The sequence below is a fragment of the Rhipicephalus microplus genome, unplaced genomic scaffold (genome assembly GCF_043290135.1).
Source record: "Rhipicephalus microplus isolate Deutch F79 unplaced genomic scaffold, USDA_Rmic scaffold_17, whole genome shotgun sequence".
In the NCBI taxonomy this organism is placed as follows: Eukaryota; Metazoa; Arthropoda; class Arachnida; order Ixodida; family Ixodidae; genus Rhipicephalus; species Rhipicephalus microplus.
This window is the reverse complement of record NW_027464590.1, coordinates 3262233-3406411: the sequence shown is the minus strand read 5'-3', so window position 1 is coordinate 3406411 and position 144179 is coordinate 3262233. Positions and strand designations below refer to the sequence as shown.

Below are 144179 nucleotides of genomic sequence, written 5' to 3'. Positions count from 1 at the left end.
GGCTGTACCGGAGAGTTCCGAGAAAGGGGGCTGTGTAAAGCTGCCACATGGAGTGCACGGATGGGCCCCATGATTTTCCGGCGACGAACTTGAATACATTCTCAACGCCAATGAGCTTTTTCTTCAGGTATGTGACATGCGGGCTCCAGGTTAGGTCACGATCTACGATGAGAGCTAAGAATCTATGAGTGCTCTTATATGGGATTGATCTGCCATCGATGCACAATGAGTAGAAAGACATCGGTTTGCGTGTAAACGCCACCGCTGTGCATTTTTCCGTGGCGATAGTCCAACCTTGCTGGCGAAGGTATGTCGAGGTCATTGTTGCTGCTTTCTGTATTCTTGCGTGCACTTGAGGCCGTGTCACGCTGGACGCTCAAATGCAGATATTGTCAGCATAGAGAGATATATAGGCCGTCTGTGGTAGCATTTCGGTGAGCCCCACGAGAACCAGGTTGAAAAGAGTCGGACTCAAAACACCGCCTTGTGGCACCCCACGACTTTCGAAATACTCATTTGTAGACCCATCTTCAGTTAGAACGAACATGGATGTCTTTGTGAGGTAGCTTCTTACCCATCGAAAGACGCGACCTCGAAGTTCAGCTGCTTCAAGAGCATTGAGAATAGCCTCGTGGGTCACGTTGTCATAGGCACCCTTCACGTCTAAGAACAGAGCTACCGACAGCCGCTTCTGAGCCGCTCGATCAGCTCATGACCAAGACCAGCGCACGCCCATACCACTCTTGAGAACGGACGCTGCAAGGTTACTACAATCACTTGCTCGCCGTATATCTCTCCTACAATAGAATACGCAGGGTTTCTCCAACACGCACTTGTATTCAATCGACGCAAACTTGCAACTTCGTTTGCCATCCGGGCTCCCACGATGCGCTGAAACTTTACTGTGTCGCATGAGGTTGGGCGTAGCATTTACGAATTCGTACTCTCGTCTCTTTGGAATGGCGAGCATTTCGGCATGCAACATCTGCGCCTGCGAAGAAACGCTTTAGCACAGTCTATGTCATTGCCCAGCATACCAGACCGAATGACGTATTATGGAAGCCAAGCTCTGTCAGCTGGATTCACGGCCGCTTACAGAAGAGAATATCCTGGGACCTTGGCCGACGGCTTCCCATACGCGCAAAGCCACGAAAGCCCTCTTGTACTTTTTAAGGACCACGAGACTTCACGACCGCTTATGAAAGAAATTTCCGGAGCCCTCCACTACGGCGTCTCTCATAATCATATGGTGGTTTTGGGACGTTAAACACCACATATCAATCAATCGCTTATGAAAGAACTGGGCGAGACTGTGCTGTGTAGTCTCGAGCTGACTATTCATGCTTCTCTTTCGTACTCTTCTTCTTTTCTATCTCTTTCCGTTCTATTATTCTCATTTTCCCCACCCTAAGTGTAGGGTAGCGAACCGAGCCAAGCTTGGTTAAACTCCCTGCCTTTACTCTCTATTTATCTATTCTTTATCTTTTTATTATTTATCTATTTATCTATTATGTATTTCTCTCTCTCTCTGACTCTAGATGTCTGCTTTACTTTCCAAACGGCCTTTTATGCTTTAACCATCTTTTCCCCCAAATCTACCCCTCCCCCCATTTCGGATGTGTCAGTATAGTTTCAGCAAAAACAAAACACTTATATCTTTTTCTCTCGGGCACTCTCTCTGTGGGAGTCCCTCGCCTCGCTACAAGTAATTGCCTGCCACCCAAGCTCACCATCAATGTACCTCCGCGACCTTGAAAGATGAGTTGCGGAAGCGGTCCTATCCCCCTCTTTCTTTCTCCTTCCTCCCCCATTTTAAAGACGATAGTCTATCTTAGGGACTTTCATTGGGAAAAATGTTGGTCTGTCTGTCTGTCTTTATGTCTGTACATTTGTCTGTCCGCCCTTAACGATACCTCATACGGCCGACCCCATCCGCAGCGCCCACCAATATTGCTCAAGGTATAGCGTTCATACTTATGTGATTGTCCATTAAGAAGCAATCATTGCGCATATCTGAGGCACCATAACAACGCGTCGGTGTTTTGTATATGTGCCTTTACACTAGAGAAGGCACACACTATTGATTCTAAGGACCATAGTGTTAAACATGCTGCGCTGACACTGCAACGCCGTGATCAAAAAGGCAAGTTTACCAATGCTTTGCTGAAACGACACTGTGGTGGCCCCTGCCCGTCGCTTTGCGTTCTACACCTTATCGCCTCCAAGAATCGCACGCATCTTTCTCTGCAGGCGCGCAGGCCTTTCTTTCTTTCCGACGATAACTGCCAGATTGCGCGTGTGGCTAACGTGCATTGATGCGCTCGTTCACCTCCGCTGCACGCTCGGGGCCCTCTAACGCAGCGCCTCCAGAATACCTTTAACCAATTTTTCGTGCACACAACTTCAAAGAAATGTTTTATTCACCCGCCTCCGACGCCAGACTATCGTTTTTCAACGGCATTTGCAATGTACCATGCAGATCCAGGGCCATTTGTTTTCTTTTTTTTCTTTTTTTAAAGACGATAGTCTTTCTTGAGGACCTGCCCGGGTGCTCAGATTTGGGTGCACGTTAAGGAACACCAGGTGGTCGAAATTTCCGGAGCCCTCCACTACGGCGTCTCTCATATTCATATGGTGGTTTTTGGACGTTAAACACCACATATCAATGAATCATTTCTTGTAGACCTTCAACGCAGAACTTTTGGTCTGTGTGTCTGTCTGTCTGTCTGTCTGTCTGTCTGTACATTTGTCTGTTTGCTCACTGTTACATCGGGTACTTGAAACGGCCTACCCCATCCGCAGCGCCCACCGATGTTGCTCAAGGTAGAACGTTCATGTTTGTGCAATTGTCAACTGAAATGCAATTATTGCGCATGCATGGGCCACTATATCAACACATGTATTCTGCATGTGCGTATTTTTTAGATAAGGCAACGACCGTGCAACGCTTGCACGGGAAGGAGAGTATTACCAAGGCTTTGCTAAGAAGAGACGGTGGTGGCACCTACCTGTCACTTTGCGTTCTACACCTTATCACCTCTGAGATGAGCGCACACACCCGTCTCAGAGCCACACGCTTTGTTTTCTAAGAAAACTGGCAGACGGCGCTCTTGTCTCACGTGTGACGTGACTTAATGCGTTCGTTCTCCTTCGCTGCACACTCGAGGCACTCTAACGCACCGCCTCTAGAATACCATTCACCGAGTTTCTTGCGCAGAGCTTGGCAGATCCCACGTACCTAGGAATAGACGTTATGCAAAGCATGCGGAGAGAAGGTGACCGTGTTGCAATTTCTTTAGCGATACGTCATGCAATAACGCTAAATATTTGTACAAATGTTGCACGCACGGAGATATGTCGAAGGGTTGCAGATGTTTATATAAATAGTTGTGAAAACAGAGAGAACAAAGGTATGAGGAGGGAAAGAGGAAAGAAATGAAGGACGAGAGCACACATGGGCAATTTGAACGCGCAAGCGTTACAAGTTTTTTTCGTCATTTTGTCTGCGTTATACGCAATGTCACAAATCTGCAAAGACTTGTTGCATTAAAAAGACGTGTGCACAATAAACAAGGCATTACAATGGTGAAGTTTCTTTCAGCATTGCCGGACAATATCTCGTTTCGAGCGTGATTCAAGATGAATTTCCAGCGATCAGTTTGGTGGCGGCTTTTGTTTGATTGATTGTTATGTGCGGTTTAACGTCCCAGTTGCAGTTGTCGGCATAAATTCGTATGCCTTGAATAAATATTTTCAGTTGTAATATAACCATGCTGAACCGTTTATGCGCATATGCACCCCTCTGTGAACTATTCGTGGATAGGGAGAAATAAACATGATTAGAAGCGAACAAGAGCCTTCGCAGGCGGACAGTCTTCTTAGTACAAAAAAACTGTCGACTATCTCCCTGCTAAAGATGATCAACTCGCGGGGAAAGCCTGAAGGCTGGACGTTCCTCTGTGCTCGAGTCGACTGCCTTACCTACTGCATTGTCGCCAGCCGCCCCGACTGTTTATAGCTACCACACTTGAGAAAAAGATAAACACGTTCAGAAGTGCATTTTTATTGCCTGGCTCACTCGGCTGTTCGCTCCCTGGCTACGCCTGGCCTGCTGTTGCTGCTTTTCTCTCTGTCGCTGTGTACCCTAATAAACTCCTGTAACAGATAGCATAAGTTAGGCGACGCTGATAAATTAGAGACAAAGGTACAATTATATTACGGCACAAGCTGTTATGAGGTCAAAACTCGGGTCACGCGCAGTTGTCGGCCGCCATCGCTGCTGCCGCCAGTAGCCGTAACTACATTGCGCGAAGTTCGAAAAACAACCCAACACCAGTGACTAAGTGGAACTCGACCCCGGGTCCACTGGGTGCCAGCCCAATATTCTGCCACTGAGCTACGCCGGTGCACGGCAATTGTTGGCAAACTTGCCTTAGGCATGCTCGATGTCGGGAAATCAATCACGTAAATATGACATATAAAGCGTTTTAAAACAGCACTAGAACTGGTCGCCGCGCAATGCGAATAGCGTAACGAGTGGGCCGTTCAAAGCTACAATTATTTACAGAATCTTGTTGTTTTTCACCTAATAACTTTGCTTGCTTGCTTGCTTGATTATTTTCTGTGGCTCATATCCGCTAATAGGAATTGGCCAAGAAACGGGTGGTTATTGTACGCCAATACCTTAGAATTATCCAGGCTTGAGAAATATGATTACTTCGTCTTGAGAGGATTATTCTGGCATAATGTGAAAAAAATAAATACTAAGATTTTTTAAATAACTTGGGTGTAATCACAATAGGGAATTCTTCCGAAGGTTAAGTCCTTACAGTGTAATATATAAATAATTATTTATATTAATAAATAATATTATTATTGATATATTAATATTATTAATAAATTTATAATAATATTAAATAATAATATATAATATTATATATAAATAATTTGGTTAGTAAAAATCCAGAGCTGAACAATGTCTCAGCAAGGTAATCTTCTTGTGTAACACAGGAATTCGCAGACGTTCCTGTTGCTGAGTTCAAATAAAACAGCCCCAAAAGACAAAATATTTGGAGCAGTGAGGTAAGTTCTGGACTTTTAAATAGAACATTGAAATACTTTTTTTATATTTGAAACGGTGGCGTATAAGAAGAAAGTGGTCGACATTTTGAGGTTCGTTGCAGCTTGAACGCAGAGGGGATGGCAGCAGACCAGACCTGTTTAAGTGAAATTAAAAGGCGGTACACGACATCGTACTTTTGTTACGGACACTTCCAATTTACGCGTAGGATACCACTTATTGTTCTATGTGAAGTGCACGTGCGAGAAATCTGAATTTGGTATCAAAATCTTTGATGAGTCCTCAAGGAGGAAACGCTTTCTCAACCTTACTGCTGTTACATAAGCTCTAAAAGGCATGACTGGCACAATCAGAGGATCAAGGCATGCTCGCGCGAGGAGTCAGCCATCTCATTTATAAGTATACTACGATGGCCTGGAACCCGTATCATTCACACTAAATGATTGTTTGCTGGGATTGGTAATTTAAATATATCTAGTACTGCTGATGCCGAAGACTGTGACAAAGTTTAGCACACGTATAACGAATCAGTCACTATTAGCGCTGTCGAATAGGTCGCAAAAAGTTGTCGAAGGGCTAGTATAACAGCCGTTAATTCCGCTTGAAATATGGGTCTATAATCTGGTAGGTCTAATGAAAAGGATCAGAATAATGAAAGAGAAACAATACCCGCATCTGTTTCTCGCCACTCAGAGATGCATCCACTGCAATTACTATATTAGTACCTAAGTGAGACATCTAGACCTTCTTCTGATAATCAACTCAAATACTTAGAGGGCAAGTGTGTGACATTATATGGGAATATAACGTCAAATTCAATTGGCGGTTGGCTGAAGGTTTCTCAGATATTATGGTCTTAATTATATTATCATTTAAAGCATCTAGAAATGTTTGAACAAACAGCCCTTATGGTAGATATAGACGGGACGAATGCTCATTGAAAAAGATACCGGGCTTGGCAAAGAATACGAACTGCTGCCGTCTTAAAGTGGATTCAGAAAATTTTCAAGATGTTTTAACTGTTATAAAACAGAATTGGCAGGCAAGTATGGGGGATACCCACTTCAGCCATAATTCCTCATCGTTTTCAGCCACTGCGTGAACAAGTGGCACAAGATTCCTTGCAAGCGTTTAGTGGATACCAGGCTTGTCAAAATAATGACAAAAATTGCATAGCGAACGCCGGCCTACTGCCTAAAAAGTTTATTATTTATGCCATAGCGGGTATCAAACCAGTGTGCTTGCAGCATTATCCATTGAGTGTTTAGAAAAGACTGAAAGGCCGCTCCTCTAGCTTTCACTGTGACCGTGCTGCGCCTACCGCGTAGGCCTGGCATTGTTTATATGCGAAGCATTTCTAGCGAACTTCGGTGACTTTGAGCGTATCTATCTATCTATCTATCTATCTATCTATCTATCTATCTATCTATCTATCTATCTATCTATCTATCTATCTATCTATCTATCTATCCGCCTACGACTTTTAGCTCTCCTGGCCATTTGGATAATTGCATCAATACCAAACTTGGTATGATATAACTGGACTGGATGAGAAACGAGACTAAGTAGTCATAACATGAAAATCATGTCATGTACGCCCTAAATGTCATGACTAACATGTCATGGGCTTGCTGATCTTGCGGTGGTTTCATTCACTTGATATGTTGTAAAACTGGTATGGTATGACATGACTGCATAGAGAACACAAGCGACAGACCCTAACATCAGAATCATGATGTGCGTGTCATGTAACAACATGACTACATGCCACACTGATGATGTGCTCGCGGCCGTTTCACCAGCTTTGCATATAACGAATTAGGTGTTACGGGACGTGAATGGATGACGAAGGTATGTGACTGGTGCAAACATGATAATCATGAGATGCTTGTCGTGAAACAACACGACTACTTGACATATTCATGTTGCGCTCGCGGCAATTTCGCTAGCTTCTCATGAACCGAATTCGGTATTATGGAACGTTAATACATGACGAAGGTATGTGACTGGTGCAAACACGATAATCATAAGCTGCGTGTCATGTGAGAACATGACTACATGCCACAGTCAAGGCGCCAATACATTTCGACGGGACGCGGTGCGCGTGCTCGCCGGCGTTGCCACGCACGGCAACGGTCCTTTTATATACTCGCAGGCACGCGCCGCGCGGCGTTGCTATGACGCACGCGTGTTTCAGCGCGTCCGGCGTCCCTCCACCGCGAAAAGAGGGAGACGCAGTGTTGTCTGCGTAACGCATCGGCGCGATATTCGCGCCGGTTGCCGTCGGGCCGTGCCGACTGACGCTGGTCGCGCCGGTCGCATCTGGTGTCACACTATAGCATGCTCTCGGTTTGCTAGCGTGGCATCGCTGCGCCCAGCTTGCGCATGCGTAAACGTTGCGTCGGAGTATATTCGGCTCTTCATGACACGCTCTCGCCGTTGCGCTAGCTCTACATGTACCAAATTTGGTATCAAAGGAAGTGAATGGACGACGAAGGTAAATGACACGTCCAAACCTGATAATCATAGAATGCGTTTTATGTAAAACATGGCTACATGCTACGCTCATAGCGGTCTCGCGGCCGTTTCACTTGTTCCGCATATACCAGATTTGGTATTACTTGACGTGACTGAACGATGAATGTAAATGACACGTCCAAAAATGATAATCATGATATAAATTTCATGTAAAACATGACTACATGCTACACTCATAGTACACTCGCGGCCGTTTCACTAGCTTCATTTACACCAAAGCTGGTATCAGGTGACGTTAATAGATGACGAAGGTAAATGAAACGTCCAAACATGATAATCATGGCATGAAGTCATTTACGGCATAATTTATTTCCGCTTCCTAATGTTCTGCAGATTTTAAAGTGACCTATCACCCTTTCTCATTTTTACTTCGCATATCATCGATTTCTACTGTACGTGCAATCTGCCAATTTTCAGATCTCCCTACTTGGGCTCCTTCATAAACACTTCTAAGCCTTCGTTGACTCCTGGCAGCCTAGACAGAAAACAGCCGTGAATTATTTCGTTTTCTATGATAGGTATATAATTTTATTTCAATGCAGTAACAGCACGTCATTGGCGCATAAATCGTCCCTTGTTTGGTTCGCGCTTTTGTAGATGCTGTCATCCAGGACAAGCCTGCAAAGCTGGGGTCCACGTGTGCTCTAGATGCGCGTGGCGCGTGGCAGAGCTCCGAGGTTAGAACGCGGTTTAGCCACGATCAATAGGAGAACAACAGAAACAACAAGCAACAACGTGGTTTTGGAAGAAACCGGTGTTCACGTAACCCACCATCCTACCTTCTCACTCGTCCCTGACGACTTCAACATGGTGTCAGAAGAACAGGTGCTATATACCAGTGGACATCGGCTTCTAGTCATCATTTTCGCGAAGTATGCTGCAAGTAAAAAAAGCACCGATCATGGCGTCATTCGTTGTTCAACCGGCAGACACCTTCGATACTTCGTTGCAGAACGAGTGGCCGAAGTGCAAACAGCGTTTTAAACGTTTCCGAAAGCCTTCAGACTTGTGCGTGAAGCCCGAGCAACATCAAGCAGACGAAGTCTACGCCACCTTTGATATATCCGAACAAAACTCCAAAAATTTGAGGCCGTCTTGGAGCTGTTTGACAAATATTTAATTGAGCAGTTCGACTTGGAGCGTATCTATCTATCTATCTATCTATCTATCTATCTATCTATCTATCTATCTATCTATCTATCTATCTATCTATCTATCTATCTATCTATCTATCTATCTATCTATCTATCTATCTATCTATCTGTCCGCCTACGACTTTTAGCTCTTCTGGCTATTTCGAATTTTTTTCTACGTGAAGCTAGTTGAGACAGGACGCAGCTCACAGCTGTGAGCTAAACGTATTTCTTTAAATTTATTTGTTGTGACTTCGCCATTTTGAACGCATGAAAAAAATGAGTAGATCCCACGTATAGTGGGAACCGATGATATGCGAAGCACGAATGAGAAATATTGATATGTCACTTTAAAATCAGCACAACGTTACGACGTGGAAGTAAAAGATGCCGTACATGACTCCCGTGTCATAATTATCATGTGTGGATGTGTCGTTTATCATCGTCATCTATTCACGTCACGTCATACCAAAATTAGTATATGTGAAGCTAGCAAAACGGCCGCGAGAATGCTATGAGCGTGGTACGTTGTCATGTTCTGACAACAGACGATTGTCAGAATTATTGTGTTTGCACCAGTCATTTACCTTCTTCATCCATTGACGTCACGTAACACCAAACTTCGTATATGTGGAGCTAGGCAAATCACCGTGAGCGCATCATGAAGGGCCAAACACACTCGAATATAGCGTTGACTCGCGCGCACAATGGGCGCAGCGACGCTACGCTGGCAAACCGTGAGCACTCTATAGTCTTACGCCAGGCGCGACCGGTGCGACCAGCGTCCGTCGGCGCGACCCGACGGCAACTGGCGCGAAATGCCGGTGGGTTACCCTACGGAGGAAAGAAAGGATGGAGAGGCCCTGACGTCACTCGTTGTGAAGCCGCAATGAAGCCGGAAGTTGGCCATATTGACTGGGCGAATTCTCCTCTTTTGTTTACATATGAATGCGAAGCAGAAGGTGTGACTCCCTTTCTGTCTCAAAAATCACGTGGCCTGCGCGCCGCGTGCGCAGGTGCTATCCGAAACCAACGGAACGGATTTCAACACGCTGTCCTGGCACGATACGGTTGACGAAATCTCTGCGTATAGGTTTACGATAAGCACGAAATCACTGCCAGTGTTTCTGATAAGCATGGAAAGTTGCAGGTTGAGATTTTTTATTTGATGTGTTCTTTGTGAAAATGAAGATGATATTTCGGGCATTGCCATGCGTCGACCCAGGCACCGAAATTGGTACACCTTCTTTCAGATCACTTTTTCCCCCTTTTGCGCTTTTTAAAGGCTTTATGCAATTTTCGGTCAGGCTGTTGGCTAGACACAGTTTTGACGGACGCTGCGAATTCGGAGTACGTATACGCGCGCTTGTTCCGTGGTTTCTAGTTCAGACACCTGGTTACAACCACCACCGGAGGAAAATCGCGTAGCTAACAATGTGGCACAAAGAATGTATGCTGTCGAACACCTGCAGTACGCGAAGCTTACGTGCGAGGTCCAAGAAAACACGCACACCACCGCTGGACTGCCTGAACGATGCCGCACCGCACTACATCAATAATAACAAAATGCAGCCGTTTTGCGCAGTGAATATGGCCGCTGTGACGTATTTCCGTCACATTTTTTACGCCCTGCGCTGGCTGGGCATGCCCTCTCCTACCTTTTTTCCTCCGTGGGTTACCCAGACAGCAGTGCGTCTCCTTTTTTTCGTGACGGAGAGAAGCCGGACGCGCCGAAACGCGCATGCGTCAAAGCAACGCAGCGTGGGGCGCGCCTGTGAGTATATAGCAGGGCCGGCACCTGGCGTGGACGCCGGCGTGACGCGAGGAAACAAACGCCGGTGTGCATGCACACTGGGTTACGTCGAAATGTATTGCCGCCTTTACTGTGGCATGCATTAATTTTCTCACATTACACGCATTTCATGATTATTGTATTTGCGCCAGTCACATACCTTCGTCATTCATTGGCGTCACGTAATACTGAATTTGCCATATGTGAAGCTAGCAAAATAGCCGCGAGTACATCGTGAGTGTAGCATGCAGTCATGTTGTTACATGACACGCATCTCATATTTTTCATGGTTGCATTGGTATCATATCTTCGTCATCCATTCCCGTCTCGTAATACCAAATTTGGTACAAGTGAAGCTAGAGATATGGCCGCCAGCACATAATTAGTGGGGCATGCAGTCCTGCTGTTACATGACACGCATCTGATGATTATTAAGTTTGCACCAGTCACATACTTTCGTCATCCATTCACGTACTGCAATACCAAATTGAATATATGGGACACCAGCGAAACGGCCACCAGTGCATCATAAGCGTGGCATGTAGTCATGTTGTCACATGACGCGCTTGTGAAGATTTTCTTGTTAGTGTCTGTCGCTTGCATTCGCCATGCAATCATGCCATACTGTACCATTTTTAAAACGTGCCATGTGAACGAAACCACCGCATGAGCTGCAGGACCAATAAAGGCAATTTATGACATTCATGACACATATCATAATTGTCATGTTACGACAAGTCAAATCTTTTCTTCATACAGTCATGTTGTGCGATACAAAGTTTGGTATTGATACCATTATCTAAACGGCCAGGAGAGCTAAATGTCGTAGGTGGCTAGATAGATAGGTAAATAGATAGATAGATACGCTGAAAGTCGCCTAAGTTCGCTAAAAAGCGCTTCGCATTTAGAAGTTCCGCTTATTTACGAGAACCTCAAACGCTAAGCGGCGTCTGCGTCTGCATGAAACGCTGATCGTTACAAAGCGCGGGGCAAAACGGACTACTTCGCGTAGTCCTACATGTACAGAAGCTCCGCCTCCGTAGCTTTCGCATCAGTGCCATGATAAGTTGTTGGCGCGTAGAGCACACGCAGTCTGCGTCACCTTTGCAAGGTGATAGAGGGTTGGGGGCGGGAGCAAACAGTTCGCACGAGAAACAAGCATGCAGCACGCCATGCGAGGCGGGAGCAGGTGCAGTAGGAGTGGGAACAATGCTGACGCACGGCGCGTGACATCGTGCGACTAATAGTTGTTCTGCATTTAAAAATGACTGCATTTCCATGGAATAAATGACGATGAGTGGACGGAACGTCCATCCGTCCGTCTGCTTTTTCGTCTGTTCTTTCGTTCTGGCTTCCGTCCGTTTGTGCGTCTGTCCGTACACCATTCATGTGACCATCCATACGACGGTCCTTGCGACCGTCAATGCGTCCGCCCATCCGTCCGTCCGTGCATCCATGCCTCCAACCAATAGTCCACGCGTCCGTCAGTGCGTCTGTCTATCTGTTCGTTCATCCATCCGCCAATCTAGTGAACAATCACAGTACCTCCATCTCGCGTCTTTCAATCATATAAAAAATGGCAGATCCCACATACAATAGTAATCGATGATATGCGAAGCAAAGAATGAGAAAAGTTTATTTGTCACTTTACAGCCAGTAATAGGTTCCGAGGTGCAGGTAAATGATACCGTACATGACTTCCGTGTGATGATTATCATCTTTCGGTGTGTCGTTTACCTTCGTCATCTATTCACGTCACGTGATGAGTGAGTGAGTGAGAATAACTTTATTATGGTCCAGTGCAGACACTGAGGTTGCCACGCGTCACCCGGCTACTCCCACGTGGGGACAGGCAGGTCTAGCCTGACGGCCCTGTCGCGGGCACACTGGACGGCCAGGATTTGGTCCTTAAGTTTTGGGCTGTGCAGAAGCGCATCGCACTCGGGAATGCTATAAGTCGGCCCAAGCGACCCGCACTCCCAGAGCATGTGTGCTAACGTAGCGGTCTGCCCGCAAGCAGCGCAGGCTGCATCGGGGAATTTGTGAGGATAAATTGCATTTTGGTATGCTAACGACGGGTGCGAATGGGTTTGAAGTAAGCGCAACGAGACGGCCTGAGCTCTATTCAGTTTTGAATGTGGCATTGGGAATGCCCGCCTCGCCATGTAGTAATACTTGGTAATCTCGTTGTGTGTAGTAGGTGTGTCTTCATGTCCGGCGTCATCGGCACTGGAGTCGTCGCCCAGGTCGAGAGCAGCGCGGTCAGTGAGTGCGCGCGCTGCTGTGTGGGCCGACTCATTTGGGTTCAGTGCAACGCCGTTTATGCCATGAGCCGACATGCGCGGGGAACCAATGTATGGTGTGAGGAACAATCGTATCGCTGGTGGAGCTGTCCAAGATCCTGGCTGCCTGTGCTGATATGCGGCCCTTCTGAAGGCCATGACTGTAGATTTGGAGTCGCTGTACACCTCTTTGCACCGACTATTCAGCAGACCGAGTATGCTCGGTCTGCTAAATTACACCTCTTTGCACCTCTTTGCACCGACCATTTTTGTGCCGACCTTTTAGCAGACCACTTGTTCGGCCACCTGGGGATTCAATGTGCGCACCGTGGCGCAGTTCGTAGTCGAGCCCGTTTGGTCCACGACCACCGCTGCGAACTTTTTGCCGTCTCGATAGCTGCAGCGTCAACGAAATTTGCATTTACGCCACCTTTTCCCAGTTGTTTCAGTAGAGCCATCGCCCTTGCCCGACGACGTCCCTCATTGTGTACTGGGTGACTGTTGCGGGGTATTGGCGCAACAATGACGTTTTCTTGTATATGTTTTGATATACGCACGTTATTTGTTTCCAGGTCCATTGGGTTAAAACCTAGCTCACCAAGTATGCGCCGACCAGCCGTCGTAGTGGACAAGCAAGCCAGCTGCGAGCATTCCTGCGCTTCCGCTATCTCGGCAGCAGAGTTGTGCACGCCGAGCGCGAGCACGTTCTCGGTGTGTGTGCGTACGGGAAGCCCCAATGCTTTCTTGACGGTCTTTCTGATAATCACGTCGAGCTTGTCCCACTCCGACCTAAGTCAGTTGTGCATGGCAACGGTGTAGGTAAAGTGGCAGCGCACAAACGCATTGATGAGCCTTAACAAATTGTCTTCTTTAGGGCCTCTATATGTCTCCCGGAGACTCTTTTGACGAGTCGAAAAGCTATGTCAGTCTTGGCGACAATCTTCCGCAGAGCAGTACCGTTGCCACCCTTCGCTTCAATAAACATGCCGAGGATCCGGAGGGTGTCTACCCTCGGTATTTCCTCGCCGTCACTCGTGTAAATCTGTATATCGCTTTCTTCGACGAGTTTCCATTCCTTAGGTCGGCCACCTCGTTCTTTTCTATAGAGCAGGAGCTCCGACTTGGCGGGTGAGCATCTGAATTTCGTTTGGCGCAAGTATGATTCCACCTCGGCGACTGCTTCTTGAAGGGCATCTTGCACCCGGCCTTTGCTGCCGCGAACGCACCAGATTGTGATGTCGTCGGCGTAGATGGTATGCTTGATGCTGTCCACGCTAGCAAGTCTTTTCGACAGCCCGATATTGCAGAGATTGAACAGCACTGGAGAAATCACAGACCCCTGGGGCATGCCTCGATGTCTGAGTGGTACGTCGTCAGAGAAGAAGTTCCCGATGCGCAGCCTCGCTTTTCTTCCAGACAAGAAGGACTTGATGTAGTTGTACAGCCTGGGCCAAGCTCGAGCTTCGCTAGTCTCCAAAATGAATTCGGGCTTGATGTTGTCAAAGGCCTTTTCTAGGTCTAGGCCAAGAAGAGCCTTTGTATCTCTAGAGTATCCATCAAGGACTTGGAGCTTAATGAGCAGCATTGCATCCTGCGTTGAAAGGCCGGTACGAAACCCAATCATATTGTCACGGGGTCGTGACGGGGACGAATGGAGCACACTGCGAGTCGAATAATAAATTGTTTATTTTAGGCGAACCTGTGCCCAGTAAACGGAAAGTCGGACTACATTAGAAGTCTTGGACTGATAGCGGCGAACGGAGAGTCGGCCGTTGATAAACAACTGACAAGCGGCGAAATGCGTCGGCATTTATACTCTTGCCATCGAATGTTCTAGCGTTATCGCTGGCGGTGGCGTAGGTTCCAAAACAATCTGTACAGTTCACAGAGTGGGCGTGATCTTATCAAAACGATCTACTAAAGTGCGAAAGCTTCTCGAAAACTGCAGGCGCGGTTTGCGCTGAGAATTGTGTAGTGTGTTGGGGCGATAACAAAACTTGAGAAACGGAACGTGACTTTGCCCTCCTCTGAAAAATGCATCGTCCCGATGCTTTAACTAAAGCTAAAGGTACAACAATGATGCAAGAAAATACAATGAACTTTATGCATTTTATTTACTTATTTATTCATACTGTTAGCATACATGCCAAAACAGGAGTTGCTCATCTGGGCACACAAATTTGAAAAGTCAAGCAAAAGTGGAACATCTCACAATTTGACACAAAGAAAGCAAAAGCAATGCAAAAAATAAACAAAAATCCAACATTCAATGCGCACCCTGTAGCATAACACGGCAGAACACAGGTGAGCAAGTGAGTGCCTTGTCGCAGCTCAGTCCAACATTTGTAACGCACATTCGAAATCTTTAACATTGTTACACAGTACAACGTCATTCCGTAACTTATTCCATGTGTCAATAGCGGATACAATAAAAGAATTCTTGAACGATTTTGTGTTATGCTTCAGAGGTTTAATGTGTTTGGTGTGCTTTGCCCGCGAATGCGACGTGTCTAGATTAAAAAATTTTGTTATCTCTGTTTTGTAGATACCGTGGAATATCTGAAAAAAGAATTCCATAATGTTGATATTCGTTCTTTCGTGCAATGTAAGAATATGAGCCCTAGTTGTTAGACTTGTTACGGACTGCGTTCTATGGTAGGAATTAAAAATAAATCTTAATGCTCTGTTTTGAACCTGTTCATATTTAGCGATTTTATTTTGCGTATATGGCTTCCATATCGGGCATGCATATTCCAGCAACGGAATTACTGTGAATAAATTACGATAGAATAATAATACAAAAAACACTGTTTCAGTTTGTTAACGCGCATGAAACGGCTTGAGGCGCGCGACATGGACGACTTCAGGTCGCGATCGGCGTCGTTGAGAGTTCGTGATGCCGTCGGGCACAACCTCGTAGTTAAGGGGGCCGAGATGTCGAACCACCCTGTATGGTCCAAAGTACCGTCGCAGAAGCTTTTCACTTAGTCCACGTCGGCGTATCGGCATCCACACCCAAACACATTCACCGGGCTGGAATTCCACGAAGCGTCGTCGAAGATTGTAATGGCGGCTGTCGGTCGTCTGTTGATTCTCGATAAGGAGACGTGCGAGTTGTCGGGCTTCTTCGGCACGTTGAAGGTACTCACTCACATCGAGGTTTTCTTCGTCGGTGACGTTGGGTAACATGGCATCGAGCGTCGTTGCCGGCCTCCTTCCGTAGACCAATTTGTATGGAGATATCTGCGTCGTCTCCTGTACCGCCGTATTGTATGCGAAGGTCACGTACGGAAGAATGGCATCCAACGTCTTGTGTTCGACATCGACGTACATTGCCAGCATGTCGGCGATCGTCTTGTTTAGGCACTCGGTGAGGCCGTTGGTCTGTAGGTGGTACGCTGTCGTCCGGCGGTGATTTGTCTGGCTGTATGCCAAGATCGCTTGAGTTAGGTCAGCAGTAATTGTCGTTCCTCTGTCAGTGATAAGGACCTCGAAGGCGCCATGGCGTAGGACAATATTTTCGACGAAAGAATTCGCTACCTCGGATGCCCTGCCTTTTTGCAGGGATTTTGGCAGGGCGTAGTGGGTGAGGTAGTCGGTAGCTACCACGATCCATTTGTTTCCGAAAGCCGACGTCGGGAACGGCCCCACCAGTAGGTCCATACCAATCTGCTGGAAAGGTCTGCGAAGTGGTTCAATTGGCTGCAGAAGTCCAGCCGGCCTTGTCGGTGGTGTCCTGCGTCGTTGACAGTCCCGGCATGTCCTCACATAACGAGTGACGTTGGGGGTAAGACGTGGCCAATAGTACCTTTCTTGTATCCTCGCGAGCGTGCGAGAAACACCGAGGTGCCCTTCTGTCGGATCGTCGTGCAGGGCCTGCGGGAGTTCTGGTCGCAGCGCTGAAGGCACCACAAGGAGGCACTTGGCTCGAAGCGGTGAAAAGTTTTTCTATTGAAGAAGACCGTTTCGCAGGAAGAACGACGCAAGTGCACGCTTGAATACCTTCGGGACTTCAGCGGTCCTGCCTTCCAAGTATTCTATGAGGGCTTTAAGTTCCGGGTCGGCCCGCTATCGTTCAGCGAAGTCGTCGGTAGTCATTGTTCCCAAGAAGTAGTCGTCCTCCGGGTCTTCGGGTGGTGGTTGGTCGACAGGTGCACGAGACAGACAGCCCGCGTCGAAGTGTTTTTTGCCGGCCTTGTAAAAGACAGTAATGTCATATTCTTGAAGTCTCAGGCTCCATCGTGCGAGGGGACCTGAAGGGCCCTTCAAGGTGGCTAGCCAACACAAGGCGTGGTGGTCGCTCGCAACTTTGAAGGGCCTGCCGTAGAGGTAGGGGCAAAATTTCGACGTAGCCCAGATGATGGCGAGGCACTCCTTTTATGTTGTGGAATTATTGGCTTCCGCTTTGGATAGCGATCGGCTGGCGCAGCTAATGACCGTTTCAAGTCCGTAAGCCCTCTGCACAAGAACGGCGCCAAGACCTACGCTGCTTGCGTCAGTTTGTATTTCTGTCTCGGCGAATTCGTCGAAATGGGCAAGTAACGGAGGCGTCTGGAGGCGATGTTTAAGCTCCTGGAAAGCGTGTTCCTGCGGCGTTTCCCACTTAAACTCCACGTCAGCCTTGGTAAGGTTAGTGAGAGGATCGGCGATGAGGGCGAAGTTTTTCACGAACCGCCTATAATAGGCACACAGGCCCAGAATTCGGCGCACCGCCTTCTTGTCAGTGGGTGGAGGGAGTCGGCGATGGCGGCTGTTTTCCGTGGATCGGGACGAACTCCGGAATTGCTAATCACGTGCCCCAGAAACAAGAGCTCCTCGTACGCAAATCTGCACTTTTCTGGCTTCAGTTTGAGTCCGGAAGTCTTGATGGCTTGAAGTACAGCTTCAAGGCGCCGAAGATGCTCATTCAAACTCAAGGAAAACACGACGACGTCGTCCAAGTACACAAGGCAAGTCTGCCACTTCAATCCTGCCAGTACTGTATCCATAACGCGTTGAAAAGTTGCAGGCGCTGAGCGAAGGCCGAAGGGCATCACCTTAAACTCGAAGAGGCCGTCCGGTGTTATAAACGCCGTCTTCTCTGTCTCTTTCGTCGACTTCGATTTGCCAATAGCCAGTCTTGAGGTCCATTGACGAAAAGTACTTGGCGTTATGGAGCCGATCAAGTGCGTCGTCTATTCGTGGGAGAGGATACACCTCCTTTTTGTGATTTTGTTCAGGCGGCAATAATCGACGCAGAAACGTAGGGTCCCATCCTTTTTCTTCACTAACACTACAGAAGACGCCCATGGGCTCTTGGACGACTGGATGATGTCATCCCGCAGCATTTCATCAACTTGTCTCTTCATGGCCTCACGTTCTCGCGTCGAAACCCTGTACGGACTCTGACGGAGTGGTCTGGCATTTTCTTCGGTTATGATGCGATGTTTCGTGATTGGGGTCTGCCGAATTTTTGATGACGATGAAAAGCAGTCTTCGTATTGCAGGAGCAGGGCCTTGAGCTGTTCTTGCTTATGGTTCAGAAGTCTGGGATTGACGTCGAAAGCTGTGGGAGGGGCTTGGTTCCTCTGAGCAGGTTCCGCAGAATTGGCGAGGGCGAAAGCACTGGTGACGTCCACAATTTCTTCGATGTATGCAACCGTTGTTCCTTTGTTCACATGTTTGTACTCATTGCTGAAATTTGTGAGCATAACCATTGCTTTGCCTCCCCGCAGCTCTGCAATTCCTCTTGCGACGCAAATATTTCGGGAACCAACAGATGCTGACTGCCTTCAACGACGCCTTTCAAATTTTGTGATTTAGGAGCGCCGATTGAAATAATCACGCGGGAGTGAGGCGGGATGGTGACTTGTTCTTCCAGCACATTCAAGGCATGGTTTCCTGACGGCGTAGGCGGCGGTGGTGCTTCTTCTGTGGATAACGTTATCGACTTTGTGCTTAGGTTGATGACAGCACCAAGGAGGCATAAGAAGTTCATACAAACGATGACATCTCTCGAGTAACGCTGTAGGACTACGAAGTCTGTAGGATAAATGCGGCCGTTAATAGTGACTCTCGCTGTGCAGATTCCTGCAGGCGTTACGAGATGACCTCCGGCTGTGCGGATTTCAGGGCCTTCCCAAGTTGTCCTAACTTTCTTTATCTTCGCGGCGAACGACCCACTGATGACGGAATAGTCGGCTCCGGTATCGATGAGAGTGGTCACACTGTGGCCGTCGAGAAGAACGTCGAGGTCGCTAGTTCGCCGTCTCGCATTACAGTTAGGGCATGGCGTCGGGTCACGGCTGCGTCGGCCTGTTCCGCTGCTTCTGTGTTGCGTCGTCAGGCCACCGTCGGTAAGTGAGCTTTTGCCGTCAGGGCTTTGCCCGGTTGGCGTTGTGTTCGGAAAGCTCCGTCGCGGCGTCGTCGTTGTCGGATGATCTTCGGTAGTTCGTCGCACAGCAACCGCACCTCCATCGGTTGCTGCCCTTAGTTTTCGAGATACGGGCTAGGAGACCGGCCCCGCATTGGGCCAGAGTACTGCCGGGGGTGAGGTGACATGCGGCGGCTGGGCGACGACAAACGGGAAGCACTTCGTGATGTTCATTGAGTTCCTTTCAGGTAGTCGGCGATGTCACGTGGCCGTTCTCCTGGCTGCGGACGCGGTGCATTGACGGCGAAGCCACGCAGTCCCATCTGTCGGTACTGGCAACGGCGGCATGTGTGCCCAGCCTCGCCGCAGTGGCAGCAGAGCGGGCTGTTGTCAGGTGCACGCCAAACGTCCGTTTTTCTCGGCGCACTGTACTGGCCCGCTGGCGAACGGTATGACGCTGGTAAGGGTGGTGGCTGCGGTGGTGTCTGGCGACGGAATTGCGATGGGGCGGCGTATTAGCATGGATGGGGAAGAGCGTTGTGGCACACTGCAGCGTAGTAGCTCGTAGTTTCTGGATCGGGCAGCCGTGTTTGGGGAATTCGAAGTGATTGCCGAACTTCTCGCACGATGTCGGCGATCGAATTCACTTGAGGCTGCGCCGAAGGCAACAACTTGCGCAGCTCTTCCCGCAGTACACACGACGGAGCACACGTCGAAGCACAAGAAGGAGCACAAGTACACACGACGGAGCTTTTCTTCGTTGTCCCAGTGGTTGAGGGCGGCCACACGGTCGTATGTTTCTAGCCAGGTTTCCGCGTCTTCAAACGATGACCCATGCAACGTTGGTGGTTACCTGAGTTGATGAATGACGATCGCGGGCTGGGACGCTGCGGTTGTCATTGTCGCTGCAGTCCAGGTCATGGCCTTGGACGACCGCGCCTTGTTTTGTAGAAGCCCGTACTTCGGTGGGAGACCTTGCTGTCGGCGGCTTGTTCGCTGCTCTTGTTTGGCGTCGGTGTCTTCTCCGCGACGTGGGCTGGGTTCACGGCTTGACGGGGGCATCCGGTACATGAACGAAGCAGCACCTTCACCAGATGTCACAGGGTCGTGACGGGGACGAATGGAGCACGCTGCGAGTCGAATAATAAATTCTTTATTTGGGCGAACCTGTGCCCAGCAAACGGAAAGTCGGACTACAGTAGCAGTCTTACACTGATAGCGGCGAACGGAAAATCGGCCGTCGATCAACAACTGACAAGTGGCGAAGTGCGTCGGCGTTTATATTCTTGCCATCGAATGTCTAGCGTTATCACTGGCGGTGGCGTAGGTTCCAGAACAATCTGCACAGTTCACAGAATGGGCGTGATCTTATCGAAATGATCTACTAAAGTCCGGAAGCTTCTCAAAAACTGCAGGCGCGGTTTGCGCTGAGAATCGTGTTGTGTTTTGGGGTGATAACAAAACTTGAGATATGGAACATGGCAATAATGTGCGTATAAATCTCGTTTCCCTCCAGGTAGTCATTAGGTCGGTTGAAAATTCCGTGCTCTGCCACCTTGCCCACGCACGACGTGAGGGAAATGGGGCGAAGATTCTCAACGCTAGGAGACTTTCCTGGCTTGGGAATCAGTTCGGTGTCAGCTAGCTTCCATTGCTCAGGAACCCTTCCCGTTTTCCCTGCTTCATTGATAAAACCAGTTAGACGTTCTATGGATGCGTCATCGAGGTTTCTGAGGGCTTTGTTCGTGATGCCGTCTGGCTCTAGTGCCGACTTGCGATTGAGAATTTGTATCACTCTCCTGATTTCAGCCTCTGAAAAGTATTCGTCTAGTTCAGGTAGAGGAGGACCGTCATACTCTGGGAACACGCCGTCTTTGTCCTCTCGTTCGACCGGCAGGTACTTAGCAACTAATCGGGTAACGAGTTCGTCAACCCACTGTTCTTGGGTGGCTTCGTGAAGGGCACGGGCTTAAGTGTGTCTCTGGTTGGCTCTAGCGCTGTGCTCGTCCAGGAAGTGCTTCAGAAGGTGCCAGGACTTGCCATTTCTGATTTGACCGTCGACGGACTCACACATTTTGTCCCACTGCTGTTTACACAGTGCGTCGCAATGTTGTTCGATTTCTTTGTTGAACTTTGATATTCTTTACCGCAGCCTAGGGTTGTGCCTCTGCTTCTTCCATCAAGAAAATAGAGCTTTTGTGGCTTCGAGCAGGTGGGCAAGCCTACTGTCCATGGAATGGAATGAAAAAACTTTATTTCGGTCCTGCAGGACGCGCTTAGCGCGTAGCGGGCGTCTCCCACGTAGGGACCGACAGGGAGTACCTGGCGGCCGCTTCGTGGGCCTGCTGGACGGCCCATCGCTGGTCGGCGAGAAGTGAGCTCCTGAGGGACCTCTCCCACTTGCTTGAGGTAGAGTCGGGACGAGTTGTTCTACACTCCCAGAGCATGTGTTCGAGTGTCGCTGTGTGTCCACATGATGGGCATGTGTCGCTGGGGTATGCATCAGGATAATAAACGTGAAGCGTGGTAAGGTTTGGGTACGTGTGTGTCTGTAATAGGCGTAGGGTTAATGCCTGCGGTCGGTTAAGTTTCGGATGTGGGGGTGGAAAAATGCGGCGTTCCAAGTAAAAGTGCTTTGTAATTTCATTGTACGTAATTGGTGCATCCCGATTGGTATCCAACCCAGCAAGATGAGGTTGCCCTGTGGCAGTGCGGTCGGTAAGTGCGCGCGCTGCTTCATGGGCGATCTCGTTGAGGTTGGATAGGGCACCCGGCACCTGGCCGAGATGGGCGGGGAACCAGATGACAGTGTGGTGCTTCAGGACACTCGGGTCCGCATTGCGCAGGATACGTAACGCCTGGTCGGAGATGACTCCGCGTTCGAAGGCTTTGATGGCCGGCCTGGAGTCGCTGTAGATGAATTCCCGTTTGCTGTCGAGCATAGCTATAGCTATAGATACTTGCTCCGCTACTTCGGGGTTTCGGGTGAGGATTGTGGCTGAGTTAAGAGTCTGCTGCACGGATGATACCGCGACCACGGCGAAGACTTGGTTGTTGCGATAGGCAGTGGTGTCCACGAAGGAGACGTTGTCCGCTTCCATGTCTATGCGCTTGAGAATGGCGGTCGCCCGCGCAAGGCGCCTGCCTCTGTTGAATTCGGGGTGTACATTTCGTGGTATGGGAGCGATCGTAATAAGGTCGTGGGTTTCACGGGGAATTAGAGTCAACTCTGGGGGGTCCCTGGCCCTCGAGGAGAAGAAGCCGAGCTCGCGCAGAATATGGCGGCCCGCCTTGGTTGTAGTGAGCCGGGTCACTTGCACACGTTCCTGAGCTTCGGCGATCTCTTCTAGCGTGTTATGTACGCCTAGCTCGAGAAGTTTGTACGTTGGAGTGGTGATAGAGAGGCCAAGGGCTCGTTTGACCACCTTGTGAATAAGCGCATTGAGTTGATCTCGCGCTCAGCACGTAGCCACTTGTGTATAGCGGCAACGTATGTAAAATGGCACAAAACAAACGCGTGTGCGAGACGCAGCAGGTTGTCTTCTTTGAGGCCATGGTGCCTGTTGGCTACTCTACGTACGAGTCGTATGGCATTCTCAGTCTTAGTCCTGAGCTTGTGTACTGTTTGGGTGTTGGTTCCGCGGGGCTCGATGATCATGCCGAGGACCTTGATGGTGTCTACCCTGGGTATAGTACGGCCATCTCTGGTGTGGAGGGTGATATTGCGTTCCGCCGGAGGTTTCCACCCTTTGGGCTTGGCACCCCGGCGTTTGGGCAAATATATCAACAGCTCCGACTTCGCAGGTGAGCACCTGAGACCGGTGTGGTCGAGGTAAGACTCGGTGGTGTCGATAGCCTCTTGCAGGGCGGACTCAATGAAGCCATCCGACCCTGTGGAGAACCATATGGTTACATCATCCGCATAGATAGTGTGGTTTAGCCCGTCTATTTTTGAAAGTCGTTCGGAAAGCTCGATCATCACGAGGTTGAAGAGCGTGGGTGAGAGGACGGATCCCTGAGGAGTGCCCCGCTGTCCGAGCTCCACTTCTTCCGACACTAGGTCTCGTACGCGGAGGACGGCTCTGCGCCGAGTGAGAAAAGAGCGGATAAAGTAGTAAAATCGATGACCTAGGCCGAGGGCTGCGATCGCTTTCAAGATTGATGAGTGCGTTATGGTATCGAAGGCCTTTTCTAAATCGAGACCGAGTATAGCACGAGTGTCCCGAGTGTTTCCGCCATCTAGAATTTGATGCTTTAGGAGTAACATGGCGTCTTGAGTGGATAACCCTGGTCGGAAGCCAATCATGTGGTGTGGGATGTAGTCGTTATCTTCGAGGTATCGACCAACCCTGTTGAGGACGACGTGCTCAGCCACTTTGCCCACGCACGACGTGAGAGATAGGGGGCGTAGGTTATCTAGGCTCGGCGCCTTTCCCGGTTTGGGTATGAGAACCGTGTGAGCTAGTTTCCAAGCATCGGGTACCTCACCCTTTTTCCATATCTCGTTGATAGTGTCAGTGAGGTAAGTGACGGAAGAATCGTCCAGGTTACGTAGGAGCTTGTTGGTGATGCCATCGGGGCCAGGGGCTGAGCGGCCATTGAGCTCATGGAGAGCTCAGCGCACATCTTCAATAGAGAACTCGGCGTCTAAGTTGATGTTGCCGCTGCCAGAGTAATCAGGGTGAGGGGTCACAGGGCCCGTGGGGAGCGGGAGATATTTTTCCACGAGGTTCTTGACAACATCTTCCGGTGACACTGTTCGTTTAGCCTGATGAAGTATCTTCACGATCGAATGACGCTGATTTGTGCGGGTGTTGGTTTCATTGAGGAGGTGTTTGAGTAAGTTCCACGTTTTGCCATTTCGAACCTGACCATCAATCGAATTGATTGATGGTCAATCAGTGATCCATCATGGTCTTGTTCAGCTGAGATATGCGTTTGCGTAACCTCCGATTAAGGCGCTGGCCCTTCCACCGGGCCAATAGAGACTGTTTGGCCTCTAGTAGGTGGGCGAGACGACTGTCCATCCTTTCGGTTGGAAGGTCTGTGCTGATAGTTTTTGTTGCCTTGTTTACATCAGCTTTGAGCTGGGCCGTCCACGTCTCGAGGCTCGGTGGGGTATCGGGAGGAGGTCGTTCTGCGCGGGTCTTACGAAGGAAGTCCCAGTCGACCCACGTGTACGACTTGGTCTTCCTGCTTACTGTGGGGAGGTGTACAGCCAATATGAAGTGGTCACTACCGAGATCTACCGCGAAGTTGGACCAGTGGGCGTCAGAGATATTCTTGACGAAGCATAGATCCGGCGTAGTATCTCTTTGCGTGGACGTACCAGTGCGAGTGGGGAAGGCCTTGTCCGTAATGAGAATAAGGCCCATGTCATTCGCACTTTTCCAAAGCTCGTTACCTTTGGGTGTGTCGTACGTGTAGCCCCAGGCGCTATGCGCAGCGTTAAAATCGCCTGCAATCACTAGCGTGTTAGGCTCCGCGAGGCAGACAGCTTTCTGGAACAAGCGTGTGAATCTTTGTCTATGGTGGCTGGGACTACTGTATACATTGAGCATGTATACGCTTTGTTGTGATATATTTCCAGGGAGAATTTCGACCATAACGTGCTCAATTTCGGGCACATTGAGACTGTGCGCTGTGCAGGTAATCTTGTTTGCGACCAAGGTGACGATACCGCGTCCTCCCGAGGGGCTTGGCAACCACTGGTATCCGGAAAACGTGGCGGTTGGTACTACAGTCTCTTGTAATAGCATGATGTGAGGTTTGGCTCCGTGGCTACGGAGGTATTGCTGCAGGAAAGCTTTCTTGTGGGTGAAGCTCCTGCAGTTCCATTGCCAGATTCGCAACTCGTCAATTGGCCTGGCCATCGTGAAGCATTTAGGAGTTGGCCCGAGCACCCGGCGGGTGCATAAGGGCCGCGTGATGCGGTGAACTGGGCACGGCTGTACGTTGAGACAACGGCTTATCCGCGGCAACGGCAGGGGCGACGACGTGATCAAGATATTGCTCCACTTGGCCCAAACGATTACCGTGTACCGCGAGAGTAGACTGCACGAGAGCCATGCTTTCGCCAAGAAAGCGAAGGCTTTCCTTAATCGCCGATAGCGTGCTCTTAATGTCGTCTAACTCTTCCTTTAAAGCTGGCTGGTCGTGGGCGACCGCGCGTTTCTTGGGTGCGCTCTCGCCGTCGTCGTTACCAACGCCTACGGGTTGCGGCTGCAACGGAGTGACTGCATTGTCGTCGTTGTCGGTTGGGGGCATAGCAGCGCGTGCGTTTCTGTCAGTTTTTAGTTCGGCAATTGCGACAAGTGAGAGGTACCCGCTTATTCTTGCTGACGTTGCCTGCCGATGGTGGTGCCGATGGGCTAGGCGATCGTTGACGCGAGACCCCGGTGAGACTGGGGTGAAGCCTGGAACCGGCATGAGGCCCGGAACCTGAGTGGGAGCCGGAGCGTGACCCGTGACGGGAACCTGAACGGGAACCGTGACGTGAACCAGAACGAGACCTGGAGTAGCCTCGCGATATAGATCTGGTTGGGGTCCCACTTCGCGCGCCGCAGGAGTGGGTCCGAGGGCGGCTCCGGGACCTCGATACACGCATTGTGCGGTTCCTGGGACGACTCCGGGATCGAGACCGGGATCGGCTGCCATCGGATCGACCATCTGTAAAAAGCTTCGAGGCCTGGTCGTCGTCAGTGGTTGTGTTGAACTCGTTCATTGCATCGTAACTGTTGTGTCGCGTCGAGTGTACTCGCTCCCATCGTCGTCGGTGCACCACGTATGGAATGTGGTAGCGTTCTTTACATTCCCTGTCGGCAATGAGGAGGGTTCCTCCGCAAAGCTTGCATGTTGGTGTGCAGCGGTGTTCCTTTTCGGGGTTCGGCACGCTGCAGCCTCTGCAGATAACGTCTCCAGGGTTCGGGCACACGTCCGCTCGATGGCCGAGCCGACCACAGGTGTAGCAAATATCTATCTGTCTACGGTATAGTGTACATTGAAGTAGCACCGATCCGTATCGCACAAAATTGGGCACACGATGTCCATCGAAGGCCACGATCACTGCAGTGGTACTTCCGATGCGCTTGGCAGCCAAAGCTAGTGGATTGCAGTCGTTGACAATCTTCGCAACAATGTCCGCCGAACCATCTTGCACGGGAATCCCTCGAATGACACCTTTGCATGTAGAATGTGGTGCCGCTTCGTAGGCACTAACTTCATAGGTCTTGTCAGCGATGCGGATTTCTTTAACGCGCACGTAGCGATTAGCATTTTCTCTCTTCGGCGTGCTTGCTACTAAGATATTCTGATTAATGTTGGGGCAGAGCGTGTCTGCTTGCTGTTCCGATGGACTGATACCTGCCGAAGTCGAAATGGCTTCAGCGATTGTCGTTGGGCCAACCCTAGCGATGTTAAGACCCCCTCTGGGCCTAATGATAATGCGGATGTCATTCTTTGGTAGGTGAGGCATTCGGCTTTCTCGAATAATCTTGTTCTTCACATTTTCTCTGTTGCGGGGCTTGTGCTCGTTGCGTTTCAAAGCGCTATATGACGGCACACGTTTGGAGCCTCCATTTCTTGCTCGGCGACACGAGGCGGTCTGCCAGCCTTGGTCTGGCGTGATTTCTTCAGGGTCAATGTCTTCCCCTGTCACTTGGTACTCCATCGCTCAGCGAGACAGTGCGGCTAAGGGGCGCGCGAGCAAGCACGCGCCACGTTAGAGCAAAGAAGACACTCGTCAGGGCTAGCTGTCGGTGGGCGAGCGACGATGGCGGAGGCGAAATAAAATGCAAGAAGCAAGCACTCACTGCGCCCAAATTGTGTCGGCAGAGTCCCTGTGTCTTCTGGAAGTCGTTGCACTAATATGACGTTGAAATCACGAAGTGGCGTCGCAAAAACGTTGAAAAAAGCAGGAGCCGTAGTGGAAGCGTTCGCACACTTCGGCTTCTTCTTCTTCCTTCTACTGTCCATCTTCTCCACATTTAAATCTGTCTTTATCTTCTTGGTGGTAGCGGTGGTATCTCTGCGGATGCCCTCGCACCATTCTTCGAAATTGTCAGGAACACTGGCCCTTGTACCGCGAATGCTGCGAAAAAGATCCCAGTCAACCACCGTGAGATCTTGGGCTCTGCTACGGTCCACTATAATAGAAGTTTGCAGAACGTAGTGATCGCTGCCAAAATCCATGGCGGTGTTGGCCCATGAAGTCTTTTCGACATTCTTGATGAAAGCGAGGTATGGCGTCGTGTCTCTGGTAGCAGAGTTGTCTATCCGTGTAGGAAAAGCCTTATCAGTATTTAAGGTAAGGTCTAGTTCGATGGCGTCCTGCCAGAGGTTGCGACCTTTTCTCGTCTCATACACGTATCCCCATAAGCCATGTGGCGCATTGAAGTCACCGACTATGACAAGGGGCCGAGGACTGGCTAATTCAGCTGCCCTCTCGAGCAACGTCTTGAATCGCTGGCGCCTGTGCCTGGGATTACTGTCGACATTCAAAACAAAAACACTGTTTTTCCGCTGATCGCGCCTAGGTGTGTGAAGTAGGATGTCTACCATTACATATTCGATATTGCATATGGCCATCTGCAAGTTGTGGGCGACGTGCGTCAGCTTTTTACTTAGAAGTGTGTAGACACCTCGTCCTCCTGACTGGCCAGGGACTGCATGGTAACCAGAAAGGGACGCTGCAGAGGCTAAGGTCTCTTGAAGTGCTATTGTTTTAGGTTTCTCCGTTATTGTTGTAAAGTAGTGCTGCAGGAGTGCTCTTTTACCAGCGTACCCCCTGCAGTTCCATTGCCAAATCCAGACAGTGTCTTTATCGTTATTCATTATAGATTCTACTTTGATCACAGCTCTGGGGGGTCAGTGTGGCTCAAAAAATCTGTTCATCTTCATAATTAGGTCTTCGGCTATCGACTTGTACGGGAATGGCCATTTCCACGTTGCCAGACGACGCACCCTGTGGCGCCGATTTAGGCAGTTTAGCGGGAGTTTCAAGCGCAATGATGCGCTCGTTCGGTGCCCTAAGCCCCTCTACTGGGTCACTGAGTCCAGCCTGCATCTGCCTTACACTCTCCGTGAGGCTAGCTACACTCCCTGCCACCATTTATTCATGCATGTTCTCTGTATTTGTAACCAGCGTTTGCTTAATCTCCTCGACTTGAGATTCCGTGTTCTTAAGCTTGCTTACTACCACTTTGCGTTTGGTTGCCATGGGCTCATCACCAATAGGAGCCGGAACCGGTGTATTGGAGGTTTCGCCTTCAGATTTGCTCTGCATTGTGTTCAGCATTTTTTCGCCATTTCATTTGCCATTTTAGTAAGCGTATCCTTGAGCTCCGCGTTTTCCTTTTTCAATCGTAATATCTCCGCGTATCTAGCATGCTCTGGGGACGGGTTGCTTTGCATGGGTTTCTCACCGTCATTAATACGAACCCTGTCGGCCCAGCTTAGATTTGACTTGTCCCTGCTCTGGTCCTCGGTGGCGTGGACTGCCCGGGACAGCTGCAGTCCTCGTGCGTGCCCGCAGTCTGTCCTAGGCGAGGAGTTCGGTCTGGTGCTCGGTGCGTCAGTCTTTCCCTGGCCAGGTCCGAGACCGGATCCGGAACGGGCACCGGAGCTAGGACGTGGTCTGGTGCCACCCCTGGATGGACACCCTGTCCTGAACATGGAGCGGGCCCCGTATCTCGAACGGGATCCGAGACGCAAGCTGGACGTAGGACGACTCCTGCAGCTGCCTCTGGTTGTGGGTCTCCCTCGTGATTTCAATCGGCCTCCAGGAGTCGATGGTCTGGGCTAGCCCTGCTGATGACAGTCGTTGAGCTCGAGGAAGCCATCGACATGGACGGATGGAGACCTTTCCCGAAGGGCGCGGGCCCTAAGGCCTCTCCTGTGCCTGACGGCATAAGGTATCCGATATCGGTGATGGTATTCCCTGGATGCGGTGAGGTGCTTTGCGCACACAAACTGCATATTGGTTCACAAACATGATCCTCTCCTTGCTGGATAGCTTGTCTGCAAGCCTTGCAGACTGAAGTGTCGGGCGTCGGGCAGACGTCAGAGCGGTGTCCTAGTCGGCCGCAGGCATAGCAAACATCAACTTGCTTCCTGTATGAAGTGCACTTGATGAGGGTGCCGCCATAGGAAACATATTTGGGAACCTTGTAGCCATCGAACAGCACTATGATCACGCCAGTATTCTTGATTCTTTTTGCTCCGAGGGCCAGTCGATTTCTCGCGTTGACAATCTTCCGGTCGATGGTACCTGGATCATCACTAAGAGGGATCCCATGGATGACTGCCTTGCAGGTGACATGCGGAGCAGCAACATATGCACTGACTTCGTGGCGCTGTCCGGCCACCGTAATAGCTTCAACGTTAACGTAGCGCTTAACATTCTCTTGGCTCGAAGTACTGACGACCATAATATTTTGCAGGTGATTAGGGCACACTGTGTCTGTGTTTCTCTCTTCCGGACCGAGCCCCGCCGCACTCCATATGGCCTCTGCCACGACAAACGCGCCAGACTTGCTAATACACAGACCACCTCTCGGCCTCACGACGACCTTAGTTTCTTCACATGGCAGCGGTGGCATCTTGCTTCCGCTTATAAGGTTTTTCTTTACACCTCTGAAGCTGTGACGGCCGGGCGTAGGTTCTTGAGCATTCGTCTAAGACGCCGGCGTTCCGGTGCCAGCAGCTCTACTGGCTTTCCTCACTTCCGATCGTCTTTTAGTCACCGTAATCCACCCGGAATCTTTGTTATCCTCTTCAGCGTCCCCCGGGGTCTTCGATGATTCATCTTCCATCTCTTAATGTGGCGAGAACAAGTCCTTTTATGTTTGAGACACGGTGCCTGTGCACCACGTAAACAATGGTGCGGCCGGGCCGAATGGCGGCGTCTGTAGCTGCACACTCAGCGTCGTCGTCACGCAAGTCACTTATTAATGTACAAATAGCCCACCCACCGGAGTGATTCTTGTGTCTACAGCGTTCAGGTGATCTTAGAAGTTCGTTGAGACCCAATTTTGGGTGAATGCGGCCTTACATAACACCAAGAAACGAAAAAATCACTGGAGCAGATCGCAACGCGTCCGACCTGCACGGCACCATCCTGGCCTCCCCGTCACGTGATACCAAGTTTAGTATATACGGAGCTAGCCAAACGGCCGCGAGCACGCTATGAGCGTGGTATGTTGTGATGTTCTTACAAGACACACATGTCAGGATTATCGTGTTCGCACTGGTCATATACATTCGTCATCCATTGACGCCACGTAACACCAAAGTTAGTGTATGTGGAGCTTGCAAAACAGCCGCGAGTGCATCATGAAGGGCCCAATATAATCCAATGTAGCATTTACGTGCGCCCACACTGGGCCCAGCAAGTTGACTTTCTCCAGCGCACATTCCAAATACTAAACGAGAGGTGGCAACTTATTAGTACGACTACTACTACATACATGGCGGATGGACGACCAACGGCTTAAGGAGCTTCGCCTCTAAAGTTGCCGTTTTCGTTAGGTAGTGCCGAGTTCGTGAAGCACAAGATGAAAGCAACTGCAGTAAAAGACACTGAGCCGATTGCATTCGTGCCTGTTTTAGTGGCATCTAGTAAGTACAACAGCAAATGTTTTCCGGTAGTTGCACATGCTAGGCAACGTAAGCAGCGCCGTGTTCTACAAATCACAGCCTCTACATTTAGCAACCCAGCTGGCCAGTAGAACAGGGCTTGCACGACATCTGCACTTTTGTAATTATTTCCACGTTCGTTGCTGCTGCATTTTCTGAAACATCATCTGCACGACCGCGGAACCACCATTAACCAGCTCAAAAAGGACAGGGTGGATCTAACGAACCTGCCGTTTGTTCTTCACGTACAAACTACTCTCTTTGTGTGCGCCCTAGACAGCTCCAAGTGTTGAACAGAACAGCGTTAATGAGCTCGTTTCACAGTAATTGCGGCATCAACATTGTCGATTGGAAGTGAAAAATGGACGCTGTTCATGAACGTGAAATCAAGTTACAAACAAAATTAGCAGATATGTTTATCTTGAGCCACTTAATCTGTGTACCTAACAACCTGTTATCTGTTCTTGCATGCCTTCCGCACTTTAGGTCAGATCAAGTTCATTTTAGATGCGAAGCAGCTAGTGGTATAACTCAGCCTGCTGTGTGCCGTGACCACCCTTACTGAGAGTTGACGTTCGCTTTTTCTTCTGTTTTCTTCTGCGCTACCCCTCTCTCGCCTCACAACGCCCGCGCAGGCAGCGTCTGCTTGTGAGTTTCGTGAAAAATCACACCATATTTAGGGGCTGACTGATGATGAGTGAGGCAAAGCGTCCACGTGTCCATCCGGCCGTGTTTTCATCCGTCCGTTCATTCGGATGAACGGAAGCATGTAAGGACAGACATATGGACGGACGCTCGGACGGACGAACGAAAGCACGGACGGACAGACAGAACAATGACGGACGGACAGGAGCAGTGGCAGACGGCGAGACGGACGAACGCATGGACGGACTCACGAACGGACGCACGGACGCACCGATGCTTCGCTCCACTCATCATCACTCCCAACGTGGATATGCTGCGAAAAACACTAACACCATCTAGTTTTTTTATTTTATTTATTTATTAATTTGTCATACTGTTAACCCTAACTTGAGGTTCGATACAGGAAGGGTGAAGAATTGAGTTGCACAAAATAAATGTTTGAAAAATCGTAAGATGAAGTCTGTAACATATAGCATGATTATGTTAGAAACACCGTTACATGCTTTTTCACTCAATATACTTACAACATTGGTCTCTATGACCAATGAAACATATCTAAGGATACACATACATGAACACTGATAACTATACGTTCTTAACAAAATGCCTATCAACAGCAACCTCAAAATCACTTAAAGCTCTTATTTGCACCATATCGTTCGGTAATTCATTCCACATGTTAATAGCATCGAGAAAGAAGGAAAATCGGAAAATATCTGTTAGAGCATGGATTGGTTCAATAAATGTAGTACATGTTGTTCTTGGAAACCTTTTGTAAGAATGCATCATATATTCATCCCTGTTTATTTTCACCCCGGTATGCAGGATCTCAAAAAGAAGTTTCAACCTTTGTTTCCACCTTCTTAATTCTAGCAATTCTAGTGTACATTCTTTCACATTTCAGTAACAGAATCCTTTCTTCGATATTTGGAGCAGATAAAGTGGGCTGACATTCTATGAATGAGTTCTAATTTATTTTTTAAGACCTTCTGGTGTGGGCTCCACACAGCGCTACCGTATACTAATCTCGGACGCACATACGTTTTGTAGGCAAGCAGCTTGACATCTTTTGTGGCTCGGCCTAACTTGCTTCGTAGGAAGCCCAATTTTTGACATGCTGATTGACATATGTTATCGACATGAGGACGCCAGCTAAACTTATCTGTTATAGTTACACCGAAATATTGAAGATTACAGGCTATCACCAGCCTATTATCACCAATGGTATATGCAAACGAAAGCACTTCCTTCTTTTGTAATGTGTGCGTAAGTGGACTTTTTTAGTTAATTTTCATACCCCATTTAGAACACCATAAGTTTAGGGTTTGTAAGCACTGATTGATATTCACTTGATCTTCTTTGCATGCTACCGGACAATAGATTAGGCAGTCATCTGCAAATAGGTTCATTTTTACTGGTGGTTGGACAACTGATGATATATCATCTTTGTTTTGTATAAACAAAAGAGTAGGGGCCCTAATACAGATCCTTGAGGCACTCCCGAATACACCTCCCGATTTCCCGACATAGCATCTCCCACTCTAACTGCTTGTTGTCGATTGCTTAGATAAGCTCTGATCCAACTGAGAACATTCTCACTAATACCGAGATTGCGAAGCTTCAATAGCAGCTTACGGTTTGAAACTCTGTCAAACGCCTTTGAAAAATTGATACATATAACATCGATTTGCATACAGGCATCTACAGCTATACACGAGTCATGTATAGTTTCAACCAGTTGTGTGACTGTTGAAGGCCACCACGAAATCCATGCTGAAAGGACCATAATATTTCATTTTATTCTAAAAAATGCCGAATACTTTTTGCCACTATATGATCAAATATTTTGCAACATACTGACGTGAGTGAGACAGGCCTATGATTGTGCAATGTCGTTCTATCACCACTTTTAAAAATTTGGACATCTTGAGGTAACGAGTGGCATTTTAAAGATTTCTCGAAAATAATCACTTGGCAATACGACAGCCACTCTGCAAATCTTCGCAAAAATAGACTCGATATACCGTCAGGTCCACATAAAAATTTGGTATTTAAAAGAAGTGGTTGATTGAATATACCTTCTCGGTTAATATTTATATCATCTTCCTGAAGTGTCACTGTAGTACCCGATTCAATTTCCTCGTTGTCAACCTGATTCAACCGACATTTCCAAAACCGACGTTTCCAAAAAGTCCAGGATTGCCGTATCATCAGCGTGATCGTAATCTTTAATATGTGCATACACATGACGCTTTGCTCGAAAGCCATTAATAAAAAATACGTCAACCGCATACATTCTGTGGTCTGATATGCCGTCTTCAACTGATACGGCATAATCAGTCACTCTACTCGATATGAAAACCAAGTCTAACAATGACTGTGACGTAGGGGTAACTCGTGTATAATCTTTTACGATTTGTGTGTAGTTATGAGAAAACATCAGCTCTAATAACCTATCAGCACTACGGGTTTCCGCATGACAAGTTGAAAAGCTTACTCAATTTATGTGCGCTTAATTAAAGTCACCAGCCATTATCAGCCTTGTGTTTTCATTTACATGACCACACAAAAACATATTTATTTCTTCTAAAAACTGCGGTGGACTTCCGGGTGCTCTGGTCACGGCTCCAATGAGATGCATATAATTAGCGTAATTCACCTTGCACCACACTGTTTCTGGCAACTGGCAATGTACTATTGTTGCCGCTACGTAGTTTGTAATTATCACTGCCACACCACCACTTCGGGTGTCCCTGTCCCACCGGAAAATCTTGTATCCTGGTGGTAGGATGCAGTTATCTGTTATAGCATTATTCAACCATGTCTCCGTTAAGACAACAACATGGGGGCTGTGTGTAATCAACAAGATTTCTAAATCTGTTACTTTATTTACAATGCTTCGTGCATTCAGTGAAAGAATTTCTTAGCTATGAACGCGCCGTCTCAGATGATGTTATGCCACTTCCATCGGTCAGCTTTGGCACATTCGAGCTGCTATGAGCGGAAGTTGCAGAGCTGTAGTTACGTTCCTTGTTATCTTTTTGTTGCTTGCATTGAGTAAGAATATTTTGTGTCGGATCCCACTGCTAAGGGTCGCCATTCACTTTAAGCTCGTCATGAATCAACTTCACTTTTGCTCCGTTTGCCCTTTCGGTTTCGCAGCTTTGCCATAACTTTTTCCTAGCGTTGACAGTTTCCTTTGCGTAATCATTGCGGACACTAATAGTAGTCTCATTCAATTTTTTGCAGTTCTTTAGCACACTTTCTTTTTCGCGGTAATCGTAAAAATGAAGAATGACCAGTCTAGAGCTATTTGGTTTTTGCTTGCCGAGCCAGTGGATTCGGTCAACCGATTTTACTTTAATATTCAATTTTGCGTCAAAAAATATATGAACAACAGTTTCCGTCAGGTCTGACTTGGTTTCACCAGAATCTTCCAGTAGGCCGAAAACGAGTAGATTATTACGTCTACTCCTGTTTTTGTATTCAATTAACTTCAGTTCTTCTTGCCTAACCATAGTTTCCAGCCTGCTAATTTGATCGCTCATTTCTTCAGTAACTTTAAAATAGTCCGTCAACTTTTCAGTTTTAATATTTAAATCTTATATTTATTTCCTCATAGCATCTATCTTGGTTTCGGATGCTACTTGTTTTTCTGAGAATTGCTCAAACATCTCAGCCGTCTTTGGCCCTGGGTTTTCCTCAACATCACTAGACAATAAAAGCACCAACACCAAAGACCAGCAATCAATGACACAAGCAATACAAATGTGAGGGCTCGGCAATTCTAATAAAAATCGATTGTCACTATTATAACATGCTGTATTAGAGAGGTAATGAATCTGCACAAATAGCAATGCCGACTTAGACATGTTGCCTGCAGGCCATGTGCCGTGCACTGTGAGGGTTCTTTGGTTGGGCAGCTCCTTTTCTAGCCGAGGTGTTGATGACGTCACTGATAATAGATGAGCCGTCCAGGTGCTGCTTTCAGAGTCCTGATAACTTCCGTCGATAGGCAGCCATTTTTTACCACCAGTTGACACCGATGATGGTTGATCCACCCACTTGTTGCTCACAGTTATCTGATGAGACTCGTGGGAAGGTAGCCAGAATGTGCCGCTCGTAGTTGTCGCTCCCACAATCCACGAAAGTGCTTGCATAAACAGCCATGCTTTATATTATATTATAATAATATCGCAGTTATAATATGTTATTCCAAAAGCTATATACACATAATGATATATATTGAGCACCTCTTAAAATATAGGTGGCTACATACCACTACAACTACTACTACTACTATTACTACAGAGGAGGGAACGACCCATCGTCTAAGGAGCTCCACAATTATTAACTGACTGCTCGCGCTTCACAACCGTTCACTAGCCACCCTATATATATAGGCACTTGATCTCTACCTGCAAGGTAGTGCTGACGGAAGATGTCTCCTGGCTATTGTTGAACAAGAAAAAATGACAGCATGTCCATGAAGTAAATGATGATGAGTTGGAAGAAGCGTTCATACGTCCATCCGTGCGTCCGTCCGTGTCTTATGCCGTGTATCCATTCATGCGTCAGTTCGTGCAACCGCCTGTCTGTCCATGCATCCATCCGTACAGCCGTCAGCAAGTTTAACTTGAACACTTCGACGCGTGGCCTCGATTCGCTTGGACTGAAGTCAGAGCCGGCAAGCATTGAAAACTATATGCTTGCGGCAGTTAAGGATAGATGTAGCGCGCGTTGGTTTCTCTAGTCAATTTCTGTTTCCAGTCTGCCTGACCAGCGGGTCGACTGCACAAACTTTGCACTCTGTTTTAGCCACGTTTCGCTCGTGGCTACGTTATTGCGCGCTCCCTTGGCGTTCGTTGACTTATACTTATCTTGACAATGAGAGAGAGAGAACTCTTTATTCAAATGCAGAGAATCAGGCCAGCATATAAAATTCGCTGACTTGCTATTCTGTGTGGGGAAGGGGATTGAGGATTGAAAGTACTAATAGGAAGAGAGAGAGAGAGAGAGAGAGAGAAAAGACAAAGTGTAAATATAGATGAGAGAAAAAAGAAAAGAAAGGAAAAAGCCACCTCTTTAATCATTGAGTGAGGACGTGCGTTAATCGTATATCCGTGGTTTCAAGCTACAGCTACAGCTTGTCTAGCTGACCGATGCTGTCCATGTACGCAAATAAAAGTTTCATAGCACGCCTCTGTAAAGTGAGGCAGGCTAAAGGTCCCAATACACAGTCATGAGAGAAAGTTCTCTCGGCTATAGAATGCATGCAATGTTCATAAAACGCATGCTCCTCAGCATACGCTCTACAGTCAAACAATAGATATTCCACAGTTTTGATGGAGCCACAGTTGTTGCAATACGTACTCGCTGGCTCACCGAAGCGGTACTGTAGGCTGTTAAAATAGGTACTGTTTAGACGTAGACGATCGTAGAGCGTTTCCGGAAGGTGAGGAATTTTGAATGAGTCTTGTTCTGAGGCAAGGGTCGATGAAGTGAAGGAAGGCATAATGATGTGTTGGAAGGTTCCAGCGTCTCTTATTTTCTTCAATCGCAATTCTTTTGGCCATCTGAGCTGCATATATATAGTGAAATAAGTTCGTCTGTTATTGTGGTGTCGGAGACAGTTGCGTGCTGCTTCATCTGCTTTTTCGTTGGCGAAAATGCCACAATGAGCCGGTATTCACTGAATCGTGATAGAGTTCTGTGTGGCCACAGCCAGGCGATGTAGATATGCTATGTCGAATGAAACAGGGTGAGAATTCGTTTGCTTAGGAGGTTGAACAATATCTGTGGTGCTCTATTTGAGTCGGTGAAAATTACCCATTGGTCCGGCGTTTGGCGCAACATGTAAAGGACAGCTTCTTTGATGCCATAAAGTTCTGCTGCTGTCAAAGATGTCTACCGCCTTAGACGACACGATAGCATTTGACTTGTAGAAAAAGGAAGCTAATGTATATAAGCGGAAGTCACCATAGTGATTGAGGCGTTGGTGTAAATATGCGAGTGCTGAGCATACTTCTCGGCTAAGAAGAGGAGAGTAGCCTGCATCAGCGCAGCCTGCGACATTCATTTCTTTGCCCCATTGATGCCAGGTGCAACTTTTTTATAGATAGAGGCGAAAGTGTCCAGGGAGGAAATGTTGCGGGCATTAATTTTCTGTGGCTGATTAACAGGGGAGAGTTGAAGCATACGCACAGCTTCGCCGAATGAAGTGTAGCGGATACATGATGTCTCAACCGAAAAACCATGCGTACTCATCTTCAACAGGCACCAATCTCGACAATGAACCATTGCTTTCGACAGCTTACGCACCTTTATTGTTTGAATTCGCAGCTGCTGCTCAAAAAGAATCACATGTATAAAAAGCAGAACAAACTCACGTTCAAGGCGTTTGTAAAAGTTGCACAATCGAAAACACCAGGCCTGCGTGAAAGGCACTGTCACCGTAAAAGCTAAAACAGCGGCCTTTCAAAGCCTTTTATAAACACTCATTGGTTGACTGCTTCAAGCCCACTTGCTTGACGCCCACTATGACCTCAGTAATAAATATTTTAGGGTAGTGGGCCGGCATTTGCTATGCTATATGTTTCGTCATTCTTCCGAAAAGCGTGGTATCCGCTCAACTATAGCGGCGAATTTTGTGACAATTGTCCACGTAGTGGCTGACCACCATTGGGAATTATGGATTGTAACCTATTTTTAGCACACACTGACACACGAACAAAGAAAAGAAGGGTATAACACCATCGCTACTATGAACTGAAGATTTTATTCAGAAAAGGACCATTTATATTTCAATGTAGTCACCCCCTACCCATGTGCACCATCGTAATTTCAACACCATGTCTATCGTACCATATCTCATGTGTTCATTATCCGCTGTAGCAGCGACACTTCTTTATCAAAAATTGTCACTGACGGGTGGCTGATACAGGATGATTGCCTATAGTTGATGTGAAACGCCTCCACTATCTCTCGTGCGGTGTGATCTAGGTGCCTAAGCAAATTAGTGTATTTGAACAGTGTGCCTCGCATCCACACTTTGCACAGTGTAGGGTCAAATGCGTTAGCAGCCTGTCCTTTAAAGATGACTGGTGCTCCCTTAGGCGAATATTTATGCAGCGACCAGTTTGCCCCACATACGCTCGTCCGCATGTGAGAAGAATGCAGTAAACAATGTTAAACGCACATGGATCAAAACAGACCCTGTGCTTATTCTTGCAAGTTTGTGCGCCTCCTAGTTCAAAGCAGTGGTGGTTGCGGATGCGAACACTCGTCTAATTGCTGTTCCTGCCTTCTACAGGTGTTCATTCAGACAGGCCGGGGTCCCGATAGTGACTGCTGCAGCACCTGTCATTTCATCATCCACGTGTTAACGTGGAACGTCGTATTCTGGATAATCTGGCCGCATCATATCTACCGTTCCCAGCATTCCTGTCGTCGTCCTGCGCCTGCGTGGATCTTCAGTCTTGGCATCAAAGGCAGTGACAGGAGGCACGCCCGCGTCAAAGCAGTGGTGGTTGCGGATGCGAACACTCGTCTAATTGCTGTTCCTGCCTTCTACAGGTCAGTTGGTTTTACGCAACCCTTGGTATTTAGCTCTGTTTTATACCGCAACCACTGCTGCTGCTGCTGCTGCTGCTGCTCTTTGTATTATTTGCTCGCTCGTGTGTTCACTTGTATTCTTCAATAAGTTTCCTGCTTGTGGTATCACAATGCCTACGAATGCCGAATTAGCTAAGAGAATCGAGGACCTTGAGGCAAATTTTGACAGCCGATTGGCAAAGCTCGTGGACAGAATTGTGGGCGACATTACGACGAAGCTTCGAGAGACGAGATTTGATCTCGGTGCTCTAAATTCAGAGGTTAAAAGTATGGATGCTGGCTTGAAAATGCTTAACGACATTGTAGAGACTGTCCGTACTCAACAACAGGATCTTTGTTCTACTAACAAAGCTTTGAAGAATGAGAACGAGACTTTAAAGAAGAAGGTGGCGGACCTGGAGCAGTACACTCGGATGAACAACGTCGAGATCAAGGGCGTTCCTTCTTCCCAAGGGGAGGACTGTGTTGCCATAGTGCAGTCGATTGGTAACAAAATCGACTGTCCTGTATCGGGCACTGATCTTGACGTTGTTCACAGAGTGCCAGCTAAGTCTGGCCAACAGAATATTGTGGCCCGTTTCTGTTCACGTGAGCAAAAGAATGAGTTTGTTAGGAAGGCACGTAAGGCTCGCCTGAATACACGTGCTCTTGGTTTTTCTGGAGAGGGCACTCATGCCGTCTTTGTTAATGATCACCTCTCGCCGGATAACAAGAAGCTTTTTGCTAAAGCACTTGTTCTCAAAAAAGAGAAGCAGTGGGCGTTTCTTTAGACTGATAACTGTCAGATAAAAGCAAGGAAATCTACTGACACCAAGGTATTTCGCATAAAATCAGAGATCCACCTGTCTAATATCTCCTAGTTATATCATACATTAGCAATTGTAGCGTCTATCCAATTGCAGGATGGCGTATATTTCACCGTCTGAACTCTCATCACGGATGTCTCAACCATGTAGGGCGTTAATTCACTTTAACGCTCGAAGTATAAGAAAAAATTATGATAATATTACCTCATTGCTGTCGGCCATTGGTCGCGAGTTCTCTATCATCTGCATCAGTGAAACGTGGCTATGTGAACATGACAGGGACCTGTTTAAGTTTCCTTCCTATTCTTCTGAATATTGTCACCGAATCGACGATGCACATGGTGGAGCAGCTATTTTTATATCTTGACGACGGAGAGCGATATATGACGACAGATGACGACGGAGAGCGATATATCATATATCGCTCCATGACAGATGACGACGGAGAGCGATATATCATATATCGCTCTCCGTCGTCATCTGTCATGGAGTTCTGCCTAGCTTTAGGAGAGGCGTTGAAAACTCTGTCATTAGAAGGGAAACGGGTGATTATTTTAGGAGATATGAATATCAATCTTCTTGATGACACCAACGCAAATGTTTCTCAATACATTTCCTGCTTCAGTGGGTATGGCTACGAGTGCCTCATAACTGCACCTACTCGTGTTCCACTTCATGGCAATGGCACTATAATAGATCACATTTTGTCTAACCTCATTAGTCCTCCTGAGGCAGCTGTCATCGAGGTGCCTGTCACAGATCATTATCCTATTTATGCAAGCATAGACATCTCAAATAATAATAAAATAAGTCGATGCTTCAAGAATATTTTAAATACTGCATCATTCATTAACATCGTCGAGCAGTGTGATTGGTCGGCAGTTAAGAAATGCAATAATGCTGAAATAGCCTACCAACAATTTTCCTCTATTATTTCAAATGCAGTCACGGCCGCTTCAACATTAGTAGTAAGCAGAAAAAAGTACCTTGTCCCAATTAGTCCGTGGTTGACACCTAACCTGTTAAAATGTCTGCGGAAAAAGGATAACTTATACAAAAAGACGAAAAAGTGCCCTTTCAATGTTCACCTTCTAAAGCGCTATAAAGAATATTCAAATACATTAGGAAAGTTACTTAAAGCCGCTAAATTAAGGTATTTCGAAGATAAAATAAAGCGAGCCGGAAATGACGTTAAGCAGCAATGGAAAACTGTAAACAATTTTCTTGGCAGGACTACGGCACATTCAGATATAACCTTGATTCACTCAGAAAAACGTGTGATCGATAACCCATCTGATATCGCGAACTCTTTCAATGACTCATTCGGCATTGATATTCCTCAGTCGAAAGCATCCCTCGAACACACTTGTTCACGATTACCACATTCATTCTTCCTTTATCCGACGTCACCCGAGGAAGTGTTCACCGTTATCAATAGTATAAGAAATACAAGCGCTGGTCCCGATAAGTTCTTTGCTGCTGACATGAAACTGATAGCTCATTTAATCTGTGATGCATTATGTCATATTATAAATCTTGTATTTGGAACTGGGTTCTTCCCTACATCTCTGAAAAAAGCAAAAATTATTCCCGTTTTTAAAAAAGGCGACAAGCGTTTAATCTCCAATTACCGGCCAATAGCAATTATTTCATTCTTCAGTAAGGTCATAGAAAAGCTTTTTGCGGGACGTTTACGGTGTTATCTAGATAAGTTTCACATTCTTTCTAACAAACAGTTCGGTTTCAGGCCCGGTTACTCAACTGAACTCGCCATGATATCGCTAACAGAGGAAATTGAAAATGCTATTGACTGCGGTAGTGTTGTTGGAGGCGTTTTTCTTGACCTTTCAAAAGCATTTGATTCTATTTCGCACGACATTTTATTTCAGAAACTACAATCAATTGGTGTATCTGGCGTTCCACTAGAACTAATTCGTAACTATTTGCGTGATCGAGAACAGGTGGTATATGTGTCCGGTACCTTTTCCAACCCTAAAACCATAAACATCGGTGTTCCACAGGGTTCAGTTTTGGGCCCGCTTTTATTTTTAATTTATATAAACGATCTTCCTCAATGTCTAGCACATTCGTCCTGTATACTCTATGCGGACGATACCACTATATTAACTACGGATAAAGACGTTGACTCGATGTTGTTTAAACTAAATACCGACCTGATAAATATCGTTAAATTGTTCAATAAGAATAAATTAAGCATAAATGCTAAAAAGTCAAACTTCGTTGTATTTTCGTCACCTAATCGAATTATACCTAGGAACCCCTCTGTCTTCGTAAGCGATACTCAAATTCATTCTACCTCTAGTACAATGTTTCTCGGGGTCAAATTAGATGCACATTTAAAGTTCAATTCACATATTTTAGAGCTTACGCGGAAAGCCGCATATGCCATTAGAATATTTCTAAAAGTTCGCCCGTTCTTTCGTTTTGAAATATTGTTGTCACTTTACTATGCTTTCTTTCACAGCAACATAATCTATTGCATTTCATCATGGGGAAATACGTATGCCACTCATTTATCAGCCATCCAACATCTTCAAAACCAAGCATTGAGAATAATAACGTTCAGTGGCTTCATGTCCGATGCATCAGCCTTACTCTGTTCGCATGGAATTTTATCAGTTCAGAAGCTGACTAAATATTTTCTCGGCATTCTTATTTACAAATATGTGAATGGAAAACTTCCGATTCCTTTACTACACTCAAGTCAGTTTCCTCAGTCGTCATCGACTCGTTTTGCAAAGGCTAATAACTTCCTTATACCCAAACCTAGAACTAATTATGGCAAGTTTACTACAAAATTTTCTTCTATTTCCCTGTGGAATTCTTTACCTTTGGAGATCAAAAATAGATCCCTCGAAATGTTTAAAAAAGGCTTGCGTTTGCACCTATTAAATTCCTAATGCATGATACTATATGAACTGAATGTTATTGCATTTTTCTGTTAGTTTTTTGTGCTCATCGGTACACCTTGTATAACTTATGTTCGCTATTTCGTGTTTATCTGTACAATTTGTATATCTTAAATTTTCTATCCTTACCGTATTAATGCTTGATATTATACAGAGTGAATGTTACTGCATTTTCGTGTTAGTTTTTGCATGCTTAGCTGTACATTTTTATAACTTACGTTCGCTATTTTGTGCTTATCTGTACATTTTGTATACCTTCAGATTTCTTTCCTTACCACTCTTTACTATTACGTTGTATCGCTCATGTATGATTTTATAGGAGGTCTCACTCACAGTCTCACGACTTTGAGACCTCCTTCTGTATTTGTACATAACACATGCACTTGTATCACTTGTATTTCGATTCTGAATAAAAAATTCTGAATTCTGAAAATTCTGAATTCCTAGTTCGAAAGCATCTAGCTTCTTCCTAACCATGCGGCACAGCTTGGCTTGTTTATTTTTGGCCTTGAAAACAACATTTAGCCCATACCTGTGGACGGTCTTTTTATTTCGGTGTGACAGCACATGCACCTACTGTATCATCACTACTCTGCCCCGTTCATGTTCCTGCTGGGAATCTCGGTTGCCTTTTCTATATGCTTAACAGAGTGGCTGCGAATTTTCTGCAAAACAGACCTGGGAAAGCCGGCGTGTTTTAACCTAATAACCTGCTCCCTGAAGCTCTCCTGTGATACATGATGACACGACTTGGTAAAAGTGAACTTTAGGCAAGATGTAGCCACACTGTTTTTATTACTTTGGAGTGGTAGCTCAGCAGGGGTTTTTGTGATCGAGGAGCATACCTAGAGCGTGTATAGTCAGCTGAAACCCAAAGCCTAAGGTCAAAAACTGCAAGGTGTTTGGGACAGGTAACTCGTAAGAGAATTTAAGCCCTTCTCTTTTGCCTCAAAGGCTACCAGAACACATTGTACAAACGTATGCAATGGCACATTGCTGCCCAGTATTAAGTAATCATCTACGAAGGTAAATACCGTATTGGCAACCCCCTGCAGATCTAGCAATAAATCACGGTTCATTCTGTTAAAGAAAAAATGTCCCTCAGTATGGGTGCAACTTTTGATCCAATGCAAATTTCAGATTTTTGAATATACAGCTTATCCTTGAAGTCAGCGAAAATATTGTTCAAGTAAAAACTGAGCAGCTATAGAATGCGTTCCTCTGTGATACCACCAATTGTCCCCAAAAACAATATTATTGTTATCCTTCACGATGCAGTCTCCGACCCGTACCATCAAAAGATCATGTGGGAGAGAGTAAAACAAGTCTCCTATATCGAGCCTTATTCTGTAGCAATTGGTGCAATCAGAATTCGAAAAGTAATCCATTACTGCAGGTTAGTTACGTATAGAAAACGGGTCAGGGATCTTCAAAGATTCAAGGTGTTTCTTAAGATCAAGGTGGCTTTTGGCCATGTACGTTGCTCTGAAAATATCGAACGATAGGGTTGTCTGGCTTGTGCGCCTTGGTGGCAAAACAATTTGTCAGATTTCATGTGCAGTGGAATCTATGACATGCGAAGCACGAATGAGAAGTGTTGATATGTAATTTTTTAAAATGAGCACAATGTTACGAGGTGGACGTAAATGTGCCCTACACGACTTCGATATCATGATTATGATGTTTGAACGTGTCGTTTACCTTCGTCTTCTATTCACCTCACGTGACACCAAATTTAGTATATGTGGAGCAAACAAAACGGCCATGCGCCCACTACGAGCGTGCTGTGTTGTCCTGTACTTACATGAAACGCGTGACAAGATTATGTTTGCACCGATCATATACTTTCCTTATCTATTGGCGTCATGTAACACCAAATTTGGTATATGTGGAGCTAGCAAAACGGCCGCGAGTGTGTCATCGAGGAACCGATATACTCAAAAGTAGCGTTGACGCGCGCGCACACTGGGCACATTGATGCTACGTTAGAAAACGCGAGCACTCTCTAGTCTGACGCCAGGCGCGACCGGCGTGACCAGCGTCCATCGGCGTGGCCCGATCGCAAACGGCTCGAAATGCGGCATGCTGCATTTCGCACGGATGCGTTACCCAGATAACACTGCGTCTCCCTCTTTTCGTGAAGGAGGGGAGCCGGACACGCTGAATTGCGCATGCGCTAATGCAACGCAGCGCGGCGCGCGCCTGCGAGTATATGGAAGTACCGGAGTCTAGCGTGGCAACGATGGCGTGACGCGACGAATTGAACGCCGTTGAGCACGCGCACCACGTCATGTCCAAATTTCTTGACGTCTTGACTGTGGCTTGTAGTCATGTTCTCACTTGATATGCATCTCATGATTATCATGTTTGCACCAGTCACATACCTTCGTCATCCATATAGCAAATTTGGCATATGTGAAGCTAGCGAAACAGCCGCAAGCACATCATGAGCGTGGAATGTAGTCATCTTGTTACTTGACACGCATATCATTATTTTCATGTCGAGGTCTTTTCCTTATGCTTGCCATGCATGCATATCATACCATACCAATTTTGCAACATGCAATGTAAACGAAACCACCGCAAGAGCTGTAGGAACATGAAATGTCAATCATGAGATTTATGATAAACAAATCATGATTTTCATGTTATGACTGGTCAAATTCGTTCTTCATACAGTCATGTTATGCCATTCCATGTTTAGTATCGATACCATTATTGAAATCGCGGGATCGAATCCCGGTTGCGGCGGCTGCATTTTCGATGGAGGTGGGAATATTGTAGGCCCGTGTGCTCAGATTTGGTTGCACGTTAAAGGACCCCACGTGGTCGAAATTTTCAGAGCCCTCCACTACGGCATCTTTCATAACCATATGGTGGTTTTGGGACGTCAAACCTCACATATCAATCAATGCTGTTTATGAAACGGCCAGGCGAGCTAAAAGTCCAAGGTGGCTAGATAGATAGATAGATAGATAGATAGATAGATAGATAGATAGATAGATAGATAGATAGATAGATAGATAGATAGATACGCTCAATGTCGCCGAAGTTCAGTTCAAATGTCATGGCTGCAGCTGGAATTGAAACCAAGTATTATGCGTGGCAATGAGGCAATATACCTCAGAGCTACGCCAGGTCTCGGAATTACTTTCCAAATAGACGCTAATCTTCGTGAAACGTCAATAGTGGTTGAAGTGCTGGCTACACAATTTTTTCAACAATTTATATGTGCTCCTTTGATATAGCCATCACGTCGGGTTAACGTCAATTGTGGTTAGTTGCCCTGCGCTGAAGTTGATTTATGTAGCAGTGTTCAGGGCCAGCATCCTCGCGAGCATCAGCGGTTGATATCGGCATCTGATGTTGCTAATACTCATGTTAATGTTGGCATCATTGCGCAAGCGCGAACAACTGACCCTTCATCACGACCCTCGCCCCCTCCTTCCAACAGCGTGCCTGCCTGGCCACCCTCGTCCGCTGCGCAATTCCCAGTGTCGCCCGCCAGAGATCCACCGGTTCCCGATGGTCACTACATGTTGACAAACTGGAACTTCCCAAACGGACACCTTGCGGATTGTCGTTCATGTATATAGTCTCTTTCTCTTTCTTTTTTCATATGCCTTCGAATCGCGCAAAGCGCTAGGGGGGGAGCCCTGTAGTGCCATCATCACCACCATCATTTCTTGATCACTGCGCCGCGCCTCTCACGCAGCTGATGCTAGCTCGAGCTGCGCGAGGATCAGAACGAGCTCACGCACCTGGCGCGTCGGACGTGGACAGCCACCGCGGCTCCGCTTCAGGCGTGGAATAAAGTGGCGAGATCAGCACGTCCCCGTCTGCCGCCTTCGACGCCGTCTCACGTCTCTCTTCTCTCGCCGCTACAATATAAACATCTGACTCTCTTCAATATATGTCTATGCGTGCAATATTTGTTGATATATTTAGCGTCAATTTACGACGTGTCGCTCAATACATTATTGAACACGGTCACCTTCCCTCCACATCTTTCGCATAACGTCGATTCCCATGTATGTGGAATCTGTCTTTTTTTTCTGTGAAGATTTGAAGCCAAATCTAGGTACAATAGTTGTGGTTTATGTCGAGTGCCTCTTGCGAAGCTTGTTCTTGACAGCTGATTTCTGGGTTCATTGTCCAAAGAGGGATGTCGTCTACATAATGTATTTTGGATGGAGTATTACCATCCGCTTCCATCCAGTGGGAGGAGAGGGACGTTAAAAAGAACTGGTATGAGCACACATCCTTGTGGGACACCTCTATTAGAAACAAACTTTCTAACTGGCTGACCAGCTAAGCGAATGGTGAAGCAGCGATTGTGAAGAAAGGCTTTAACGAACGCGCACACTCTACCGGAAAATTTTAGCCAGTGGAGAATTTCCACAATAGCATTAAGACTCACACTATCGTATGCTTTACATATATCTATAGACAGAATGGTGCAAATCCGTCGAGATCGGCCTCCAACGAGAACCATTAATGCGAGATAAGCAAGGCCATCCTCAAAGCCCAGATGCGGATGGAACCCAACCTAATGGCACTTGCTGTAGGGTCACGTTTCGACGCTACTTCTGCTTGACGACGATATGCCCATAGACGCAGAAGCTGCAAATCGGGAGAACGTCGCGATTCATGCAGCCACGACACACTTGTAGCCCGAGATAATGTCACACTTATGCAATCCGAAGGGTCTGAAACAGAGCGAGAGATAGTGGTGTTTGAAACACTCTGTACTGATCCCAATCGACCACTACACAAGGCCGGCGAAGACGACGGATTCTCTCTGAATGTAAGCCGAGGTGAATTGGTTGGTGGTTGCTACCCCAATAATCAGGTTCAAGGTCCCAAGAGATCGCAATGTCACCTAGCCACGAAGATAAGTCCGATGAATGAGGGAACGCGTGAGGGTGATCCTACCGACGAGTGAGCACTGATACATCATTAGGAAGCGTAAAGTTGGTGTCCGTAATTGTATCGTGCACACCCACGCCATGTGCACTGCAATAAGAATAACCCCACCTAGTGTGAGGCGCGTTAAAGTCACCTGCTACCATGATGGGGCATCCATCATGCTGTCGCCTCAAGTGCGTCCAGCAGCCGAAAGACATCCGAGCTGCACGATTACTGTATGGACGGACGTAAAACGAAACTATGATGACGTCGGTGCATCGTAGACGAAATAAAACAGCCACTGCTTCCTGCCATGAAGAACACCATCGCGAAAGGTCCACATGAGTTTGTTGAAGAGGGGATCGTCCATAAACTGCAACTTTTCCAAGGGGAACATCCGGTGTAGAGCACCGGCGATCCCACATTGCAGGCGAACAGTACGCTACATAGCCTGATATGGGTGGCAGATTTTTGAAGAATCAGAACCCATGCGCACAGCTTCCCATATTTGAGATGCTGACATGGCTCTCCCACTTTTCCGGCAAGATCACGACAGTTTCATTGTAGAATTCCTTCCGTTGAATGTGATGCGGAAGCCATCTTGGATTGAGATTAGCCACTAGCACCGGAGTGAGATGCTGAAGTTGATGTGCAACAATGTGCAACAGTTCTTGGGGTGAAAGATATTTATGCTCGGGTGGTGATACAGGAGTTTGTGCTGAAGGGGCAGGAGTAGACACCGACGGTGTATGCAGCGAGTGCGTACAGTTTCGCGTACGCTGTAGCAACGCACGGCGTTGCTTGAGACGCTAGATTTCCCTTTTAAGGCTTGCAAGGCGGGAATATATATCAAACTCATCATTTACTACAGGAAGATTCTTGTCTTCCAACAATGGAGGAGAATGTCGGGGTCGGGAAGTTGATGACACAACCACTGCACTATAACTAGGTGTGGCCGAAACTTGTGTCGTGGTTCCGGGAGCTACTTCATTATTGTCGCTATCTTGCGAGGCTACAATATCATAGCGGTTGTGTCTGAGAACCGTGTTCATAGTTGAAGACTCCACAGTCCGTACCGGTCTCCGAGGCCAGCGTTGCCGAGCTTTCTGGTGGCTTTTTGCTTGGTAGGACATGAGGAAGAAGTGGTGTCAGGATCATTTGTATGGCATAGGCCACATAAAAATGGTGCTAATGCTTCACATTTTATGGTGTCATCCTCAGAGGAGTAAGGGCAGAAAGATTTCATGTGGCCTGGTTTGAAGCAGGAATAACATTACACAACAGACAGCTCGAACGGACGAAAGCGTAAAACGCAACCGTAATAAAGAATACGTTCTGGAGCCAATCAAAGACCTTGCGGAGTGATGAGATCTGTGAGAACACTGCCCATGTAAGGAACAGCCACAGGAACAGCCATGCTACATTGCCATGCAGAATGCTTGGGTTTGATTCCAGCCAGGCTTCTGACATTTATTCTTTGCATACGTCAGGTCGACGCTACCGATATCGAGTAACGCTTAACGCTTATGCGTTAAAATTGCCCACGTGTGTTGTCAGCGTTCTTGGGTTGATACTGAGTGTGAATCACTTGTGGCACATACCCGCCCACGTGTACGTGCCACTGTCTGGCGGGAAGTGCTTGATGACTTACGCGACGGGATTTTGACATTAAACATGTCTTCACAAGTGAGTCATATTCGTCAAATTATCTTATCCTCCCATGCTAATTTTAGCTGATGCCAAGTTAAGTGGGTGACCACGGGATCACCTAAACGTAAGCGGCTAGATCGATAGATATATAGATAGATAGATATGCTCAAAGTCACCGAAGTTCACTATGAAACACTTCGAATTTAAAAGTTGGAATATTTAGTCTAGCTCAAATGCGAAGCCATGTTACGTGCACTTAGGCAAACACGTGGGAACAATTTTCGCGTCCAATTACACAGCAGCTGTCGCATTGCTAAAAGAAATGTACGCGGAGATGCTAGGTAAACATCTCCGGTCTGCCCCATCGATCTCATGCGCGTGTCCACTGAACAGGGCTAAACAGGCATAGTTCCACAAGACCTGAGAACGTCCAGACAAGTAAGCGTGCAAAATATGTGAACTACTGCAAAAAGGCTCACCAGTGCAACCTAATCAAATTTGGGGTCGAATTAGCACGAGGCGCTCCTGACGCAAGCTTTTTCACTGTGGTGTCCGTGGCCGTTTCACTCTCCAAACTTGATTATTTCTGAACGTACGAGGAGTGTCGTGGATAATAACCTCAACTTTCTGGATCCAGGATCGCCGCAAGAGCTCGCTTGCGATTTGCCTTCCTCAAAGGGCGTTTGCACTCAGAAAGTGAAGTAAATACCTTGACATCAAAGTTTGACGTCAACAGATGACAACGGTTTGCTTGAAGGTAGACCGTTATCGAAAGCACTGCAGAGACCTCACTGCGCCACCGATCCCGAAGGCATTAAAAATTGGGCTCAGCTGCTGAGAGCTTTCACACGGGGGCGTGGGAGGCTGAACACATCAACCTAAAAGTAAAAGAAGGAAAGAGTGGCTTTTGCTTTCGGGTCGACTGAGGCGTCATGAGTTGCTTTACGAGAGATCGTTCTTTGATTGCACGTAGTAGAATTACACGCACCATGCTAATGGAGCATGAAATCAGACTTACACGCTCTGGAGGATATCATAATACACATGGGATTTGAACCACTGCAACTTCAGTGTCCTACAGTCAGCGATGAGAGGGTGCTATAAGTAGATGTTCCACAAATAGGATAACACAAGCATTTCATGGCAAAGTGATTTTAGCTTTCACCTTGTGCGCAGTTTCCATACGGATTGATAACTACAGGAAATTCACCTGACATAACTTTAAGGATTCTAAGAAAGCAGTTCACTTGACTGAGAGGCCAATAAACTGAATGTTCCCTGCTATACGGAACAGAACTGAGCACAGCACAAGTGAGTCAACGTGTAATATGAAACCTATTTTCAAAATATTTAGAACTGTTTTTCATTTAGGCAGGCTCTCCTAAAGCTCGAGAAAAGACAGAGCTCTCGAAAGAGTTCACGTTCCTGTGCACTGCCTCTGGAAGGGCAACGAGCCTGTAGTGTTTCTTGATTATATCACATGAAATCTTTGTAAGTTATTACTAAAACAGGCACAGATTGCACAAGTGCTGGAAAGCTGTAGCCAATAGCACAACTGTGTTCAGATGGTTGATAAAAAAGTTGCCCTTCCCACACCGTGCCCCTGCTCCGTATATAAGATGTTGTTTTCTCGGAAACATGTCACTTGAATAATATCTCCTTTCGCTTTGTAATCATCTCGTCCATTAGATTTATTACATTCGACGCTGAAGAGATCGGTGTGCGTGTTCTGAAAGCGAAGCAGAAGATGAAGCAGACATTAAAGAAGACGATGAAGAGGAAGAAGAGAAGGCGTGGTGATTCATGATGATCATATTGTATGTTTGCATTGTCTTGCGCATAAAAGAGCTTAAACAGCTTTTTATTATAACCTATTTTATTATAACCTATCCCTGCAAACATCGATGATCTTTGTTTCAGCAATTACCACGTCTCAGAAACATTATCTTGAATGCCTAAATATACTAAACCACAGCGTTTACACCAGTTCTCCGTATCGCTACAACGTGATGCAATTATTCTGAGCTGAACAGCGAAACCACTAGAATCCGTACCAGCAGAATCAGCTGACAATGAAGCATGGCTTCTTTTCAAGTCGAACATATTGACTTCGAAGGCATGAATCCAAGCAGACGATTATTTTAGTTCGTTGTCTACAGATGGCTGCCATTGCTTCAACTCTCACCAATCGCTTCAAATGACATCTTGGCCTGATTTGATCTTTGAACGGTTTTCGGCAATTTTGCAAGTACAATATTAGAATAGGTTCTGGGATTAGTTTCCACGTCCCCGGCCAGAATTGGAAGCAAGTCTGTTAAGTAACACCAAAAACTTTTTGACACATTTAAAAGCAAATAACAACTGTCTGGGGCGTTACAGCCAAACAGCAGCAAACGACAGCAAACGCTTCGCAGTGACAGATACTTAGATTAGTCTACAACAAGCTAGGTAGTTCAATGTATCAGGAACATTAAAATGACAACATATTTTTAATGACACAAATCTAAACACCCTGTATCAGGCACTTTCCTTTTTTTTTGATCTACATAACTCTCTCAACGTTTCAATCTTTCGCCTTTTATCTTGACTTTTGGCATACACAAAAGAGTCATTCGTGAAGTTCTGTAAAGCAAGTAGTCTCGTAAACACCAACGGCGTTTTTGTGTTGCACATTAAGTCTCATGTATTTATCAGACAAGTGCTACATGCGGAATTTCACGCACAGCTTCTTAAAATTGTGCAACAAGACAAAACACTTGAGAAGCGGTGGCATAGCAGTTAATTCAGGACTTGTTCCAGGGAGATTATAGCGTTACTTTAGGTAACATAATTTAACAAATAAACCGGTTTTACAAAAATGTTAGTAATCGATTACCGAGAGCCAAGAGCTACACTCACAGCCTCTGGACGTGACGTCAACAGAAACTCAGCAAAGATGGCAAGACACACTGGACAAATATAGGTCCTTCTATCAAAACATGTCTTCCCCCCCCCCACAAATCTGTATTTATCAGGCAAGGGCTACATGCAGAATTTCACGCACAGCTTCTTAAAATGGTGTGACGAGACAAAGCACTTGAGGAACGCCTAAGAAACACCATCCCTTCAGGCACATATAAAAATATAAACAGAACACCAGACCTTCTAAATGCTGTGTATAAGGGAAAGCTTTCAAATTGCACCAAAATAGCGGGACCACTGGATGTTCAACCTCGATGAATGCTGTGCACACAGATAAAGGCGGAAGCCCAGTAGAACATCAGTTCCAAAAGTAAAGCTTATAAGCCTAAAGTTCAAAATACAATAAACGACACGCTCTGAGATGGGCCATAGACGCCACTGGATCTTTTTGTATACGCCTGCTTTTCGTTGTATACTACAGAGGCCGATGCCATCCGCAAACAAACGATGCTGATAAGAGCTGAAATGTTGGCTGCGCTGGCGAGTGTGCGAAGAGACCTTGGGAGATAGGAATATGAACCAGTATACCTGCTTCAATTCGGGTGCTTTTGACACAAAAAAAGACAACTGCTTTTTCAGATAACCGACTTTTCTTGCTCCTTTCTTCCACCCCGCCGCTTCTGCTCGTTCGTGTGGATGTGCTGTCAAACATGCGTTGCCCGCGTTGACGTGAGTTAGGAGCCTCTGACAAATAATCTTCGACAGCCTGAAGCTGGACAGGTTTTCTCAAGAGGATCCCACATGCGTTACCCGATAAGTAAAGACTGATGGATGCGCACCGAACCATTCGGTACACTCTCCCTCATTATTTCTGTTGTGTGATTCTCCCATATATTACCTATACGTTTGAATAAATGAGTGGGTACCGTGAATTGGAAGCTTTAGCAAGTTGCTCAAAGCACTGATGCGTTCTTCTTTGAGAAGAAAGGTAAAGCGAAAGGCAAGGCTTTTGTACTTTTCGATTACCACCAAACTAGCGCAAAACATGTACATACTTTTACTCCCACCCCCCCGAAAACAATTGGCATATCCCACGTACAGTAGGAATCGAGCATTTGCGAAGCACGAATGAGCAAGCTTGATAGGTCACTTTAAATTCAGCACAACTTTACGAGACAGGGGTAAGTTATGCCGTACCTGACTCACATGTCATCATTAACATGTTTGGACGTTCCATTTACCTTCACCACCTAATAAAGCCACCTGATACCATTTTGATATATATAAAGCTAGCGGAATGGCCACGAGCGTGCTATGAGCGTATCATTTAATCATGTTTTACATTACATCTATATATTGATTATCATGTTTGGACTTGTCATTTACATTCGTCGTCCATTAATGTCGCGTAGTACCAAATTTGGTATATGTGGAATTAGCGAAACGGCTGCGAGAACGCTATGAGCGTAGCATGTAGTCATATTTCACATAAAACGCATATGATTATCAGGTTTGGATATCTCATATACCTTCGTCGTCCATTCACTTCCGGTAATACCGAATTCGGTACATGTGAAGCTAGCGAAACGGTGGCGAGTGCGTCATGAAGGGCCCAATATACACCGACGCAACGTTGACGAACACGCAGGCTGGGCGCAGCGATGGCACGCGTGCGAAGCGCGAGAACTCTATAATATTCTGACGCAAGGTGCGACCGGTGCGATCACAGTCCGTCAGCGGGGCCCAGTGGCAACGGGCGTGAAATGCGACATGCTGCGCTTCGCGCCGATGACGTTACTTAGACAGCACCGCGTCTGCCTCTCTTTGGGACGGAGGGACACGGTGTGCGCTCAAACGTGCATGCGTCAAAGCAACGCAGCGTGAGCCTGCGAGTACATCGCAAGGAGGTTCTGTAGAACCTCTGATGTGGCAGTCCCGGCCGCCGCAAACGGGAGCAAGTGAAGCCACCGGTGGCCATATTGCTAGAGGAAAAACGGGGCAGAACCGGCATAGACCGCAATGAGATACGCACGTTGCGCGGGTCAGTTTGCAGTTCCACGATGAAAGAAAGTGAGGTGGAAACCACTTTTAGGTTACAACAACCAATAAATGCCTCTTCTTGTTCATGTAACAAATTATTTCATGCACCCATTGTCAGCTGCACGCTTACAGATCAATCTGTTGTCGAGGGATGCTTCGCATATTGAGCTTGCTGGCACACTATTGCGGTACAAAATGGTTGTAGTATATATTGGGTGTTTCAAAAAATGTGCCCTCAGATACCCAAGATCAAGAGAACGCGACATTTGCTCGCCTCTTTCATATATGAGCTTGTGTGTGTGTCGGCAGAATACCAGATAATATATAAGGAAGTTGAAAGATTTAAAGCTAAAGTTAGAAAAGAGAGGAAATTAAGTAAACTGGGAGTCACCAGTAATATTTCTAGAGTTATAAACTTCTAAGCAATTCACTGGCAGAACCAAAACCGAAGCAACGATGTCGCGTGCAACTGACAAACTCCAGGAGACCTACTCCAGGAGACGTACCCTAAATAAACCGTTCATAATAACTATTGCAGTGAAGTAAGTTCTGCATATTATTTATCAACTTCGGTTGGTGACGTGTGTTGTCATGGCAAGCGCAGCCTTGGGAGCCTAGAAACGAGGTAGCTCGATGTTTGATATAATACAACTCACTAAATTTGGCAACTTTGTCTATCGGCGTTTCGGTTTTGGTTTTGTCGACAAGATACAACAAATTTCAAAGGCGTCTCATCTTGTTTTAGACGGGATTGCTTATTTTCGTGACTAGATTCTATTGAAGATACGTCAAGGAGGTAAAAACTAACAGGTTTTTGCAGATGCGCTTGGAAAGCAGGAGAAATTGAAGGTGCAATGCTAGGCCGCGGTCTGGTTGTCTGCCCTGTTCTGTCGAAGCAGCATTCGTCGAAGTGAATGGAACAGAGATGGTTAGCATCCGCAGCCTTCCAACTATTTCTTCGAAAAGCACATTCCCAGGCAGAACGCAGCGCACTGTCTTTCGGAGACCTGTAACACGGGTAATCACGACATGGAATATTTTCTGCGTTTGCGAATTCCTCGATAAACTGCACCAAATTCGATATTCACGCGCCAAAAAAATATGCATACATGCCGTCAGTCTTGCCTTGTAAGACAACACCAGAAAACGTGGAGTTCGAAGGGCATCCAGACGTCCTACTCGTTTCAATGTTTGATACGTGCAGTCATGAACCGCAAGTGCTTTTGTCTGTGGTCTTGACTGCACGGAACTGCAACTTTAAACTCAAGGACAACGTCATGTCAGTGAGCACTGAAAGCTGCAAGTTACCTTCCATACAGCTATACGCACGTATTACACCCATGCACATTTTTCATATTTTTTCTAATTTAACAGCATACGCGAAAAAACAGGCAATCCTCAGCGAACGAAGCGAAAATACGCGTGAAAAGTGGTCCCAGGCGTCTTCTTGATGCGAGTTGTGCAGCCATAAGCGACGCAAGAAGTCACCTTGGCCTTGTAAATTTTTAACTGCATTATAACAGCATGTGACAGTCTCCACAGGCCACTGCGAGGGTGGAGCTAAGAAGCGCACTTTGTCGTCTGCTTCCCAGTCTTTCCTTTTCCAATATGGCAGCGACCAGCGTCACTTATGGGGGTGCACCTCCACTCCAGAAGACATAGTATAGAACCTCTTTGGTACATCGCAGGCAGATCCACAATGGAGGTCAGTGGGCAGATTCACTTATCTTTACTAGGGGTATATTGGCGTCTGGCGTGGCATTGCTGGCGTGACGCGACGAAATGAACGCCGGCAAGCATGCGCAATGGGTCACGTCAAAGGTATTGGCGCCTTGAGTGCGGCGTGTATTATTGTTCTTACATGACACGCATCTCAGCTTTACCATGTTTGCGCCAGTCACATACCTTTGTCGTCCATGAAAGTCACGTAATACCAAATTTTGGCATATGTGGAGGTTGCGAAACGGCCTCGAGTGCGTCATGAGTGTGGGACGTAGTCTTTTTGTTACATAAAACGCATTTCATGATCATCATGTTTGGACGTGTCATTTACCTATGTCACCCATTCGCGTCACGTAATACCAAATTCGGTACATGTGAAGCTAGCGAAATGGCCGCGAGCGCATCATGAGTATGGCATGTAGTCATGTTGTTACATGACACGCGTGTGATGATATTCATATTAGGGTCTGTCACTTTTGTTCGCCGTGCAGTCATGTCACACCATACCAGTTTCGTAACATGTCATGTGAAAGAAACCACCGCACGAGCAGCAAGATCATGAAATGTAAATCATGACATTCATGACATACATATCATGATTTTCTTGTTATGACTAGTCAAAAATGTTCGTCATAGAGTCATGTTATTCCGTATCAAGTTTGGTATCGTTACCATTATCGAAACGGCCAGGAGAGCTAAATGTCGTATGTGGCTAGATAGATAGATAGATAGATAGATAGATAGATAGATAGATAGATAGATAGATAGATAGATAGATAGATAGATAGATAGATAGATAGATAGATAGATAGATAGATAGATAGATATGCTCAAGGTCGCCGAAGTTCACCTAGAAATGCTTCGCAAATAAAAACTGTAGCATGTGAGAAGAACCGTGGTAACGTAAAGAAAAGCACCACCTTTTTTTGCAATCGCCAAACCATCACCACCTGATGCGCAGCCTTCTCTTTCACTCAGCAACAAGGTTGCGCTGCTGCCATGTAAATGGCCGCTCCAAGCGGGTGTCGTTTTCTGCCTGGTATTTCTGCCAAATAAAAAAGAGAATATCAGGTCATATCGGAGTGCTGTATAATTAGGTTGCTGCAGGTTGATATAGGGCAGAAAAATTCTACTACGGGATATGCATAAACAGCATAGGGTTTGTCTAGCGTTGCCTTAAGTTATGAAAGCAAACAAATGAAATCACAAGTGCAGACGACGCCAGATAATACATAATGATTTTTCCCACTAAGTGGCAAAAACAGTGCACTTACCTAGCAGAAGAAAGAGACAAGAAAATAACTGACAACTATAAATAAATTTTGCCGTACGTATTTCATGCCAAATAAAACGAGAGGAACATGGAAGTGCTACGAGGCTGTTGAACTGTGCCGGAACATTGACGTATTGTTCATTTCGAATGTTCTCATTAATGATGGATGAGTTCTTCATTTTACGCTTCTGTCGGTTATTCATTGCGAGGGTCTCCTTCTGGCAGATTTGGTAGCTTCAGATAGTATGCAAGGTTTTATTCGTCAGCGGGCGGTTTTTAATGAGACCACGTGCTACATTACGCCAAGAATCACAAAGAACTTCGCATACTCGCTGCCATGAAAACCAGTGGCACTGACTGACGCTGTCACGCTTAACAACGCATATACCCGATAAAGATTTGAATCCTGCCAGTGGCAAGTTATTCTTTCATTCACTTTTCTCCACATTTTCTTCATACTCGCTTCTAATAACACCCCATAATCATCTCTTGGCATTATTGCGTGTTAGTTCTCATTATTTTTGTGTCTCACGAAGAAAATGAGCCCGAAATTGACACTTCGTTCCTTCATACGGTACGGAATGGAAGTTATACATACCCCTATGAGTACAGCCGTGGCCAATGTATAGGGGTCTGCCACTTTCTACGAAGAGACATTTAGTTGTTGCTTGCACACGTCCATGCCGTCGTCATAAGTGATCACACTCATCAAATACAGCCGAACAATCAGGTGCAAAACATTTACTTTATACTTGTCAGAAGGAGCTGCAAGTAATGGCAGGGATACATAAAATTGGTTGTTGCATTTCCTAGCAACTATACAAGCTGAGTACATCTCCCCGCTTCCTCCACCCTCCCGAAACACCTACAGATATAGGACTGCAAAATGTGCAGTTAGAAATCAGTATGTATATAAGATTATTCAATTTCTATAAACGAATTCAGATTGCGCACGCACACATTCGATATGCTTCGAGCTTATTGCTGGCCCTAAGTATGTCTACCAGCAGTGCACTAGACCTTAGTCCATTTATTGTGTGGCGTGGGGTCCTGTAGCAGATTGTGTAGCAATAATAAGCACGAAAAAAGTTCTATTCCCACCTATGCAACGAGCATATCTATATGCATCAAATGGAAAAGAGGCCGAGTACTCAGATTTAAACAGGCGCGAAGGAACCTCTGGTATTCAAGTTTTATATGGTGTCTCCTACACATTGCTTATCTAATAAGATCATAATTTTCATTCATGTAACGCTAGCATTGCCTGTGTGAAGCGTTGATCTTTCTTTTAGAATATCAGACCAAACGTGTGCAGATTTCCCTGAATTCGACTAATGAACCGCGCATTTCGATCCTGCTGCCAAGTATGATGAGGGGCTACCGCATTCACTTGGTAGCAGGAAATCAATGCGTTTTGCGGACCCCTGGCATTGTGTTGATGGGCATACGTTGTTGGTGCAGTCAATCACTATTATTGTTATCACTTTTTCCTTGTCGCTTTTTTATGTCTATTTATTCGCTGCTGCCTCTAAGGTCCCTCAAGACCCTTCAAGCTGTTTTAGACAGCTTTTTGCCTAGGAGCACTCCCAACAATCTCTGTAGTAAAATAAAGCTTAAAGTTCAAAGTTCAAACTATCCAGCTGTTCCTCGGCCAGTTTAGGGCCAGTCCCAGGACAGCGCCGATGTTGAAACCGTCATGTTCGGGAAACGGCTCGTGTCTCACAAAGTAGCTGAACTGCGTTACTGACGCAGCAGCATATCCGTGTAAGAACAAAAAAACCATCTTGAAAATTTCTTAAAAGGAGCTAGAAGTGTCGATAGGCCTAGTAGCGTTGTGAGTAGTTTTATAACTGATAGATCACTTGAATGATATTTGTGCTGAGCGTCCGTCAAAACATGACTCGCTTCCTGTCTTGTGTTTTGTCCATTCCTTTACCTCGCTGCTAAGTGCACTGGAAGAACGACGGTTGCTAGGCTGCCTTGTTGTGAAATCGTTTTAAAAGCTTTGATGTAGAGCGAAATCAAACATATGGAATGTAGTACATATGGATAGTGCACAGCGCTACTAGCAACATCTTTTTTATTTTCAATGACCCCACAAGTAACGAAGTGAACGCTAGTGTACTGCCATGTGTCTGGTGATAGTGGTGTATAAGGGGGAAGGTTTAAAAAAAATGAATATGTTGTTGTTAGTAGCCCTGTGTCATGTCCTTTTGTGCCTACACAAATTCATCTGCTGTTTTGCTCTTCACCAAAGCTTTACAACGTCGATATATGTGGCTCCACTCATAGCTAGAGCACCCTGTTCGGACTTCGGTCAAACCCTTTGCAAAATCTTCAGCGCAAGTTGCATCGATGTCCCGCTTGGTTGATCACTCAGAATCTCTGGGCTGAAAACGTCAGTGGGACTAAGGCAGCCATAGAATATAATTAGTTCACAGATTGTGCTTCTTTATATAAACATACCTGCGAGTCATAAGGATGTGAGCCAACCCTACCTGCACACTAATGGTATGGTACCCTATTTGCGAAGCATGGACGCAGCACACAGGCATCTCTCGTGCGGCAACGTGACACCAATTGTCAGAATAAACGTTCTGTTAAGCCCTCAAGCATCTCCACCTAGCACGTCCACCACCTGTCATTGCACCTTTAGCGGTGAGCCGAAGACCCGTTCATTGGGGAAAACGCAAAGGTGAAACCAACCGGCTGTCAAGAGGAGCGAGCGGGAGCAGAAACAACACTCTTCTTTTTCTTCTTTCGCTGCTGCTCCTGCGTGTGCCATTTATCCATGCTGCAGTTCTTTTATTCTCTGATACACTGGCTGGCCCATAGCTGCACCCGTGACGCATGCTTCCCAAATCAAACCTGTGGCGTTCGAAAGTTTTCAACAACTGTAGATGTGTCCCTAAACAAGTGGTCGCTGTATCGCTGCTCTGTACGTATTTAATTGGCCACTTTGAAGCTTCAGAGCAGATGGTTTTCAAGAACAACGTGAAAGACGAGTTCGAACAGGCACCAAAAGAAAGATCACCCCCAAAATTTTTGCAAACGAGTTGATGAGCTGATTTGAGAAGAACAGATGATGAGCATAAATGACTGTGGGAAAGGCTGACTTTAGTTACGGTCGGGTTCACACCATAACCATGATGTGTTTTACATTTTTGTACAATTAAAGAAAAAGAGCTCGAAAAAACGAGATTTGTCTTACACGCAGTTACACGCTTTCTGAAGAAGTGACCCAAAGAGATTTATGAAAAGAAAATGAAGCAGCTCTTTATTGAGTGAGACAAATGGCTATCGCTCATGGAGATTGTAGCAACTCATAACCATAAGAGTAAAGAAGCGCAATTCCTTCAGAGAAACTGTACAAGTACGCCTGAAAAGCAAGCTCAGTCGGGCGTCTCAGAGATCTTTGCTCGTGGCACAGGCTACCCCGCAGAAAATAAACGCCCAGCAAGTGAATAAAGCACACTGCGGTGCAGCAGTGAGAATGTACAAAAGAACTGCGAATGATCAGCGGCTGCGAATCCAATCCGCATGATAGCTGTTTCATATGCCGCGATTGCAGCGAAAAAAAAGTCGTTCTGTTCGCTCCATTCACTCTGACCGCCACCGCTGCTAATGGAGGTTTCTTTTCACACGGACCGCAAACGGCCCGCGATTTTCGCTCTACGACAAGAGTGGCAATGTTCTTGCCACCACTCATTGTGAAAGACAAGAATGCGATGTAATAATATGTGCATTGTGATATCATGAGGTTACCGTGAACGGTAACGAAGGGACCACTTGTTTTGTCATTTAGGAACACTTTCCAGTCTGTATTCATTTTAAAATGCACACGTCGACTCTATTTCGACGGCTTGGCCGGACCAGCCCTATTTCGGTGGGTGCCGACCAAAAATCTCTGTTGCCGCTGCGATTAGAGCGAAAATTTTCATTACGTTGGAAGCTCGCCACGGACCGCTGCGGCGGAAGCGAACTGCCCTTCTTTTTTCGCTGCGAGCGAAATTCACAGCCTGAAAATCGCTACTTTTTGTGTCATGTGAAACGGCCTTAACTGTGTGTGTGAGGCAAGAGCGTGAGAAAATCTAACCATATGACCAGCTGGACAAGCAGTCACCCTCGAAAGTGCAAAGAGGCTGCGGTAGACAAAGGACCACTAAGGAAATACTGTGGAAGCGCCGCGAAGAATGGCGTTGGAATTCAGGCATCAGATCCCGGACTGCCAATGGCTGCGAGTACAAATTTGCATGTGCAGGCGACTTTGCGGCACTTCAAAGAGAACTCTTTGCATTGAAGAGAGAGGAGGAGAGAATTGCGGAGAGGCGTAACCAGAGCAGAAACTAAAAAGCTTTCTCTGGGAGAAGGGACTGTGGATCTCATCTTAGCAAACGTCTGTTTTACTTTAAATGGGACTGATCTAGCGGATAACATGATTGATGAATTGCAAATGCAAATGCACAATTGCAAATGGAAAAATAGAAGCTCGTAAGCTATACCTAAACTTCAAAAGTCCTTTCTCAGCTACACGTGAAAGCAGCTTTTCATGTTAGTCGAGAGGGGAAGGTAGTACTCAAGAAAAAGTTATTAGTTATTACATAATATCTACAAAAGCACCTTTATCCAAACTTCAGTCGAGAGGTCATATGACAACGACAAAGTTATTGATTTCTGCTAGTTTTCTGTTGCGGGTTTTCAGTGTACACTCACATTACTGATCGTGCGTGTCATGAGTAGGCACACTGCCAAGCAGCTGATGAAGCAGATTCACTCCGCCCTTGAAAGATGGCTTCAGCGGCGTGGCGAGAAATGTCGTTCGGTGAGAAGTATTGTGGGCTCAAGCACTTTTATGTATGTTCTTGCGTGGGTTCGTACATGCACGTATATCGATACTTATATTATTAAAGCGTTCAAATACTATTACTCTCTTTATTCAGGCCTTTAGGTTGCACAGTTTTGTTGGCAGCGGGATGCCTTCTCGCAATAGCAACAGTAAATGGCCGAGAGACGTATTTCACTTGAATAAAAAAATTCTGACAAAGAGATCGTCATCTAGTCCGTTGTAAGAGATAAGATAAGTGATCGTTCCGCAGATTGGTAGTCCTTACGATGTTTGAGACAATGAAGAACAAGGTTTTGGATGGTGCTTTTACTTTTGGTTCAAAACAGGGCCTCCATCATACCAATAACTTTTAGGAGCACAGGTTTAGAAACAAAAAAGTAAACCTCACCTATACGTTCGATCATTTAAGGCTTTTTGTTAATGTCATGCCACTGCAGGACAAAGGTGTCTCCCATGTTCCCGCAGTAAACCCCCTCCTGTGCTTGCTGCTGCCAATTTATACCCGCAAACTTCTTAATCTCTTCTGCCCACCTAGCCTTCTGTCTCCCCCTAAACCGCTTGCCTTCTCTGCGAATCCAGTTAGTTATCCTTAATGACGAGCGGTTATCCTGTCTACGCGCTACATGCCCGGCCCATGCCCATTTCTTCTTCTTGATTTCAGCTATGATATCCTTAACCCCGTTTCTTCCCTAATCCACTCAGCTGTCTTCTTGCTTCTTAAGGTTACATCTACCATTTTCCTTTCCTTCGCTCGCTGCGTCGTCCTCAATTTAAGCTGAACCCTCTTTGTAAGTCTCCAGCTTTCTGCTCCGTAGCTAAGTACCGGCAAGGTGCAGCCGTTATATACCTTCCTCTTGAGGGAAAATGGCAATCTACCTGTCATAATTTGAGAGTGCTTGCCCAATGTTCTCCACCCCATTCCTATACTTCTAGTTACTTCAATCTCGTGGTTCGGCTCAGCGGTTATTACCTGCCCTAAGTAGATATAGTCATTTACAACTTGAAGTGCACTACTACCTATCTCGAAGCGCTGATCTTTTCCGAGGTTGTTGTACATTACTTTCGTTTTCTGCAGATTAATTTTCAGACGCACCTTTCTGCTCTCCTTGTCTAACGCCGTAATCATGAGTTGCAATTCGTCCCCTGAGTTACTCAGCAATGCAATGTCATCGGCGAAGCGCAGGTTACTAAGGTACTCTCCTTTAACTCTTTTGGCTAACTGTTCCCATTCTAGGCTTCGGAAAACCTCCTGTAAGCACGCGGTAAATAGCATTGGGCAGATTGTCTCCCCCTGCCTTACACTCTTCTTGATTGGTATTCTTTTGGTTTCTTTATGAAGCACTGTGGTAGCAGTTGATGCCCTGTACATTTCTTCCAGGATGTTTATATATACTTCATCGACGCCCTGATTCCGCAGTGTCTGCATGACGGCTAATATTTCTACTGAATCGAACGCTTTTTCGTAATCAATGAAGGCTATGTATAGCGCTTGGTTATATTCTGAGCATTTCTCTATTGCCTGATTGATAGTATGAATGTGGTCGATTGTTTAGTAGCCCGTTCGAAATCCTGCTTGTTCCTGTGGGTGATTGAATTTTAATGTTTTCTTTACTCTGTTAGCAATTACCTTTGTAAATAGCTTGTATACTACAGAGAGCAAGCTGATCGGCCTGTATTTCTTCAAGTCCTTGTCATCTTCTTTCTTATGTATTAAGATGATGTTAGCGTTCTTCCAAAATTCTGGTACTATTTCCCTGAGGAGACACCTCGTAAACAGCGTGGCTAGTTTTTCTAACAAAATATCTCCTCCATCTTTCAGCAGATCTGATGTTACCTGATCCTCACCAGCAGCTTTGCCTCTTTGCATGCTCTCAAACGCTTTTCTGACCTATTCTCATCATTACTAGTGGGGTGTCATCTGGGTTACTGCTAGTTCTTATAGTATTATAGAGTGGGCACGTCGGCTGGTCGCCTGTAACAGCCATGACCAACCCTTTGGTTTTCTTTATGCAGTTGCTTCTGGCATGGGCGACATTCACGGCCGATGCATCAAACAAGATAGTGGATTCCGTCGGCGCTGCGCCGATCTATCTCGGCGACTGCGCAGAAGAGGCATCGCTTGTTCTCAACTCTTGGACGCCACCACCGTCATCGACTGACGCCTATATAGGCAGCCCAACATCACGGCTTTCCTTCAGTGGGCACGTCGGCTGTCCGCCTGTAACAGCTATGACCAACCCTTTGGTTTTGTTTATGCAGGTTAGTAGCAAGTATTCTTGTGTCAAAACTACTGATCCTCGCTTTATCGAGCTGACGTGCCCCACCAGCTTATGCATGTGTTACCTTTACGTGCGGAACATAGTACTGTCTCTATTGAAACTTTGTGGCGATATCGAATCGAACCCAGGTCCGACAACCGAACAAATATTGAAAGAACTTCTTGAAGTCCAAAATACTATGCATAAACGACTTGATGCTATAGAGTCGAAACTTAAAAAGGTAGAAACATCAGTGTCAACCCTCACGGAACGGAGTACCAAAGTCGCCAACCTCGAAAAAAAAAACAGTGCAAGGACTAAAAAAAAGGCCGACGAATTCAGAAGACAGAAGCAGAAGAAACAATCTTCTGGTTTTTTGCATTCCTTAAGAACCGGGAGAAACACCAGAATCGCCGGAATCGGCAATAGTTGAAGACTTGTTCAAAACTAAGCTTAGTGTAGAGGTAAAATCTGTCGAAAGACTACACAAGCATAATAGGGCGTAAGCAACCCGACAAACCTAGACCTGTGATCTTAAAGTTCATAGATGACAGGAAAAAAAAAAGACACGTGCTGAAGACGTGAAAGGAATCGGCATTTCTGTGTCTGAGGACTTCTCGGCAGCCACGAGGCAGATCCAAAAGAACCTATAGAATAGTGCCTGTGATAGCAGGAAAGCGGCAGTAGAGGTGAAACTGTCATATGATAAAAATCGAATTGATAACGAAACGTTTGAATGGGATAGTATTCACATGAAGAGGGTTCCTATTAGTCGACGCAGTAGCAGGCTGCGAGATAAGAAGTCACAGAAAAGCAAAGAAAATAAGCAGTTTCGTTGTTTTAACATAAATGCCCATAGTTTGATTAACAAGGTCGTTGAATTAGAAAGTGCAATAATAGCCCACAAACCACATATGTTAATAATTACAGAATCGTGGCTACACCGAGACATAGGTGATGATGAAATAACGCCACCAGGCTGCAAAATGTACCGTAATGACAGAGATTCCCGTGGTGGCGGTGTTGTCATGATGGTTAGAGAAACGCTATATGTGACACGATTACCCAATAATAAGGAAATTGATTGTGTTGTCGTTAAAGTGTTATTTGATGCGCTACATATTGTCGTTGGGGGATTTTACCGTCCGGCTAATTGTGGTGATGAGTTTGTGGAACAATTAAATGAGTTTTTGTGTCAGTATAAAACGAGTAGTTGCAGCGTCTTAATCGGCGGCGACTTTCATTTTCCCATGATAAATTGGTCGGATGAATTTCCACATGCCATCTCTGCTGCATCTGTATCTTTTCTTGATGTTTTGCTGTTTCGTGACTTGACGCAGCTTACGAAAGCGCCCACTCACATTCAAAACAAATCTAGCACATTTTTAGACCTGTTTCTTGTTAGTAGAGGTATATTTACCGCAGTCCGGTAATAGAAATTTACGACGGCATTTTGGACCACAAAATTGTGTCGTTAAGCTTTCAACTGTACTATGCTAAAATGCCTAATAAAAAGACCGTTTTTGTACCCGTATTCCCACGTGCTAGTGACGTGGACATAATAGATGCTCTTGATCATTCTTATTCCGATTTTCTATTGCTTTCTAAAGAAAGTGAATGTTCTGTTGAGCGATTGTGGTGCTTTTTCAAAGACCTAGTAATTAAATGTATTCAAAACTTTGTTCGTCACAAACGCAAGGTATTAAACCGGTCTAGCCACTGGATTACAAAAGAAATCGTACGCCTATGGCGCAAGCTAAAGAAGGCAAGAAAGGAACAAATAGAACGACCATCATTGTCTGGACTAGATAATATATCAGAGATGCTTCACACACTGAAAGCCAAATTGAAAAATGCAAAGGAAAAATATCAAAGGGAGGCTTTGACAAACTTTCTCTTGACGTCATCAAATAAGTTTTGGCAATATCTTTCACCCAGAAAAAGTCCAGTATCAAGCTTATCTATTTACGGTGATGTCATAAACGTCAAGAGGGAAATATCAGGGGCGATTGATTATTACTTCTGTTTGGGGTACACGCGTGATAATGACGTTACGCCTGATTTCATCACCTATAATACCATGCCACCTATCGATGACGTCTGTATCACTGAAGGGGGTGTCTTTTCGCTTCTGCTTAATCTCGATCCAAAAAATGTCACCGGGCATTGACTCTGTACCTAACGCTTTTCTGATAAGGTATGCTGAATGGAATGCCAAATGCCTATGCTTGATCATTAAATCATCTCTCCTGCGCGCTGAACTTCCGAGTGATTGGAAGCGCGCTAAGATCACTCCAGTACCAAAAACTGATGACCATTCGCTTGTATCCTCGTTTAGGCCTATCTTCTTGCTATGCGCTAGTGTCGAAATTCTACAGCATATAATATTCAAACATTTGTCTATGTTTGTCGAAAGACATAATCTAATCACGCCCCTTCAGCATGGCTTTAGCAAACGGTATTCTTCGGTAACCCAGCTTATTGAGACGTTTCATGACCTAGCAGCGGCGATTGATAAGAATGGTCAAGTAGATGTTATAATATTTGATTTCGAGAAAGCTTTCGATCGTGTGAGTCACCAGAAATTACTAATTAGGCTGAAACCAATTCTGAAAAATGAGAAAATGCTTGAATGGATAACTGCCTATCTTTCAATGCGGAGCCAATGCGTTGCCATTGATGGTGTCACCCCGAGTTCCGCCCCCGTGAAATAGGGTGCGCCTCAAGGGTCAATTTTGGGGCCGTTTTTTCTGTTATTAATTAATGGTATTGTGCTTAACTTGCCCGTAAAAATAAAGCTTTTCGCGGACGATTGTAAACTATATCAGGAAATTTATAGTTACAGTGATCAAGTATGTTTAAATACTGCACTAGCAATGCTACAAACGTGGCGTGATAATTGGCAGATGACAAATAATTATAAAAAAACAGTAATCATGCGAATTAAGCGTAAGAAACAGCCGCTTCTGTTTACCTATCACGTCGATGGCCATGCGTTATCCGAAGTCACTAAACACAAATATTTAGGACTCATACTGACTTCAGACTTAAAACGGAATATAAATTTGGAATGAAATGGAATGAACAGCTTGGCTATTTGCGAAGGAGGCTTGTGAATGCCACACCACACATCAAACTTCTCGCATACAAAACTTTCATTAGACCAGTATTAGACTATGCAGCTGCAGTGTTGGATCCCTTCACTGAGTCCAATAATAAAAAAAATAGAAATGGTCCGAAGAAAATCTGTCTGATTTGTTATAGTTGGCGTTCTTCCCCTTCGCTTCTACTAATTAAAGCTGATCTCGAAAAACTACAGGAGAGAAGAAGAATGGAGAGGCTGAAGCTTTTTTACCTCATTTTCCACAACAAAATTGGTATCAATAAAACAGTGCACATTGGACAAATAAGTGAATATGCTGTGCGCTCACATCATTCGAAGAAAGTGTTAGATTACGTAAATCGCACGGACACATTCAGGTATTCATTTTTTCCAAGAACTACCCATGAGTGGAATTGCCTATCACCCGATGCTGTACAGTGTCCAATAGTTGATTTATTTCTACATGCTCTCAATAACCACTAACAGTTTTTTTTTGTAGAGTCATGCGGCCCAGAGTTACGCTATGCTTCAAATCTTTTAGTACGTTTTAGTCAGCAAAGCTATGCCATTGTTGTAATGTTCTTGTTTAGTTTTTTTAAATTAATATAAAAGTGCTGAATTGTAACCACTGCCAGTATGTTGTGTGATGTCAATTATGTTTTTGTAGTAAACATTCCTGTATGCCCATTCTTGCTTAAGGCCTGGTAAACAGGTAAGCAGTATGTAATAAATAAATAAATAAACAAATAAGTAAATAAAAAATAGAGTCCTGGTTGTCCCGGCTACTGTACATATCTATGTAAAACTCCTCCGCTATTTTAACTATGCTATCTATACTGGTAGTTATTTTGCCTTCTTTGTTTTTTAGTGCATACATCCGATTTTCGCCTATCCCAAGTTTCCTCTTCACTGCTTTGATGGCTTTTCCATTTTTCAGAGCGTGTTCAATTCTCTCCATGTTATACCTTCTTACATCGGATACCTTACGCCTATTAATTAACTTCAAAAGCTCTACCAGTTCTATTTTGTCTGTTGTACTTGAGACTTTCATGATTTGACGCGTCCTAATGAGATTCATCGTTTCCTTGGAAAGCTTGCCATTGTCCTGTCTAACTACCCCGCCTCCAACTTCCACTGCACACTTTTTAATGATACTCGTCAGATTATCATTCATTGTATCTACGCTAAGGTTTGTTTCCTCACTAAGAGCCGAGTACCTGTTCTGAAGTGAGACTCTGAATTCCCGTACTTTCTCTCTCAGTGCTAGCTCAGTGATTGGCTTCTTGCGTATCAGTTTCTGTCGTTCCTTCCTCAAGTCTAGGCGAATTCGAGACCGTACCATTCTATGGTCACTGCTTCGTACCTTGCCTACCACTTCTACATCCTGCACGATGCCTGGGTGTGCACTCATTATAAAGTCTATTTCGTTCTTATTTTCGCCATTAGGGCTCCTTCATGTCCATTTCCGGTTTCCTCGTTTTCGGTAGAAGGTATTCAAAATCCGTAAATTATTGCGTTCTGCGAATTCTACTAGTAGCTCTCCTATGGCGTTTCTAGTACCGATGCCATAATCTCCTACTGCCTGGTCCAGCCTGCTTCTGCCCTACCTTTGCAACAAAGTCTCCCATTAGTACAGTATACTGTGTTTTTACTTTACTCATTGCAGATTCTACGTCTTCATAGAAGCTTTCAACTGAAGCGTCGTCATGGCTGGATGTAGGCGCGTAAGCATGTACTACCATCATCTTGTATCTTTTATTCAGTTTAATGACGATACCTACCACCGTTTCATTAATGCTTTAGTATTCCTCTACGTTGTCAGCCATGTTTCTGTGAATTAGAACCGCACTCCTAGTTCTCTCCAGTCAGCCAAGCCCCTATAGCAAAGGACGTGCCCATTCTGTAGCACTGTATAGACCTCATCTGTTCTCCTAACCTCACTGAGCCCTATTATATCCCATTTATCACCCTTTAGCTCCTTGAATATTACAGCTATACTTCCCTCACTAGATAAAGTTCTAGCGTTAAACATTGCCAAGTTCAGGTTCCATTGGCGGCCTGTCCGGATCCGGGGATTCTTAGCGCCCTCTGCTGCGTTGCAGATCTGACCGCCGCCGTGGTCAGTTGCTTCGCAGCTGCTGGGGACTGAGGGCCATGTGTTATTTGACGTATGCATGTGGGAGGTAGTGGCCAGATGCTGCACCAGGGTGGCCGATCCTTCTCTGGTGAGGAAGTGTGTTCCCGGCGGTGGCTACCAGTGAGGCCGCAACCCAGGCCTCTTAATGCTCTTCCATCACCACGCGGATTTTCTCATTCTGTTGGGAACTGCGTGGTACGGGATTCGAACCATGGACCTTTTGCACGCGAGTCGGATGCTCTAACCACTACGCCCTCGCTGCCCCATCCCAAAGGTGATAGCTCTGCGCAAGTACGAAAGCACAAGTGCCTTGTTCTCATATACCGTACATCCCCTTTGACTTGGCAGCGCTGCAAGCACAAGCGATGTTACAACGCCGCCGATAAAAGCGTGATTTGGGGGCCACTCGCATCAGCTGCGTCCTTGCTCCAGTGCAGAAGACCTCGTTGAATTGATCGCTCTAATTGAGCCCGGGAACATAAACAAAGCTCGTAGGACAGAAATAATCACCATTCAGAAATTTCCTTTACTCAACCATTTTTCTACAGAATAAAACGGAAGGCCACCGGGAGTATTTTTTGTAGAGATAATGAACGCGTGATAGGGCCAGCTACTGTGAATTCTCACTTCGACGAAAGATGGTTGAACGAGTATTTTCATCACTTTTAAGAACAGTTTGGGACAAAAAGCATTCGTAATCCTAAAACGCTCGGTAAAGCAAAGTTACCTAGAGTGAAATTTCGCTGTATCTGGCCTTATCACGCGCTTATTACCTCCATGGAAATATGTCGCGTCAGCCCTTCAAATCCCGTGGTTTCTGCATTTGGTGGGTACAATGTCTTTCGAGTTACAATTACCACACAAACCGTTAAACGTAGCTAAGAAGCAAAGCAATCAAAATCAAACGAGCATACGATCATCAGGACGCGCCTCCCGAAACAGAGGATCGAGACATTTCGAGGGTTGCAAATCACAGGAGGTCGCTAGACTAGATCTCGTCTGAATGACCGATAATCGATATTGGTATTTCTTCTTTCCTCGTTACTGGTAGAAGCCAGCAATTATTACACTTATTCGTTTGCTCTACTTTGCGCGCTACTCACTTCCTGATGCTATTCATCAGACATTGAGCAATGAAGCCCCAGGAGAGGTTCTTCTAATGCACCTGCAAGTAATGATCGCATTTACCGTAAATTTGCGCCTCCTCAAAAGGATTGAGCCTATGTGAAATCGGTGCACTCTCATTACCTCTTCTCAGAACAAATTTTTCTGAGATAAAAATATTAGAATACTTCATCGTAAACACCACGTTCGCGAACCTACTGTCACATTGCAAACTTTTGCAGCCTTGGCGTATTCATTTGTAGCACATATATAAAATCCATGCCAGTCTTTGTCTACCCTTCCTCATCGGATGATACCGTAAGGCCAGCCATGTGGCCTTGCGGCTTGGCAAAAGTGGGACTTGGTATGGAGGTGATGAGGCTCAGTGTAAAGCTTGAAATAATGAGCGACGCGCGAAGATAGGTTAGGTCAGCCCTGCAAAATGGTCGGAACGTCACTTCCTACAGTGGCGAAGTGAACCTCACCGCATTTTTTTCATTGAACAAAGTCAGATACCAGTTCTTCATTAGATTTCTTATTTGCGATAAGCTACTTGTACGGGAAGGAGGGGCTGAGACCCTCTGTCGATCAAAATCAATAAACCTGCTTGAATGTAGGCGCTGCGTTGAAATACGCAAAAAACCGCTTTCTTGGAAGTAACTGGGGCTACTGACGAACGGAAATCAGGAGAACATACAATCGCAAGCTAGAACCTGGTGTATACCGAATACGCGACAAAGTGACCAAGTGTGACCAAGCACACCCTGTGAAATATTCATCACTGAGTGCCTACACGCATTATTTCCAGCCCTTCAATAAGGCTATTTTCTAATAAAAAGCATTGCACTGGCGAACTTGAGAAAACAAGTCAGATTATCCATAGGTCGGCTCTTGCAAGGAAAAGTTGAAAGATCAGCAAGGAAGGAGTTTAAACCTTCTATGCAACATAGTAGCGAGAATAGTTAGGAAACAGCAGTGAATATTCTCTTTCCTTTCATACTTTTCTCCTTGTTCTCACCTTCATATCATTCCTCTTCTGTCCCTCTTCTTTTGAACCCACTTGATAAGCTGAATATTTCCTCAAGTATTAGGTTGTTCGCCGATGACTGTATAATTTATAGAAAAAAATGGCAGCATATCCACGGAGTGAATGATGGAGAGTGGGGCGAAGCATTCGTCCGTCCATGTGTCAGCGATGTCCGAATGAATGTAGTCAAGGCAAGGTTCAAATTTTAAGAAAAACTGTATTGTGCTAAGTTACAGGTGAATCGGCAGTCGTTACATGTATAAGGAAACTGGACTCGGTGCAGGAGCTCGATGGGTTACGTCCGACGCCGCTCGCGTCTCGGCTCGCTCTAAGATGCGTTGCTCTGCGGTCCCGGCTCGAATCTCGTCTCGTTCTCCTTTCTCTGGCGATGCGTTGCTATGCGGTCCCGGCCCGAAGGCTCACTTTTTGTTTTTAGGAGCGAAGCTCCTTAAGGCGTGGGCTGTGCGTCCCCTGTATGTAGCCGCCTCTCGTTCAGTTCTAAGTATTACGCTAGCCACCGCCCGATCTAAAGGGTACAGCCATATCCATCCGTCCATCCGTCCGTCCGTCCATCCATCCATCCATTCATCCATCCATTCATCCATTCATTCATCCATCCGTCCATCCTTCCGTCCGTCCGTCCGTCCGTCAATCCATCCATCCGTCCATCCATCCATCCGTCCATCCGTCCGTCCGTCCGCCCGCCAGCCCGTCCGCCCGTCTGTCTGTCCGTCCGTCCGTGCGTCCGTCCGTCCGTCCGTCCGTCAGTCCATCCGTCCGTCCGTCCGTCCGTCCATCCATCCATCCATCCATCCATCCATCCATCGATCCATCCATCCATCCGTCCGTCCGTCATTCCGTCCGTCCATCCGTTCATCCGTCCGTCCGTCCGTCCGTCCGTCCGTCCGTCAGTCCATCCATCCATCCATCCGTCCGCCCGCCCGTCCGTCCGTCCGTCCGTCCGTCCGTCTGTCCAAAAGATGCAAGATGTTATAGACTAGACGGCGGTACGTGTAGTTGATTATGAAAGATGCGAGGTGTTATAAAATAGGAATGATGCCACATATGGCGCGTGTCATCATTCGATATAGTGCGGCGACGTACGCTAGGGGGAGCGTTGCAATAAAATCGAGTGGGCAAAATGTACGGAGGATTCATGGTTTACCAGGTTTACCTCCGGAGCTGCGCCCACTCATCATCATTCACTTCGTGAATATGGCGGCATTTTTTTTAATGTTCGTTGAACCAATGGGCAACCGCGTCGAGTGGACGGGCTCAGGGCTCGGAGTTCACGTTAACGCAGTGCAGCTTTTCCCGAGCAAGCACGCAGACGCTGCCGGAGAAGGAGGCGCTGCCGGAGAATGAGACGCTGCCGGAGAATTCAGCTGTGCGAACTCGAGTGCCGCTGACACGGCCCTCCCGAAAATTGCGCCTGTCCTCAGGCGTGCGTGTCGTTAGATGGCGATGGTTCCGTAACTTCTAGAAGCTGCTCCTTATATCTACGAAGCTGCTCCACGTTGACGATTTTTTGGTTGATCATGCCCGGTGTGTTGGGTACTCTTTGGATCTCGGCCCTGTTTTCTCCTACGAGGGCCGTTATCTCGAACGGACCTTCATAGCGAGGGTCTAATGTGCCTCGAGCGCTCAACTCAAGCAGGACGAGGTCCCCCGTTATGAGCCTCGGAGTTCGCCGCTTCTTGTCGTATTGGACCGTTGTTTTGCGCTGACTCTGCAGTAGCCTATCTCTTGTCTCTGCACGTCCCCTTGCCAAGTCGTGTAGTCTATGAGACTCGTCGATGTCTCCCTCGACTGAGGCGTGGTTGAGCTCTCCTGGCAGTTTTGGGTCGTAGGCGTGCATGAGTCGAAATGGGCTGTGGCCACTGTGACGATGCTTCGTGGCGTTGATTGCTAGCGTTGCTAGGGGTTCTTCTGCCATTCCTTCCGCCATTTCTCCTTGTTGTTTAGCATTTTGCGTAGCACCTGTTTCAATGTTCCTACCATTGGCTCGATCAGTCCGTTTGATTGTGGCCAGTACCGTGGGGAGTTCTGATGAGCGATTCCCAGTTTGTCATGGAATTGGTTGGTTTTCTTGTTCATGAATCCCTGGGCTTGGTCCGTAATAATGACGCTGGGAACTCCAAATCGCGGAATCCACCTGTTTGTCATGAAGTCAAGGTAGTGCGTCGACGAAGTGCTCGGTACGGTCACGGCGTCCATGTATCTCGTGGCGTGGTCGATACACACGAGGATGTGGTCTCCCTTCTCGTTTAGCGGACCCATGTGATCCAGGGATATCCCCACGTTTGGCTCAGTAGGAATATCGCGTGGGATGAGGCAACCATCATTCCGTGTCGTGCGGGCGTTGATAGTCTGGCACGTGTGGCAGGAGTCAACATACTCGCGTATGTCATTTCTCATCGATGGCCACCAGTACTTTCGCTGGATCAGGTCTCTTGTCTTCTCGACGCCTAAGTGGCCGTTGTTGTCGTGGAAAACGATCATCACACTGCTTCGGAGGGCAGCGGGAATGATCACCCTCCGACGGACCCGTCCTCCCTCGAGAGATTTCTTCACCAGTATGTCGTTTTCGATCTCGTAGTCTGAAGATTTGTGCTTGGCCTCCTCCCGAAATCTTTTGCAGTCAGTACCCCTCTCCTGAAACTCGCGTAGGCGACTGTGTTTGCCGACCACTACTGCGTAGCAGTGGAGGTCTCGGGTCGAAACGCCCTGGTCGAAAGCCTCTGCAGATTCCGACCGCCTCGAGAGTGCGTCAGCAGCGGAGTTCTGGCGTCCTGGCTTGCGCTTGACGTCGAAGGTGTACTCTGTTAAGTCGAGCATCCACCTCGCAAATCTGCGGTTGCTGGCTCCCTTCTGGACGAGGTATAAAAAGCTGAAGTTGTCCGTGAACACTGTAAAACGAGGGCCTCCTCTCAGGTAGACCGAAAACTTCTCAGTGATTGCCCAGTGGAGCGCCATGCACTCGAGCATATTAGAGTGTAGACCACGATCGTGCTCATTTAGTGATCTGCTTGCGTACCTTTCGCTTTTTTGCTCCTTTCCGTCTTGAGTTTGAGAAAGCACCGCACCCAGCCCGGTTTGCGAAGCGTCGACGTGAACGTTAGTCGAACAGTCTGGGCGGAAACTCGCCAAAATCGGCGGGTTCTTCAAGGCGTGTTTTATGGCGTTGACGGTTGCTTCATGAGCGTCAGTCCATACGAAAGGAACGTCCCTCGCCAGAAGATGCCGTAGCTTGTGCGTGACCTTTGCAAACTCCGGTATGAACTTTCGGTAGTGGTTAGCGAACTGCAGGAAGGAGTACAGCTTCTTTGCGTTGCGATGCGGCTCGAACTTCTCGACAGCGGCAACTCTGGATTCGTCCAGTGTTCGTCCTTCGGCGAAGATCACGTAACCCAGGAAAGATACTTTGTCTTGAATGAACTGGCATTTCCGGAGATCCATCTTCAAGCCATTGATCACGACTCTCCTGAGTGCTTCGTTCAGCAAATCCAAAGCCTCCCTCACTATTGTGGCTCCCTGCCCGACATCGTCCATGTACGTTGCTGTCCTAGGCAAGCCATCGAACGTGCGACGCATGACTCTTTGCATGGTCTGAGGGGCCTTGCAAAACCCAAAGACCATTCGAAGGTATTCGTACTTTTCGTCTGGAGTGACGAATGCGGTCTTGTGTACGTCGTCTGGCTTCATTCGTCAAGTCAAAAATGCCGTCTTCACGTCCAACACAGGGAAGTAAGCCGATCCATCGCGCATGACATCGTCAATAACGTCTTCCATGACGGGCATTGGATAAGAAGGGTTGATGGTTTTCTCGTTGAACTTGCGATAGTCGTGTACCATTCTTCGTGGAGTCGTCGGGTGGTGCGGTTGGTCGACGACTATCGTTGGAGCACCGTACTCGCTTTCGCTCGGCCTTATGATGCTCTTGGAGAGGTGGTCATTCACCTGTTCTCGGATGAACTTGCGATCAGCCGGTGAGCACCTGTACAGCCTCGATGACACTGGTATATTGTCTCTGAGTTCAATGCTGTGTTCGGTGTGAGGACACACGCCCAAGGTGTAGCCTTTGGAAGTGAACGCTTGGTGATGCCTTAACAGAATTGCGTGAAGTTGTTCCCTCTCTGCCTCGGTGGCATCCTTTGTTATCTTCCGTGGGGCGTCTTCGAATAGACTCGTGAAGTCTTCGTCGGGTGCGGGACATTTCGTGTTGAGGTGCACGTACCCTTCGTCTTTGGAAACACTCTCGTCCGACTGCCGGCAGAACGTCGCAATAAGCGTTTCCCCGGTGTGGTGTGGTGTGCCTTGTTTCGGGGGTGGTACTTCGGATGATGAAAATTTTACGGAGGGCTCGACTGGAACGATAGTCACATCGTTTGACGTGTGAAACGTTACGTCGACGTTCGCGACTCGTCGCCAGTCTGATCCCAGAACCAGGTCGATGCCGTTGGGCAGTTCCGTTACCACGACGTCTTCGAGTCGCACATTCGTGGTACCCAGTGTCGCATCAAGCGTTTCAGCGAGAGTTGGGCATATGCTGCGGTTGAGAACTTCAATTTTATCGCGCGATACCCATGCGTGCGTAGGAATGTCGTCCGTCAAGGCATTGACACTCATGATGGATAAGTTGGCGCCACTGTTAATGCACACGCGGACGGGTCGGTTGTTAGCAGTACCGGACACTATTGGTAATATGCAGCCCGTCGATTGCAAAAAACAGTTCGCTTGCCTAGGTGACGTAGTCCCTGTTTCGTGGCCGCTATTGTCCCTCTTCGCTCGTTTCTCGTCCGCTCTGATCGTTGCTGGCGTTTTCGGCTTTCTACTATCACGGGACAGGTGACCGATGTCGCCGCAGTTGAAGCACGAACGAGCAGAGATGGGCCGCGGGTGTGGAGCTCCCAAGAAATCGCTGTGCGGGTTGGCCTTCGGCAAATTGGCAGAGCTGCTGGCTGGTACCCGCTGGTTCGAACCCTGACCACGGTTCGCTGTAGACAATGACGGTTTATTGTCGTTCTCGGCACACACGGTCGTGCGATGCGTCGCGTCGAGCAAAGCCGCTCTGTCAATGAGTTCGGTTATTGTGCCACACAGCTGCGCTGCGAGTAATTTGGCCCATGTGTCGTCCTCGATGCCGCTGAGAATGAGGGAAATTCGTTCTTCCTCTGCTAAACGGTACGGCGCCTTGTTCAGAATGGCGTTCTTCGAGTACATGTACTCGACGATGGTCTCGTGGCTCTGAAGGCGTCACTTCGTCTGCACTTCGAGGAACTCCTGCATTGTCAGCTTTAGTTTGAATTGGAGAATGAGCGCTTCCTTCCATTGCTCCCAGGTGTCATACTGTGAGCCGTAGGCGCTGTTCCAATCCTTGGCAGATCCCGTCAAGCGACTTGCTGCTGTCACCAACGTCAACGATGGCGTCCAGTGGGCGAGCGCTGCGATTTTCTCCACTTGCGTAATCCATTCGTGAGCACTTTGTTGCGGCATCCCATCGAACGAGGGGATTGAGGATGACGTGTCGCTTGTGGAATGAATCTGGATCGGGCTCGTCGTCGGTGGACCTCTCGACAGCGTGTTGGCGAGCAGGGCTTGTGTGTTCACGAGCGTAGCGAGGATCTGGGCCATGGAAAGTTCTCCCTCGTGCGTTGAAACGGTCTGCGCGGCGGGGCGTGCCGCGTCTTGGTTGGGGCCGTCGTTCAATGACGGTGGCCGTGTCGAACCCGCGGACATCGTTATGTCAGCAGGGACGGAATGGTGCAGCCCGAGGGTTGAAGTCGTCACCCGTTCCGTTGGCAGTGAAGCGTTCTGATGGGCTTCGCGCAATGTCTCACGTTCACTCGTGGTCGCACGGTTAAGCTGGGCTCGTAGGCTGCTCAGTTCAGCGCAAAGCCTCGCGTTGTCGGCGGACAAAGTCTCCAGGTGCGTCTGCCTGTCGTTGTCGTAGGCAGCCTGGTCCTTCGTTGACGAGTCCGTCGGCTCTAGGGCTTGGCCAGTGATGTTGTCGCGGATGATTCTTGAGATGAGCTCGTCGTTTTGTCCGGAGCACCGTAGACCTCGTGCTCTCAGCTCGTCGACGAGTTGCTTTTTCGTTGCATTGGCCATCGTGCTGTGATCGAGGGTCGTGAACATGCTTTCGACGATGGTCGTTTCAGAGTCCCGAGACAATGCACGGCGTGGCGTCGCTCCTTCTCGTGGCGTCGTTTCCTCCTCCGCATGCAGCTCGGTCGATTCACATCCTGTCGGCTGCGTCATGTCAGCGATGTCCGAATGAATGTAGTCAAGACAATGTTCAAATTTTAAGAAAAACTGTATTGTGCTAAGTTACAGGTGAATCGGCAGTCGTTACATGTATAAGGAAACTCGACTCGGTGCAGGAGCTCGATCGGCTACTTTCGACGCCACTCGCGTCTCGGCTCGCTCTGCGATGCGTTGTTCTGCGGTCCTGGCTCGAATCTCGTCTCGTTCTCCTCTCTCTGGCGATGCGTTGCTATGCGGTCCCGGCACGAAGGCTCACTTTTGTTTTTTGAATGTTCGTTGAATCAATGGGCAACCGCGTCGAGATGACGCGCTCAGGGCTCGGAATCCACGTTAACGCAGTACAGCGTTTCCCGAGCAAGCACGGAGACGCTGCCGGAGAAGGAGGCGCTGCCGGAGAATGAGACGCTGCCGGAGAATTCAGCTGTGCAAACTCGAGTGCCGCTGACACATGCGTCCGTCTGTGTGACCGTCCATGCGTCTATTCGTGCGCTCGTCCCTCCGTTCGTTCATGCATCCGCCCCTGCGTCCGTTCATGCGTCCATCCATGCATCTGTCTGTGTGTCCGTTCGTCCATCTATTCAACACTCCAAGTCTCACCACCTCGCATCTTTTTATCATATATTCCCCATATAGAAGCACCGCCATTCAGTGGACATTCGAAGGATTAAACGAGAGGTGGCACACGCACACTTTCTTATGGCTTGCGCTTCGAGTCTACTTCCCACGATCAACCACCTTGAGTTCATGGTATATACTAGTTCAATGTATTCATGGCACTGCGGCCCAATGCCCGCTAAACCTTTCTTAAACCAAGGAGGTTACGCCCAGCGAGTATTACATAGCAAACTTTTCCTGTCAGACATTGCTTAATTTACATTGCAGTGGCTGCTAATGTGAAATGAGTGACAGGAGGATTCAGCCTTTAATTTCTTACGGCTTGCGCTTCGTATCCGCTTCCCCCCTTTAATTACCTCGAATTCATTCATGGTATATACTAGGTCATTGTATTCATGGCCCGGCGGCTCAACGATCGCTAAACCTTTCTAAAACTAAGGAGGTTACACCCAGTGAGTATAATGTAGCAACCCTTTCTTGTGCAATAGTGCTCAATGTACATGCCAATGGCTGCTAATGGGAATCGCAGCGTGCGCGTTGACTAAAAGCCGATTTCTCCTGTCTCTCATTCCCCATTAGCAGACATTGGCATGTACATTGAGCACTATTTTTTATTGTTAAACAACGCACAGAAGAAATCTCTCACCGGCACCACCTTGGAGGTCAAATGTTATACCTATTTCGGGTATGTGCCACTGGTGGTTACGTACTACGAGGGACGCTCAAGCCACGCCATAAGGAGCTTCGCCCCTAAAATAACATCTCCCGAGGATCACCACATCCTGCAAAGTGACATTAACCTTATGAATATGTGGTGTCAAAAATGGCTCATGGTATTGAACTCCGGAAAATTTTAACTCATTTCTTTCATCCGCAAACAATCGAACTCTGATTTTTCCTACGTCATTAACAACTCTGTCATATCTCGTGTCAAGTCATTCAGGTATCTAGGGATAAACTTGACTCACAATCTTTCATAGCGCCCTCACATTACCGCTCTCTGTGTTAAAGCATCTCAAACGCTTGGATACACTCGTCGTAACCTCCGTAAATCGCCACCTAACATTCGCAAGTTAGCGTACTTTACCTTCATTCCCCCGCAGTTAGAATTCGCGTCATCTATTCGGTCCCCTCATCAAGACTACTTAATTACTAACTCAGAGCTTGTTCAAAACCATGCCGCTCGTTTTATAACCAGAAATTATGAACGAAAATTCAGTATCACCAAAAGAAAACTTCAACTTTCGCTGCACCCTCTTCAGGTTCACCGGTCTGTTTCGCTTTCATACCTGCTTCATGGATATCTTTAAAACACCAGGCCTCGTTCTCTCCCTTTGAAAACTCCACTGCGCATGTCTAGGTGGCTCCATAATCGTGGCAGTTTCGAGCTCATCTTCGGCAACACGAAGGCGTTTATTTGTTCTGCGCTGCCACACGCCATCCAGCTTTGGAATGATCTCCCTGGTGATATCACTTCTATCACAAATCGATAAGCCTCTCACTATCGCCTACTCGAACATTTCATGCTTGCGTAGTTATTTCTTGTTCATCGCCCCGCTACGGTGGTCTAGTGGCTAAGGTACTCGGCTGCTGACCCGCAGGTCGCGGGTTTAAATCCCGGCTGTGGCGGCTGCATTTCCGACGGAGGCGGAAATGTTGTAGGCCCGTGTACTCAGATTTGGGTACACGTTAAGAACCCCAGGTGGTCAAAATTTCCGGAGCCCTCCACTACGGCGTCTCTCATAATCATATGGTGGTTTTGGGACGTTAAACCCCACAAATCAATCATCATTTCTTGTTCATTCTCTTTAGATGTGTTATCTCATGTTTGAAATTGTTTAACGTTGTATCATGTTGCATTGTAGTATTGTAAACGCTGCTAAAATATTCTTCATTTTACATTCACTTACAGTTCATGTTAATTAAGTTCATGTTTCGTGCATGCTCTTCCTTTGTTTAGTTTTTCTACTGGGGTGTTACTCTTGCTTTTCTGGCAGTCATTTACATCACAGTGCACTTTCCAGATTGTACAATTTTAGACTTTATCTTTTTTTATATCAATCAAAAGTCATGTTTTACCATGTATCGCCCCTTTTACACAATGCTCCAATTGTGAGCCTGTAAGGTATTGTGAATAAATAAATAAATAAATACTGTACATGGCTATGCTGTGCTGAATACTTGCCTAATTATTACTCAATAGAGGTCAAGTTGTCAGCCTGTTCGTGAACGTATAACCACTGTAGCGAAAACGGGAAGGACACTGTATATTTCAAAGTGTGCTCAGCGAGAGCCTCCGGCCATTCGACTGACTGTTCCTTGTCCTTTTTTGTTTTTTTTTGTTTATGTGAATGTATAGCGTTTGCTTTAGCGTCAGGAATCAGAGGAATTTACATTCTTCGGGCGCGTCTCCAAACCACTCGCAGTGGAATCGCTTGCTGGCGCACGTGCCCTTCTCCTGAAAAAGCTAGTCACGCTGGTGGTACTGCTTTCTGCAGGTACTGCTTGTAGACAAATATAAGCATTACGCATAATAAGAATTCAAGTTGGTTACTATTGTTCATAATATATGTTTGGCTGAGCAGCGATATACGAATATCGAATTAGTTCGTATTAAACCATGCAACTATTCATACGGACTGTATTGCAACTTGACCCCAATATATGAACTGGACCATACATACTTCGCTCATTCATGCATTATAGGCACTATAGTATATATAGTATGTACACAGAATCTCTGATCAGTTTTTGTTCTTTTATTCTTAGTTTTTCTTGTTTGTATGTTTATTTTGTAGATTACTGTCATAATACTGGGATAGCCGCCTCTAGCGTAGCCTACCTTACCGTATTTTTTCATATATAAATATAAAGAATTAACTTTACCACAGCGTTGATGCTTCCAAATGAAAACAGCAACCCAATTTTATGTTCATAATCCAGCACGGGCAAAGCGACCAACAGAAACAAAATGATAAGCTGTTAGACTTGACAGCGTGGTGCTTCTATATGTACAGAGCGATCCTACGAAGGCGACGTTTGTTGTTTTTTTACTCTCACCAGAATGGATATAAATATATACCAAATTATATAGTTGTAATTGCTATATTTATTAGGTATGTATTTGCAATTGCATCTATACTTAGCAATTGGAATCAATTTAAATATTTTCTATTGAAGCCGACCATGTGGCTCTTTCTAGATAATTCAACTGGACAGCCACTTGAAGTTGCAGTCACCCGTTGCTTCCGAATAAAAATGGCTTGCGGCAGTGGTGCTCAGAATAGATCTTCTCACATATTCTCAGCCAGGCATTTCATTTTTCTTCGTTCAAGTTAATAGATGGCATTGCTGTTACCATAACTTCTCTCCTCCGTGTGTGCTTCCACGCCTGCAGTCGCTTTTCCAAAAAAAAAACGAAGAAGACTGAAAAGAATCTATTACTTGAATTAGGTATTACTAGAAGCAGCGATAAAAGGAATTCTTAGAACTACTTACGCATCATTGAGTTGAAGAATATCCTTCAAAATTAGAGTAATCCATCGATAGCAGCGCCAGCACTGCTTGGTAGTTTTTAGGGTATTCCTGTTAACGTTCACTTGTGTTTGATACACTATGTGTTAACGACAGCATGTAAACGGCACCTGCTTTGGAAGACTTACAATGCGCTATTTACAACCACCTTAGATCAATTAGCGTGGTAGGGTGATAAAAACTAGCTTTACTACTTCCTGGGCTTCTTCAGTTATTATTAACCACCAAGGGTATAAACACATGGGGGGTTTATGCTGTCGCAGCCACGTGGATAGGCGTAATCCACGTAACGACTTGGCTGCAGCTTTGGCGATGTCTTTGTATTGACAGCAGCTGGCATTCAGTAAAGCTCTGATTTCTTCTAACCGTGCAATACACGTGAGTGACGCAAAACGTCTGTTACTTCAGCGTGCTTATGAATTGAAGGAGGAATTTTCCTGGTGTGAAGAACGATAGAACTTTTGAGAAATCTCAGCGCATGCATTGGCCTCGCCATTAACGGTGATAAAAAAGAGCATTGTTACAGAGAAGCAAGAGAGTAATGTCCCGTGATGCTCTCCCGGAACTGATAAACGCAAACTGTACAGGTGCAGGTGGCACATTTGTGCTGCTCTCTCTTTAAAAGGGGACTCTTATAATTAGTTTGCTCAACAGAACTACGGCACGTAAACGCTACATGAACAAGAACAGCGCTGTTCATAAAGCAAAGATTAGTTTGTGAAGGCAATAAACAGGATATATTCGTTTTAAATATTGATTTGGTTACTAAAAATAGATTCTGTTGAGTGAAAATGCAAGCTGTCTTGTAGACCACGCGGGATGACTGACCAATAAAAATGTGCATACTGGCATCAGTCTGTTCTACTAAGGTACAGGGAAAAAACACATTCGAATCAACCAGCCATTCCGCTTCAGTTTTGATCCCCGGCCCCCAACATACTTCGTATTCCATTTCAAAAATGTAGAATAGGTTGATGTATATCATACAAATGTTACCCATTATTAAAGCCTTTTTAAAAGTGCGTTGCAAAAATGAATGTACTTATATAATTCATGCAATCTATCATTCCGGTATATGGTGTGCATTGAGATTTTTCATTGTGAGATCTTTTATAAACGAATGCAATGCGCTTTTCTTCTGGTGAAACTGGTGTGTGAACGCTGTTTTGAGGTTTTATTTAATACACAAAAAGCCATGTTTACGGAAAGCAACATGACATCAATACTTGCCGCCGCGTGATTTTGATCAATACGGAAAAGAATAGGTCACTTAATTTTCTTGGTTTCACGTGAAGACAAATCTAGGTAGGTCAGCTTTATCAGATAAATTCAACACTTTTGTTGCATACAGTGTGAGCAGTAACATTCATTATAGTATTACCGAAATGACTTAGCACATTTTCGTAAGTAACTATTGGGAAAAGCATTCCTTGCTTGTCCATTTAGAACTATTACTACCTGCGATCCGTCTTCGCATTTTCAATGAACTAATCGCGTTTTTAATTATTTATTTATTTATTTAAAAATACCTTACAGGCCCTTGTTGCAGGGCATTGTGTAAGGGGGGTTACAAAGGGTGAGTGTCGTGACAAAACCGTAAGGAAACATCAAACTTTGAAAGAACTCAACAAAAAATAACGCGTTATATGTCACTAAAGAGAGAATGTACAAAAAGTCATTTGAAGTTACACATCGGAACATTGCTGGTGGGAGGAGAACAAATATCCGCAATACACTTACTAAAAACACACCTAGCACACACGTAGCCAAAAATATTTTAGAGCAGCGCGCAGAAAGCAATTTGTTCTTGTTTGATAAATACAGGATAATAAAGGGCGATAAGAGAGTTTTTCTCGTGTGTATAAGAACATTATAAAGTAGGAAAATGCAGGCGGTCACAAAGTGTGAAGCGAAAAAAAAAACGCGTGCTCTTTACTGAACGAACACAAGGCCCTAAGCTGTAAGCGGGAGGAAATGGAAAAAAAAACGAATGAATATAATTACACTGGAACGATACAGGAGGTGCAACAAATGCTTGTAAAAAGGAACCAATCGAAGTGTCTATGACTGAATGAAAGAGTGAAGAAGTTGTCTGAATTTTTTGGGGTCTGATTGATATACATTGTCATTCGAGAGATCATTCCACAAGCGGATGACGATATACAGTGTCATTCGAAATATCATTCCACAAGCGGATGACGCGAGGAAGAGCCGATGAGTTAAAGGCGTCCGTTGACCCATATAATCGCGTGAAACGTACGTTATTATGCAGCCTACGAGATGTAACGCAAGGTTTATCGAGTTGGAATGGGAATGGTTTGTTACTGTAAACATACTTATGGAAGAGGCATAGGAGAGAAATATCCCGCCGAGTACTCAACAGTTCAAGAGAAAGGCAAAGTTTAATTTCCGTTATGCTGCTATTGTAGTCGTAATTTCGTGAGATGAATCGGGCTGCCCTATTTTGAATAGCTTCAAGCTTGTTGGTGAAGTAATTTTGGTATGGGGACCAGATCGATGCGGCGAATTTAAGTTGTGGTCGAACGAAGGTCTGATAAGCTAGCTGCCGAACATGGGATGGGCAGCTATGCAAGTTGTGGCGTAAGTAACCCAATGATTTTGAAGCTTTCGCACAAATGGTGGTGATATGGTGTGACCAAGAAAGATTTGGTGTGAAATGAATACCGAGGTACTTGTAGGATGATGCGTACGACAGAGGGTAGTCGTCAATTATGTACGAATGGCTAGAAATATGTTGCTTGCGTGTAAAACACATACTTTTGCACTTCTGCTTGTTTAGCGACATAAGCCATTTTTTTCACCAGTCATTAATCTTGTTGAGGTAATTTTGCAGTGTTAGGTGATCATCGGTACAGGTTATTGAGCGATATATAATGCAATCATCGGCGAAAATTCGCATGCGACATGAGGTGCTGATTGGCAAATCGTTAATATAAATTAAGAACAGCAGGGGGACGAGGACGCACCCCTGCAGTACACCTGAGGTTACGTGGGAAAGAGGGGATTGGATATTGTTTATTATCGTGAACTGCTGGCGGAGTAAAAGAAAGTTTCGAAGCCAAGATAAAGTGAGCGAATCTAATCGGAGTGAAGATAATTTAGAAATCAGACGACAGTGGGGTACGCGATCAAATGCATTTGAAAAATCGAGAAAAATGCAGTCAGTCTGAAGGTTATTGTTCATGTTGCAATGTAGTTCTGACGTAAATTCCAGCAGCTGTGTTACGCACGAAAAACCTTTTCTAAATCCATGTTGGTTGATTAAAAAGTAATGGATAGATTCTAAGTGCCTGAAAACATGAGAAGCGATTATATGTTCCAGGAGTTTGCAGCAGATGCACGTGAGAGAGATGGGGCGATAACTTTCGGGTGAATGTTTTTCGCCAGCTTTAAACACAGGAACTATTTTACCAATCTTCAAGTCAATGGGAAGCTGGCCTGTTGCTAATGATTGTCTGAAAAGGTGATACAGGATATTACCAGAAACAGAAAGGGTGTTTTTCAGAAGTTTGGAATTTATACTGTCAATGCCAGCTGAAGTAGATAGTTTAAGATTAGTGACAAGAAGTGCGATACCCTCATGCGTTATTTTCTGAAGGATATTCAATGTTAATGACTCGAACTGTGAATGTTACGTTTGAAATCGATTCAGCCTGCTTATTTGTTTTGTACAACGACCCCTGAAGGAAAGCATACGCATACCGGGCGTTGTTGGCCATATTCTGTTCTTGGTCATAAAGTCAGCAGAAGAAAGTAAACGAGACTTCAAGTCAGTGCAATCGCGTGCAGGCAAACTCGACGCAATCGACGTTGTTTTCATTTATTCAGTGCTTGGCCATGACAGTCAATGTGTTTGGATGGATGTAGCTTACTCTCAAATTCATCAGCCAATGAGAATTTTGAGTTCAGATGCCAAACGAATAATATCGCTGCTGCATTTCAGTGCTTAGTCATGTCTTGACCGGTGCGTCATATTCGTTAAACCTTCTCACCCTCCCATACTCATTTTCGTATATATATATATATATATATATATATATATATATATATATATATATATATATATATATATATATATATATATATATATATATATATATATATATATATATATATATATAAGGGAAAGAAGTGTATACCTAAGGGCTCGTTTTTCCATGTTTTGACACAATATTATTAAGATCTAACAGACACAGACAGTAATGCCAGGGAATGTATAGGGGAAGTTATTAGGACCAATGGAATGTGAATAAGAAAAAAGAGAAGTGGGTGAAAACATAACCAGCCGTGAGCAGGAATCGAACAACCTACGACCTTCGAGTAACGCTGTAGAGGCTATATATATATATATATATATATATATATATATATATATATAAATATATATATATATATATATATAAATATGTATGGGATATGGCACAACGGGAGCGTTGTCAACAAGGATAAATATATTTATTTCCCAACAGTTTCGAGAGGGGTCCTCCCTTCATCAGGGGTCGTCATCATAACTCATCACCTGATGAAGGGAGGACCCCTCCCGAAACTGTTGAGAAATAAATATATTTATCCCTGTTGACAACGCTCCCGTTGTGCCATATCCCATACCTTCACGAAGACTAACTGGCTCATTGAATTATATATATATATATATATATATATATATATATATATATATATATATATATATATATATATATATATATATATATATATATAATTTAGAGAAAGATAGAAGATAAATATTGGGTGTGTGGCTCACCAAAGGAACATAGGAAATTGTGGCGTCACCGTAGGCGTGACCTGCGTTGCACGATAAGTGACAGCGTCGTCTGCTTCGGGAGCATTGTCGCGCGCTGCAAACAAAATCGAAAGTTCAGAATGTCCGTTGTGGTGTAATTTTGAATAAAAAGGGAGATTTTTCTGCTTTGGCTGTACTGTTGACAAAACGTGAAAGCAGGGTGCACAGCACCCTGCTTTCATGTTTCACGTTTTGTCACTGTCGTTGAAGGCGCATTTCGTTGTATACGCGAGGAAGGCTCGGTCACGCAGTGAAGGTCGTACGAAACGGAGACTAGTGCGAACCTTTATACCAGCCTACAGAGTCAGGTGTTGCGTGAACCTTGAATTTTGAACCACACAAATGGCACGCTGCCATCGACTACAACACGAGCGAGGAGCCAGAACTTCTTTAAGGATGGAGGAGGAGGAAACAAGGAAACAAGGAGAGGAAACAAACAGGTGGGGGATGGTGTCAAGAAAAAGAAGATGACGAGCCCTCAGGCCGCTCTAGGTGGCTGAAAGTTCGTGCGTTTTGGTGACCTATAGCCCAGCGTACGATCCGGAGTTGGTCGTCCAGTTACGTGCTGCGTGCGCACAGCAGCCTCCTATCGCTCAGCCCCCGCAAACGGGGGATTCAGCTTGCTTCAACATGTTCTATATGTTCGATGAAAGTCGGCTCGGGGTACTCGAGCAGCGACGACAGTGTGAGGTGAGGGATCATGCGGGTGAATTTTAGAATGTATAAAGGGGGAAATTAGGGTGCCCGTTTCACGTCGGCGCCAAACGATTTGCTCAATCTGAGACAGTGATTTATGGGCTGGTGGGTAGATATTCTGTAAGGAAGATTTCTGCTTCACGTTGGGGCTAGCACATTATTGGAGAACAAAAAGAGCTTGTTGAGACGGTCGCCCATTCCAGCTGTCTGGCTATAGCTGCCTTTTTCTTGCCAGCAGGCCCATACGCTTAAAATCATCATGTTAACTCTAAAATTTGGTTCATTCACTAACACATCATTGTTCACCCCTCTCATGCTCATTTGCTTGCAACAGAGTCGTATATATGGCTGTCGGAAGGATGCCACACCTTTTTTTGCGTTGTATACTCCGTTTCAGCTGCCGAAATTCGCAAAAAACAACAACTACAAAACCTTGTGACGCTATAAAAGTGTTTACTGCAGTTATTGCACCTTGTTTTACCTTCCTTGCTGCTGCTTGCTGCATTCACTTTCCTGTTGTGCTGTGCGAAAGCTCTTAAGCGATCACAATTGTTGACGATTCGGTGAGTTCGATAGTGCTTCTTATATGTGACGCCGTGTATCTTTTATTGATTTGGATACATCTAAAAAAAGTGGGGATTTTGAAACCACATAGTTGATATGTGCATTCGAGGTAAGATTGTGTTATGACAACAATCTCAAACACTTGTACATTTTATAGCATTTTATATACATTTTATAGCAGGTGTTGTAACCTAAATGATAATTTACACCAATCGTGATTACATTACTAGTTTATGCTCATTACTGTCACTTGGTCATTACTATATTTGGTGATTATAAGCTTACAATTATTTGTAAATACTGCCAATACCAAAGGGTTCATAGCAGGAGGGCATATACAATAGTTGAATACAACATAACACAATTGTGATACAATGGAAACACCAACTAATTATAAAAAAAGCAACACAAGAACGATTAGCGGCACAATAATATAAAGAAAACAGGCTTGCATAAAAAAAACGTAGGCAAGGAAAAAGAAGGAGAAAAAGAGAAAAAAAAATTGTGAGACTATGGTGTAAGCATTTTTACACAGTGGTGCTTTAGAGCGCGGCGACAAATGCATACTGTGGGGTTTGTGGTATTTGAAAAGAAAATAGTAAGAGAGACAATGGATGAAGAACAACGACAGGTGTAGTTTCATCATCATCATCATCATCAACATCATCATCATCATCAGCCTGACTACGTCCACTGCAGGACAAAGGCCTCTCCCATGTTCCGCCAGTTAACCCGGTCCTGTGCTTGCTGCTGCCAATTTATACCCGCAAACTTCTTAATCTCATCTGCCCACCTAACCTTCTGTCTCCCCCTAACCCGCTTCCCTTCTCTGGGAATCCAGTTACCCTTAATGACCAGCGGTTATCCTATCTACGCGCCACATGCCCAGCCCATGTCCATTTCCTCTTCTATATTTCCACTATGATATCCTTAACCCCCGTTTGTCCCCTAATCCACTATGCTCTCCTCTTGTCTCTTAAGGTTACACCTACCATTTTTCTTCCCAGTGCTTGCTGCGTCATCCTCAATTTAAGCTGAACCCTCTTTGTAAGTCTCCAGGTTTCTGCTCCGTAGCTAAGTACCGGCAAGAAGATACAGCTGTTATATACCTTCCTCTTGAGGGATAGGGCAATCTACCTGTCATAATTTAAGAGTGCTTGCCGAATGTACTCCACCCCATTTTTATACTTCTAGTTACTTAAATCTCATGGTTAGGCTCTGCGGTTATTACCTGCCCTAAGTAGACATAGTCTTTTACAACTTCAAGTGCACTATTACCTATCTCGAAGCGCTGCTCCTTTCCGAGGTTGTTGTACATTACTTTCGTTTTCTGCAGATCAATTTTAAGACCCACCTTTCTGCTCTCCTTGTCTAACTCCGTAATTATGAGTTGCAATTCGTCCCCTGAGTTACTCAGCAACGCAATGTCATCGGCGAAGCACAGGTTACTAAGGTATTCTTCATTAACTCTTATCCCTAACTGTTTCCATTCTAGGCTTCTGAAAACCTCCTGTAAGCACGCGGTAAATAGCATTGGGGAGATTGTGTCCCCCTGCCATACACCCTTCTTGATTGGTATTCTGTTGCTTTCTTTATGAAGCACTATGGTAGCAGTTGATCCCCTGTAGATTTCTTCCAGAATGTTTATATATACTTCATCTACGCCCTGATTGCGCAGTGTCTACATGACGGCTGATATTTCTACTGAATCAAACGCCTTCTCATAATCTATGAAGGCTATGTATAGTAGTTGGTTATACTCTGAGCATTTCTCTATTACCTGATCGATAGTATGAATGTGGTCAATTGTTGAGTAGGCCGTTCGAAATCCTGCTTGTTCTTTTGGTTGATTGAATTCTAATGTTTTCTTTACTCTTTTAGCAATTACCTTTGTAAATAGCTTGTATACTACAGAGAGCAAGTTGATCGGCCTGTAATTCTTCAAGTCCTTGTCATCTCTTTTTTTGTATTAAGATGATGTTAGCGTTCTTCCAAGACTCTGGTACCCTTCCCGTCAGGAGACACCTCGTAAACAGGGTGGCTAGTTTTTCTAACACAATCTGTCCTCCATCTTTCAGCAGATCTGATGTTACCGGATCCTCACCAGCAGCTTTGCCTATTTGCGTGCTCTCCAAAGCTTTTCTCACTTCTTCTATCATTACTGGTGGGGTGTCATATGGGTTACTGCAAGTTCTTATAGTATTAAGGTCGTGGTTGTCTCGGCTACTGTACAGATCTCTGTAAAACTCCTCCGCTATTTTAACTATCCTATCCATATTGGTAGTTATTTTGCCTTCTTTGTCCCTTAGTGCATACATCCGACTTTTGCCTATCCCAAGTTTCCTCTTCACTGCTTTGACGCTTCCTCTGTTATTCAGAGCGTGTTCAATTCTCTCCATGTTATACCTTCCTACATCGCATACTTTGCGCCTATTAATCAACTTCGAAAGCTCTGCCAGTTCTATTCTGTCTGTTGTACTTGACACTTTCATGCTTTGACGCTTCTTAATTAATTCATACATCAATCAAAAACTTATAATGATTATGTCCTTGTTGATTCACAATTTCTCAAGTTGACTTGTTTTTAAATCTGCTGCTTCTGCTACCCTAGTTCGGTAGAGCCTGGTCAGGAGTTTAGGATCCTCCTTTTGTCTTACCCTGTGAGCAAACCATGTATACGTGTTATGCCAAAAAGTATATATATATATATATATATATATATATATATATATATATATATATATATATATATATATATATATATATATATAAATATATATTGTTTTTTTTTTTGCAACGCAAACATTCCTTGCACTCTAATAAACATAAAAATGGAAAAAAAACGTTTCGTGTAATTTTTAATGGCGCACTTACTCATCGTTAAGTTTACTTGCCACTTTGAATCACTGTTGTGAACACTTCGTGTTGGTTTGAAGTTCGAAGTTTCAAGTTGATTCACTATTCAAAACTTATACACAAAAATGACATTCAACGCAGAAAAATGTCCCAAGGTGTAAACACACTTAGGGGACATTATTGTACTCGTAAATAAAGGAAACACTACTTACCAGCAAAATGCAGGCGGCGTAATATTCTTAGTACATAGTAAAAAAATTAGGCAATAGTGATTCTAGACATTCTACATTGTAAAACATAAAAATATTGCGAGAAGCACTTGCTGTCTAATGAAAACCAGACTATAATTTTAACGACATAACTATAGTTACGTTTGAATAACATTCAATAAAGAATGCTATTCATAAAACATAAATTTTCGCAGTTGAAGTTTAAATGATGAAACAGAAAATACACACTGATTAATATGCGAAAAAAATCTCAAGAGGTCGAATAAAACAAAAACTAGACTTTAAGCACCTTAGTTAGATCGCACCTAGGGAAGTAAAACATTGTTGTTTGAGAAAAAACGGCTATTGTTCGAATTATAAAGGTCTTCTTTGAGAGCAAACTTTAGAAAGATTTCGTTTTGAACTACTCGATAAGCGAGTGTGTAGACATTAGGTTTGTTTGGGTTGTCCATATGTACTATTTTTAGTTCTCAGTACAAATTACTAACATGAAAGCGTCGGCAGCTCGAACTGATAATGTGAACAGCTTGATTTTGTACATGTTGGAGAGAAGAAAGATGACAATGATATCTTTAGTATCAAATAACCAGGGTAATAAACTGGATGACTGTGAATGAATGCGTATAATGAAGCGATCAAATTATTCAAATTAAAATAACATCTAGCTTTTAGTAGGACCCAAATATCATAACATGTTTTCCGCTGCATTTCTTGAATATGTAGGCTAAATTTTAACCAAATGAATGTCAAGGGTACTACAACACGCTGGAAATCAGACACTTAGTTTACTACACTCTTATTATAATATTGACTTGCAGCTGTTCAATGGCTAACTCTATCATGACTCGACTCCCGTACAGTCATTCAGACTCCGATCAAGGCACACGTGAAGTTTTAGTGTGTCTGAGCGAGTTCGGTGAGTTTGACTGCGGATGAGCTCGGTCAAGAACGCAGTGACTCTTAGTTTGATTGAGTCCTATTGAAAAAAAATAGGGTGGTTGTGAGCCCAAGTCAGTCCTATATGCACAAGATATACGTTCTTGAGTAATTCTGGGTGAACACATTTTTGGTCGGCTCATGCTTGTAACTGCCTTTTTCTGCATTTATTCGGGTGTTTGTGCGAGAAGCAGTTTTAGCCTTCAACCACACTTCCAAGGAGGCCGTACGCTGTCATTACAGTTACTGAGTAGGCTCGCCTAGAATATCTTACTTTTGGGGGAGTTGGTGCCTTAGTTTGATAAACATATTGTAACTCGCGCTATACAAGGAGCATGTAAATTTGACACCTGTCTGTCTCTTTCCTCCCTTTTTTTTCCTGTTCCTAGATCGGCACCAGTTGCAAAATGTTCAGCGAGCTCTCCTAAATGTGTAGTGCAGACAATGTCACCACACAGCGCAGGTACAAACGAACTGGCTTGCCCTTTTTCGCGTGCCACTATGTGATTTAGGTTAAAACTACGTGTCACCAACGATAAACTTGAGTCTCCCTAATAATCTATATTTCTGTTTTCTCTAATTTCTAAACTCCCTATAAAGCTATTGCAAAAAAAATTGCTAATGATTCTCTAACATTTCAAATACACAAAAGAGGAAAACAATTTTTTCTGTATTAGTAATGTACCACATGACAATTTAGAAAACGGCTGTTTTACCGCGACAAACACTTGCTAAGCGCAAAACCGCGTAGAAAGAAAATACGGGTGCAGACACTGCGATAAGATTCTAGCAGCAAACAACTTGACGTTATAGACTTTGGAGGCATCTACTTAGCTTCTTGTCTATAAAAACAAAATACCTTTTACACTGTAGTGCCACAAAGCTAGAAAAGAAAGTATTGAAAAATTTTATTGAGCCGACTTCGCGAAGATACCAAAAATACATTTGAAATTTCTGACGCACGCGCGAACTTTTTACCTTTATTTGCGCTGCTGATAAGGAACCTATGAAAGCAAAACGTAAATGGTTTGAAATTTCAGAATGAAGTCTATCAGTGTAAACCAATTTATTGATTCTTATTAGTGAACCTAGGGAAACCAAACATTCCTGAAATGTTTTAATGCCAATGAAATACTTATATGGTTTAAAAAGATGTGTTCCAATCAATGCACTGAACATTTCTACCATGAACTGATTGCAAATTGGCTTTTCTTGCTCTCGCTTTTTTCGCGCCCTTTGGACGACAAAGTGCAGAGACAGACTTCTAGTGCCTGTCTCTCTCCTCCTTTTCCCCAGGGAGAAGTGAGGACGCCACGCGTCAGCGCATTAGTTTCCCACTCGACGGCTCCCCTGATGAGCCCATCGAAGGAAGGTAGTCGTGAAAGCTTTATAAATACACCATGCGGCGATTCGTTTTCTTTTTGCAGCGTCACACATACTATGTCTTTTCGGTCATTGCAGAAAGAGTGGTGGTGTGAGAATCACCCAAGTGACGCGAGAGCGTGAAGCAGCCCCACGTCGTTCGCGCATCTTTCTCCTTGCGTAATTGCTTACCCATTTGTCTGTCTTTTTTTGCTTTTCGCGTTCTTCCTGAAAACGCGTTCTTCCAGGAAATCGCTTTTCTGTCGGTGTCTTCTTCTAAACTGCACTGCCGATTTCACGTGAATCACCTCACGTAGTAGGAAGGGGAACCCCTTACCTCTGAGGTCGGCCATGCACGAGCTTTGTTTGTGGGTTTGCAATAAGAAGCACTTCTTTGCCTAATGCAGAAACTTTCAGTATCTATCTATCTATCTATCTATCTATCTATCTATCTATCTATCTATCTATCTATCTATCTATCTATCTATCTATCTATCTATCTATCTATCTATCTATCTATCTATCTATCTATCTATCTATCTATCTAAGCACCTACGTTTAGATGATCTCGTCATCACCCCCATTAACTTGAGATGTTCCAAAGTTTCAATGGGAGGGTACGATGGTTCGACGAATAGGACTCGCTGGTCATGGCTTGAATCAAAATGAAAATGCTGTCACGCACATCATCAAGCGGTTTCCACAAGAGAGTGGCATATAGGCGTGGGCACGTAAGTGCCATTGTTATGCAGATATGTGGCAGATTTGATTGACAGTTTATATCCACCGATGATTGCCGACAATATGAGTAATTTTAACATTACAGCGTTATAGAAACGCTGACATTAGCAGCGGTCACCAAACGCATGCGAATTTGAAGTGTCAAGTTTTACTTTCGTGAAACTTCAAGACTTGTTGCAGTGCTTGCTCTCCAATTTTATAAACTATATAAATACACACACACACACACACACACACCCACACACACACACACACAGACATATATATATATATATATATATATATATATATATATATATATATATATATATATATATATATATAGGGGAATTTATTAGGCCAAATTTTAATGTAAATGAGAAGAAAGAAAAGTGGGTGAAAAGATAACTTGCCGTGGGCAGGATCCGAACCTGCGACCTTCCAATAACTGGTTCGATGCTCTACCACTGAGCTACCACGACAGCTATCCCCACAGCCACTTTACTGGGTATCTATGTCAATTTAAACGTGGGAGTGTCAGTCAGCGCCCCTAGTAGCCATGGCAGCGACTGTGGCACACTCTTTATGAGCCTGTTTGGCGTCTCGTAGCACGTGAACTTATTATTAACTGGCAGCTGACCAATAGTCCCCCGTATACAACCTAAAGGCACGAAGTCTGCCAGTACGAGACCCTCGTTAATGAATAAGGGAAACAAGTGTAATACTTAAGTGCTCGCTTTTAGTGTTTTTACACAGTGTAATGAGATCTAACAGAAAATAATGCCAAAGAAGGTATAGGGGAAGTTATTATGCCACATTGTAATGTAAATGAGAAGAAAGAAAAGTGGGTGAAAAGATAACTTGCCGTGGGCAGAATCCGAACCTGCGTCCTTCGATTAAGTGGAAAAAAGTGGAATAAGTGGCTGGGGGGATACCTGTCGTGGTAGCTCAGTGGTAGAGCATCGAACGCGTTATTGAAGTACACACCTTTAGAGCCACTTCCTAACGTATTGCTCAAAAATAAATTACAACACACTCACCTTCCATCCGCATGGTTCGCATAACATCGGAGGTACGTGGCATCTGCCGAATTTTTCGTTGAGTCTTCAAGAGTAAACGTACAAAGTTTTTCGTTCCATCATAATTTTTATTATATAATCATAAATACAGACGCACGCAAGAGACTGACAATGACAGAGGCTGACAATGACGTAGTCCTACTAGCCCAACTTGTCATCTTGCTTTTGTTCTATCGTTTTTTTTAAATTTTTTGTTTGACTAATTCACGCTAATGGCATCAAACGACAAGGTTAGCTATGATGAACCGTTCGACTGTAGTGACGTGAAGTGCTCCAGAATAAAATCAGACATTTTTTGTAGAAAGAGTTTTGTAGGGAAGTGCTTAGCTTAACGGCGTCATTACGTTAAAGTTATGACTTCTAAAGAAAACATTGGTTTGTATGTTAGTGTTCGATTGGAAATGATGCCCTTATAGCGTGATCTGTAGACGCTAGAAACGAACGTGTCCTCGTTACTTAGCTCTAAATTTGCAAGGTACATTCTATGACTCCTTTATAAGCCATCATTCGTTCATTTAGAGCTGTACATGCTGTATAGTGGTAGCCTTCCAAATGTGAAATGCGTGGGAGGGTAAATATTCTAAGTACATTGGTGCTTTTGCCGATTATCGTCCTAAATTAAGGAAAATAAAAGTGCTACCGTATTCTAACCTCATCAATATTATACTTGCTTGGTTAAGTATATTTACAACTAATCTTCGAATGTGAGACTCCTGAATTGAACTCCGTCTCTCAAGTATATTACTTAATAATGTGATAGCATAAAGAGCTCCAAGCGCGTTACAGAAGTCCAGAAGGCGATGAGCACAATGACTGATTACGCTATGGTGACCTTCGATTGACGGCAAAGCACAGGCATTCTTTAATTTTTATCCAAAAGCAATTGCTCCTTCGCAGACTGCCGTCATTCATTATTAAGCACAACAGCAGTGTTAATGTATGATACGTCATCATGATTAGCATAGCTCATTCAAGTGGACTTGCAATGAAGCCTATATTGTGAGATTATGGCTTTTACCTCTATCTCAAGTATATCTCTTAATGAAGCAATAGAGCTAAAGAACTTGTTTCACAGATGTTCTGGCGTCGGCGGCGGCGTCAATGATTGCGGTGAAAAAATCATGATTTTGTCAGTGACCGAAAATTCGAGAGGGATGCAAATGAAACAAATAATGAAAATTTCTTTGTCGGACACTGTATAACAAACACCTGCTTGCCACACCTTCGTTGCAAGCAGATGGTGAATCACCGAGCCACGGGGTGTGCTGTTGCTTTTTTAAAAAAGAAAACCTTAATAAAGCGATAGCATTAAAGAACTCGTTTCGCAAGAACTTCGACGTTGGTGCCTGAGTCGGCGTGTGCGGCATCGACTGTAAGTGAAAATCATTATCCTGTCCCTCACCATGGTATTGAGAGAGATGCAAATAATTAAATAATAAGGACTTCCGGGTCTAAGTGACGATACAACCCAGGCTGTCTGCGTAGAAAACAGGTGTTCTACCACAAAGTCATAAGATTTGTTTTAGCTGCCTTGAAGAAAAAAAAACGCACTATACGTATGCCATGTAGTAAAATGAGGCTTCTTAACGCACCATATATTGCGCGTCAGAAGCGCAGAATTGATCCACGCGTCAAAAGGTGTGCATCAAAGAGTGGGATTTTCGAAGGCTCACTCTGTACAGAGCGCCCGAAGATATTTGGTCATAGCCAGCAGCATACCAGCAAAAAAGTGAACAGCTCAGTCGGTTCGCATGTAGTCCAACAGAAACGTAGAGCGTCCTTCAATGGAGTGTAGTAGGCGCTGAACAACTTTGCTTGCAATAGGCTTTGAATGATATTCGGTAACGGCAAGTAATAACCGTACAGTCCCTCATTTTTTGCGTCGTGGTTGAGGCATGCACCACGAACAGAAGCAGATCAGGAGCTCAGAAGGTGATGCGGACAATATACGATTACGCTGTCGCGGTGCACTATTGAAAAGCGAAGCTGAAGCATCTTGCAGTTTATAGATGCGAAGCAGCCATTTTACTGGCCTGTCAAGCACTGTCCCTTGGAGCGTCTGTACAGGAACGCGCAGCAACACGCTCCCCTCACTGAAGGAGTTGGAGTGCTACCAAGTAGGTCACGCCGCGGACACGCGTTACGTCACGCTCTTGTTGCAGTGCGCAGTGACGTCACTTCCTCTCTCGCCGGCCACGCCCTCGCCGGAGCGCCCGCAGCTTCCTCATCGGTTGTTTGCGCGCAACACCTGCCGCTACCACTACTCGCACCACTACCGCGACCACCGCTCGCTACACCACCAACTCGTCAGTTCACGTGCAATAAACCTGACGCGCACTTGACGTACGCGTTGAAACATTTCTCTACGGGGGTCACCTTACTCTCACTTCAGCCTCTTCATTGCTCGCAACGCTCGATTCCAAATCGAGTGGTAGCACTCCTTCAGCTCGTTTTTATGTGATGAAGAGGACGCCCGATGACAGTGCTCCTTTGCTCGCCAAAACATCCGCTGAAGTGATACGGCCTAATTCCACTATCGCTTCAAGCGAATGTTCCACCCCTAACCACTGCCCCCACGTCGCCGCCGTTGAACGCGTGACGCCACCAATGCCCAACACTGCTGCTTCGCATGCTGTGAGTTCCCCTTGGGGCGATGCAGTGAATTTTTATTGATTCTGTTCAGTTTCAGTTTTAGTTACTTATTCGTCTTTCTTACGCCAGGAATACTGAGATCGCGGGAGGACCATTTAGGCATGCTCTTGTTGCACTTCTTCATTTTACGCTTTCATTATGCCTCATTTACAACATATTCTACAACGCGAAAGAGTTGGTACAGACAGGTACCAGGAGGAAACTTGTTACAAGCAACCAAAACAATACATCTAGGCAAAAAGGCAAAAACTTGGAACATAATGATCATAAATGTGACAAAATAGTTATTGCTGTTTGTAGAAACTATTATTAAGGTCACGTTAGTGACCAATGCGAGCCAATTACTAACTTAGGCAATGTCTAAATTTTGCAAATGTTCAAAAAGCCGGGTTACATTAAGGTTGAAAGATGTACTCAGACTTGACATAACAAATATTACCAAAAAAGAAACACATAGATGTTCCGCCACCTATGCGGTTGGCACCCTCAGCATGCAGTGGCACCAAATGTTTCAAAAAGGTATGACGAATGGGGAATGCTCCTTAGTACAAATACGTGTGTTTATCTTCTATAACGCGCAAGAAAAGTTTCCTATACTACACATACAGTTTAGTTTAAGCACCTTTGCTCTAAGTAGCCTCCTATAAACACATCGGTTTAACGTTAACGTCTTTCTTATCCAGGAATTTACGCATTGGTAACATCTACTATGCTGCCTTTCACAAACTATGGCTACTTCGCCTCGCCTCTCCTACTTTTCCTTAATCAGGCGAAATCTTGAATACGCCTCCATTTATTGGGACCGCCACAGAAACGTTAGCATTGAAAATCGAAATAATTCAAGAGAAAGCTGTACAACCTATTTACAGTAAATTTAGGTGAACTGATTCCCTGGCTGCATTAGTAACTGCAAATGCTATTGAAATATTGCAAGTTCCGAAGAAAAGAGGTCGACTGGAGTTTCTTAATAACATTGCTATGCTTAGACACCACAGCATACGTTTCAGCTTTGTAAAGCAGACCCACTCGGCACCACTATCCTCATTCTTTAACTCTGATCTTCGCGAGGGCACACATTTTTCGCTACTCCTTTTTTTCCATAAACAATTGCTGATTGGATTAAACTAATGGTAGCATTTTCCCAACGCCAACAGCTACTTGTACAAATAACATTGTTACTTTATGACTCTTTAGAATTGTAATATGGCCAAGTTGTTCAATTGCTGCTCTTTGTAAGTGAGAACCCTATATCGTAAAACAAAAACATTCTGTAAATACACTTTCCAACCCTGTTTTCTTTGTTGCTTAGTGTGTATCGTGTGTATTATAGTGCTCACTCACCCTGCTTGAACTTTTTGTCTGCTGTTTAATAAAAGAAACTAAGAACTGCGTAGTGCAACAATAACTTCATCAATTACGAATAAATTTTTACTTCAGTGATGTAGAAATAAATTTGGGGCACCTCCCCTGGCAATGTTTTCCTTCCCGATAATGTCTTTGCGGAGTTAGATAACTCATTAAATTAAAAGAGAATGATTGATAGATATAACTCGCAACCTGAATGATCGTGGCACCGTCCACTGCATTTTTAGTCTTGCCTTGTATAAATCCTGTTTTCTGCAGTTCTATCTCTGTTAAACCAAGAAGTAAACACTCGTTCCTAACACGAAATTGTAGGCCAGGCCATCCTGGTTCATAACTAAAGCAACTGTTATGTTCACATCCTCAGAACCTAACAATGCACGACACCACGACGAGGCAAAGTGGTCTCTATACTTTAGGTTGGCCAGCAAATCATTGAACTACAACCAGGCACGGATTTGGTCTAACCGCACCGTTATTGTACTCGTTTCAGGGCGGCAGCCATAGAGAATCACCGTGCGACCGAATTTTTCGAATGAACGAAAACGTCGAATAATCTAGAGCGCTATTGCTGATGTAAAGTGTTGTGAACACGTGACTGCTCCTAAGAGTGTGTATAGCGGTACTGTAACGAGGTCTGGTCACCAATACTACCTAATGGGCGGATAGTTTATGCATTATTGATTATATTCGCGCACAAATATCTGCGAGCCAACCGTTCTTCGCTACCCGAGTTTACTCAAGATCTGATGCCGACAAACTGAAGATTGCCACTTTGTTTGTAATTTAACCCGTGGCTAGAGGCTAGAGGCTCGAGTAAATTACCACGGGAGCATCTAGCCACGCTGCCTTTTCTCTAAAGATTACATGCCACATGCATAAAATACCTATATTTACCACATGCATAAAATACCATAAAATACCTATAAATACTTATATGCATAAATACCTAATTCCGGCGGTGATTTGTTGCGCTTATACAAGTGAAAAAAAAAAGAAAAACGGTAACTACTTTTGAAACTCAGGATGGAGGCGCAAACGAGTACAGGGGCCTTAATATTACAGGGTAATTTATTGACAGATTATTGCATTGATAATACAAAAGTTTTCTAACCTGTATTCATGGTTTTAATTTGTGCATGACTACTGATGACTATACTGCGTTTCCGGCTTACTCTCGTGTGCCCATAAGTAAAGTTATACATCTGTGTTGAAGTTTTTTTTATCATGCTTAGCTAAATAAGACCGAAAATAAACTCAGTCAAATGACGGATCGTCTATTCTTCTTTTCTTATCATAGTCCAAATTTATGGTTGTATTTGCGTCGCATGGCACAAATAAAACACACTCTAAAGCTCTTGCCATCAATGCATGTTTTCACTAGCAAAAATCAAGACTATGTAGCCCCACTCATATTTTCTTGAGTTATGCTGCAGATGTAAAAGCTTTATTCACTCATGAAGTGCGACCTCAGAAGGTATTGATGACCACTGAGCCAGAAACTATTGCCGTAGGCCAGTGGAGAATGCTAAAAAATTTTCCCGTTTCTCAACAAATCGTTGCAAAAGTATGAAACAAGGTTCTCTACGGGCCGCAAATGCAACCACCCCGTCGGAATGTTGAGATCCAGCCCGCTGATGGGTTACTACTATAGGGCAAAAGTCTGTGCACTGTAATTGCAAAGACAACGTTACAAGTAGCAGTGAGTTCTTATAGTGAGACTGCAGTTTGATGTGACGTTGGACTCCAAGGTGCATCTGCACAGTACAGAATCTCGGGTTCAATTCACCCAGAGACTTGCCTTAGCAGCAAGCAGGGTACTATGAAGTCCCACCCAGATAATATATTGGGATATACAGTATGTACACAGCACACATATTCAATAAAATGTACATATACAGATTCCTCTTATAGCGAAAGTGTTATGTCATGCTTCTATGTGAAATAATCGAGGTCCTGAGTGCCGTGCAACGTTGATGCCCGTTTAGGAACCTCAGGTCGCCCAATATATCCACAGACCTCTGCTATGGCCGTTCTCAATTTCTGAGCCGCTTTGGGAGGTTAAGCCACGCAAGCCAGCGAACAAGCCAATTCACGTGAATTGTTTACGTATACAGTAATTTATGTTCTATGTTTACTTTCTTTTTCGCTCAAATGACTTGATTTGAAAAAAAGTTTAGTAGTAACTCATAACAAAGTGCGGTCAATACGGCTAAATTGGCGTATATAAGCACAATTACTTCACGCTATTCCGTAGAGGCCTCTCGCCTCAATATCCACGCTTGAGAGCATCACCATAGTTTGTCGACATGCCGCGGGAAATGTATTCTTCAATGTATATCACAAAAAAATTTTAAAACGTTGAGCCGATGGCATTTCTGGGTCATAAAAAAAATTGGCTTCAATTTGTTTTATTATTGTTAATGGGTTTTTGCGTTTCAATGAAAGCTCACGCTTACAGACGATTATTTTCGAACACTGGTTTTGCTTTCACGTTGAAGAAAGTTGGCACAATATTTTTTTTTCAAAACTGGTTACGCGTCATTAGGATGTCGTCATTTATGTGGAGTGGCAATCAGATTTCGCGAGTATTTTTTGCCTTCAGAGGATTCAGAACAGCCACATAAATGTGGCGTGAAAAGCTTGAGTTCAGAAGAATCAGCACAAAATAGAAATTACGAAATGAGAATACACAATAAAACAATGTTTTTTGTATGCGAATACGAGAGCGGGCTGGTGGGAGTGGTCATCGCTGTTAAATCTCAATCAGATGAGCTATCACAAAAAACGAAATCCTAGCCTGCCGGAACTTTGTTTCCTCACAACGTCGTTAGCGATAATACCGAGACCCCTTCAAGCCTAAGGACTGTTTGTATAGTGCTCTAGTTATGTGTTTTACGAGAAACAAATCATGATAAGGAATTTTCGCACTGTTCGTGCCTAGCCTGAACAAAAGTGCAGGGCTGCGTGGCCCTTCTTTGTGGCACTTTATTTTCTCTTTTTTTATCTTCTGCTCGTTTTTTTCCTCTCCCCTCCCACTTTTTGTCTCAGTCTAATAACTTCTTTCAAACTCCATACTATTATTTTTGATTATAATACTCTTTCCTTTTCACTCCCTTCAGTTCCTCCTTCCTATTTCTACCTATTTTTTCTATATCATTTGTTCTTCCCCTAAATGCCCATTTGATCTGTCTTGCTTTGCCCCGCCGCGGTGGTCTAGTGGCTAAGGTACTCGGCTGCTGACCCGTAGGTCGCGGGTTCGATTCTCGGCTGCGGCGGCTGCATTTCCGATGGAGGCGGAAATGTTGTAGGCCCGTGTACTCAGATTTGGGTGCACGTTAAAGAACCCCAGGTGGTCGAAATTTCCGGAGCCCTCCACTACGGCGTCTCTCATAATCAAATGGAGGTTTTGAGACGTTAAACCCCACAAATCAATCATCATGATCTGTCTTGCTTTATCATTACCTAATTTCTTTGTCTCCAAATATTTTCCTAATTTGTTCTCTGCTTTACTCTCTTTTCACCTTTTTCACCTTCTACTCACCATCACTTCCTTCTTTCTTTCTTTTATGTATACTAATAATGCCACGACAGGTTGGCCACGTTAAAGTAGCCTGCCGCGACCATCGTGGCACGAGCACCAGGCCAGACCCGACATGCGCTATACGCACTCGTGCAATTTGGCCACGAAGAAGGAGAAAGTTGGATCTGTGGAATTCAACTAACTTGGACTTCGACGACCATAGTCATTAGGCTTGTGGCCACAAGTTTGCCCTAATGAATACGCTGCCTTTATTATCATATCTGTCTCAGCGTAGCTACAATATTGTGATGATGAAATTAATTCATTTACAAGGTGAAAGGTAAGAGATACGTAGCGCAGCGCAAGAGACGGGATGTTCATACCCGCAACGGCGCTTCAGGACTGTCATCGTCACGTGCGCTTTTTCCTTCTTATATTCGCTTCGGTCGACCCCTGTCGCGTGACAATTGCTCCGGGTCGAGACAAAGCCTGCCAAGCGAGCTACGTAGCCTGACTATGATAATGCTTCGCCCGGGCAACGTGCCCTGTTTTGGTTTGACGTCATCGCTGATTGTCACAGGTCATTCGGTGATGACGACCGCCTTAACAATCAAACGTCTAACTATGATGTATGGTCTGCTCTTACTAGACAAAAACTTAGTGCATAATCCTTCCTTTCGCACAGGCGTCTGAAGCAAGCCGAAGTGGCCAGGTTCAACCATGACAGACTTCTGTCTAGCGTCATAGCGAGTTTAGGCTTGGTCTTCAGACGAAATGGTTCTGAGTCAAGCCAATCGACGAGCTTCCTCGGCACAAAATAAAATGCTAGCTACCGAGAAGTCTTCTTGCGGAGACCTGGGAAGTAAGGTGTCGATAAATCTTTGGGGATGGTTTGCGTAGATCAAGAAGAAAGGAGTGTAACCAGTGACTTCTTGCTTTGCCGTGTTGTATGCGTATGTGACAAAAGGCAAAGTAGAGTTCAAAAACAAAAGAACGAACAAAAGACAACGTGCCCTTCACATGGGAAAGTGAACAACAGGAAGTTTTTGACGCATTAAGAAAACAGCTACAGGGTTTAAGAATACTTGCCCTTTTTGATGCGACAGCCAACACTGAAGTCTATACCGATGCCAGCAGTGTGGGCTTCGCCACCATCCTGGTCCAGTAGCAAAATGGTTCAGAGAAAGTGTTGGCCTATGCGATTATCAAACTATCAAAGGCTCAGACAAACAACTTTGCAACTGAAAAAAGAGTGTCTAGCTGTCATTCGGCAAATACGGAAGCTTACACCTCCCCTTTATGGTAGACCGTTAAGAGCTGTCAGTGAGCACCATGCTATTTGCTGGCTGGCAAATTTCAAGAATCCGTCACGTCGACTGGCAAGATCCCATAGGCTGCAGAAGTATGACCTCACTGTCGTATACAAATCTAGAAAAAAAAGCACAGCTATGCCGACTGCGGGCCATGCATCCCTGTCAATCTAAGAGGAAGTCTTCCCCTTTCTAGGCGTTGTTGACGCATTCAAAATCTCTAAACGACATGGCACAGATTTTCTGGCGCTTATACAACACCTGCAAGGTCTAGACGTTCAAGTACCTCGCAAATACTCCAGAGGGCTCTCCACGTTTTGCCTTCGAAAAAGTGTCAGTTACAAGGGGAACTTTAAATTAACAGCGAAACGTTTTACTAGCCATACCTGCAGCCATACGAGAGGAAATTCTACATGCATGTCACGACGAGCCAATGTCTGGGCACATGGCTGTGAACCAAACATTCGCCAGGATTTGCGTAAAGTACTATTGACCTTTGTCTCGCATCAGTGCCGTTCTACGTGAAAACGTGTCGTCAATATCAACGGCGAAACACTACGCCAGTAAAACCAGCCGGCCTTCTCCAGCCAATAGAAGCTCCAGATGCCCCATTCCAACAAGTAGAAATGGAATTCCTAGGACCTTTCCTGACATCGTGTGCAGTCAAAAAGTTAATAGCCCTAGCCACAGACCATCTGACCCACTACACTTATACCGACTCTCTGTGCATTGCGACAGCTGCCGAAGTCGGCCAATTCTTTGTGAACAACATAGTCCTCAAACATGGTGATCCCATCTTCATTATTACGGTTGGGAGCACCGCATTGCCTAATGCGATGCCTGATGCGCATGACAAATAACGATCGCAGGAAAACAACGGCGTGTCAACCTCAATTGAATTGCTTAACCGAGTGACTCAACAGAACTCTGACCGACATGCTATCAGTGTATGTCAATGTCGAACATAAACAGTGGAATGAAATACTACCCCACATCACATTCGCATATAATACAGCCGTTCAAGAAACAACCCGCGTTGCTCCTTTCGAACTAGTATTCGCACGAAAAGTAACCGCCCCACTGGATGCCATGTTTCCACTACGAGACAAAAGCAGCTATCTACCTGACTTGAATGAATTATTGCAAATAGCCGAAGAAGCACGGCAAATGTCAAGATACCGAACATGCCGCCAACATCAACTCGATTCTAGTCGGTACAACAAGCGACGCAGTGACGCACTTTATCAGCCTGATGACAAAGTGTGAATATGGAACCCCTGCGCCACCGCAGACTCTCAGCAAAGCTTCTTTGCTGCGACTTCGGCCCTTATGAAGTACTTCACAGTATTAGCGACGTCACTGCCGAAGTCAGATCCGCTGGACACGAGAGCTCAAGACACCGCAATCCCACGAGAGTGGTGCACGTAGTTCGCATGAACCCTTATCATGACAGATCGTCAGAAAAGGAGTGAGAAGGCGCATGCATCTTTCCACTTATTAGAGCGTCGGGACGATTCATCCGAGGCACACGGCTACTGGTGGCGCTGACACTCCCACGTTGAAATCACATACAAACTCAATAAAGTGGCTAAGAGGATAGCTGTCGTGGCCGCTGAGTGGTAGAGCATCGAACGCGTCATTCAAAGGTCGCAGGTTCAGATCCTGCCCACGGCAAGTTATCTTTTCACCCACTTTTCTTTCTTCTTCTATACATTACAATTTGGTCTAATATCTTTTTGGGCGTACAATTGACGATGATTAAGTGAATAGTCAGCGCTCACACAATTTCCCCTCCTTTCGCAAAAGAGAACATCAAGTCAGAGAGGGTGGGACGCCGAATATATTGTTTCAGCAGAGATACATCAGCGATCTTGGTCCTACGGTGATGACGATGGGGAGCGGCGCTGACGGGAGCGACGCGATAGTTTACATCTGATATTTGTTTTAGCACTGTGTATGGACCAAGATATCTGTGAAGGAATTTTTCACAGAGCCCAGGTACAGTAACAGGTGTCCACAGAAGCACTTTTTCGCCGGGGAGAAACGTAACAACCCGTTGTTTCGTATCCATACTGACTTTGCTCTTGTCCTCAAATGTAGCTGTGTTGGCGCGGGCAGTTTCAAGGCAATGGGTGACGCTAGCAGGAAACTTTTCTGGCAGAGACGAAGATGGAGCAGAGCACCTGGACAAAAAGGTGGTGTCCGGAACACGAGAAAAAGTGGGCTAAATTTAGTCGTACGTTGTATGGCATTATTGTGTGCGAATGTGACGAAGGGAAATATAGTGTTCCAGTTTTTCGGGATCTTGATTAATATACACGGAAATCACGTCGGACAAGTATTGGTGAAAACGCTCTGTCAGACCATTCGTTTGCGGATGGTAGGCTGATGGGGTCTTATGGATGGTCTTAAATGCCAGGAGGACTTCATTAAGGACTTGCGAAAGAAATGTCTCTCCACAATCACGAAGGAGCAACCACAGGGTGCCTTGGCGCAAAATACATGCTACGCAGGAAAAAATCGGTGGCTCCAGAGGTAGCACGAGAGGAAAAAGCTGCCGTCTCCCGGAGTAAGGTGGTTGACGGCAGTAGCATTGCAATGGTGACCGGTGGAAGTAAAAGGAACTGGTCCGTATAAATCTATGACCATGAATTCGATAGGTGTCGACGGACATGGCAGAAGTTGCAACGACTCCGCTGAAAGAGATGTCGCCGGTTTTCGCTGCGGCCATCACGCACACGCACCGACGTACTTCGCCACACAAGTGGAAAGGCCAGGCCAGAAGCAGCGAATCTTGATGCGGTCATAAGTCTCGTGAAAGCCTAAGTGGCCAGCTGTTACGTCATCATGAAAAGCTTGTAACACCAGAAGAAGAAGTGGGCGAAGGACAATCAGAACTCATTGGTTATCGAGAGGATGGTGAATTTGCCGGCATAATCTTCCATCCTGAAGTTTGAAGCGTGAAAGCTAGCTGTCGCCCCAAGCGGCTGTTTGGAGACCGGGATACGCCTGTGAGCCGACCGATGATTGTGTAGCAGTATGAATCTGCATGCTGGAGTGATGCGAAATATGTGAATGAGAGAGATTTCGCCGAAGCAGCAAACTCTTTCAGACCAACAGCCGTCTGCTTGGTCGCTTGACTGGTCAGTGACGAGCAGATGGAAGGTGAAAGTTAGGCATTTCACGAGTGGGCAGTGTGACAAAGCGTCAGCCTCTTGGTGTTGCCAACCTTACCTATATGTGACGCTGCAGTCATACTCCTGTAACCGTAGAACACAACGGCCGAGGCGTCCTGAGAAATTCCTGAGAGTTGATAACCAACACCGAGCATGATGGTCAGTCACGACTGTGAAATACCAGCCGTATAAGTAGGGGTGAAACTTTTGCACAGACCACACGATGGCGAAGCATTCTTGTTCGGTTATGCTATAATTTCGCTCAGCAGGAGAAAGAGTACGACTAGCGTAGGCCATGACTTGTTCTTCGAATGCGTCGTTCCGCTGAAGCAGGACCGCACCGATGACAAGTTCACTGGCGTCAGTGTGTAAACCAGTAGGTGCTGCATGGTTGAAATGGCGGAGAACTGGCCGTGATGTGAGGCATTGCTTGAGAGTGTGAAAAGTGGTTTCTCAGGCATCCGAGCACACAAATGGTGTGCTCGCAGTCAGACGTTTGTGCAGAGAAGCGGCAATGGTAGTGAAATAACGCACAAAGCTTCGAAAGTACGGCGCTACGCCAAGAAAGCTGCGAACGTTTTTGAATGCCATTGGTGTATGAAACTGAAGTGCCGCAGCAACCTTGTCGGGATTAGGCTCAACGCCATGTTTACTGACGAGCTGACCTGAACACTTAATGCTGTGACGGGAAACCGACCCTACTTAGTGTTGAGCTGGACACCAGCCATAGCTAGACACACTAGATTTTCGTCTAGCCATTCCGAATGCTATGAGAAGCTGGACAAAAAGATGATGATGTCACCCAGATAGCAAAGGCAGGTCTTCGTTTTTAAGTTTCACATTACCGTACCTATTATGCGGTGAATTGTGGCGGGGGCATTGCTTAGGCCAAAAGGCATTACATTGCAAAAGGCATTACAAAAGGCATTACAAAAAGACATTACAAAAGGCATTAAAAAGCCGGTTTGCTACCATGTGCATAGAAAGGAAAAAGGGGGGATGAAAAATAGAGTGGAGATAGACAAGAGAGATAAACACGACATAATAAGTAGCTGACGCGCGCGCACTCATAGTCCAGTCATCAGGCCCTAATGTGGAAATCATGGCATGCATGCCATGTAAGTCATGACTACACGCCACGATCACCGTGCGATAACGGTCGTTTTGTCAGGTTCACATATAACAAATTTGGTAATACGTGACGTGAATAGACGATGAAGGTATGTGACTGGTGAATATTTCAGAGTCATGGCAAGCGTGTCATGTAAAACATGTCGTTACACTCATGATGCGTCGGCCGCCGTTTCGCTTGCTTCACTTACACCAAATTTGGTATTACGGGACTTGAATGAATGGCGAAGGCGCATGACTGGTGCAAACATGATAATCATCAAATGTGTCATATAGGAACAAGACTACATACCACGCTCATGATGCACTCGTGGCCGTTTCTCTAGCTACACATATAGCAAATTTCATATTATGCAATGTGAATGAATGACGAAGCTAAATGACACACGCAAACATAATAATCAAGACATGCGTGTCATATAAAAGTTGACTAGCTGCTACGCTCATAGCGTGCTTGCAGCCAGTTTCCTTGCTTCAGATACACCAAATTTGGTATTACGCGACGTGAATGAATGACGTACCCAAACGCCAGAGGCAAACATGATAGTCCAGACATAGAAGTCAAGTGCGGCATAATTTACACGCCTACCACTGCTGGTTCTGATATCTGAAACGTTACTGGTGCCGTCGTTACGCGACTATAAGGAACATACTTGCATCTTATCTAGATACGTAAGTGCGCATGGAATTTCAGCTAGTGTTTTTTGTGTACTATGTCCATCCAGCTCGTAACGTTGTGCTGGTTTTAAGAGGACATATCAACCTTCCCCATTCGTGCTTCGCATATTAATGAGTCCTGCTGAATGTGGGATCTGCCCCCCCCCCTTTTTTTTGGCGTTCAAAGACGTTCAACGGAATGTGAAATAAAGCCACGTTACATCGTCCATGCACTAGTGCCTAGGAATGCTGGGAAGCAATTTTAGAGTGAAAATCGTGGGCGCGGAACGTCAGGCTATTAGTAATGAGGTACGACTGCACTTATGTGCCGTGTTCCATGGGTCAGCAATAATCACACACTGTAAAATAATGCCTGGAGCCGCAGATGTGCAATATAACGACGTCAACGCACACGGTAGTTTCGCAGTTTTAAACGCGAAACATTTGTTCGCCTACTGCAGACCCTATGGGCGTCTATCTATCTATCTATCTATCTATCTATCTATCTATCTATCTATCTATCCGCCTAGATCTGAGTGATATGATCAACACCCTTCCTCTCCTGCGCAATGGCTCAGTGTAAACAAAACTAGTATGGGCAGGTAAGGTGGTTTGATATATACTACTCACTTGTCAGATATGAATAATATCACGATCCTGTCACGTGCATCATCAAACACTTTCCGCCAGGCAGTGGCAGATACCCACGGATAGGTATGTGCCGCTCGTATGTGGGTATGTACCGCAGATGATTTACACTTTATGTTCACCCAGGAACGACAAGAACACACATTAGGTATTTTCACGCGTGCGTGTTAAGAAAAAGCTGACACCAGCAGCGAAGAACCTCTTTAGCAGGAGTCGAACACAAGCAATCTACGTCACAATAAATTATTCTACCACAGAGCTACGCCAGTTCTCGGAATTACTTTTCAAATAGACCCTAACGTTCGTGAAACGTAAATTGTCGCAGCTGGGCTGGCTATTGAGTTTTAATAACATTCTATGTGTACTGAGGTAAACAGCGCAAAAAAGCGGATCGAGAAAGAAGGAACACACGACACACCGCTACAACCTACACGGTACAGCCGACACAAGCGCTACATAATACAGCCGTCACGTCTGGAGTCAAGTGTATTCAAGCGCCATCCGCTGAAGCTGATTTATGTTGCAGTCTGCAGTGTGAAACACTTAAGCTCACATCTTCGCGAGTACCAACGCTTCATATTAGCTTACGTGTCATATCATCATCATCATCATCATCATCATCATCATCATCATCATCATCATCAACAACAGCCTGACTACGCCCACAGCTGGGCAGAGGCATCTTCCATGATCCGCCAATAAAACCGGTCTTGTACTTTCCCTTGCCACGCTAAACCTGCAAACTTTCAAATCTCATCGGCCAAACGTACATTCCGTCTACCCTTATTAGGTTTTCTGCCACGACTACGCTTCATATCAGCCTACTGCATCTGGTGTTGCTAATATCCACGTTGTTTTTGGTATTGCTACGCAGCTGTAAAAAAACTGATTATATAAAACTTACGTAGCAGTTTAATACATATTGGTGCGTGCATTTGCCCAAATCTTTAGCGCCAATTCATTGTGTTTCGCTCAATAAAGGTATGCTACACCACCATCTTTCCTATGCATGCTTCGGATGACATCGCTTCCCAAGGTACCTCGAATCTGACAGATGTTTAGGGGCGAAGCTCCTTAAGGTGTGTGCCGTGCGTCCCCTGTATGTAGCCACTTCTCGTTTAGTTCTTGCAGTGTTCACTAGATGGCGATACTTCTAACTGATGATGAAAAGATGCAAGATGTTATAAACATGACAGCACTACTTGTAGTTGATGATGAAAGATACGAGATGTTATCAAATACGAATGATGTCACACATGGCGTGTGTCATTGGTGGAAGGCAATCGTTCAATTGAGTGCAGCGACGTGCGCTAGGGGGAGCATTGTAATAAAATCGAGTGGACAAAATGTACGGAGGATTTATGCTTTACCAGGTTTACCTCCGTAGCTTCGCCCACTCATCATCATTCAGGCCCGGCGTCTTGGAACCACCAACGTAGTCGTGCTCACGGTCGACGACGCAGACATTCCAAGAAATGTGCTTGTTTTGGAAGAAGGTTTTTCTGTAAAACGCTACCGCAAGACCATCGCAACCTGCTATAATTATGAAAAGGTCGGTCACCATACCGATGTCTGCCCTAATCCGACGACAACAACCAGCCGGTGCCCAACAAGCGGGAAGGCAGATGTCGACCTGTTCAACCTTGAGTGTCAAGCCTGCTGTCTGCTCTGTGACGACTCTCCGATCTCCGGAACAAGGAAATGTCCCAAGCGCTACTGAAGCCCAGTAGACACACGCTCCCGACCAGTATCATCGACACGTGGAGATGCATGCGAACGAATATCCACAAGCAACAACGGGCCCGCTCACGCTCAGAACGACACAGCCTCTCCCGAGGCCGCTCAGCTAGAGGGGCTCATCGTGCTTCATTCAGTCCTAAATCTAGGTCCAAGTCTCGGTCCTATTCTCGGTACAAATCACGGTTCAAATCACGGTCCAAATCTCGGTCCAATTCGAGGCCTAAGCGGACTCTACAACAAGGAACCACCCAGGAACCTGGGCGCTGCAGTTAGGGTACACCTTAGATGAACAAGTCATTGCCACCACCGGTAAGCTGGGCAGACGTTGTTGCTCCCACCCAATCTAAGAACGATGTCGACTCAAAATTAATCCCGCAACTCCAAAAGATCATAGCCAAACAACAACAGACGGTCACGAAACAGCAACACAAGATAGAGCAGTTAGAACAACTAGTGAAGTCACAAACATCTAATCAACCGTCACCCAGCACAACCCAGCTTCAATCTACGGAAAATCCCACCAGGACCAGATCGAACAAATCGTAAATACAGTTGTCAAAGTGCTCACACAACTCACAAAGCTACAGATCGGCGAGAAGCTACATCAAATACGGGACCAACATTCGGCCTCCATACAACAAATGAAGGAACAAAGCTTGGCCTCAATCAAGGTAGCCGTGCAGCCCAAGCAATTTGAATTAGATGCCCTCACCTACAAATACAAGCGCAGCGTCTCACAGCTAGAACCGGGGCACGGAAAAACACCTGTTAAGTTACTCACGGGGGACCGTGATATCTCCGCGACAGAGCATAAAAACGGGGATTCGGAGGAGACATCTTTGAACCCATAATGGCGCAGCTCCCTCGAAGCCTAAACATAATACAGTGGAATTGCAGAAGCTTTCGCCGTAAGGCGGCATAGCTGCAACAATACATAGGCATGCTCGATCAAAAACCCGACATTATAGCGCAAGAGGGTACTGTAGTGCCCGATATGGGATTTTCGTCGTACACAACACATGCCAACAAACACGACACATTGGTCTGCACTTTAGTTCACAACACCCGCACTGCGGTCACGGTAGATCTTGACCCACGTTATACGCAGCCTGAGTACGTCTTCATACGCCTTTTGCCTATCAAGCGCTCTCAGCGGCCTGTGTACGTGCCTAACATATACAGTCGACCCAAGTCTAATAAGCAAACCTTCCTCGAGGTCTTCCGCAAAGCCAGGAAAGAAGCTCTAATTGCTCCGCTGCTTATAGTAGGCGATTTTAACGCCCAACACGTCTCCTGGGGTTATCCGCAAGAGGACACCAAAGGAAGAAAATTATACGACCTCATGGCTCTCGACGGTGTCACCCTCCTCACCGAACCAGCTGCATATCCGACTCGCACAGGTAACAGTGTTTCGAGGGATATATGCCCCGATCTAACGATAGGTATCAACCTGCCTCAGCCACGCTAGTGGAACTCACAGAAAAACCTCGAGAGCGACCACTTTATTTTTCACACGTCCTTATCATATGGCATACATAAGAAACATCAAAAGACAGTCAAGCTAGTAGATCGGGCAGCTTTCCGCAAAACAGAAAACTTTCCTTTTCATCAAACTCTCACATCTTACTCGGAATGGGACGGCACCTTACTGGAACTTAAGAACGAGGTTACCAAAACTGTTGCATCTACACTTGAAGCTCCAGCGGTCGATAGCCATTTTTTGCATTCATGGGATGCCAGGCGCCATCTCACAAGACACTGGAAACAACAAAGGCTTAATCGCTGACTCAAGGCACCTATTGCCACTTTCACTGCTAAGGCAGAGAAATATGAAATAGCACTCGCTAAAGAAAATTGTTTTTCCAAATGCGACTCTCTTACAGGGTCTCTCCATACCAAATCTGCCTGGAATCTTCTGCGTCACGTCATTGACCCAGACTCTACCAGAGGCGCGAACAGAAGAAGCCTTCAGAAGGTTATACACGGCTTTCCTGGCAACAATGTGAACTTACTCTGTGCCCTAGAGTTAAAGTATGCCAACACTGCACGGGACCGCGCATCCAAGTCCCTTTATGGCGGCCCCGATAATCCGGAATTTTTTAAAGCGTTTATGGTCATCGAAATTAAAGTGGCAATACATAGCATGAGGAGAGGTACCACCCCGGGACCCGATTAAGTATCGATAGGGCTGCTCTCTGACCTAAGCGATAACATGACTTAGTTGCTAGTAGATAAAATGAACCAGTACTAGGACACCGGAACGTTACTACTAGAGTGGAAATCCGCCGAGCTCATTTTCATCCCGAAAGCCGGCAAAGCGATCAATCTTAGTAACCTCCGTCTTATATACCTCAGGTCATGCGCTTGTAAGGTGATGAAGGCCATAAAAACAAGGCTAAACGAATATCTAGAAGAAAAGAACCTCTTGTCTGACTCCATGTACGGCTTTTATTCCCATTTGTCAGCGCAGGGCACCCTCCTCCAACTGAACCACGCGATTGTCCACCTACCCAGCAGTAACACTCAAGCGCAAAAGGCCACTCTTGCAATTGATTTCACGACACTTCACTATCTTGGAAAACCTACGGGAACTCAGGCGCCGTCCAAAATTATATGAATATGTGTGGGACTCCCTTGCAGACAGACAAGTCACTATCCGCATAGGGGACCCTGAATCTCAACCCATCACCATGGGCGATTTTGGTACGCACCAAGGGGCTGTCCTTTCTCCGCTCTTTTTAAATATCACCCTCATGCGCCTCCCGGAGGCCCTTAATGAAATTTCGAAAGTACGCCGTGCCATATATACTGATGACGTCACAATCTGGAGCCGGTCTGGTAACCTGGGTGAGATAGAAGAAGCCTTCCAACAGGCCACCTCCATCGTAGAAAAGATAGGACGCAAGAGTGGTCTGGAGTGCTCCACCACCAAATAAGAAATCCTAGTATATAGAAAAAAGGCATCTAAAAATACATCCCTCAACGTAGAACTCCATGAAACGCAAATTAAAGAGTTTGAAGCCATCCAAAACCTGGGGGCCCACTTCAATAATCAGGTCAACAACTAATTTGCTTTACATAAACTAAAAACGTCCTGCCTACAAATCTCTCGCATGATTAGTCGGGTGGCTAACCGACGTCGAGGGATGAAAGAACACGACATAATGCGAGTCATTCAGGCGTTTGTTATCAGCCGCATAACCTATAACTTTCCTTACATTGGGGGTCTTGAAAGCACACGAGCACAAAATAGAGTCATACGCAAAACTCTCAAAAAGGCTCTGAACCTTCTTCCGCAGACCCTCACGTGACGTCTTCTTCAAATAGTGCTCCACAATACCGTATCATATCTATTGCATGCACACCACACGAATCAAGTCATGCATCTCGCCATCCCTAAAACGGGGCGAAAAACATTATCAGAACTTGGCATCGAAGCCCCCATCGAGAGAAGGAGGAAACAACGTATCCCACATGAATGAAGGCAGGACTTCATCATCAAACCACTTCCACGCCACAAGCATCCTCAGTTCCACGAACATTGACGGCGGGCACGGGCAAAAGTTAACGACAACTACTCAGATACTGCGGGCGCCTTCTTTGTCGATACAGCTGGACCAGTGAATGGCAAATATACAGCAAGCGTCAATCATTATGAAAAACAGACAGAAAACCATTGTGGAAACAGAAAATTCAACAGATTATTGAAAAGTAGCCTATCAAAATTTTTGTGAAAGCTACATTGACCCCGTTGCGCATCGACTTCTTACACAACTCTCGTGCTCACGCTCAGAGAGCGAATGAATACAGCTGATATGGATACCCGGCCACTGCGGAGTTAGAGGCAATGAGCTCGCCCATGCCTCGGCCCGAGAATTACTCTTCTGGACTTCCCACCCCGGCATATCGCACCCACCCTCGGCTAGGCGTAAGGACCCGTTCCTAACAGACACAGATATTCTAGAACATCAGACTCGAAAGACGGAAACTTCCGCGCCCGGGGCCAAAGCTCAGTAAAGAATCTCAGGTAGTGCGGGGTCGCCTGCAGACCTTGTCTTACCCCAATCCATACATATTGTCCAAGATAAATGCCGACACACACGCACCACAGTACAGGTTCTGCGTCACTAAAACAGCCACTATGTACCACATCATATGGGAATGCCCACACAATCCAACTCTACAACCCAGAGCACAGCACAACGCTGTGGGGTGGGAGGCAGCCCTGTCCAGCTCGGATCTGAAGAGGCAAGAGGCCCTCGCGAGACGAGCGAGGACAGCGGCCCGTGCCAATGGGATCCCTGACTAAGGAGCCCACTCCCCGACACTCCATGCTCGGTCGCAAATAAATGTTTTATTCTCTCTCTCTCTCTCTCCGTCTCTTGTTTAGTTCGTTGCAGTGCTCACAAGAATATATAAACGGATTATATAAAACATACGCAGCTGTTTATTACATGTTGGTGCGTGCATTTGCACATATCTTCAGCGCCAATTCGTTGCGTTTCGCTCAATAAAAAAAACGCAACATCACCATATTTACTATGCATGCTTAGGATGACATCGATTCCCAAGGTACCTCGAATCTGCCGAATCTTTAGGGGCGAAGCTCTTTAAGGTGTGGGCTGTGCGTCCCCTGTATGTAGCTATTTCTCATTTAGTTTTAAGTGTGAATACACTTTATAAGCGACCCCAAACCATCCACCGCCGTCGGTGGCGTCCGCAGTCTTCTCTCTATCTTTAAAAGAAAGAGGACTTGGCGGGGCGCAGCGCGTTGCTCTACCGAATAAGCCACGGAGGCGACGCTGATATCGGTGTCAGTAACGCGCCTTATACCCCCTCCCCCTTCGCTCGCTCCTCTGCTCTCCTCGCTCGCTGCAGCTGCGCGCGCACCCCTCTCTCTCGCGCGCCAGCCTTCTCTCTCAGTCTCCCGTCGAGAGCAGGTCGTGAGGGGGAGTAAAGTTAAAATCCGTTGGCATTCGCCAGTGAAGTAACGTAAACTCCCCCGTGTGATCAAATTGCGATTCCCAGGAACCATTACACCATAAAGGCACCATAGTGTGATTGATAAATATAATAGTGCGAATTAATAAATACCCCTCATAGTATCTCCCCGTGTATTCGCACTTAACCATGTTCACCCTCGGGGAAATGCTTGGGAGTTTTTTTTTTTTTTTTTGCAGTGTTCACTAGATGGCGGTACTTCCAACTGAGGATGAAAAGATGCAAAATGTTATATACTCGACAGCAGTACTTGTAGTTGATGATGAAAGATACGAGATGTTATCAAATAGGAATGATGTCACACATGGCGCGTGTCATTGGTGGAAGGCAACCGTTCGCAGTGACGTACGCTAGGGAGGGCGTTGTAATAAAATTGAGAGGGCAAAATGTACGGAGGATACATGGTTTACCAGGTTTACCTCCGGAGCTTCACCCACTCATGATCATTCAGTTCGTGAGATGGCAGCACTTTTTTATCGTTCTTGTTTCAAGGAGCCCATGTCCAACAAGCAAAAATAGGCATAATATTTAGGTCTCTTATGTACTCAAGCGTGGTACAATTATACAAGTGGGTGTTCAAATTGCATCGTCGGCTACTGTATTATGACCTATAGAAAAGTAGACTCAATGAAACGACCCCCCAATGCAATGATTACACGTACAGGAAACATATTTGAGTTTATGAAAATCAATCTTTAAGGCTTTCTCGAAAGTTCGAATATTGTGGAAGGGAATTCCATGGTAATCGGTTAGTTCTCCTGTCAGCGCGCAGCATTAGAAACAAAGTTTTACTCTAGGGTACGCATGCATTGTAAAATTCTTCGAGTGTAATATCAAGTTCTGCAGGGTCTAAGTTAAGACGTAAAAAAGTTCGAGCTTCCGTGTTTTTCAACATTACAGGAAGGTGAAAGAGACCTCCATCCATGAGGCTGAGTGGTTCGAGTGCGGGTGAGTGTAAATGTTGCGAAATGAACACTGACATTCGACTACAGTGGAATGGCTCGCTGTATGTTTCCCCTTAGGCTTTTGAACGGGTACTGCCGTCGTGTGGTTCCCACGAAGTTCTGACAGAAAGCTAGACAAGCACTGAGTGCACCAGAAAGCGTTCTTTTTGGGCATGAAAACCCAGTTCAGACATGGCGCTTGCTTTGACTTTGTCTCCGCCTTTAGAACGTCGGACTAAACATAGCGTGCTGCTGTGCTGGGCTCATGCTTCGAATCCTTCGGCTCGTAATATATATTATTTATTTGACATATTTTAGTATATATTATGTAAAGTAGGGGCAGTACTTTAACTGAAAAGCAATGGTGAAAGCACGCACTCACATAGCTTACTCACGCCGTTTTATCTTCTGAACGAAGGTCATTCGTTTCTTAATTTTGCAAAGTAATAAAAGACGCCTGTTTTAGGGTCCATTAAATATAGTTTCTCTATTACCTGCCGCCCACGGCCTAATAAAAGTAAAGAATGAATTTATCAGTTCACGAAAGCTTTTTTCTACTTTGTTTTGTTTCTTTAGGACATATAATCTGTGGTCTAGACACAGTTTGTGCTGTCACATCTCGTGTGACCAGGAATGCTGATGAAGGAATGTCAGAACTTTCTATTCATTTCAAGAAAATTCAAATAGACGTTTTGTGTTGCCTCTGGTAGGCCACTCAATGTTGCCTTGAGGCGTCGCCTTGAGGCATTAGACGATGTACGAATGAATGTTACCTATATGAATCCAAGTCCACCTTTAATCATTTTTCCCTGCATTAAAATAGTGCTCTTGAAATGCTAAACATAATTGGTGCCACATTACTGAAAAATTTTGCTTTTAAGAGCTGAAAAGTATCGGCCAGTCTTCGTTTTCTTTTGAGAGGGAATAGACGATCCTGTCTTACATGTGGCCTTCAGAACTATGCAGCCAAGTGCGGTCAAGTAAACACTCGTTTTTTCTCAGTGCGTCTTCGTTACACACATATTGACCCAGATTTTGAAAAAAAAATTTGAGCCCCCACACTTTATCAAGGTGAATGAACAGCTAAATTCTTTAGCACACGATAATTCTGGGTGCGCGATGAAAAAATCTTAGCGCAGCAGAATGAAAACGCACCCAAAATCAAAATCGAAAGCAGTGATGACGTAAACAAAATTAAAAGTTATTCGAGAAAGCAGTGCAGCGAAAAGGTGGTTTGTGTTGTGGGCACAGATATTGCGGCGCCTCTATAAACGAAAATTTCGATTGTTTGTTTCATGCTTATTTTATGTTCCTACGTGGGTCAAGTACCACGCATGCTCATGAATTTGGGTTAATGTTTGTTTATGCTTCACGATATCACAAAAACTTTGGGCGTGTGAGTTGTTATTTGAGAGAATACATTTCACTCCCTCTTAATGCCTTAAGATGCACCAGTGCTCTTGCAGTGGCTTGTTTTCATTACTATTTTTCTTGATGCTGGCTATCCAGTTTGTGGCTATAAAATTTGTTCGATAACAATAGTTGTCGCCAATTTCGTCGTTGACCTGTCGTTCTGACGCACGGTTCATGTGTCGCAATGAATATAAACTTTACAATGTACGATTTCCTGTTGACCAATCAGCATCTGAAATCAACACTTCTTTTGTTACTCCGTCATAGTTAAAGCATAATGCGGTCGAAATATGCGAATCACCTCTTACTTTTATTCATTTAAATATGCAGTCAGCACGAGGCAAACAGGATGAATTTTGTGTATTTATGAGTGATTTCAGCTTCTCGTTCTCTGTAATTATGTTGATAGAAACGTGGTTTTCGGCTGATGATGACATGCACCCAGAAGATTATAATGCACTTTTTTTAACAGACCCATTAGAAGAGGTGGAGGCGTATGTATGTTTAATAAACACGGTATTAATTATGAACTGCTTGATGACCTGTTTTTATGTACGTCAGATATTGAGGTAATATTTTTGAAATGTGGGAAGTTTCTTTTTGCGGTGGTGTACCGTCCACCTGATGGTAATTTAGGTGCGTTCTTCGAGCAGCTGGACGCGATATTATCTCATGTTAATATACATCAGTATAAATTAGTCGTAGGTGGCGACCTAGACATTGACATGCTTTCAAATACATCAAAACAGGCCAAATTTTGCATGCTTCGTGATTCGTAATTGTTATCAAATGTGATACGGCAACGAACTCGCATTTAGGCAACTAGCGCTAAGTTACTGAACCTTTTTATTACCAGCTTACCACGTGAAATTTTGTTTTCTGGGACAGTCAACTTTACACTTAGTGATCATTTGCCAATATATTCAGTTATTGATATGTGCCGTGTCGTATCAAACCCAACCTACGAATTTCGGTGGCAGAATATAACTGAAAACACTCTTTCGCAGTTTAGAGATGAAATCTCCAGAACAAATTGGGCAGCAGTGCTCTTTTGCTCATCAGCAAATGCAGCATACGACAGTTTTATGAAGATAATTTCCCGTATTTACAAGCGATGTTTACCCTAAAAAGAAATAAATAAGGTTAAACGTTCGCGTTAACGATGGGTCACAAAGAACCCGATAAAAATGATAAATGTGAAAAATAGCATTTATCAACTATTCTTGAAGAATCGCGATCCAGACGCATTGGAATCCTTTCGGAAGTATAGAAATAATTTAACTAAAGCTATGAAAAAAGCGAAACGCAGTTATTATTCTTGCATGTTCGAGGGCGTCTCAGGGGTAAAGGAGATGTGGAGCAAGTTAAATTCAATTACTGCATTACATAAAGGTAATTTTAGTGTAGAAGAGATAACTGAAGGTGATCGAACATACAGGGGCAGAGCATTGGCTGAGAAATTCAATAATCACCTTACTTTAGTAGACAGTGTCAGTGACACTACCGCACTATATTACTTGTCCGCACAGACAGTAGCTTCGTCGGTTTATCTTTCCCCAACAAATGAACACGAGGGCATGGGCGTTTTCAAAAAAACAAAAGAAAAGTAAATTGGAAGGTATTGATGGGTTAAAATGGCCCAAGTCTATTCTGTCATAGATATATTAGTCATGCCCTTAACATACAATTATAACTTAACTTTAGGCACAGGTATTTTCCCAGAACGTATGAAACATGCAAAAGTTACAGTGCTGTTTAAGAGAGGAGACAAAAATGAATTGAAGAACTATAGGCCCATATCTGTTCTACCATAGTTTTCAAAGGCCATAGAAAAGTTAATATTTATAAGACTGTCGAACTTCTTTGCAAAACATTCGGTAATTACTCCAGCCCAGTACGGTTTAAGGTCAGGGCTGTCGACAGAGGTAGCATTGTTACGTCAAAAGTAATTTATATTAGGTAATATAGAGGACAGGAAAATTACGCTAGGCATATTTGTGAACTTCTCCAAAGCCTTCAACTGGTTAAATCACAATACCCTCTTGCAAAAATTGCCCTATTATGGCATTAAAGGAAATGCGCTAAACTTAATCAACAGTTATTTGAGCAATAGGTTACAGTGTGTAAGCATAAACACAGAACAATCATCTTTGCAAAAACTTGCTCAAGGTGCACCCCGAGGTAGTGTATTGGGGGTGTTACTTTTTATCACTTATGTCAACAACATTATAAACATAAATCACACAATCAAATTTGTCATATTTGTTAATGACACTTCTTTGTTTTTCACAGGTGTGGACGTAAATAAGCTAATTTCAGCAGCAAACACGACACTAGATGACTTGTATGCATGGGCGACTGCTAACTCCCTACAAATCAACTGTTCAAAAACCAAAGCCGTCCTATTTCGTTCGAAAAGAACAACGTACGAAGCTACTTCAAAACTACACTTGCATGATTCTGTGATTGATTTTTCTTCGTCCGCTAAAGGATTAGGAATTGTTTTCCATGAGCATATGTTATGGGATTCACAAACCGAAATGGTAAGAAACAAGTTAAGTAAAGTACTAGGCATGCTTAGGAGATGTCAGTACTTTTTAGCGACTACTCAGATGCTAATGATACACAGCTCGCTTTTTTCTTTCCAGTTACGCTGCAGTCTTTTGGTGTGCGGTACTGACACCTTGCACTGTAAGCAGAAATTACTCCCACTACAAATAAATGCATTACGTTCTATTGCAAAATGCCGAATATAATGCACATATCTTGTCTTTATTCAGCAATTTCAGAGTCGTAAGATTTCACAAAATGTATTAATATTGTTTATTAGCATCTTTAAAAACTGAAATTAACAAAGAAAGTAACAATCTTATCTCCATAGCATGCTTAGAGCACAGCACCTCGTCTCGACAAACTAGACAGAGTGATTATTGAAAGGTTCCTCGATGCCGAACCAACTATGGTCTACAAATGCTGAAACATTCACTCCCCCACATACCAAATAAATTCATTTTTTATTGGAGCAATTGTGCTTTTTTTGCGACAGGATATGTCGAATATTTTTTACCTTCATCATGCAAAAGAGATTTAGGCAGTTCAAAGATTTGTTTTTTATGTTCTGCTTATTTCTCTTTTTTTTTGGTATTTCCTCAAAAAGTGCGATACTATCAACATTTTTTAAAATTTTATGTATGCAATATTTGTTATTGGTGCCACTTTAAACTATGTATTTGTGTCCGTTAAGTTGTTTCGAGGACTTTATGATGTCACTTTTTCTGCCTTGTATTGATGGGATGTGGGGCTAGTCAATCTGCGTTTTTTATCGCAGCTTTTTTCCCGCATTCCACACCACACATTGTATAGTGTAACACTGTGGTGAAATAAACTTCAAACAATAAAAAAGAAAATATAGATGTAAAACGGAAATTTGAGTCTAGCTCAAACGCTCTAAATCGTCAACTATACCTGTACTGAAAGGTCGTTTTAGTTTAGGAGTGTGCCCCTTGAAAGATTTTCATTTCAACCAAGCACGTGCGTTCTTTGAGGCATGATAGGTCTTGCTCGTGTTGGCATACCGCCTTGAAGTTTTGAGCAGGGACTTGATCGGTGTTTGCTGCCTATTTTTTCTCCTTGTATATTGCAGTGGCCTAGTGTTTAGGAGCGGGGCTATTGCAGTGACCCAATGTTAAGAGGTGGGCCTATCTCTGCCACCCGTATATCAATGCTCCTGTTTCTGGCCGCTGTTAGAACTGTGAAGAACACCCTGCTTCTTATGGGAAGGCGGGATATCCAATAAGCACGGTGAGGCTCGAGAGGCAAAGCTCCTCCCCCTGAATTTCTCCTGCGTCCTCAATAACGTGACTTATTCTCTCCCTTATCTCTACCTTATTTAATGCAGAGAGAATGAGTGCCGCACAGTACAGATAAGGCCCCGGTTTTTTAACAGCGGCGTGTTGCAGAATCGCAGGCTTCCACTTTCAGTTTAGGCCTGCAACGCCTGAAAGGCCTGCAAGTGGCACGTATTAAAGTTGTGTAGGTCGGTCGACCCGTGCGGGGTTTCATGTGCAGCGATGTTTGGGTCTAACTGACCGACTCATCAGACACGGAAATTTTGTTAAAGGCACCCCAGCACTTAGTTTTTAAATATAAAGCATTAGACACGAGTTGGCAAAAAATAACAAAAGGGACAATCGCAATCACGCGCGACGCAAAGAACATCTTCAAAACTATGTTTCTAAGAACTCATATAACAGGTAATGTACACAAAAGGCGGAATGTTACTAAAAGAGCGACATGACAGAAAAAAAGAGAGACAAATAAAATATAAAACTGTTGTCACGCTTCTCAACTGGAATGTGCGATGCAGCGCACAAAATTACAAATATATGAAGCTGGCTATATTAACATCATGGTAAAAAATCGCATTAAAAAGTTTTAAACGGACCAGGCCAGGTGGTTGTGCACGTAGGGGAATTGACTGGCTGCCGCTGAAAGTCTCGCCAGCTCAGTTGACGAAAGCAGTGCCCGGTGTCTAAACCGTCTCAATACGCTGCGCGTGAACTCCATGCTCGCCGACTATGCGAGACTTGCGACACCTACGACCGTGCGTCTTGCCGGTTGAACTTCAACTGCCGAAGCAGCCAAATTTCCTTCGGGGCGTACTGGCATCCCTCTCGAGGTGATTCCCCTCGAACACATACGTGCCCCCTTCGCTGCACGTGCAAAGAAGACGTGATGGCGCCATTGCAGAGTCGTCAGTTGCGGATATCTTTTACCAATTTACCAAGACAGAACGCCACTTCGACGAAGCGGCGCCCGGTCAAAAATGATTGACGTTTGTGACAAAGCCTGCACTTGAACAATATTACTGCATATTATTCCCGAAAATCCCAAACGCGCAGCGTTGGAGAGTTTTCAGTGTTTTTATTATTTGTTTATTTGATTTGCATACACAGATACACAAGGACACAGAGGAAAAAGCGAGAAAGCAAGCTGGCAACTGTCACCTGGAGAGGTCTAACGCCTGCTCACTCTTCCGGGAGAAGCGAAGAAACAGAGGACACGAAGATAAGAGAGGAGAAAAAGAAGGAAGGGAAGTAATAAAAAAATGACGGAAATTTTGGCGTGTATAAATAAAATAAAAATATAAAAATAAGAAACCGTCTCTAAACAGATTGCGCTTTACGTAAAAATTAAAAAAAATCTTTGAATAATATGTCGCCTCGTTTAGCACGCACGCATGCCATCCTAGGCTTCGAACATAGCAAGAACTCTACAGTCTCTCACGAAGCTCACCTACTTCCAAACGTAAATCGATTGACGTTTCTGAAACAAAGCTTCTTGAACTAAATGCACGAACATGTGTTTAATGAGTGGGTATTCACGTACATATAAAAATACATACAAAGTTGTCGCAACTCCCTTAATGAAATTAACTGAGATGTAGCAATAGTCATGGAAGTCTTCATAATCAATAAAATTAAATACGCAAAAAATAGTTTCTGGAAAACGTATTTGCCTTAGGTCATGTTTATGTTATGACAGATTCTTTTTACCTTCACGCACGTTCGACACAACCGCTCTTTTCAACCGGTTTTTGACAAACCAGGAATGACCACACACTGGACCATTGCTGCAGCTAGGGCTTTTTCCAGCCAGTTTGCCCTGTGGTTGCATACCGCGTTTTATGAAAATGGGTCTTCAGACCACGTTACGACAGTCTGCCGTAAAACGCTCCGTCCCCATCCAGCACGCGGCTCGAACAGAACAGGGTGGCAAACAATGATGACGCGGCAAGTTGCCTTTCAGCTGTGCTCAAACAACCTCCCCTCTCTACCAGTTGGCGCACTTCGAACACGGCGAAGCGTTTCGCAAGCAAACGGCCCAAAACAACAACTAAAAAAATTCGTCGTGTTTTACCTGGCCGTTTGGGCCCCTCCTGTTTTCTTAGGTAACTGTGCACCCTTTAGGAAGAGTTTGTCTTTGTAGTCTTTTTGTGCATTTTGGCGTGCTTTCTTTGGCAATGTCTGCTAGCATTAGTTGCTGAGCTGATGTCAGATCAATGAGCTCAATTGCTACAGTGCCTGCAGACTCGGTATGACTTGTAGTGCAATTGATGACACCGCGAGTGGCGGAGAGCTTGTCCAACTTTGGAACGATGCCAAATTCTTCAGACATGCGCCACTCATACCTGAATTAACCGATTGCCTTGTCTGGTTCGAAATGTGCTTTAGCGCACGGATCCAATACACTTTCCCTGGACGAGTTCTTCCTCGCTGGGCTTGTAGCACTGTGATTGTCCCAAGCCATTTAGAGTAGGACTTTCTGTAGCAACAAGACTCTGCTGGCACTTACCTCGTCGCCATGACTGGGGCCTTCAGTGGCCTCTGTGGCCACAATGGGACTTTCAGCATCGAACACATTAGGTTCACTTATGAACCTGCTGTTGGCCTCATCAGTGGCCTCATCAGTGTCGGCCTTATCATTTCGGCTGGCTCTCAACGGTTTGTGAACTACGGGCTCATTGCATCTTTCATCCATATAATCAAGTGCCTCAAAATTTTCCCGCCGTTTTGTGAATCCCTGGTCCATTTAGTCAACGTACTCAGGGTATTTTTAAGCCAGCTGGTTCGGGCTAGGGATGTTCGGCCTACTAGGAATTCTTGAGCCTGAGCAGCGGTTTTACTGCGTAGTAAGCTGTCCTAATTTTAGACGATCTTTCTCTTCCTTTCTTCTTTATCGAGACCATTCTCTTTCCCCCTTCATCTCGCGTTGAACATGCTTCGTGTGCCACTTTTGCTTAGCATGACACTCTTTTTTTCCGTATATTTCATTCTTTTTTGACAAAATGAAACAATTGCTTGCTTACAAAAGCATGGGTTTTGCCATATTGAATAAGCTTGTCTACGTCCGTGCTCCTCATGTCTACAAACAGCTACCAAACATACAACAATAGCGAGGATGGCTACACACTGTAATCTCAGAGCTACGCTAGTCTCCCAGACATCATCACGTGGTCTACGATTCCTCTCACACACGCCAAAATATGTAACACGCTTCGAGTGAGGCCCCGTCAATCTAACACTGACGTGTGGCAGACTTGCAGGCTTGTACATTACGTTAAGGTCTGCCACGCGTGAAAACGCTTCAAGTGGAACGTTTCAAATTTATTTGCACGTTGATATAACCATGCGGGGCTGCACGTGAAGTGATGTATGAGTCGGGTGCACTCAATGAGCAGACATGGACATTTTCTTTAAAGAAAACAAGCATTTAAATAAAACAAGGGCAACTGGCCGTAATTCATCGTCCATTACTCGTAACCATCTTGAAAATTTGCAGGAATACTTGCGACCACGCTACTTACGACACAATCACGTATGTCACGGTGAAGGCTTTAGATATTCTTACATGCCTCATGAAACGCGAAATATTATTGTCGGCGTCCCGCGTCGGCGGCGTATAAGGGTCGAGCAACACAAATTATACTGCTTTCGGTGTGCGCTCGTTTTTACTCTCTGATAAGCACATCATGAAGTTGAAGTCGACGCGCCTTAATAAAATAGCACAAAGTATGGCTGATGGCACTGGCCCTACAATCCCGACATGGATGTGGTACGGGTAAACCCAAGGGTGAACCTTCAGGACCTAATGAAATACTTTCCACCATACCATGCAGTTTATACTGTTAGAGGCTGAAATGAAGCCATCTGCATGACGCTAACAGTAAAACTGGCCAGGGTAGCGTGTAAATTAACGTTCTTAATCGAGCGCGTGTAAGTGTTGTGATTAATTAGCTGAAAGTTTTGTGACGAAGGTTTTCGTACACTTTTTATTTATTTATTTATTTATTTATTCATATACCCTAAGGGCCCATTTGGGCATTACATAGGGGGGGGGTAGTTACAATAAAGCAACATAATACAACAATACAGCAGGGTTATGTTCACAAAAGAAATATTTACACAGAACACGCAAAAATAAAAAGGTAAATGCAGAAAGCAAAATCTCGGATCAAAGAATACAACACTCAATAATACAACACTCAATAAAGCATAAAACGAAGTTTGCGATAACTGATGTATTATTGGCACTAGAATAAACAAAAGAAAGCCACAAAATATCACAGTTCTACATTCCACAACTCCTTTAATTTGCTAACAAATATGTCGTGATCACGCACAGTTACAACATCTCTTGGTAGTTTATTCCAGTGATAAATTGCAAGAAACAATGGTGAGTCACGAAGGAAGTTAGTACGGGCTAACATGGGTTGCACTTTGTAAGCATGATCCACACGTGGAAAAATGCGATGAGCTGGTTTAATGTGTGAATGTAGGAAAGATGACTCACTGAAATAAAGCCTGTGGAAATGAGACAGTAGTGCGATAAGCCTACGTTTTTCTAGAGTAGGTAATTTCAATGAAGTTTTAATTGCTGTTATGCTGTATAGCCGAGAGTATTTTCCTGTGATAAAGCGGGCTGCTTTGTTTTGAATGGCCTCAAGTTTATGAATAAGGTATTGCTGGTTAGGATTCCAAATTAGGGCGGCGTATTCCATTTTTGAGCGAACTAAAGTTGTGTAAGCAAGAAGTTTGGTGGACTGGTTGGCAGAGTGCAAATTTCGTTTAATGAATCCTAGAGCTCTTAAAGCCTTACTGGCTATTGCCTCAACATGAGCATTCCATGAGAGGTTGTGTGTAAGATGAACGCCTAAGTATTTTATTGTGGTCACACTTTCGACTAGCCTATTGTTTATCATATAAGAATGCAGCTCAGGTTTCGTAGTTCTTGTAAATTGAATGTACTTCGTTTTTGAAACATTAATTTCCATTTGCCATTGGTAGCACCAGCGGGTAATTTTGTCAATATCAGACTGCAGCGCACTCACATCAATATGGTTAGTAATTTGTCTGTAAATTACACAATCGTCTGCAAAAAGTCTGATTGAGGACGACAATTGGTTACTTATATCATTAACGTAAATTAGGAATAGGATGGGCCCCAGCACGGTACCCTGCGGAACACCTGATTTAACCTTTACTAATGGAGACAAGGTATTATTAACAAAAACAGACTGATAGCGATCAGACAAGAAGTTAGCAATCCATTTACAGATTTTAGGGTTGATGTTGAGGGCGCTCAGTTTCATATTTAGACGGTTATGGGGGACCTTGTCGAAGGCTTTGGCGAAATCTATAAATAGAGCATCAATGTCTGTTTTATTATGTATCGCTTCGTGAATATCGGTTATTAGTTCAAATAGTTGAGTTTCGCATGAAAGGCCGTGCCGGAAACCATGCTGACTTGGTAAGAAGAACTTGTTTTTAGTGAGATATGTCATAACTGCAGATGATATAATGTGCTCTAAAAGCTTACATGGTATGCTTGTTAGTGAAATTGGTCTATAGTTACAAAGCATAGAGGAGTTACCTGATTTAAAGATAGGGGTGATGTGGGCAATTTTCCAGGCGTCTGGTACGCTACCACTATCAATAGATTGCTGAAAAAGAGCAGCTAGAATGTGAGAAATTACAGGCTTTGTTATTTTTAGTATTTTAGTGCAGATGCCGTCCGGGCCAGGTGCTGAACTGTTTGGGAGCCTTTCAATAGCTCGTTCAATACCTTGATGTGAAATATTTAAATCGTCCATGACCGAATCTAGAGTCGTGAAATTAAGTTCAGATGGAACGGGATTTTCTTCTGTAAATACTGAACCAAAAAAATCATTTAGTTCCGTTGCAACACATGATGGCGAAAGAAGTACACCATCTTTGGAAATAGACACTTGTGATGACGAAGATGGTTTGGGGTTGATTACCTTCCAAAACTTTTTTGTATTTTCCCTTAAGAGCGTGTTTATATCATTGTTAAAGAATTTGTCTTTGGCTGCTTCGATTACTGTTTTACATTGTTTGGATTGTTCACGGTAACGTTCCCAATCACTATCGGACCCAGACTGCTTTGCTTTCGAGTAAAGTCTTTTTTTTTTATTTATGCAGCGTTTGACATGCAAGTTGAACCAAGCGCTCTGAGTTGACGCTATCACTTCAATTTTAGGGATATATTTTTCCTTTAGTTCGGTGAGCTGAGACTGTACGAGATGCCAGTTTTCATTAGTTGTGCGCAGTGACAAGGTGCGCAAAAATTCTAAAGAAAAAGACGACAGCTGATTTATAATCATATCAACATTAGCCCGCGTGTAGTTGTAGATTGTTTTCCTTGGATTTTCTGGCTTTTCGTTCTCCAAGGTATATTCACAATGAAGCACATTGTGATCACTGATATTATCTAAAACATTCACAAGTACATGATCGGGCTTGGTAGTCAATACAAGGTCTAGAATAGCATCACCGCGAGTCGGCAGGGCTACCATCTGTGTCAAATTGAACAAAGCAAGTACCTCAAGAAATTCCTGACGGTCAGACCTTCCTGCACCGCCTTCGGGTGTACACGTCCGCCAGTTTATGCCTGGGTGATTAAAATCACCTGCCAAAAATATAGGGGACCGGGGATAATTGCATTGTATGAGGCTGAGCGAATCATTCAGTTTTTCATTAAAGTCGGCTGGCGAGTTTGGCGGACGGTAACATACTCCGACAGCACAAGTTACAAATGACGATAACTGTAGTGCAACCCATAAAACTTCAATGTTAACTTCTGTTTCAATTATGTGAGCATGGAAGTTTTTTTTTACAGCAACTAACACACCACCTCCCCGAGAGGCCGTTCTATCTTTTCTAAAGACTAAGAAGTTATTCGACAGTGATAGCTCAAAGTTAGCCACATCCGGGGACAGCCATGTCTCTGTACCAAGCACGATGTCGGCAGAGCAGCCCTCGATAAAAGAACACAGGTGGTCCTGTTTATGAAAAACGCTTCTGAAGTTCGACACAATCAAAGATAAGGTTCTACTTCTACAACGCTGTTTGCGTCACGTAGTTGACGCAGGAGCGTCCCGCCTCGAAAGTGGGACTACCGTGTTGTTGAAGTTATCATAGGTATACAGTTTGTTTCCCAATAACAGTTTATCGAACCGCAATCTGTATTTTTCGTTAGGTTTACGTTCAGCACGTGCAAAGTCCCGAAGTCTTTTTCTAATAAGTTGAATTCGTGGTGAGAAATCTTCTTCTATCCAAACGGACGGAGATGTAAGATTTCTAAGTTTTGATGCATTTTGCAAGATGCTGCTCTTGTCCTTGAAATTCAAGAATTTCACAATGATTGGGCGATTCTTACCGGGTGTTTGTTGACCTATTCTATGTGCACGTTCAATTTCACCGATGTTAAGACCAAGGTTACGCAAAACGAACTCGCTTATAAGTTTTTCCGTTTGGTCCCATTTTTCGCCTCCTTGTTCTGGCACTCCTTTGAATATCAGGTTATTTCGTCTCAGCCGGTTACTTAAATCGTCAACTACAATACTAGCTTGTTCAAACTGTTTTGTGCCAGTATTTTGAAGATGAGTTTTAACTTCTTCAAGGACTGGGCCAAGTGCCGGTGCGGCGGAGCTCTTGAGGTCAGTTTTTACATCATCTAGTGCTGAGGTTAGAACAGCAACGCCTTCCCGAAGGGTGTCTATATCTTTGGGTATTCTTTCTAGACTGGCCATTCGTCTTTTTACATCTGTGATGCCTGATTGCATATCCTTCAGCCTACCTATGACATCCTTTTGAAATTTCTCGTTTGAAGACACCAACTCCTTCACGAACGTTAGTAGCTGATCTACCTTATCCGGCCCTGGATTAGTCTCAACATCTCCAGCGCGAACAATGAGATGTGATAGGCAGAACAGGACAACAAGGAGCCTACTACCCACACCCAAAGAACCGCAGATTTTTCTCGGCCGGAGCCAAACAGGTGAATTTGTTCGAACATGTCTTCTTAATCCTACAAAACAACCGATTCGAACACGGTATGTGCACAAATCAATACCCATGTCTATTTACAGAGTAATCACTTGGTGGGACTTGCGACCAAAAGCATAAGATTAAGTCGGTTACAAGACTAAAACTCACCTAAAAGAAGCGAGCAGACTTCGTTAGCATCAGTTGCCTGGCCGCAAATCCCACTTGCTGGTGGTTAACGCGGCTTCTTATAGGCAAGAGGCTTGAGGGCGCTCCAGTAGGCGATAGGAGCACCGCTGCGATGGCGACGATGAGCGGTGTCGACCGTCTGCGCAGGAGAAGCGGTCGGGACCTTGCCACGAGCCGGGAGCAGCACGTGTGGACTGGTCACTTTGCAATCACCTGGTAACGTCAGTATCAGCAGAACGCTGATCTTTCCTCAAAGATTCCGGTGCCTAAAAGAAGCGAGCAGACTTCGTTAGCATCAGTTGCCTGGCCGCAAATCCCACTTGCTGGTGGTTAACGCGGCTTCTTATAGGCAAGAGGCTTGAGGGCGCTCCAGTAGGCGATAGGAGCACCGCTGCGATGGCGACGATGAGCGGTGTCGACCGTCTGCGCAGGAGAAGCGGTCGGGACCTTGCCACGAGCCGGGAGCAGCACGTGTGGACTGGTCACTTTGCAATCACCTGGTAACGTCAGTATCAGCAGAACGCTGATCTTTCCTCAAAGATTCCGGTGCCTAAAAGAAGCGAGCAGACTTCGTTAGCATCAGTTGCCTGGCCGCAAATCCCCTTTTCTGAGGAAACAGGAAGCGACAGCGATATTTCCGCGCGCACGCACAAACATGCAAGCGTAAATGCATTCACATAAATGGTCAAACGTACGCAGACTATGGATTCCCTAATAAATAACGTGCCTTTGCTCTTGGGCTGGTCTCCTTATAGCAAACACGAAGTAATTTTGCACGTATAATGCCGCTCTTTCTTTTCTCAACCAAGGATGCTGGCGATGACACCGCCGACGCTGACATCAGAAATTCAGCGAAACAAGCTCTTGATTGCTGCCACGTCAAAATGCGATCGCTCTTCGGGCCAACGCTTGCTGCTGTCGGAGTATTTTCATGACAAAAACACTGTCAGCAAATAAGCTGCATATAAAACTAGGAAAAAAGTTTTGTTACAGCTGAGTCACAGTGTAATTATTTATTTACATCATTGTATATGTGTATAATCAGTGTAATAAACAAGCGAGGCTCCACAGCGATAACATTCTACACGTGAATTAGAGTCACTCCCCTGAGAGTGCCTTGGCCCACCGCCCACGGGAACCATCTGTTCACATGGATGGTTATAACAACTACTTAACTAATTAACAACTCGTTATAGAAACATCTGCAACCCTTTAACATATGTCTTTGCGTGCAACATTTGTACATATATTTAGCGTAAATTTATGACGTGTCGCTCGATGAAAAACTTCCAGCAGGGCACTCACAATCCCTCCGCAGGTTTCGCAATAAGTTCGATTCTCAGGTACGTGGAACCTTCCGACTGTTCTTTTACTAAATATCGAACTCTAAACATATTGTGCGTGTTTGCTGGAACGCATTGCCACCAAAGAATTCAGGTGCCACGCTGCACGCGCACGCCACTCTGGCACGAGGAAGGGCCTGCGAGGCGATCTGGACGCCAGCGGCTCGTTGGTGCACGACCACGCTGCTCGCGCAACACACAAACAGCGTCTGAGGTAAAGAGCCAACGTTCTCACGGTAACGCCAACGGCTAACCCCCGTCAAGAGGCCCCGAGTACGATGCATGTGGACAACACGGAGGGTAACTCAAGAACGGCATCACACTGGACGTTTCATGAAATTGTGAAAAAATGACGGGTAAATTCCGCATTGAGTGACTACAAGCTGACTGTAAAGTCAGGTCAGCCAAAGAAGGCATGCCACCCGAAGAAAGAGCTACATAGCCTCTGAAGCCAGATGCCAAGTCTCAACTGCAGCGTCAATTCAGTACTTGGATGCAGCCATTCTCTACTGGTTTCAAATATCTATTCCGCCCGCAACCAGGACAAGATATTTCGCGACGATCAATCACCGAGGTTACACATGCCATCGAAAGTTTTGGTAGCTTGGCCAAGCAGGATTTCCGTGACAATATGCTAGTACAGGATCAGAAAGTAGAGAATGTGATCATCCCAAGCACTGCAATTTATTTTATTTATTTATTTATTTATTTACAGATACTGCAATCACCTTTGGTGATTTTAGCAGGGTGGTACATGAAGTTAGTCATGAACAAATGGCAAGTACAATGTCATATAATATATACAGGTTATACAATGTCTATAGGGCAAATACAAACTTCAACTGGCAATATCATACAATAAAAAATAGAAGACTACAATTATACAAGCATGTACAGTGGTATGTAATACGATTCAACAATTCAACTGGTTAGTGCACTTTCTAATTTCGAGGAAAACAATGCCAATGAGGGTGCTGAAACAATTGCATTAGTTAGTTTGTTCCACTCGACTATGGTGCGAGGAAAAAATGAATACTTAAAGCAATTATTGTGTGTGGGAAAGGGGGTTATGGTGAGGTCATGTCTCTGCCTGGTAGAGTAGCCAGAAGAAAAAGAAAAAATATCGGCTATGTCTACTTGATATTGGCCGGTAATTAGTTGGTACAGAAACTTAAGCCTTAAGTTACGGTATCTTAATGACAAAGGTGAAAGTTGAGCTCTGCTTAATAGGTCAGTAACGGAAGTCCTCGAAAAATTATTGTAGACAAAACGAACTGCTCTTTTTTGCACTTTTTCTAATTTGTTAATGTTAGTCTTAGTAAAAGGATCCCATATAATAGCGGCGTAATCTAATATTGGTAAAACAATTGATTTGTACGCTAAAAGGCGGACAGAAGGAGTGGATAGTTTGAGAGCACGACATAGAAAAAACAATTGTCGAAGGACCTTCCAAATTGCAAGATGTACACGTGAGAAGTAATGTACGAAGTAAATCCACAAATTCGAATTCGACACCTGGGTTGCCTGGGAGAATAAACCAAATGTCATTGCTTCAGCAAAGGCAACCATAGTAAGGCGAAAGAGCGAGGCCGGCTGACGGCATCTCCTCATTGGCGTTTTAGGGCTGGTTCACGCTAGCGGCAAGCATTCCTCGCCGCTGGACGCTTGACATTCTCAGGAAGCCGTGCATGGTCGTTTCCTTCGCGCACGTCTGCCGTTCTTTGCCACTTGAACAATGCATTCGAAACCCATTTTCGCACTATTCGCCTTTCGCTGCTGAGTTACGTAGCCAATCAGCGATGGAATAGCGACACGGCTCCGCCGCGTCCTTTGCTTTCGCATCTGCGCATCGTCTACGTCTGGCCCGGGACACTTCTAATTGAATGCTTCTTACTCCACGGTTTTCACGCTATGACGTACATGTGGCTTGCAGACTACGTTGCAGCAGAGAATAGAGCATTTTAGCAATTTAACTAAAATAAAGCGCACAACCATGCAAAATAAAATCTCTGAAAGCAGGGTTTTGGGCAAGTGGCGCCTGCTATAGAGCATTATCAACAGCTAACAAACGTGTAATATATGCTTTCCGAGATTCGGCAAGGCTTGCTTCAAATTCGGTGCCAAATTGATTCGAGTACAGCGTTGTCGAAGCTAAAAAACATGATTGTAAAGCAAATGGAAGCACCAGTTCAGAGCTTACGAGCTACAGAATGCATGGTGGCCCCTTTAGAGATTCGAGGTGGTCGACCACTGCATTAGGAAGGGCAGCCATTTCTGTCGGATGCTTAAATGCCTCGCCGGTGAAACTTGCCATGCCCTTTGAAAAGCTTTTTCGTGAATGACGGCGGCTGGAGGTGTACGGCACTGTGCCGTTACGACAGGCTTGCCGCTAGCGTAAACCAGCCCTTACGCAACGCACGGCAAGCTCCCTCCACGCGCAGCTCAAATTCCAGCCCGATGACGCAATTGATTCCATCCAGCCTGGGGAGTCTTGCTTAATGCGTGTGCGACACCACTCGCTCACGGGTGCAATGCAGCCCGAGAAGAGCGATGGTTTTTGATTGTAAGCTGCTGATGCCAGGAGTACTCGGCGGTTCCTGACGCAAGATCAGAAGCGTTCTGAATTGGAGGCTATTGGCGTGAGGATGAGCCTATAAAAGAACCAAGCACCGTGACTTTAGCAGCAAACCAGTGCATCAGAGAGCAGACGATTGTATCCGAGCATTCGAGAACATCTCGGCTTTTCGAGCTTCTAAGCTGTCGGCGCGGTTGCCGAATAAGTAATGTTTCTATTTATTCTGTACGTTAATGTTGCCTTAACTCCCCGCCGTCTTCTCCGCTCCATCATTCAACTGTGCGCAGAAGCAGCAGCGAGCTGAGAAACACGCCCAACCTAACGGTGGTCACCTTGGCGGACCATCGATTCAGCACACAACTCAAGAGTGGCGGTAGCGGTGCGCTTTTTAACAGTGAATGGCAGCTGCAGGATCGGCCGGCGTGAGCTACACCGATGCAGTGAGTGCCTGATGTTTTCACCTCAATTCACCAGACTGCTCTAGCACAGGTTATAGTAGTTTAGAGAAAAGGGTGTGTGAAGCATTGAAGGGAGCTTTGACTGCTCCAAGCCAAGTCGGAGTGCTTTGAAAATAAGGTTAATACGGAGGGTGTAAACACGGTGGTGTTGACAAATGTTTGCGCGTCTTGCTAGTAGACCTATAGTGGCTATGGCGATTATATTCTTAACAAGGACAAACACGAAGAAGATAGTGTGAACGATGGTAACCTTGAAGTGCAGAAACTGATGAAAATTTGGGATGAACTTGGCCTTACTTTGCGCCGTGCAAAACGTAAGCAAGCAATCTCCGAGATCACGATTTGATAAATATGTGAAGTTTAACGTCCTAAAACCACTATATGACTATGAAAGACACCGTACTGGAGTGCTCCGGAAATTTCGCCCACCAGGGGTTCCTTAACGTGCACCCAAATCTGAGCACACAGGCCTACAACATTTCTGTTTCAATTCGAAATGCAGTCGCCGCAGCCGGAATTTGATCCCGCGACCTGCGGGTCAGCAGCCGCGTACTTTAGCCACTAGACCACCGCGCCAGGGCTGAGCTCATGAAGCATGAAGGAGTGATGACTGATGTAGTCTATGAGGCCTGGATAGATACGAAAGCACACCTTGATGGGGCCGAAAGGCAACAACTTTTTTGGAGGAGGCTGAAAAGCGGGACCTTCGCGATGATCCAGAAAGGCAAGAACGCCAGGGGAACCCCGAGAGATAGGGGCGCCTCGAGGATAAAAATAGAATTGTAGTCCTAAAGTGTTCATTGGCATCTAGCGTAGCTTCTGCGACGGTTCAGGTCAGCGGTCATAAGATTAGGGACCAATTGCCTCCGTTCATAGTAGACAAGTAGATAGCGAAGTACGTCAAGTTTGAACACGTCTGTGAGAAAAATGCCTTGGAGCGGACGCTTTGGGCACAGAACCTATTAGTTCTACTTACCCGTGAAGCATCTGACGTGATAACATGCTTGTTGAGAGAAGTCTTTGAGAGCTATTACGAGGTTAAGTGCTTTTGAGGCGTTATTAGTTGTCACCCGAGTCTTTCCGGAAAAGATTCCGGTATGCGAAAAATGGAAATGAGCAACGCGTCGACTTTGCGTTTTGTCGTAAAGCTAATTTTTTGAATGACTCAAGGGCAAAGATGTTTATGACAATCGCGTGAGGTGGTGGAATTTATTACGTTGAGACAATTCTACCGCTGCATCGAGGATGACGTCAAGCTTTAGCTGCAGGACAAGCTGGCAAAATACAGCTAACAAGGCATCAAAGCTAGCTAAAGAGTACTATACTCGCCTGAGTTTGCATAGCAGGGCAGTGCACGTTGAAAAAGGGTGAAAGAAGACAGGCCTTTTAGAAGAAACCTGATGAAAGGAAGCCCACTCCGCCCCGCGATTTCATAAAGAACCTATCTCTCACGAAGGACACTGTAGGGGAAGAGCAAACGGAAGTGCAGAAGTCGAGTGAGGTTCCTAAACAGTGCACTATACCACTCGTGTGTTTGAGTCACTGAAGCTGCTAATCTGCTACAACTGCAAAAAGGAAGGGCACAAGGCAGTAAATTGAAACAAACATTTGCTTTCGCAGCAATTCAAGAATGGGAAAATAACATTAAGTTGTTAGAGCCGTATAATCAGGAAATTATTGTCAATGGGAAAAGGTATCGAGCACTTTGAGACTCAGCGGTAACCATGGACGACCATCCTTTGTTTCATCCATCCTTCTGCAATCCAATAGGACAATGGTAGTGTCTTGAAGAACTGCCTTACCTTTACATTTGTAAATAACGAAGAAATAAAAGTAGTGCACAACTCGTTGCATCACCCGCAATCTAATCCAGTAGAGTGAATGCATTCCGTTCTGAAACGGATACCGAGAGCTCTTTGCTACGAGCATAAATGCGACGGGCAAGCGTTTATTCCTTCCTGTTAACATTGAGATCAGATCCTTATGAAAGCACTGCCTTTAGCCCTGTAGAGCTTGTATATGGCAGGAATAAGAGAACACAATTGCGAATGCTACGCGAGACCTGGAAGAAGTTTGATGAGGACCCTACTATGGTTGCGTATGCTCTCAACCTCCTTGAAATGCTTGGAAGTACACAAGATTTTGTGGAATGGCACATGAAGGCTGCGCAAGTGTTGTCTAACCAACACTACGACAAATAGGCGAAGGAACACCCCTTTGAAGTATGAAGTTCAGTAATGCTGTTGAAGCCATCCATAAAGAACAAGCTATAGGTCAAATGGGAAGGATCCGCCAAAGTAATATTGAAGCTTTCCAATACCAATTATGAAATGAGATTAGGAAGGCAGCTGAACAAATTTTATGTTAATAACTTGATGAAACCAATCACTGCAAAAATACACCCTTGAAAGTGTATTTTTGTCGCATGCGCAACACCCTTCCAGAAAATTTAGAAACGCTCTAAAAACGTAGGCGTTAAGGAGACGTTACAGCCTACAATTATATGTGTTTATGAACACTCCTAAACTATGTGTGTTAGAACAAGTTAGAACAGTTTGCTCTCTCCTTCTTTCCCCTGTGTCCTTGTGTATGCAAATAAATAAATAAATAATTGCTAATATGAACTTTGCTGTGGTCAGACACTTGGAGGTGGGCTTTGAATTTGCGAACTTTGGCAAAACAATTATAGCCTTCAAGGACACTCACAGTAGTTTGTTCCTTATTCCTTATTTTTCAATTACTAGAACCCCACTTCTGCTTGAAGAATGCATCCATTGAGCGCATTCATTTAGCTAACATGGCATGCTACACGTTTCATTTCAGAGGGACTACTCAGGTGCACTTCGAGACTATGAAGTGGCCCTTTCAATGAAACCAACGAACAAGCCCATCATAGTCAACATCGGCAAATATAGGCGACGAATCACGAATTCATTCACGCCTTTGCACAGCTGCGTTTAGTGCTGGAGCCTCGTTTGAGTGCATTTACTCTGCCGCTTCTCCGTGTATACACAATGATTTTTAGTGGCGCCTTCAAAACTGAATCCACAGTGTACCGCTTCCACATTTCACACGTTGTTAGTGCCCAGGCCGACATTCAGGTGCTGATTTATCTCATCACATTGCATCAACAATTCCAATGTTCACAGCACATGGATACACCAAAAAACTGAATTCCACCAAAAATCCACCAAAAACCTGAATTCACCAAAAACTGAATTTCTTGTTCATTAAGGGGACACTGATAAAGTTCCGAGTGCTTATTTTTACACATTTTGCAACTCTACTGACATCAATTTTGTCGAAACCTTGGGCGCTACATTCGATTTTGAAACCCTAGTTGTCAGCCTGTGGATTTTCGTGGGGTGAATATAGGGTGCTAGCATCGTGTCACGTGTCATCGTGCCATAGCATCGAGTCACGTGTCATATGATCGCGTCCCGTCACGTTGCCGTGAAACGGCGGCAGCTTTTTTTACTGCCTCAGTACTTGAGTAATGTGTCTTATATTGTGCGTTGTTGTTTTTACCATCGTTCAAGAAAAATATTGTTACGTGAACGTTGCGCCCACACTTTCTCGATTACAGAAAATTTTTTAGATAGACAATATGGGCTTTTAAAGCACACGTGAACGAAATTCTATCTCAAATACAATCCGCTTTTGGTATGGGACTCATGCACTATTCCAAAAACAAAAAATGTGTGAGTGAAACACAACTATTGGCAATCCGGCGAAAAGAAAATACAATCTTTCTGGCTTAATGTGACATGTGCGTCGAAGCATTTGTGTTCCCCTTCCTTGCGACGACCTGTGTTGTTCGAAGTAGTAAAGGTACCACACTACTACGAGCAGTGGCATAAGACTATATGCAAGGATGTGCCTATATTTAAGATTCTCATTGTTGTTAGTGATTCAGCCAATTACAACTTAACTCTCTCGAAGTGTGAGACACTTGCTCAGATGTGTTATCTGTGAGTGGATCATGATATGTGTCGTCCTACGGAAGTTTACGAATGAATTGAAGTTGTAATGCCATAAGAGAAGGATAAAAAGAAATCTAATGAAGTAAAATATTCCACGTTATTATCGCGATGCAGCATCTCTTTGTGTAGAGTGAGCTTGTGCAGCCTTCAATGTGTCTTCAATGCCTGTCCATGTTTCGTTCAACAATATCCGATGGAAAACGAAGTTTTGCGCAGCTGACTGACATGTCTAATAATGTAAATTGCATGTATATTTTTGGGCAACGTGGAAGAGGAGAGAAGCGGCAACGGTGTGCTTAGAATGACGGGGTGTTAACAAAGTTGATGCAGATTTATGATAAAAGAAGGCAGGCATGTATATGCGGACCCAAAAAAGAAGCCGTAGAAATACAAAAATGTGATGTTTTTGAAATTTTGTTATCTTTTATTTTGTCGGTATATGCATCCCCACTTTTATTTACTATCGTGTCATTGCCCTGACGAAGTGATTCTCTCACAGAGCGCTTGTGCCCGTGTCTCAGTGTTTTCAATTTGCTTTCCTGGAAATCCTGGGAGCTGCCGCTCCCTCCTTTGCGGCGATGCTTCATGACACACCTGAGAATGTTCCAGGCGTGCAACCGTCGCGCCGGACTTCGTCGTCCAGGAAGCGTAGCAACGCGCCGAGCGACACCGACAGTGAGGCAACTGATTTGTATTCGGACGGCTTTGAGTCATCGGATGATGACTTCACGGTCGTCATGAATCGATCTACAAAACGAAGACTGCTGCGAACGGCATCGTCGGCAAGTGTTTCTACCTTTAAGACTGCACCAAAGCGGTGGCCGCACACCATGCTGTTTATGCCTGAAGACCCTGCATCTAACTTGCGACTCCTCAACAGGCAAGTTCTTTCTGTGCTTCTCGAGGAAACCGCGCCGAATGAGATCAAAGACGTGAGGATCAATGCACGAAAGAATGTCCTTGCTGTAGACGTTGTGCACCGTAGCGCACTGCAAAGCCTTCGGCACATAACAGAAATCGGCAACGTGAAAGTTCGGCCAATGGTCGCTACAGGTTGTAGTGGCACTGTTGGCGTCATTTATGATGTGGATCTTTCCATCTCAGCTAATGACCTGCCAATACAAATAAAGCCAGCGACTGAAGGCATCCGCATTACGCACATTACCAGACTCGGCAACTCACGCTGGTTGAGGCTTGTGTTCGAGGGAGACAGCCTTCCCTCGTATGTCAAAGTTGGCCGTGTTCGCCACTCAGTGCGTCCTTACTTACCGAAGCCACTGCAATGCTACAAGTGCTTCAAGATGGGACACGTAAAAGGTGTCTGTGAGAACAAAGTTGTGTGTCCGCGGTGCGCTGAGTCTCACTCAAAAGACGCCTGCAGTGCCACGATACTACGATGTCCAAACTGCCACGGCGCTCATGAGGCCTCATCCAAAGATTGCCCGCGGGTGCGAAACGAGCACGCGGTACTCAGGCGTATGGCGCGGGACAATTCAACGCACAGGGAAGCTGCCGCTACACTACGCCGACGACGGCATCGTGGGCGAAGACCATCACGGAAAAACGCCTTTACCGATAGAAAGATGTCATCCTCTATCAAAGAGGCCGACCCACAAACACCGAGCTCACTGAAGACGGATGCTGCCAAACAGAAGGAAGGGACAGCAGTCGCGCCTTCCGAACAGTGGCCCTCTCTTCCACGACGCCAACCTACTTCGGAGCTGCATCAAATCCCGCCGCCCTCGACGACCCCTCAAACCAGTAATGCGATGAATGAAGATCAAGTGATAAGCTTGCTGCAATCACTGATGAGTACCATGCGTGTTCTACTGAGTAATATGAAGACTTCTGCTGCGCAGACCGCACTGCATGTGCTGGACACCCTGAGTCCGGTGCTTGCAGCTCTAAGGTAAAACCATGGCCAGCGAGGCCCCGTCGTTTCGAGCGGAAGTCAAGAATGCATCTGTCTTTCAGTGGAACGCCAGAGAACTGAAGTCGCACATGTCTGACTTTAAACAATTTGTATTTGTGAACCGCTTCCCCATTATTGTGATTTGTGAACCCAACCTGTGTGCTTCAATCAAGCTGTCAGGATATGAGTGCTTTATGTCCTCCACTCACAGAGACTGCAGCAAAGTTATTGTATTCATGCGCCATGACCTCACTTACGTTCACCACAGAGTCTCGCCTGATGAAGGGAATCAGTATGTGTGCCTTACTGTGAAGAAGGATAAGGTTGCTTTCACGATTATCGGAGCTTACTTATCTCCATCAAGCCGCCTTGACTGCGAGCGCTTACGCGGTATTCTGACATCGACTCCAAGGCCATGGGTGATCACTGGCGACTTCAATGCCCACCATTACCTATGGGGAAGCTCCAGGGACAACTCTAGAGAAAGAAAATTGGTGTCCTTAGCCTCGGAGTACGAACTCTGCGTTTGTAACGATGGAAACCCTACATATTTACGCGGATCAGCCTATAGCAGCTGCCTGGACCTTACATTGGTTTCTCGCTCACTTATCAGGAAAGTGCACTGGTTTTCGGATTTGGAAACGCGGGGCAGCGACCATATACCAACTTACCTGTGTATAGAAGGTTTCACCAGCTCCAAGTCCTCAAGAGGCCTCAAGTACACCGATTGGCCGAAATTCAAAATGTTAATGGAAGACTGCTGTACCGACGGCTCATCATATAACCTAGAGGACTCGATAAAGGATGTCCTGCAGAATACCACGCATACACATTTGACTAGTCACAAGCGCACCGATTTCGACACTGAGCTTGAGAAACTTCGAGCAATACGCCGTCGTGCAGAACGAAGGTACCGACGGACAAAGTGCATGGATGATTTGAGGCTGGCTAGACGCATTCAAAAGAAAATGCAGCGGCACATGGATAAACTGGCTAGGCGACGTTGGACATCCTTTTGCGAGTCGTTGGATCCACGAAAGCCCCTATCACTGATATGACGAACTCTCCGGGGTCTTAGCGCAACCTTGGGTCAGCGACACCCGTTTACATCTCTGGCACTTCACCTTCGATGCAGAGAGAATGACGTCGCAGAATCTTTCTGTAGAAGAATTGCCGGTGATTCCAATTTCACAGTATCAAGAACGGGAACTTTTGACAACCCACCGCCCTAACGTGATCCCCGTATGGAATGCCATTTTTCTATGGATGAGCTAGAGGCGGCACTGGCTCTGTGCAGACGTTCTTCAGCACCCGGTCCTGACGGCATTACCTATCGCGCCCTTTGTAATCTTGGAGACCAAGCTCGGAAGGCACTCTTACGCCTATACAACGACTCCTGGCAGACTGGTACTGTTCCCCAGGCATGGAAGTTAAGTCGCCTCATTCCACTTCTAAAGGCTGGTAAATCTCCTTTGAATATTGCCTCATACCGTCCTATCGCACTTGCCAGTTGTGTGGGAAAAACGATGGAACGAATCATTCTAACACAAATGGAGTGGTATTTAGAGCACTACGAAATCTATCCAGTATCCATGACCGGATTCAGGCGCGGCCATTCGTCAATCGACAACGTTGTTGATCTGGTGACATATGTTCAACACCAGAAAGCCTGTAAGAGACTGTGCGCCGCCCTGTTTCTAGACGTTAAGGGGGCTTACGACAATGTCACCTATGAAGCCATCCTTAGTGCTTTAGAAACAGTAGGTCTTGGTGGCAAGATATATATGTGGGTGTACAGCTACTTACAGCTGAGATCATTTTACGTGATGACAGCGAATGGCCCAACACCTGATTATTACAGCAGCCGAGGAGTTCCTCAGGGAGGAGTGCTAAGCCCTACCCTTTTCAACCTAACTCTCATTGGTCTAGTCGAGCAGCTACCTAGCACTGTAAAACTTTGTGTCTATGCTGATGACATCTGCATTTGGACATCAGGTGTGACAAGGCCTCAGCTTCGCGCCCGCCTTCAGAAGGCTGCTACAACGGCGTCATGCTATCTTCGTAAACAAGGCCTCGAGGTGTCCTGCGGAAAATGTGCAGTGGTAGCGTTCACGCGGAAACCAATGTCTCCTTACAGTGTATCGATTAATGAAGAATACATATCGTTCAGCAGAAGCCACAGGTTCTTGGGAGTCATAATAGATAGAAACCTGTCGTGGACTCCACACGTGAACTATGTGAAGAAGCGGCTGATCGCAACATGCCACATGCTCAAATTCCTTGCAGGAAAAAATTGGGGAGTGCCCATATCATCCATGCTACAACTGTGCAGAGTGCTGTTTATCGGATTCTTACGGTACAGCTTACCTGCAATGTCTAACACCGGCAAGACCAACCTGCGCGCAATTCAGAGCATTCAAGCCCAAGCACTTAGGATATGCCTTGGAATACCCCGCAGTGCTTCAACGGCTGAAACCATTGCCATCGCTCAAGATCACTCAATAAATACGCATATTATTACCGAGACAATGCGCATGTACCTCAGGCATTATGCCAGGACCCCTTCTCACCACCTGGCGAGCCTAGCTGCTGAAAGGCCCCGCACGACATACGGCACTATTGTCTCCAAGCATCGTTCATCGTTTGCTGAGACATACGCACCTGCATCAAAGCCACTGCTTCCTCCTTGGAGCTTGAGCCGTCCGGGTGTTCACTTAATGATTCCAGAAATGAGGAGAAAATCGGACTTACCGACACATGCCCTGAAACAACTGAGTCTATCCCTACTGGAAGAAAACTACAGTAACCTTGTGCACATTTACACGGATGGCTCTACTACGCCATCTAGTTCAGGTGGTGC

At 45.2% G+C, this 144179-nt stretch overlaps 1 long non-coding RNA gene across 1 annotated transcript; it reads left to right on the top strand.

Moving 5' to 3' along the window:
• The first annotated feature begins 38816 nt into the window (after window positions 1–38816).
• Window positions 38817–124172, top strand: LOC142785014 (uncharacterized). Its single transcript, XR_012888819.1, has 3 exons — window positions 38817–39031; window positions 64160–64405; window positions 123969–124172. It is a non-coding gene; the product is annotated as an uncharacterized LOC142785014 (long non-coding RNA).
• Window positions 124173–144179: the final 20007 nt, after the last annotated feature.